General features: G+C 49.8%; 1 protein-coding gene and 1 long non-coding RNA gene across 2 annotated transcripts; both read right to left on the bottom strand.

Annotated features, from left to right (window-relative positions):
- Positions 1-57,840: 57,840 nt before the first annotated feature.
- On the bottom strand, positions 57,841-121,364 carry LOC309362395 (maestro heat-like repeat family member 5). Its single transcript, XM_081931743.1, has 23 exons — positions 121,196-121,364; positions 119,131-119,442; positions 114,862-115,103; positions 100,609-100,748; positions 91,509-91,535; positions 79,821-79,937; positions 78,308-78,418; positions 75,784-75,924; positions 74,555-74,674; positions 73,321-73,394; positions 73,093-73,228; positions 72,264-72,359; positions 71,312-71,416; positions 65,861-65,996; positions 64,860-64,981; positions 63,629-63,778; positions 61,365-61,519; positions 61,004-61,151; positions 60,512-60,693; positions 59,554-59,691; positions 59,147-59,261; positions 58,846-58,916; positions 57,841-58,557 (listed from the first exon to the last, which is right to left on the bottom strand). Exons 3-22 carry the CDS (start codon positions 115,100-115,102, stop codon positions 58,878-58,880), a joined length of 2,493 nt encoding a protein of 830 aa, XP_081787869.1. The 5' UTR covers position 115,103; positions 119,131-119,442; positions 121,196-121,364; the 3' UTR covers positions 57,841-58,557; positions 58,846-58,877.
- Positions 97,242-98,223, bottom strand: LOC309362394. The gene is made up of 2 exons (XR_014164945.1): positions 97,431-98,223; positions 97,242-97,393 (listed from the first exon to the last, which is right to left on the bottom strand). It is a non-coding gene; the product is annotated as an uncharacterized lncRNA (long non-coding RNA).
- Positions 121,365-141,731: the final 20,367 nt, after the last annotated feature.

Here is a 141,731-nt window from a genome sequence, read left to right as displayed (position 1 = left end):
AATTCTGAGGTTATTTCTTTGGGGGAGAATGTTATGTTGCCGTCTTTTTTGGTGATGCAGTGTATTCTTGTTTTGAGTGCTTTTTTCCTACATCTATTTGCTAGTAATCTGGAGTTTTTCCCTCCATATTCGTAGAAACATTGTTTAGAGTATAGAATGTTGATCATTGTTTTGTTAATTTCTAGGGAGTCTAGTTCTCTCCTTTTTTGTTCTATAAGTTTGAGGAGTTTTTTAGATCCTGTTTGTTTATAGCGTGATGAGAGGGCTGTGATGTCTTGTTCTATTTTGCTAATTTTTGAGGAGGTTTGTTTTTTAAGGAATGCTTTCTCTTTTATGCAAGCTCCTCTGGTGACCGCTTTCATTGCGTCCCATAGGAGGGGGGTTGTTATGTTGTTTACATCGTTTTCCTTGAAGTAGGTTTGGAGGGTTTTTGTGAGACTCTCTCTAATTTGTTTGTTTGTAGTTAGGATGGGACTGAAGGACCATGAAGGGGTGGTTTGTGTTCCTTCTCCTATTTTAACAATGACTTCTACTGGGGCGTGATCTGTGATTTTAATGTTACCTATGTTTGTTGATTCTACTGAGGGGATCAGACCCTGTGTGAGTAGAATGCTGTCCAGTCTGGACACTGTATCATGGCGTCCCGATTGGAATGTATGGCTGATGTCTCCCGGGTTTTGCTCACCCCAAATGTCGTAGAGACCCCTGTTTTTTAGCATTTTTAGTAACTTGTAAGAGTTCCTAGTTGTTGGGGGTTTCCTTCGGAGGAAGGTTGCCCATGGGGTTGTGGGGTGGATATCTTTCAGGGATAAACCTTTCATATTTAGATTGAGGTCCCCTCCTAGGATTGCTTCCCCTTCAGAGAAGGAGAGGAATTTGTTTAGTATCTTCTGGAAGAATTCTAATTGTTTCGTGTTTGGGGCATATATGGAGCCGATTGTCAGTTTGATTTTGCCATCTAGTGTCCCTTTAGCAAAAATGAATCTGCCTTTTTTGTCCTTGAGGACTGTTGTGGCAGTGAAGTTCAGGTCTCTACTGAGTATTATGGCTACACCACGAGCTTTCCCTGAGCCTTGTGCGACCCACTGTTGATTGAAGCGGGGGTCGCTCAGGAGTTTGCTGCCTTTGGGTGGGTTGTGTATTTCTTGTAGGAAGGTGATGTGTGGTTTCATGGTGTTTATGTATGAGGTGATGCGTTTTCTTTTGATGGGGTTTCCCAGCCCCCTCACATTTAATGTAATTGCTTTTAGGCTAGCCATCTTGCTTATCTATTATGTAGGGCGATTCCCTGCCAACCCGTTCGGGTTGTCTTGTGTCTCTCTCTTCGTGTTGTTTAAAGAACCAGTGGGGTTGCGCTGACCTAGGGTGTGGAGGGTGGGGGGCTAGTGGGATTAGAGTGAGATTTGGGTTAAAGAGTAGGGGGTAAGTTGTAGGGAGTTTCCTATATGTAGTCATATAGGCGTTTGTTTGGGGTATTTTGGGCCATCTGGCATTTAGCCGGTTGGTCCTAGGTCTCAGCTGGTGTGGAAGGCCATGTTCAAGGACAGGCCATCCCCCCTGTTGTTTGCGATGGGGGGTGATCAGCGAGACAGTGTGAAGTGACTTTGTAACGTCGCTATCAGGTATAAGGTTCGTAAGCAATGTTGCCAATGTTATGAGCAACATTGTTGGTGTGTTGGGGTGGGGATGTGGGTGCTGGTACGCTCTGGTGCCACCATATTGCTGGTTGGGTATCAGATTTTAGCCTGATTGTGGGTTGTGTTATTAAGGTTGGAGTTGTTTTTCCTTAGTATGGAGTATGAGGATGTTGAAGGTGTGGGTGATGGGGAATGTGGTTGAGGTCGTCTGGACTGGTGTTGGGGTGGGGGTTTCTGTGGGGGTGCGGGGCTGGGGGGATGTTGATAGTGTTAACTAAATCTATGTTTTGGGGGGGGGGAGAGAGGGGGAAAAGGGGGGGGGGAGAAATCACCAGTCCTTCGGTTTGTGGTTTTTTCCTGGTTGCTTCATTCAGCTGCGGTTGTTGTTGTTATTGTAGGGTTGTCCATCTACGATGAATTGGTTTGGTTAATCTTGGTCTGGTTTCTTGTGTCGTATGGCCGGCGGGACGGTTCTGAGCATGATGCTTGCCTGTATTGGTTTGCGTTGTTCTGCCGCTTCTGTTGATTCTTTTTCCTCTGTACCGTCGTCCAGTTGTTTGCTGTTGTTTCCTCCTGGTTGGGGCTGTCATTTGGTGGGTTTGTCGGTTGCCATTCCGGTGGGAGATCGAGTTCAAGGTTCTTTAGTAGTTGCAGGGCCTCAGGTATGTTGGTAGCCATGTGTTGTGTTGTATTGGTTGTTGCAATGAGGCGGAAGGGGAAGCCCCATCGGTATTTGATCCCTGCTTGTTGGAGACGCTGGGTGCATGGGCGCAGGCTTTTCCTCCGGTTTAGGGTATCCTGAGATAGGTCTTGTAGGGCCAGAATGGGGGTTTCTCCGTATCGAAGGTTGCTTGAGTTTCTGAGGTGGTGCCATATCTCTTCCTTCTTTTTGTAGCGTGTGAAGCATACAATGATGTCTCTTGGGGGGGCGCTGGGTTTTGGCATAGGTTTTAGGGCTCTGTGTGCCCTCTCCAAGTCATCCGCCTCGAGTTTCAGGCTTGGGATTGTGTTTTTCAGCCAGCGTATAATTAGGTCTGCTGGGCTTTTCTCCTCTGTTTTTTCAGGAAAGTTGCGGAAGCGGATGTTACAACGTCTATTGCGATCTTCAAGGTCAGCTTGTTTAATTTTCATCTCTCTGTGTTCTGCTTCCATTTGGTTTACCAGTTCGTCCAGTTTCTTGTTCACACGTGCGTTCTCCTCCCGGTATTGCTCTATTATTTTTTCTTGCATTTGGTTTTTGTTCTCTAGAGCTTCCACTTTGGAGGTTAGATTGTTGATTAGTACCTGCATGGGAGCCATTGTGGCCTTCAGTGTTTCTTCTAATCTTGCTTCCATTTCCCTCAGATCTCGTTTCGTTATTGGGTGGTCATCATCTTGAAGGGGAGTTGCCATCTTAGCATTGTTTGCCATCTCCCTGGTTGGTGTCATCTCAGTCTCCTTGATAGTTTTGGTTTGAGGTTGGCTTGGCGTCCACTTGGGGTAGGGCGTGTGGTGGTTAGGAGTTGTGGCAGTGGTGATTCCTGGGTATTGTTGGGTTGTTGAGCTGATCAGGCTTTGTTGGCTGGTGGCTTTTACAGAGCGTTTGGATTAGGTGGTCATTTGTGTCACTTCTAGCCTGTGTTTTAAGAACTTCTCTTGGGTTTTCTGTAGTTGCCTCAGCGATGCCGCCGAGGCTGGGGGGGAGGGCAGGTAAGCAGAGATGGGTAGACTAGCGGACAGACAGTTCATATAAAGGGAGGGGGGTTAGCAGGTAGAGATGCAAGAGATTAGAGGGGTGGGGCCAGGGGAAATATGTGTTTAGGAGGGGGTTGTATATATCCGAAAGGGGTACTGGGGTCCAGTTAAGGTGGAAATTGGGGTTGGGAGTGCACTTAGAAACAGAGACAGACAAATAGGCTATATGTAAAGGGTGGAGGGAGAAAAGGGAAGAAGAGGAAGAAGAGGAAGAGGAAGAGGAAGAGGAAGAAGAAGAAGAAGAAGAAGAAGAAGAAGAAGAAGAAGAAGGAAAGAAAGGGGGAGGCGGGGGAGAGAGGGGAGATTGGAGTAAGAGAGGAGAGAGAGAGAGAGAGAGAGAGAGAGAGAGAGAGGAGAGATAGTACAGTAATATCAGTGGTATTAGATTGCAGCAGTAGTTCCTTTAGGGGAAGGGGGGATGGAGAGAGGGAGGAGGGAGAGAAAAGGAGAGGAGGAGGGGGAAGGGTGGGAGAGGGAAGGAGAAGAAAAGAGAGGGGGAGAGGGGAGGAGGGAGGGAGGGAGGGTGAGCTGCTGCAATGGTATGGGGGAAAGTCTTATTTTAAAAGAGGGGGTGGGGGGAAGGGCTCCCCTCTCAAAAACAAACTGACAGACAGGCTAAAACGGGAGGGGGGTTGATTTTTTTTAAAAAAAATAAAAGGGATAGAAAGCAAAATTGGGGATGAAAAATGAAAGGTGGGATAAAGGGAAAAAATGAGGAGTGGTGAAGAGAGAGAGGGGAGAGAAAAAAGGGAGAGAAAAATAAAAGGGGGGAGTTGAGGGGGGAGTATCAATAACAATAACAGTGATGTAGAGGAAATTTTTGTTTTAAAAGAGAGTGGTGGTTGTAGCTGGGGGTGAAAGATTCCCCCCTCAAGAACAAGCCAACAAATAGAAAAGAAAGGGCTTTAAAAAGAGAGAGGGGGGAATGTGTGTGTGTGTGTGTTGTTTTTTTTTTTAAAATAAAAAAATAAAAAATAAAAATAAAATAAATAATAATATTTCCCCCTAATTATTGTTCTTATTTTTTGTTTGTAAAAAAGTAATTAAAATTGTACGGGTAAAAGATAAAAATGAGAATTAAAGGTAAAAAAGAAAAGAAAAAGAAAGGGGGGTTGTCTTTAGATAGATAGGTAGATAGAGCTTTTTATTTAAAAATAAAAATAAAAATGAGTAAGGTATAGGTAAAAGAGAGTGGAAAGTCTGGGGCGAAGTGGCAGTCCCAGGAAACGGCCTGTGATGGTTCAGGGCTGTTTTCTGGGTACTGCCATTTTAATTCTTAAGAGGGGAGTTTGAGGTGAAAATAAAATGAGGTTTAAATTGAGTGTGTGTGTGTGCGGAAAAGTGTGTCTTTAAATAGTGTGTAGAAAAGATAGAAATAAAAATAAAGATTCAATTAAAGGGTGGCTGCAGCAGCAGTGGCCCCTCTTTTAAAAAGAAAAATGATAAAAGTAGGTATATGGGGGGGGGGAATAAAAAAGTATTTCTTTTTTTAAAAAAAGGGGGAAGGGGTAGGGGTAGGAAGGGGTTAAAAAAAAGGATTTTGTTTGTTTTTAGAAAAAAGGAGAGAAAAAAGGGGGTAGTTTCTTCCTTTCTGCGATCTCCTTTGTCATGCGGCTTTGCATGGAGAGGTAGGCTCCGGTCGGCTCCGGTCGGCTCAGCCACGTGTTTTCGCAGCGTCTTTTGCCTTCCTGTGTTCACCTACCTCCCCTCTTCTTTGTCGGCAGAGATGGGGGCAGCAGCGGTAAAGTTAAAGTTAGGGCTCCTTTTTCTTTCTTTCTTTCTTCTTCTTTCCCTCTTTTCTTTTTCTCCCTCTCTGCGTTAGCTCCACTGTCTTCCTGGGTTTGGAGCTCCTCTCGGCTGTTGGGGGGGTGGTCGGGTGCCTTTCCGGCTCAATCAAGGTCGTGGGGGGGTGTTTTGGCTCCTTTGAAAGACACCCCCGATTCCTCTCCGATGGCAGTGTGGCAGCAGCAGACCTGGGAGCCCGGGGATCGGCCAGACAGAGCCTTTTACTCTGGCTGGCTTCAGGAGCTCTTTTCTGCTGCTGCAGCCACCATGCTGCCTAGGCGGAAGTCCCCCTTCCTGGACTCTTCTGACGCTGACCCCCCTGACTCCTGCCCCTCCTTTCGGCGGGCTTTAGGACCTGGCTCCCTTCCCGGGCTACCCACTGTGCCGCTTGCCTGTACATTTGAACTTGGCGCGCGCGCCCAGCTTCCAACTTTCCTCTCGACCGTTTCCTCGCTCTCCGATGGAGGCGTGGTCAATCCTGACTCATCTCCTCCCGCTGGCGGTGAGCAGCCTGATCCCGATGCCTGGGACTCCTCCTCCCTACTGCTCTTTGGTGGGGAAATTGGTCCCGATTTCCAGCTGCTGCTCTCTGATTCCCCTCTGGTCCCTTCTCCCTGGGGTGTCCCCCTTGCTCTGACCATGGGAGCCCCTTTCTGTGAGTCTTCCGATTCACTGGACAGACTCAGAGACCTCGGACCACTGTCATCGCTTACATTCCCTTCGGATTCCTCCCCTTCGCTCTCCATTTCCTCCCTTTCCTGTGCCTCTGCTCCTGAGCCCCTGACATCCATCCCCCCCTCGAAGCCCCCTTCCCCCCTCCCCTTCTTCAGGTGTGGGTACTGGGCGCTCCATCGTTGTGGGGGTGAGTGCCGGATACAGTTCGTCTCCCGTGGCGTGCATCCAGCGGGATAAGTCCAGATCGTCCTCCATGTTCTCGTCGACATCGATCTCCTCTGCTTCCATCTTTTGGCCTCCGTGCTCGAACCCAAGGTCCTCTCCCAACACGTCCATGTCCGTCTCCCCCCCTGTCGCCCCGGGGGATGCTTGCTGCCAGGGCCCTTCCAGCAGCTCCCTGCTCCAGCCCCCCTCAGGTCGATTGTCCCACCAATAAGAGCGGTCTGTGGCAGACCCCGAGGGTGATCCCTCCGGGGAACTTGTGTCGGGTGCTGGTTCCTTGTCCGAGGAGAACCCCTGGAACGTGCTGGCGGAAAGTGTGGGTGTGAAAAGATATTCGTCGAAATAATCTGCTGGCATAGGTCTGTGTGGGAAGAGTGCGTGGAACTCGTCCTTGAGGTAGTGCTCCTCCACCTCATAGTATGGCACCCAGCAGTTGGCGCTTGCCGGGGTACCTTCCCTGGCGAGGAGATACTCAACCCCCTCTTCCCCCCATCTCGAGTCTAAAATTTCTGTGACCTCATTGATGGGCTCCCCCCTTTCTGTGGGCGCTTCCCTGAGCTGGTCTGGTGCCTTCCTCGGCTCCTGAAATCTGTGGGGTGCCTTGTAGGGCGTGAGCACTGATCTATGAAAGACCGGGTGCATTCTGGATCCCTCCGGAAGTGTCAACCGGAAGGCTACTGGATTGACCTGTGCCTCGACTTGGTAAGGCCCTAGCTGCTTATGTCCTAGCTTCTTCTTCGCTAACGATCTGGCCGGCACTGCCTGGGCTGCCAACCAAACCCAGTCTCCCACCTGTATGTTTTCCCCGGCCCTTCTGTGTTTGTCAGCCTGCAGTTTGTATGCGTGCTTTGCTAGTTCTAACTGCCTTCGGAGCTGTTCGTGGACCTCCTGCAACTCTGACGCGAATGCGTCCGCTGCCTGTGGCTCCCCCTCCCCCACTCTCTCTAATCCCGGGAAGGTTCTGGGATGTCTCCCATTGTTGGCGAAGAACGGCGTCACCCCCGTGGACACGTGCTTCGTGTTGTTGTAGGCGAACTCGGCGAGTGGCAGGTAGTCCACCCATGTCGCAGGCTGCTGATTTGCGTAGCATCTTAGGTACTGCTGCATGATGGCGTTGACCCGCTCCGCTTGCCCGTTGGTCTGCAGGTGTCTCGCCGACGCTAAGTTGATCTTGACGTTCAGGATGCCCATCAGCTTCTGCCAGAAGTTCGAGATGAACTGTCACCCCCGGTCGGACAGGATAGCTCGTGGTAGGCCGTGAACCTTGAACACGTGGTCTATGAACAGCTTGGCGGTCTGTTCCGCTGTGGCCACCTTCTCGCACGGAATGAAATGGGCCATTTTGGTGAACATGTCCACCACTACTAGAACTGCTGTCTTGCCCCGCGAGCTGGGTAGATCCGTGACAAAGTCTAGTGCCACCCTCTCCCACGGTTCGAGCGGAGTCTGCAGCGGTTCCAGCAGACCTGCCGGTTGTCTGTGCACTGGCTTGGCCCTTTGGCAGGTGTCGCACCTCGAGACGTAATCCGCTACTTCCCCCCGCATCTTGGGCCACCAAAAGTCTCTGGCTAACAATTCTACAGGCTTCTCTTTGCCGAAGTGCCCGGCGGTGGGTGCGTCGTGCAGCTGCTGCAGCACCTTCGCGCGGAGGTCGTCCCCCGGTACGTAGAGGGCCCCTTTGCGGATGAGCAATCCGTCGCGTATCTGGAACTCGTCGTCCTTAGCCTTGCCACTGTGCACCTCCTCCATCTTGGCTTGTGTGAAGGGGTCCTCCTGCAGCGCGCGACGTTCAGCATCCAGGTCCACGGTTGCCGAAGCGCATGCTTCGGTGTGAAAATGTGCTTTGCTGCCAGTGGAGCCGCCTCCTCTAGGTATTGCGGCTTTCTGGACAGTGCATCTGCCATGACGTTGTTGTCTCCTGGGATGTACTCTATCTTGAAGTCGAAATCCGCGAAGAACTCCGCCCAGCGTATGTGCCTCGGAAGTTAGGGTACTGCTGCAAATTCCCATCAAAATGAGACACAAGGCTGGCTCCTCTCCTCCCCAACCCAATCCCCTCCGGTTTTTTTGGGGGGTGCTCCTGCTTAGTAAGCGCGTCTAACCTGGCTTGTAGATCTCTGCAGGAAGCAGCTGCTTCGTCTTCTCTCTTCCTAGATGCGAGAATCTCCTGGTTGAGTCGCGTCACTGCATTTTGCAGTTCAGCCATCTGCTGTTCGGTAGTCATTTTTCCTTGCTTTTGTGAGCTCACGAAGAACAAATCTTCGCCCCCTCGCTGCGTCCACTCACTTGCGAGGTTCTTGGTAAAGTGAGACGAGGCTTACTGTCAGAGCTGCCTCCAGGTCCCAACTCACAGAGGACCAACGCCAGCCGGTAGTAATGTGCTAAAGTCTTTATTGAGGTTCAGTTTCCATTTACCAGCCGCAGCGTGCAGCCCTACGTCTAGACTCTAGATCGGCGAAGCCTCGTCTGAGTCTCCACCCCCTGTACACCAATTTAAGACCCTAGCCTTACTCCATCTTTTCCGCTGCTCCTTTCTCCTCTGGGTCCTTCTGCCCCCCGGTGTCTCCTCCTTCCTGGACTCTTCTGACGCTGACCCCCCTGACTCCTGCCCCTCCTTTCGGCGGGCTTTAGGACCTGGCTCCCTACCCGGGCTACCCACTGTGCCGCTTGCCTGTACATTTGAACTTGGCGCGCGCGCCCAGCTTCCAACTTTCCTCTCGACCGTTTCCTCGCTCTCCGATGGAGGCGTGGTCAATCCTGACTCATCTCCTCCCGCTGGCGGTGAGCAGCCTGATCCCGATGCCTGGGACTCCTCCTCCCTACTGCTCTTTGGTGGGGAAGTTGGTCCCGATTTCCAGCTGCTGCTCTCTGATTCCCCTCTGGTCCCTTCTCCCTGGGGTGTCCCCCTTGCTCTGACCATGGGAGCCCCTTTCTGTGAGTCTTCCGATTCACTGGACAGACTCAGAGACCTCGGACCACTGTCATCGCTTACATTCCCTTCGGATTCCTCCCCTTCGCTCTCCATTTCCTCCCTTTCCTGTGCCTCTGCTCCTGAGCCCCTGACATAAGCGAAATCCAAGATTCTTCTTTCTATGTAGATGGAACCCAAAACAACCTCTTTTGCTTTGTTTAGGCTTATCACAGTTTACTTTGCTATTTGTGGGGCAATGAACACCGAAAGAGCAATTGACGCTCATTCGTCCTTTTTCTATTGACATGGAACCAAAACAGTTATGCTTGATTTGTGCTAACAAACATGTCACTCTGCGATTTTTGGGTGAAGGTGCATTCTAACTCCACAAACACCAATTTGAAATAAGCCCAAACAGAGCTTTATCATCATCTTTTTATGTAGTTGGAACCCAAAACAACTTTTTGCTTTGGTTGTGGGTGATTCTGGTGCACACCCAAAAAACACCATGCGAATTGAAATAAGCCCAATCAAAGCTTATTCGTCGTCTTTCTACGCATATGTAAGCGAGAAGACGTTGTTGTATTATTTTGGTCTTTACACACACTTTGCTATTTCTGGGTCAAAGTGCATTAACACCAAAACAGTTATGCTTGATTTGTGCTGTCAGGGGCTCAGGAGCAGAGGCACAGGAAAGGGAGGAAACGGAGAGCGAGGGGGAGGAATCCGAAGGAAACGTAAGCGATGACAGTGGTCCGAGGTCTCTGAGTCTTTCCAGCGAATCGGAAGACTCACAGAAAGGGGCTCCCAGGGTCAGAGCAAGGGGGACACCCCAGGAAGAAGGGGCCAGAGGGGACTCAGAGAGCAGCAGCTGGAAATCGGGACCAGCTTCCCCACCAAAGAGCAGTAGGGGGGAGGAGTCCCAGGTATCGGGATCAGGCTGCTCACCGCCAGCGGGAGGAGATGAGTCAGGATTGGCCACGCCTCCATCGGAGAGCGAGGAAACGGTCAAGAGGAAGGTTGGAAGCTGGGCACGCGCGCCAAGTTCAAATGTACAGGCGAGCGGCACAGTGGGTAGCCCGGATAGGGAGCCAGGTCCTAAAGCCCGCCGAAAGGAGGGACAGGAGTCAGGGGGGTCAGCGTCAGAAGAGTCCAGGAAGGAGGAGACACCGGGGGGCAGAAGGACCCAGAGGAGAAAGGAGCAACGGAAAAGGTGGAGTAAGGCTAGAGTCTTAAACTGGTGTACAGGGGGTGGAGACTCAGACAGGGCTTCGCCGATCTAGCGTCTAGACGTAGGGCTGCACGCTGCGGCTTGTAAATGGAAACTGAACCTCAATAAAGACTTTTGTACATTACTACCGGCTAGCGTTGGTCCTCTGGGAGCTGGGACCTGGAGGCAGCTCTGACAGTAAGCCCTGTCTCAGTTTTCACCAAGAACCTCGCAAGTGAGTGGACGCAGCGAGGGGCGAAGATTGGTGCTTCGCGAGCTCACAAAAGCAAGGAAAGATGACTACCGAACAGCAAATGGCAGCCCTGCAAAATGCAGTGACGTGACTCAACCAGGAGATACTCGCATCTAGGAAGTGGGAAGACGAAGCAGCTGCTGCATGCAAGGATCTCCAAGCCAGGTTGGACGTGCTTACTAAGCAGGGGCACCCCCCCCAAACCGAAATGATCTCCAAGCCAGGTTGGACGTGCTTACTAAGCAGGGGCACCACCCCCCCCAAATGATGATTCCCATCATTTTGATGGGAATTTGCAGCAGTACCCTAACTTCCGAGCAGACGTGATGTTTGCGCTGCAATTGCTGGATAAAGACTTTAGAGATGAGCAGGAGAGGGTGGGATTTATATTATCTCATTTGCATGGAGAAGCTAAAGCGTGGCTGCGCAATCTGTGGAGAGATAAGGATCCGGCGCTCCGAAGTGCGGATGCCTTCATTAAAGCGATGGATTCGTGTTTTTTATCAACAATAGACATTGATATAGCCAGAAAAGAGATACATGGACTGAAACAAGGGAGAGCCACTGTAAGGTAGTATCATTCCCGCTTTTTTGCATTGGTGAATGCGCTGGGATGGGAGAAAGATTCAGCTGCAGTCAGAGACCTTTTCTGGGAAGGGCTGAATGGAGCTGTGAAAGACGAGATTGCAAGGGGGGAGAGACCCCAAAGCACTCAGGAAGTTGTTCAGAGGGCACTGACGATTGGGGTGCGGCTGGAAGAGCGTCCCTGGGGCAAAGAAGAAGGGCGTTGGGGACGCACGCCAGCGAGAGCACCTCCCCTCTTTCCCAGGGATGCAGCGCGTACGCAATCCACGCCTCCGCAGGGAGGGGGAGAAGAACCAATGGAGATTGGAGGCGCCAGGGCTCAGTCAGCAACCAGAGCCCTAACACCGGGAGCAGTCAAAGCGAAGCCTCCTAGAGGGAACAGGAAATGCTACATCTGCGACAGTGCTCAGCACATGGCGAAAGAGTGTCCCCAGAGGCTCCACAAGCACACTGCAGCCTCAGCAACAGTAACAGAAGCAGCTCAGCAGAGAGAACCACAGCAGGGAAACGACGAAGTCTGGCTGGAAGCAGCGGCCCTGGGGCCCAGCCAGACAAGTCAGTGAAGCAGTCCCCAGAGATTTTGCAGCCCACAGACCCTCTCCCGCCCAAACCAGTGGTGCAACTCACTGCATCGCTCCAGTTACCCAATGGACTCACAATGGAAGTGCCCATTACCATTGACTCTGGTAGTAACGCAGACTTTATAGGACTGGATTTCATTAAACAACACAGCATAGCGCTCCTGCCATCCACGCTGCCCCTGAAGGTTGTCGTGGTGGATGGCAGGGAATTGCTGGGGGGGCAGGTGGTGAAGCAAACGCCGCCGATGGTGATGCAGATTGGCAATCACCGGGAAGTCATCAGCTTCAATGTCACCCAACTGTCGGACACGCCTGTAGTATTGGGCATTAGTTGGCTGCACAGGCACAGCCCAGCGTTGGCATGGTACCAGCGCCAACTGACTTTCGGCTCCTCCTACTGTGCAGAACACTGCATTCTGCCTAGCCCGGAAGGGGAAGAGGATGACCCGCAGCTACAATTAGGCACGCTGCAAGCAGTGCCCCACAAGTACGCAGCGTTTTTGGAGGTTTTCTGCGAGAAGGAAGCGGACAAGCTACCTCCCCACAGGTCCTATGACTGCAAGATTGACCTCCTGCCGGGGGCGACGCTGCCGACCGGGAAACTGTATTCCATGTCTGAAGACGAACTGCAGGAACTCAGGGAGTTCATAGATCACAACTTGAAGCGCGGTTTCATCCGGGAGTCCAAGGCAGTGGGGGGCAGTCCCGTATTCTTCGTGAAGAAAAAAGACACGCCCCCAAAAAGGCTTGTAGTTGATTATAGAATTTTGAACTCGAAAACCAAGCCCACGGCCTTCCCCATGCCCAAAATCGACGACCTGTTCGCGACGGTGAGAAAAGGACGCGTTTTCACCAAGTTGGATCTGCGAGGGGCGTACAACCTTATTCGCATACGGGAGGGCGACGAGTGGAAGACGGCCATGTTCATGCCCCTGGGCACCTATGAATACAGAGTTATGGCGTTTGGATTACAAAATGGCTCCCACTGTTTTCAAGCCTTCATGCATCACGTGTTAGCGGGACTCCTCTACAAAAAGTGCGTCTGCTTCCTGGACGACATCCTGATATTCTCAGAATCGCAGGAGGCTCACGAGAGGGACGTCAAGGAAGTTCTGCAGAGACTGCAGGAGCACAGACTGTACGCCAAGCTGGAGAAGTGCCAGTTCGACATGACGGAGGTGGATTTCCTGGGCTACAAATTATCGGACAAGGGGCTCGCCATGGACAGCGCCAAGGTTCGCTCAGTGTTGGACTGGAAGAGCCCGCGCAATCGGAAGGAGGTCCAGCGGTTTGTCGGCTTTGCAAACTTTTATCGCAAGTTCATCAAGGGGTTCGCTATGCAGACGGCGGCCATCACCGACACGCTCAGCTCCAAGAAGAAGAAGTTCATCTGGACGGAGCAGGCGGAGCAGTCCTTTCAGAAGCTCAAGCGTCTCTTCGCGTCCGAAGAGCAGCTACTGCATGTGAATCCCAGCAGACCGATGAGGGTTGAAACGGACGCCTCAGACAGGGCCGTGGGAGCAGTCCTATTGCAGCAAGACCCGCATGGGGACTGGAGGCCGTGCGCTTTCTACTCCAGGAAGCTCAGCAAGTCAGAGCAGAACTACACCATCTGGGACAGGGAGTTGCTGGCCATTCATGCAGCATTTAAGGCGTGGCGGCACTTCCTTATTGGAGCCAAACACACAGTGCAAGTCCGCACTGACCACAAGAACCTGGAGTACTGGCGCACGGCAAGGTTCCTGAACCAGAGGCACATACGCTGGGCGGAGTTCTTTGCGGATTTCGACTTCAAGATAGAGTACATCCCAGGCGACAACAACGTCATGGCGGATGCACTGTCCAGGAAGCCGCAATACCTCGAGGAGGCGGCTCCGGCGGCGGCAAAGCACATTTTCGCACCGAAAGCGTGGGCATGCGCTTCGGCAACCGTGGATCTGGATGCTGTACGTCACGCGCTGCAGGAGGACCCCTTCGCACAAGCCAAGATGGAGGAGGTGCACAGTGGCAAGGCGAAGGACGACGAGTTCCAGATACGCGACGGATTGCTCATCCGCAAAGGGGCCCTCTACGTACCGGGGGACGACCTCCGCGCGAAGGTGCTGCAGCAGCTGCACGACGCACCCACCGCCGGGCACTTCGGCAAAGAGAAGCCTGTAGAATTGCTAGCCAGAGACTTTTGGTGGCCCAAGATGCGGGGGGAAGTCGCGGATTACGTCTCGAGGTGCAACACCTGCCAAAGGGCCAAGCCAGTGCACAAACCGCCGGCGGGACTGCTGGAACCGCTGCAGACTCCGCTCGAACCGTGGGAGAGGGTGGCACTGGACTTTGTCACGGATCTACCCAGCTCGCGGGGCAAGACAGCAGTTCTAGTGGTGGTGGACATGTTCACCAAAATGGCCCATTTCATTCCCTGCGCGAAGGTGGCCACAGCGGAACAGACCGCCAAGCTGTTCATAGACCACGTGTTCAAGGTTCACGGTCTACCACGGTCTATCCTGTCCGACCGAGGGCGACAGTTCATCTCGAACTTCTGGCAGAAACTGATGGGCATCCTGAATGTCAAGATCAACCTAGCGTCGGCGAGACACCCGCAGACCAACGGACAAGCGGAGCGGGTCAACGCCATCATGCAGCAGTACCTGAGATGCTACGCGAACCAGCAGCCTGCGACATGGGTGGACTACCTGCCGCTCGCCGAGTTCGCCTACAACAACACGAAGCACGTGTCCACGGGGGTGACACCGTTCTTCGCCAACAATGGGAGACATCCCAGAACCTTCCCGGGATTAGAGAGAGTGGGGGAGGGGGAGCCACAGGCAGCGGACGCCTTCGCGTCAGAGTTGCAGGAGGTCCACGAACAGCTCCGAAGGCAGTTAGAACTAGCAAAGCACGCATACAAACTGCAGGCTGACAAACACAGAAGGGCCGGGGAAAACATACAGGTTGGAGACTGGGTTTGGTTAGCAGCCCAGGCAGTGCCAGCCAGATCGTTAGCGAAGAAGAAGCTCGGACATAAGCAGCTAGGGCCTTACCAAGTCGAGGCACAGGTCAATCCAGTGGCCTTCCGGTTGACACTTCCGGAGGGATCCAGAATGCACCCGGTCTTTCATAGATCAGTGCTCACGCCCTACAAGGCACCTCACAGATTTCAGGAGCCAAGGAAGGCACCAGACCCGCTCAGGGAAACGCCCACAGAAAGGGGGTCGCCAAGGGGGGAGCCCATCAACGAGGTCACAGAGATTTTAGACTCGAGGTGGGGGGAAGAGGGGGTTGAGTATCTCCTCGCCAGGGAAGGTACCCCGGCAAGCGCCAACAGCTGGGTGCCGTACTATGAGGTGGAGGAGCACTACCTCAAGGACGAGTTCCACGCATTCTTCCCACACAGACCTATGCCAGCAGATTATTTCGACGAATATCTTTTCACACCCACACTTTCAGCCAGCACGTTCCAGGGGTTCTCCTCGGACGAGGAACCGGCAATTGACACACGTTCCCTGGAGGGATCGCCCTCAGGGTTTGCCTCAGACCGCTCTTATTGGTGGGACGATCGACCAGAGGAGCAGTGGCGCAGGAAGTGGTTGGAGGGTCCCGGGCAGGCAACATCCCCTGAGGAGACCGGGGGAGAGACGGACATGGACGCGTTGGGAGAGGACCTTGGGTTCGAGCACGGAGGCAAAGAGATGGAAGCAGAGGAGATCGATGTCGACGAGAACATGGAGGACGATCTGGACTTATCCAGCTGGATGCACGCCACGGGAGACGAACTGTATCCGGCACTCACCCCCACAACGATGGAGCGCCCAGTACCCACACCTGAAGGAGGGGAGGGGGGAAGGGGGGTTTCGAGGGGGGGATGGATGTCAGGGGCTCAGGAGCAGAGGCACAGGAAAGGGAGGAAACAGAGAGCGAGGGGGAGGAATCCGAAGGAAACGTAAGCGATGACAGTGGTCCGAGGTCTCTGAGTCTTTCCAGCGAATCGGAAGACTCACAGAAAGGGGCTCCCAGGGTCAGAGCAAGGGGGACACCCCAGGAAGAAGGGGCCAGAGGGGACTCAGAGAGCAGCAGCTGGAAATCAGGACCAGCTTCCCCACCAAGGAGCAGTAGGGGGGAGGAGTCCCAGGTATCGGGATCAGGCTGCTCACCGCCAGCGGGAGGAGATGAGTCAGGATTGGCCACGCCTCCATCGGAGAGCGAGGAAACGGTCAAGAGGAAGGTTGGAAGCTGGGCGCGCGCGCCAAGTTCAAATGTACAGGCGAGCGGCACAGTGGGTAGCCCGGATAGGGAGCCAGGTCCTAAAGCCCGCCGAAAGGAGGGACAGGAGTCAGGGGGGTCAGCGTCAGAAGAGTCCAGGAAGGAGGAGACACCGGGGGGCAGAAGGACCCAGAGGAGAAAGGAGCAACGGAAAAGGTGGAGTAAGGCTAGAGTCTTAAACTGGTGTACAGGGGGTGGAGACTCAGACAGGGCTTCGCCGATCTAGCGTCTAGACGTAGGGCTGCACGCTGAACCTCAATAAAGACTTTTGTACATTACTACTGGCTAGCGTTGGTCCTCTGTGAGCTGGGACCTGGAGGCAGCTCTGACAGTGGCTCACAGAAAAGCCTCCTCCTTCGCTTTTCCACATACCTCAGCAGTCTGTCGCAGTCACAGTCTTACTCTCCTTTAAGTGCCATGAATCTGGGCCCATAACCTGTTGTTGGGATACTGCCAGGGAGATAAAGTCCATCTGAGCCCCCATGCCGGCTGCCGGACGATCCATCGACCTCCCGTAGACGTGCAGTATCAGCAATTAGCGACACCAAGCCTCAGAAACAGATTGCCACATTCTTAGGCTGGTGCACACTCTGTCAGCAGAATTCACACAGCAAAAGTTGCACTTATCATTTAGATGTTTATTCAGCGTTGTTCAGAACAAAGAACAAACATGACCGCCTGCTAGCGTGTTCTGGCGCAGAGAGAGAAAACGAAAGCAATAGCAAACATAAACATCCTGAGAACAGGAAATTACGCAGACTCTGTGACTCACAAGCCTGCTCCCTTTTAAGGTGGAACGGAAATATCCTAACAGTCTTTGACAGCCAGAAGAGGCAGAGGCAGCAGCACAGGTCATCGAGGCTTTGACAGCCAGACGGGGCAGCGGCAGTAGCTCAGGTCATTGTGGTTTTGACAGACAGAAGGGGCTGCGGCAGCAGCACAGGTCGTCGAGGCTTTGACAGCCAGAAGAGGCATAGGCAGCAGCACAGGTCGTCGAGGCTTTGACAGCCAGACGGGGCAGCGGCAGTAGCTCAGGTCATTGTGGTTTTGACAGACAGAAGGGGCTGCGGCAGCAGCACAGGTCGTCGAGGCTTTGACAGCCAGAAGAGGCATAGCCAGCAGCACAGGTCGTCATGGCTTTGACAGCCAGAGGAGGCGGAGGTAGTAGCGCAGGTCCTCGAGGCTTTGACCGCCAGAAGGGACTGTGGCAGCAGCACAGGTCATCGAGGCTTTGACAGCCAAAAGAGGAAGAGGCAGCAGCGCAGATCTTTGAGGCTTTTTAAAATATATAATTATATTTTATTAGTTTTCCATACAATCGTACCACATTACAATTTCTTTTAAACTTTTCAGTTTTTTACTTCCTTCGGCTTCTCTGCCAATCATTCAAATTCTAATTTCTTTAAATACACATTTCCAAATTTTGATATTGCCTTTATACCTGCCCCCTTATATTTTGCTTTTTTAACACTATTTCTTATTTTGTTACAGAGCTTCTCTAAATGCCACTAACGTTATTTCGTTATCACTTATACATTCCTAGTATTCTGTTAATTTTCCCCAGTCCTCGATGAATTTTTGATCTCGTTGATATCTGATCTTCCCAGTCAGTTTATCAAGTTCTGCATAGTCCATCAGCTTCGTTCTCCATTCCTCCAACGTCGGTATTTGTTCTTGTTTCCATTTCGGAGCCAGTAATATTCTTGTCGCTGTTACTGAATATTGGAAAAATTTGTGGTCCTTTCTATTTATTTCATTACCAACAATTCCTAAGAGAAAAGCCTCTGGTTTCTTAACAAATGTATATTTAAACATTTTTTTCAATTCATTATATATCAACTCCCAGAAGGTTTTCATTTTCTTACATTCCCACCACATATGGAAAAATATACCATCTTTTTCTTTGAGGCTTTGACAGCCAGAACGGCCAGCGGCAGCAGCGCAGCTCATGGAGGCTTTGACAGCCAGAAGAGGCAGAGGCAGCAGCGTAGATCGTTCAGGCTTTGACAGCCAGACGGGTCAGCCGCAGCAGCACAGGTAGTCGAGGCTTTGACAGCCAGAAGAGGTGGAGGCAGCAGCGCATATCGTCAAGGCTTTGACAGCCAGAAGAGGTGGAGGCAGCAGCACATATCGTCGAGGCTTTGAAAGTCATAAGGGTCAGCGGCAGCAGCGCAGGTCGTCGAGGCTTTGACAGTCATAAGGGTCAGCGGCAGCAGCGCAGGTCATTGAGACTTTGACAGCCAGAAGAGGCGGAGGCAGCAGCACAGTTCATCGAGGCTTTGACAGCCAGAAAAGGAAGAGGCAGCAGCGCATATCGTCGAGGCTTTGACAGCCAGAAGAGGAAACAGCACAGGTAGTCGAGGTTTTGACAGCCAAAAGAGGCATAGGCAGCAGCACAGGTAGTCGAGGCTTTGACAGCCAGAAGAGGTGGAGGCAGCAGCGCATATCGTCAAGGCTTTGACAGCCAGAAGAGGTGGAGGCAGCAGCACATATCGTCGAGGCTTTGAAAGTCATAAGGGTCAGCGGCAGCAGCGCAGGTCGTCGAGGCTTTGACAGTCATAAGGGTCAGCGGCAGTAGCGCAGGTCGTCGAGTCTTTGACAGCCAGAAGAGGCGGAGGCAGCAGCACAGTTCATCAAGGCTTTCATAGGCAGAAGAGGAAGAGGCAGCAGCAAAGGTCGTTGAGGCTTTGACAGCCAGAAGAGGGAGAGGCAGCAGCGCAAGTCGTCGAGGCTTTGACAGCCAGAAGAGGGGGAGGCAGCTGCGCAGGTCGTCAAGACTTTGACAGCCATAAGGGTTAGTGGCAGCAGCGCAGGTCGTCGAGGCTTTGACAGCCATAAGGGTCAGCGGCAGCAGCGCAGATCGTCGAGTCTTTGACAGCCATACAGGGCAGCGGCAGCAGCACAGGTCATTGTGGTTTTGACAGCCAGAAGAGGCGGAGGCAGCAGCGCAGGTTGTCGAGGCTTTGACAGCCAGAAGAGGAGGAGGCAGCAGTGCAGGTCATCAAGGCTTTGACAGCCAGAAAAGGAAGAGGCAGCAGCGCATATCGTCGAGGCTTTGACAGCCAGCAGAGGCATAGGCAGCAGCACAGGTAGTCGAGGCTTTGACAGCCAGAAGAGGCGGAGGCAGCAGTACAGGTAGTCGAGGCTTTGACAGCCAGAAGAGGTGGAGGCAGCAGCACCTATCGTCGAGGCTTTGAAAGTCATAGGGTTCAGGGGCAGCAGCGCAGGTGGTCGAGGCTTTGACAGCCAGAAGAGGCGGAGGCAGCAGCGCAGGTCGTCGAGTCTTTGACAGCCAGAAGAGGCGGAGGCAGCAGCACAGTTCATCGAGGCTTTCATAGCCAGAAGAGGAAGAGGCAGCAGCAAAGGTCGTCGAGGCTTTGACAGCCAGAAGAGGCAGAGGCAGCAGTGCAGGTCATCAAGTCTTTGACAGCCAGAAAAGGAAGAGGCAGCAGCGCATATCGTCGAGGCTTTGACAGCCAGAAGAGGCATAGGCAACAGCACAGGTAGTCAAGGTTTTGACAGCCAGAAGAGGCATAGGCAGCAGCACAGGTAGTCGAGGCTTTGACAGCCAGAAGAGGTGGAGGCAGCAGCGCATATCGTCAAGGCTTTGACAGCCAGAAGAGGCGGAGGCAGCAGCACAGTTCATCAAGGCTCTCATAGGCAGAAGAGGAAGAAGCAAAGGTCGTCGAGGCTTTGACAGCCAGAAGAGGAGGAGGCAGCAGCGCAGGTCGTCGAGGCTTTGACAGCCAGAAGAGCCATAGGCAGCAGCACAGGTCGTCGAGGCTTTGACAGCCAGAAGAGGCATAGGCAGCAGCACAGGTCGTCGAGACTTTGACAGCCACAAGAGGCGGAGGCAGCAGCGCATATCGTCGAGGCTTTGACAGCTACAAGAGGTCATTGTGGTTTTGATAGCCACAATGGCTTTGACAGCCACAATGGCTTTGATAGCAAGAAGAGGAAGAGGCAGCAGCGCAGGTCGTCGAGGCTTTTACAGCCAGAAAAGGCGGAGGCAGCAGCACAGGTCATCAAGGCTTTGACAGCTACAAGAGGCGGAGGCAGCAGCACAGGTCATTGAGGCTTTGAAAGCCAGAAGAGGCAGCGGCGGCAGCACAGGTCATTGAGGCTTTGACAGCCAGAAAAGGAGGAGGCAGCAGCGCAGGTCATCAAGGCTATGAAAGCCAGAAAAGGAAGAGGCAGAAGCGCAGGTCGTCGAGGCTTTGACAGCCATACAGGGCAGCAGCAGCACAGGTCATCGAGGCTTTGACAGCCAGAGGAGGAGGAGGCAGCAGCGCAGGTCATCAAGGCTATGAAAGCCAGAAAAGGAAGAGGCAGAAGCGCAGGTCGTCGAGGCTTTGACAGCCATACAGAGCAGCGGCAGCAGCACAGGTCGTAGAGGCTTTGACAGCCAGAAGAGGAGGAGGCAGCAGCGCAGGTCGTCGAGGATTTGACAGCCAGAAGAGCCATAGGCAGCAGCACAGGTCGTCGAGCCTTTGAAAATCATAAGGGTCAGCGGCAGCAGCGCAGGTCGTCGAGGCTTTGACTGTCATAAGGGTCAGCGGTAGCAGCGCAGGTTGTCGAGTCTTTGACAGCCAGAAGAGGCGGAGGCAGCAGCACAGTTTTTCAAGACTTTCATAGGCAGAAGAGGAAGAGGCAGGAGCAAAGGTCGTCGAGGCTTTGACAGCTAGAAGAGGGGGAGGGAGCAGCGCAGGTCGTCGAGGCTTTGACAGCCAGAAGAGGGGGAGGCAGCAGCGCAGGTCGTCAAGGCTTTGACAGCCATAAGGGTTAGTGGCAGCAGCGCAGGTCGTCGAGGCTTTGACAGCCATAAGGGTCAGAGGCAGCAGCGCAGATCGTCGAGTCTTTGACAGCCATACAGGGCAGCGGCAGGAGCACAGGTCATTGTGGTTTTGACAGCCAGAAGAGGCGGAGGCAGCAGCGCAGGTTGTCTAGGCTTTGACAGCCAGAAGAGGCATAGGCAGCAGCACAGGTCATCGAGGCTTTGACAGCCAGAAGAGGCGGAGGCAGCAGTGCAGGTCATCAAGGCTTTGTCAGCCAGAAAAGGAAGAGGCAGCAGCGCATATCGTCAAGGTTTTGACAGCCAGAAGAGGCATAGGCAGCAGCACAGGTAGTCGAGGCTTTGACAGCCAGAAGAGGTGGAGGCAGCAGCGCATATCGTCAAGGCTTTGACAGCCAGAAGAGGTGGAGGCAGCAGCACATATCGTCAAGGCTTTGAAAGTCATAAGGGTCAGCGGCAGCAGCGCAGGTCGTCGAGGCTTTGACAGTCATAAGGGTCAGCGGCAGCAGCGCAGGTCGTCGAGTCTTTGACAGCCAGAAGAGGCGGAGGCAGCAGCACAGTTCATCAAGGCTTTCATAGGCAGAAGAGGAAGAGGCAGCAGCAAAGGTCGTCGAGGCTTTGACAGCCAGAAGAGGAGGAGGCAGCAGCGCAGGTCGTTGAGGCTTTGACAGCCAGAAGAGCCATAGGCAGCAGCACAGGTAGTCGAGGCTTTGACAGCCAGAAGAGGCATAGGCAGCAGCACAGGTCGTCGAGACTTTGACAGCCACAAGAGGCGGAGGCAGCAGCGCATATCGTCGAGGCTTTGACAGCTACAAGAGGTCATTGTGGTTTTGATAGCCACAATGGCTTTGACAGCCACAATGGCTTTGATAGCAAGAAGAGGAAGAGGCAGCAGCGCAGGTCGTCGAGGCTTTTACAGCCAGAAAAGGCGGAGGCAGCAGCACAGGTCATCAAGGCTTTGACAGCTACAAAGGCAGCAGCACAGGTCATTGAGGCTTTGAAAGCCAGAAGAGGCAGCGGCGGCAGCACAGGTCATTGAGGCTTTGACAGCCAGAAAAGGAGGAGGCAGCAGCGCAGGTCATCAAGGGTATGAAAGCCAGAAAAGGAAGAGGCAGAAGCGCAGGTCGTCGAGGCTTTGACAGCCATACAGGGCAGCAGCAGCACAGGTCATCGAGGCTTTGACAGCCAGAGGAGGAGGAGGCAGCAGCGCAGGTCATCAAGGCTATGAAAGCCAGAAAAGGAAGAGGCAGAAGCGCAGGTCGTCGAGGCTTTGACAGCCATACAGAGCAGCGGCAGCAGCACAGGTCGTAGAGGCTTTGACAGCCAGAAGAGGAGGAGGCAGCAGCGCAGGTCGTCGAAGCTTTGACAGCCAGAAGAGCCATAGGCAGCAGCACAGGTTGTTGAGGCTTTGACAGCCAGAAGAGTCAGAGGCAGCAGCGCAGGTCATCAAGGCTTTGACTGCCAGAAAAGGAAGAGGCAGCAGCGCAGGTCGTCGAGTCTTTGACAGCCATACAGGGCAGGGCCAGCAGCGCAGGTCATTGTCGTTTTGACAGCCAGAAGAGGCGGAGGCAGCAGCGCAGGTCGTCGAGGCTTTGACAGCCAGAAGAGGCATAGGCAGCAGCACAGGTCGTCAAGGCTGTGACAGCCAGAAGAGGCAGAGGCAGCAGCACAGTTTTTCAAGACTTTCATAGGCAGAAGAGGAAGAGGCAGGAGCAAAGGTCGTCGAGGCTTTGACAGCTAGAAGAGGGGGAGGGAGCAGCGCAGGTCGTCGAGGCTTTGACAGCCAGAAGAGGGGGAGGCAGCAGCGCAGGTCGTCAAGGCTTTGACAGCCATAAGGGTTAGTGGCAGCAGCGCAGGTCGTCGAGGCTTTGACAGCCATAAGGGTCAGAGGCAGCAGCGCAGATCGTCGAGTCTTTGACAGCCATACAGGGCAGCGGCAGGAGCACAGGTCATTGTGGTTTTGACAGCCAGAAGAGGCGGAGGCAGCAGCGCAGGTTGTCTAGGCTTTGACAGCCAGAAGAGGCATAGGCAGCAGCACAGGTCATCGAGGCTTTGACAGCCAGAAGAGGCGGAGGCAGCAGTGCAGGTCATCAAGGCTTTGTCAGCCAGAAAAGGAAGAGGCAGCAGCGCATATCGTCAAGGTTTTGACAGCCAGAAGAGGCATAGGCAGCAGCACAGGTAGTCGAGGCTTTGACAGCCAGAAGAGGTGGAGGCAGCAGCGCATATCGTCAAGGCTTTGACAGCCAGAAGAGGTGGAGGCAGCAGCACATATCGTCAAGGCTTTGAAAGTCATAAGGGTCAGCGGCAGCAGCGCAGGTCGTCGAGGCTTTGACAGTCATAAGGGTCAGCGGCAGCAGCGCAGGTCGTCGAGTCTTTGACAGCCAGAAGAGGCGGAGGCAGCAGCACAGTTCATCAAGGCTTTCATAGGCAGAAGAGGAAGAGGCAGCAGCAAAGGTCGTCGAGGCTTTGACAGCCAGAAGAGGAGGAGGCAGCAGCGCAGGTCGTTGAGGCTTTGACAGCCAGAAGAGCCATAGGCAGCAGCACAGGTAGTCGAGGCTTTGACAGCCAGAAGAGGCATAGGCAGCAGCACAGGTCGTCGAGACTTTGACAGCCACAAGAGGCGGAGGCAGCAGCGCATATCGTCGAGGCTTTGACAGCTACAAGAGGTCATTGTGGTTTTGATAGCCACAATGGCTTTGACAGCCACAATGGCTTTGATAGCAAGAAGAGGAAGAGGCAGCAGCGCAGGTCGTCGAGGCTTTTACAGCCAGAAAAGGCGGAGGCAGCAGCACAGGTCATCAAGGCTTTGACAGCTACAAAGGCAGCAGCACAGGTCATTGAGGCTTTGAAAGCCAGAAGAGGCAGCGGCGGCAGCACAGGTCATTGAGGCTTTGACAGCCAGAAAAGGAGGAGGCAGCAGCGCAGGTCATCAAGGCTATGAAAGCCAGAAAAGGAAGAGGCAGAAGCGCAGGTCGTCGAGGCTTTGACAGCCATACAGGGCAGCAGCAGCACAGGTCATCGAGGCTTTGACAGCCAGAGGAGGAGGAGGCAGCAGCGCAGGTCATCAAGGCTATGAAAGCCAGAAAAGGAAGAGGCAGAAGCGCAGGTCGTCGAGGCTTTGACAGCCATACAGAGCAGCGGCAGCAGCACAGGTCGTAGAGGCTTTGACAGCCAGAAGAGGAGGAGGCAGCAGCGCAGGTCGTCGAAGCTTTGACAGCCAGAAGAGCCATAGACAGCAGAACAGGTTGTTGAGGCTTTGACAGCCAGAAGAGTCAGAGGCAGCAGCGCAGGTCATCAAGGCTTTGACTGCCAGAAAAGGAAGAGGCAGCAGCGCAGGTCGTCGAGTCTTTGACAGCCATACAGGGCAGGGCCAGCAGCGCAGGTCATTGTCGTTTTGACAGCCAGAAGAGGCGGAGGCAGCAGCGCAGGTCGTCGAGGCTTTGACAGCCAGAAGAGGCATAGGCAGCAGCACAGGTCGTCAAGGCTGTGACAGCCAGAAGAGGCAGAGGCAGCAAAGCAGATTGTCGTGGCTTTGACAGCCATAAGCGTCAGCGGCATCAGCGCAGTTCGTCGAGTCTTTGACAGCCATACAGGGCAGCGGCAGGAGCACAGGTCATTGTGGTTTTGACAGCCAGAAGAGGCGGAGGCAGCAGCGCAGGTTGTCTAGGCTTTGACAGCCAGAAGAGGCATAGGCAGCAGCACAGGTCGTCGAGGCTTTGACAGCCAGAAGAGGCGGAGGCAGCAGTGCAGGTCATCAAGGCTTTGACAGCCAGAAAAGGAAGAGGCAGCAGCGCATATCGTCGAGGCTTTGAAAGTCATAAGGGTCAGCTGCAGCAGCGCAGGTCGTCGAGGCGTTGACAGTCATAAGGGTCAGCGGCAGCAGCGCAGGTCGTCGAGTCTTTGACAGCCAGAAGAGGCGGAGGCAGCAGCACAGTTCATCAAGGCTTTCATAGGCAGAAGAGGAAGAGGCAGCAGCAAAGGTCGTCGAGGCTTTGACAGCCAGAAGAGGGGGAGGCAGCAGCGCAGGTCGTTGAGGCTTTGACAGCCAGAAGAGCCATAGGCAGCAGCACAGGTCGTCGAGGCTTTGACAGCCAGAAGAGGCATAGGCAGCAGCACAGGTCGTCGAGACTTTGACAGCCACAAGAGGCGGAGGCAGCAGCGCATATCGTCGAGGCTTTGACAGCTACAAGAGGTCATTGTGGTTTTGATAGCCACAATGGCTTTGACAGCCACAATGGCTTTGATAGCAAGAAGAGGAAGAGGCAGCAGCGCAGGTCGTCGAGGCTTTTACAGCCAGAAAAGGCGGAGGCAGCAGCACATGTCATCAAGGCTTTGACAACTACAAGAGGCGGAGGCAGCAGCACAGGTCATTGAGGCTTTGAAACCAGAAGAGGCAGCGGCGGCAGCACAGGTCATTGAGGCTTTGACAGCCAGAAAAGGAAGAGGCAGCAGCGCAGGTCATCAAGGCTATGAAAGCCAGAAAAGGAAGAGGCAGAAGCGCAGGTCGTCGAGGCTTTGACAGCCATACAGGGCAGCAGCAGCACAGGTCATCGAGGCTTTGACAGCCAGAGGAGGAGGAGGCAGCAGCGCAGGTCGTCGAGGCTTTGACAGCCAGAAGAGGGGGAGGCAGCAGCGCAGGTCGTCAAGGCTTTGACAGCCAGAAGAGGAGGAGGCAGCAGCGCAGGTCGTCGAGGCTTTGACAGCCAGAAGAGCCATAGGCAGCAGCACAGGTCGTCGAGGCTTTGACAGCCAGAAGAGGCGGAGGCAGCAGTGCAGGTCATCAAGGCTTTGACAGCCAGAAGAGGGGGAGGCAGCAGCGCATATCGTCGAGGCTTTGACAGCCAGAATAGGCATAGGCAGCAGCACAGGTAGTCGAGGCTTTGACAGCCAGAAGAGGTGGAGGCAGCAGCGCATATCGTCAAGGCTTTGACAGCCAGAGGAGGTGGAGGCAGCAGCACCTATCGTCGAGGCTTTGAAAGTCATAAGGTTCAGCGGCAGCAGCGCAGGTCGTCGAGGCTTTGACAGCCAGAAGAGGCGGTGGCAGCAGCGCAGGTCGTCGAGTCTTTGACAGCCAGAAGAGGCGGAGGCAGCAGCACAGTTCATCGAGGCTTTCATAGCCAGAAGAGGAAGAGGCAGCAGCAAAGGTCGTTGAGGCTTTGACAGCCAGAAGAGGCAGAGGCAGCAAAGCAGATTGTCGTGGCTTTGACAGCCATAAGGGTCAGCGGCGTCAGCGCAGTTCGTCGAGTCTTTGACAGCCATACAGGACAGCGGCAGGAGCACAGGTCATTGTGGTTTTGACAGCCAGAAGAGGCGGAGGCAGCAGCGCAGGTTGTCTAGGCTTTGACAGCCAGAAGAGGCATAGGCAGCAGCACAGGTCGTCGAGGCTTTGACAGCCAGAAGAGGCGGAGGCAGCAGTGCAGGTCATCAAGGCTTTGACAGCCAGAAAAGGAAGAGGCAGCAGCGCATATCGTCGAGGCTTTGACAGCCAGAATAGGCATAGGCAGCACCACAGGTAGTCGAGGCTTTGACAGCCAGAAGAGGCATATGCAGCAGCACAGGTAGTCCAGACTTTGACAGCCAGAAGAGGTGGAGGCAGCAGCACATATCGTCAAGGCTTTGAAAGTCATAAGGGTCAGCGGCAGCAGCGCAGGTTGTCGAGGCTTTGACAGCCAGAAGTGTCAGAGGCAGCAGCGCAGGTAATCAAGGCTTTGACAGCCAGAAAAGGAAGAGGCATCAGCGCAGGTCGTCGAGTCTTTGACAGCTATACAGGGCAGGGCCAGCAGCGCAGGTCATTGTGGTTTTGACAGCCAGAAGAGGCGGAGGCAGCAGCGCAGGTTGTCGAGGCTTTGACAGCCAGAAGAGGCGGAGGCAGCAGTGCAGGTCATCAAGGCTTTGACAGCCAGAAAAGGAAGAGGCAGCAGCACATATCGTCGAGGCTTTGAAAGTCATAAGGGTCAGCGGCAGCAGCGCAGGTCGTCGAGTCTTTGAAAGCCAGAAGAGGCGGAGGCAGCAGCAGAGTTCATCAAGGCTTTCATAGGCAGAAGATGAAGAGGCAGCAGCAAAGGTCGTCGAGGCTTTTACAGCCAGAAGAGGGGGAGGCAGCAGCGCAGGTCGTCGAGGCTTTGACAGCCAGAAGAGGGGGAGGCAGCAGCGCAGGTCGTCAAGGCTTTGACAGCCAGAAGAGGAGGAGGCAGCAGCGCAGGTCGTCGAGGCTTTGACAGCCAGAAGAGCCATAGGCAGCAGCACAGGTCGTCGAGGCTTTGACAGCCAGAAGAGGCATAGGCAGCAGCACAGGTCGTCGAGACTCTGACAGCCACAAGAGGCAGAGGCAGCAGCGCATATCGTCGAGGCTTTGACAGCTACAAGAGGTCATTGTGGTTTTGATAGCCACAATGGCTTTGACAGCGACAATGGCTTTGATAGCAAGAAGAGAAAGAGGCAGCAGCGCAGTTCGTCGAGGCTTTTACAGCCAGAAAAGCCGGAGGCAGAAGAGGAAGAGGCAGCAGCAAAGGTCGTCGAGGCTTTGACAGCCAGAAGAGGGGGAGGCAGCAGCGCAGGTCGTCGAGGCTTTGACAGCCAGAAGAGGGGGAGGCAGCAGCGCAGGTCGTCCAGGGTTTGACAGCCATAAGGGTCAGCGGCAGCAGCGCAGATCGTCGAGTCTTTGACAGCCATACAGGGCAGCGGCAGCAGCACAGGTCATTGTGGTTTTGACAGCCGGAAGAGGCGGAGGCAGCAGTGCAGGTCATCAAGGCTTTGACAGCCAGAAGAGGCATAGGCAGCAGCACAGGTCGTCGAGGCTTTGACAGCCAGAAGAGGCGGAGGCAGCAGCGCAGGTCGTCGAGGCTTTGACAGCCAGAAGAGGCAGAGGCAGCAAAGCAGATTGTCGTGGCTATGACAGCCATAAGGGTCAACGGCGTCAGCGCAGTTCGTCGAGTCTTTGACAGCCATACAGGGCAGCGGCAGGAGGACAGGTCATTGTGGTTTTGACAGCCAGAAGAGGCTGAGGCAGCAGCGCAGGTTGTCTAGGCTTTGACAGCCAGAAGAGGCATAGGCAGCAGCACAGGTCGTCGAGGCTTTGACAGCCAGAAGAGGCATAGGCAGCAGCACACGTCGTCGAGGCTTTGACAGCCAGAAGAGGCGGAGGCAGCAGTGCAGGTCATCAAGGCTTTGACAGCCAGAAAAGGAAGAGGCAGCAGCGCATATCGTCGAGGCTTTGACAGCCAGCAGAGGCATAGGCAACATCACAGGTAGTCGAGGCTTTGACAGCCAGAAGAGGTGGAGGCAGCAGCGCATATCGTCAAGGCTTTGACAGCCAGAAGAGGTGGAGGCAGCAGCACATATCGTCGAGGCTTTGAAAGTCATAAGGGTCAGCGGCAGCAGCGCAGGTCGTCGAGGCTTTGACAGTCATAAGGGTCAGCGGCAGCAGCGCAGGTCGTCGAGTCTTTGACAGCCAGAAGAGGCGGAGGCAGCAGCACAGTTCATCAAGGCTTTCATAGGCAGAAGAGGAAGAGGCAGCAGCAAAGGTCGTCGAGGCTTTGAGCGCCAGAAGAGGGGGAGGCAGCAGCGCAGGTCGTCGAGCCTTTGACAGCCAGAAGAGGCAGAGGCAGCAGCGCAGGTCGTCAAGGCTTTGACAGCCATAAGGGTTAGTGGCAGCAGCGCAGGTCGTCAAGGCTTTGACAGCCATAAGGGTCAGCGGCAGTAGCGCAGATCGTCGAGTCTTTGACAGCCATACAGGGCAGCGGCAGCAGAACAGGTCATTGTGGTTTTGACAGCCGGAAGAGGCGGCAGCGGCGCAGGTCGTCGAGGCTTTGACAGCCAGAAGAGGCATAGGCAGCAGCACAGGTCGTCGAGGCTTTGACAGCCAGAAGAGGCGGAGGCAGCAGCGCAGGTCGTCGAGGCTTTGACAGCCAGAAGAGGCATAGGCAGCAGCGCAGGTCGTCGAGTCTTTGACAGCCATACAGGGCAGCGGCAGGAGCACAGGTCATTGTGGTTTTGACAGCCAGAAGAGGCGGAGGCAGCAGCGCAGGTTGTCGAGGCTATGACAGCCAGAAGAGGCATAGGCAGCAGCACAGGTCGTCGAGGCTTTGTCAGCCAGAAGAGGCGGAGGCAGCAGTGCAGGTCATCAAGGCTTTGACAGCCAGAAAAGGAAGAGGCAGCAGCGCATATCGTCGATGCTTTGACAGCCAGAATAGGCATAGGCAGCAGCACAGGTAGTGGAGGCTTTGACAACCAGAAGAGGTATGCAGCAGCACAGGTAGTCGAGAATTTGACAGCCAGAAGAGGTGGAGGCAGCAGCACATATCGTCAAGGCTTTGAAAGTCATAAGGGTCAGCGGCAGCAGCGCAGGTCGTCGAGGCTTTGACAGCCAGAAGAGGCGGAGGCAGCAGCGCAGGTCGTCGAGTCTTTGACAGCCAGAAGAGGCGGAGGCAGCAGCACAGTTCATCGATTCTTTCATACCCAGAAGAGGAAGAGGCAGCAGCAAAGGTCGTCGAGGCTTTGACAGCCAGAAGAGGGGGAGGCAGCAGTGCAGGTCGTCGAGTCTTTGACAGCCATACAGGGCAGCGGCAGCAGCACAGGTCATTGTGGCTTTGACAGCCGGAAGAGGCGGCGGCAGGAACGCAGGTCGTGGAGGCTTTGACAGCCAGAAGAGGCATAGGCAGCAGCACAGGTCTTCAAGGCTTTGACAGCCAGAAGAGGCGGAGGCAGCAGCACAGGTCTTCAACGCTTTGACAGGCAGAAGAGGCGGAGGCAGCAGCACAGGTCGTCGAGGCTTTGACAGCCAGAAGAGGCATAGGCAGCAGCACAGGTAGTCGAGGCTTTGACAGCCAGAAGAGGCATAGGCAGCAGCACAGGTCGTCGAGGCTTTGACAGCCAGAAGAGGCGGAGGCAGCAGTGCAGGTCATCAAGGCTTTGACAGCCAGAAAAGGAAGAGGCAGCAGCGCATATCGTCGAGGTTTTAACAGCCAGAATAGGCATAGGCAGCAGCACAGGTAGTCGAGGCTTTGACAGCCAGAAGAGGTGGAGGCAGCAGCGCATATCGTCAAGGCTTTGACAGCCAGAAGAGGTGGAGGCAGCAGCACATATCGTCGAGGCTTTGAAAGTCATAAGGGTCAGCGGCAGCAGCGCAGGTCGTCGAGGCTTTGACAGTCATAAGGGTCAGCGGCAGCAGCGCAGGTCGTCGAGTCTTTGACAGCCAGAAGAGGCGGAGGCAGCAGCACAGTTCATCAAGGCTTTCATAGGCAGAAGAGGAAGAGGCAGCAGCAAAGGTCGTCGAGGCTTTGAGCGCCAGAAGAGGGGGAGGCAGCAGCGCAGGTCGTTGAGGCTTTGACAGCCAGAAGAGCCATAGGCAGCAGCACAGGTCGTCGAGGCTTTGACAGCCAGAAGAGGCATAGGCAGCAGCACAGGTCGTCGAGACTTTGACAGCCACAAGAGGCGGAGGCAGCAGCGCATATCGTCGAGGCTTTGACAGCTACAAGAGGTCATTGTGGTTTTGATAGCCACAATGGCTTTGACAGCCACAATGGCTTTGATAGCAAGAAGAGGAAGAGGCAGCAGCGCAGGTCGTCGAGGCTTTTACAGCCAGAAAAGGCGGAGGCAGCAGCACATGTCATCAAGGCTTTGACAACTACAAGAGGCGGAGGCAGCAGCACAGGTCATTGAGGCTTTGAAACCAGAAGAGGCAGCGGCGGCAGCACAGGTCATTGAGGCTTTGACAGCCAGAAAAGGAAGAGGCAGCAGCGCAGGTCATCAAGGCTATGAAAGCCAGAAAAGGAAGAGGCAGAAGCGCAGGTCGTCGAGGCTTTGACAGCCATACAGGGCAGCAGCAGCACAGGTCATCGAGGCTTTGACAGCCAGAGGAGGAGGAGGCAGCAGCGCAGGTCGTCGAGGCTTTGACAGCCAGAAGAGGGGGAGGCAGCAGCGCAGGTCGTCAAGGCTTTGACAGCCAGAAGAGGAGGAGGCAGCAGCGCAGGTCGTCGAGGCTTTGACAGCCAGAAGAGCCATAGGCAGCAGCACAGGTCGTCGAGGCTTTGACAGCCAGAAGAGGCGGAGGCAGCAGTGCAGGTCATCAAGGCTTTGACAGCCAGAAGAGGGGGAGGCAGCAGCGTATATCGTCGAGGCTTTGACAGCCAGAATAGGCATAGGCAGCAGCACAGGTAGTCGAGGCTTTGACAGCCAGAAGAGGTGGAGGCAGCAGCGCATATCGTCAAGGCTTTGACAGCCAGAGGAGGTGGAGGCAGCAGCACCTATCGTCGAGGCTTTGAAAGTCATAAGGTTCAGCGGCAGCAGCGCAGGTCGTCGAGGCTTTGACAGCCAGAAGAGGCGGTGGCAGCAGCGCAGGTCGTCGAGTCTTTGACAGCCAGAAGAGGCGGAGGCAGCAGCACAGTTCATCGAGGCTTTCATAGCCAGAAGAGGAAGAGGCAGCAGCAAAGGTCGTTGAGGCTTTGACAGCCAGAAGAGGCAGAGGCAGCAAAGCAGATTGTCGTGGCTTTGACAGCCATAAGGGTCAGCGGCGTCAGCGCAGTTCGTCGAGTCTTTGACAGCCATACAGGACAGCGGCAGGAGCACAGGTCATTGTGGTTTTGACAGCCAGAAGAGGCGGAGGCAGCAGCGCAGGTTGTCTAGGCTTTGACAGCCAGAAGAGGCATAGGCAGCAGCACAGGTCGTCGAGGCTTTGACAGCCAGAAGAGGCGGAGGCAGCAGTGCAGGTCATCAAGGCTTTGACAGCCAGAAAAGGAAGAGGCAGCAGCGCATATCGTCGAGGCTTTGACAGCCAGAACAGGCATAGGCAGCACCACAGGTAGTCGAGGCTTTGACAGCCAGAAGAGGCATATGCAGTAGCACAGGTAGTCCAGACTTTGACAGCCAGAAGAGGTGGAGGCAGCAGCACATATCGTCAAGGCTTTGAAAGTCATAAGGGTCAGCGGCAGCAGCGCAGGTCGTCGAGGCTTTGACAGCCAGAAGTGTCAGAGGCAGCAGCGCAGGTAATCAAGGCTTTGACAGCCAGAAAAGGAAGAGGCATCAGCGCAGGTCGTCGAGTCTTTGACAGCTATACAGGGCAGGGCCAGCAGCGCAGGTCATTGTGGTTTTGACAGCCAGAAGAGGCGGAGGCAGCAGCGCAGGTTGTCGAGGCTTTGACAGCCAGAAGAGGCGGAGGCAGCAGTGCAGGTCATCAAGGCTTTGACAGCCAGAAAAGGAAGAGGCAGCAGCACATATCGTCGAGGCTTTGAAAGTCATAAGGGTCAGCGGCAGCAGCGCAGGTCGTCGAGTCTTTGAAAGCCAGAAGAGGCGGAGGCAGCAGCAGAGTTCATCAAGGCTTTCATAGGCAGAAGATGAAGAGGCAGCAGCAAAGGTCGTCGAGGCTTTTACAGCCAGAAGAGGGGGAGGCAGCAGCGCAGGTCGTCGAGGCTTTGACAGCCAGAAGAGGGGGAGGCAGCAGCGCAGGTCGTCAAGGCTTTGACAGCCAGAAGAGGAGGAGGCAGCAGCGCAGGTCGTCGAGGCTTTGACAGCCAGAAGAGCCATAGGCAGCAGCACAGGTCGTCGAGGCTTTGACAGCCAGAAGAGGCATAGGCAGCAGCACAGGTCGTCGAGACTCTGACAGCCACAAGAGGCAGAGGCAGCAGCGCATATCGTCGAGGCTTTGACAGCTACAAGAGGTCATTGTGGTTTTGATAGCCACAATGGCTTTGACAGCGACAATGGCTTTGATAGCAAGAAGAGAAAGAGGCAGCAGCGCAGTTCGTCGAGGCTTTTACAGCCAGAAAAGCCGGAGGCAGAAGAGGAAGAGGCAGCAGCAAAGGTCGTCGAGGCTTTGACAGCCAGAAGAGGGGGAGGCAGCAGCGCAGGTCGTCGAGGCTTTGACAGCCAGAAGAGGGGGAGGCAGCAGCGCAGGTCGTCCAGGGTTTGACAGCCATAAGGGTCAGCGGCAGCAGCGCAGATCGTCGAGTCTTTGACAGCCATACAGGGCAGCGGCAGCAGCACAGGTCATTGTGGTTTTGACAGCCGGAAGAGGCGGAGGCAGCAGTGCAGGTCATCAAGGCTTTGACAGCCAGAAGAGGCATAGGCAGCAGCACAGGTCGTCGAGGCTTTGACAGCCAGAAGAGGCGGAGGCAGCAGCGCAGGTCGTCGAGGCTTTGACAGCCAGAAGAGGCAGAGGCAGCAAAGCAGATTGTCGTGGCTATGACAGCCATAAGGGTCAACGGCGTCAGCGCAGTTCGTCGAGTCTTTGACAGCCATACAGGGCAGCGGCAGGAGGACAGGTCATTGTGGTTTTGACAGCCAGAAGAGGCATAGGCAGCAGCACAGGTCGTCGAGGCTTTGACAGCCAGAAGAGGCATAGGCAGCAGCACACGTCGTCGAGGCTTTGACAGCCAGAAGAGGCGGAGGCAGCAGTGCAGGTCATCAAGGCTTTGACAGCCAGAAAAGGAAGAGGCAGCAGCGCATATCGTCGAGGCTTTGACAGCCAGCAGAGGCATAGGCAACATCACAGGTAGTCGAGGCTTTGACAGCCAGAAGAGGTGGAGGCAGCAGCGCATATCGTCAAGGCTTTGACAGCCAGAAGAGGTGGAGGCAGCAGCACATATCGTCGAGGCTTTGAAAGTCATAAGGGTCAGCGGCAGCAGCGCAGGTCGTCGAGGCTTTGACAGTCATAAGGGTCAGCGGCAGCAGCGCAGGTCGTCGAGTCTTTGACAGCCAGAAGAGGCGGAGGCAGCAGCACAGTTCATCAAGGCTTTCATAGGCAGAAGAGGAAGAGGCAGCAGCAAAGGTCATCGAGGCTTTGAGCGCCAGAAGAGAGGGAGGCAGCAGCGCAGGTCGTCGAGCCTTTGACAGCCAGAAGAGGCAGAGGCAGCAGCGCAGGTCGTCAAGGCTTTGACAGCCATAAGGGTTAGTGGCAGCAGCGCAGGTCGTCAAGGCTTTGACAGCCATAAGGGTCAGCGGCAGTAGCGCAGATCGTCGAGTCTTTGACAGCCATACAGGGCAGCGGCAGCAGAACAGGTCATTGTGGTTTTGACAGCCGGAAGAGGCGGCAGCGGCGCAGGTCGTCGAGGCTTTGACAGCCAGAAGAGGCATAGGCAGCAGCACAGGTCGTCGAGGCTTTGACAGCCAGAAGAGGCGGAGGCAGCAGCGCAGGTCGTCGAGGCTTTGACAGCCAGAAGAGGCATAGGCAGCAGCGCAGGTCGTCGAGTCTTTGACAGCCATACAGGGCAGCGGCAGGAGCACAGGTCATTGTGGTTTTGACAGCCAGAAGAGGCGGAGGCAGCAGCGCAGGTTGTCGAGGCTATGACAGCCAGAAGAGGCATAGGCAGCAGCACAGGTCGTCGAGGCTTTGTCAGCCAGAAGAGGCGGAGGCAGCAGTGCAGGTCATCAAGGCTTTGACAGCCAGAAAAGGAAGAGGCAGCAGCGCATATCGTCGATGCTTTGACAGCCAGAATAGGCATAGGCAGCAGCACAGGTAGTGGAGGCTTTGACAACCAGAAGAGGTATGCAGCAGCACAGGTAGTCGAGAATTTGACAGCCAGAAGAGGTGGAGGCAGCAGCACATATCGTCAAGGCTTTGAAAGTCATAAGGGTCAGCGGCAGCAGCGCAGGTCGTCGAGGCTTTGACAGCCAGAAGAGGCGGAGGCAGCAGCGCAGGTCGTCGAGTCTTTGACAGCCAGAAGAGGCGGAGGCAGCAGCACAGTTCATCGATTCTTTCATACCCAGAAGAGGAAGAGGCAGCAGCAAAGGTCGTCGAGGCTTTGACAGCCAGAAGAGGGGGAGGCAGCAGTGCAGGTCGTCGAGTCTTTGACAGCCATACAGGGCAGCGGCAGCAGCACAGGTCATTGTGGCTTTGACAGCCGGAAGAGGCGGCGGCAGGAACGCAGGTCGTGGAGGCTTTGACAGCCAGAAGAGGCATAGGCAGCAGCACAGGTCTTCAAGGCTTTGACAGCCAGAAGAGGCGGAGGCAGCAGCACAGGTCTTCAACGCTTTGACAGGCAGAAGAGGCGGAGGCAGCAGCACAGGTCGTCGAGGCTTTGACAGCCAGAAGAGGCATAGGCAGCAGCACAGGTAGTCGAGGCTTTGACAGCCAGAAGAGGCATAGGCAGCAGCACAGGTCGTCGAGGCTTTGACAGCCAGAAGAGGCGGAGGCAGCAGTGCAGGTCATCAAGGCTTTGACAGCCAGAAAAGGAAGAGGCAGCAGCGCATATCGTCGAGGTTTTAACAGCCAGAATAGGCATAGGCAGCAGCACAGGTAGTCGAGGCTTTGACAGCCAGAAGAGGTGGAGGCAGCAGCGCATATCGTCAAGGCTTTGACAGCCAGAAGAGGTGGAGGCAGCAGCACATATCGTCGAGGCTTTGAAAGTCATAAGGGTCAGCGGCAGCAGCGCAGGTCGTCGAGGCTTTGACAGTCATAAGGGTCAGCGGCAGCAGCGCAGGTCGTCGAGTCTTTGACAGCCAGAAGAGGCGGAGGCAGCAGCACAGTTCATCAAGGCTTTCATAGGCAGAAGAGGAAGAGGCAGCAGCAAAGGTCGTCGAGGCTTTGAGCGCCAGAAGAGGGGGAGGCAGCAGCGCAGGTCGTTGAGGCTTTGACAGCCAGAAGAGCCATAGGCAGCAGCACAGGTCGTCGAGGCTTTGACAGCCAGAAGAGGCATAGGCAGCAGCACAGGTCGTCGAGACTTTGACAGCCACAAGAGGCGGAGGCAGCAGCGCATATCGTCGAGGCTTTGACAGCTACAAGAGGTCATTGTGGTTTTGATAGCCACAATGGCTTTGACAGCCACAATGGCTTTGATAGCAAGAAGAGGAAGAGGCAGCAGCGCAGGTCGTCGAGGCTTTTACAGCCAGAAAAGGCGGAGGCAGCAGCACATGTCATCAAGGCTTTGACAACTACAAGAGGCGGAGGCAGCAGCACAGGTCATTGAGGCTTTGAAACCAGAAGAGGCAGCGGCGGCAGCACAGGTCATTGAGGCTTTGACAGCCAGAAAAGGAAGAGGCAGCAGCGCAGGTCATCAAGGCTATGAAAGCCAGAAAAGGAAGAGGCAGAAGCGCAGGTCGTCGAGGCTTTGACAGCCATACAGGGCAGCAGCAGCACAGGTCATCGAGGCTTTGACAGCCAGAGGAGGAGGAGGCAGCAGCGCAGGTCGTCGAGGCTTTGACAGCCAGAAGAGGGGGAGGCAGCAGCGCAGGTCGTCAAGGCTTTGACAGCCAGAAGAGGAGGAGGCAGCAGCGCAGGTCGTCGAGGCTTTGACAGCCAGAAGAGGCATAGGCAGCAGCACAGGTCGTCGAGGCTTTGACAGCCAGAAGAGGCGGAGGCAGCAGTGCAGGTCATCAAGGCTTTGACAGCCAGAAAAGGAAGAGGCAGCAGCGCATATCGTCGAGGCTTTGACAGCCAGAATAGGCATAGGCAGCAGCACAGGTAGTCGAGGCTTTGACAGCCAGAAGAGGTGGAGGCAGCAGCGCATATCGTCAAGGCTTTGACAGCCAGAGGAGGTGGAGGCAGCAGCACCTATCGTCGAGGCTTTGAAAGTCATAAGGTTCAGCGGCAGCAGCGCAGGTCGTCGAGGCTTTGACAGCCAGAAGAGGCGGTGGCAGCAGCGCAGGTCGTCGAGTCTTTGACAGCCAGAAGAGGCGGAGGCAGCAGCACAGTTCATCGAGGCTTTCATAGCCAGAAGAGGAAGAGGCAGCAGCAAAGGTCGTTGAGGCTTTGACAGCCAGAAGAGGCAGAGGCAGCAAAGCAGATTGTCGTGGCTTTGACAGCCATAAGGGTCAGCGGCGTCAGCGCAGTTCGTCGAGTCTTTGACAGCCATACAGGACAGCGGCAGGAGCACAGGTCATTGTGGTTTTGACAGCCAGAAGAGGCGGAGGCAGCAGCGCAGGTTGTCTAGGCTTTGACAGCCAGAAGAGGCATAGGCAGCAGCACAGGTCGTCGAGGCTTTGACAGCCAGAAGAGGCGGAGGCAGCAGTGCAGGTCATCAAGGCTTTGACAGCCAGAAAAGGAAGAGGCAGCAGCGCATATCGTCGAGGCTTTGACAGCCAGAACAGGCATAGGCAGCACCACAGGTAGTCGAGGCTTTGACAGCCAGAAGAGGCATATGCAGTAGCACAGGTAGTCCAGACTTTGACAGCCAGAAGAGGTGGAGGCAGCAGCACATATCGTCAAGGCTTTGAAAGTCATAAGGGTCAGCGGCAGCAGCGCAGGTCGTCGAGGCTTTGACAGCCAGAAGTGTCAGAGGCAGCAGCGCAGGTAATCAAGGCTTTGACAGCCAGAAAAGGAAGAGGCATCAGCGCAGGTCGTCGAGTCTTTGACAGCTATACAGGGCAGGGCCAGCAGCGCAGGTCATTGTGGTTTTGACAGCCAGAAGAGGCGGAGGCAGCAGCGCAGGTTGTCGAGGCTTTGACAGCCAGAAGAGGCGGAGGCAGCAGTGCAGGTCATCAAGGCTTTGACAGCCAGAAAAGGAAGAGGCAGCAGCACATATCGTCGAGGCTTTGAAAGTCATAAGGGTCAGCGGCAGCAGCGCAGGTCGTCGAGTCTTTGAAAGCCAGAAGAGGCGGAGGCAGCAGCAGAGTTCATCAAGGCTTTCATAGGCAGAAGATGAAGAGGCAGCAGCAAAGGTCGTCGAGGCTTTTACAGCCAGAAGAGGGGGAGGCAGCAGCGCAGGTCGTCGAGGCTTTGACAGCCAGAAGAGGGGGAGGCAGCAGCGCAGGTCGTCAAGGCTTTGACAGCCAGAAGAGGAGGAGGCAGCAGCGCAGGTCGTCGAGGCTTTGACAGCCAGAAGAGCCATAGGCAGCAGCACAGGTCGTCGAGGCTTTGACAGCCAGAAGAGGCATAGGCAGCAGCACAGGTCGTCGAGACTCTGACAGCCACAAGAGGCAGAGGCAGCAGCGCATATCGTCGAGGCTTTGACAGCTACAAGAGGTCATTGTGGTTTTGATAGCCACAATGGCTTTGACAGCGACAATGGCTTTGATAGCAAGAAGAGAAAGAGGCAGCAGCGCAGTTCGTCGAGGCTTTTACAGCCAGAAAAGCCGGAGGCAGAAGAGGAAGAGGCAGCAGCAAAGGTCGTCGAGGCTTTGACAGCCAGAAGAGGGGGAGGCAGCAGCGCAGGTCGTCGAGGCTTTGACAGCCAGAAGAGGGGGAGGCAGCAGCGCAGGTCGTCCAGGGTTTGACAGCCATAAGGGTCAGCGGCAGCAGCGCAGATCGTCGAGTCTTTGACAGCCATACAGGGCAGCGGCAGCAGCACAGGTCATTGTGGTTTTGACAGCCGGAAGAGGCGGAGGCAGCAGTGCAGGTCATCAAGGCTTTGACAGCCAGAAGAGGCATAGGCAGCAGCACAGGTCGTCGAGGCTTTGACAGCCAGAAGAGGCGGAGGCAGCAGCGCAGGTCGTCGAGGCTTTGACAGCCAGAAGAGGCAGAGGCAGCAAAGCAGATTGTCGTGGCTATGACAGCCATAAGGGTCAACGGCGTCAGCGCAGTTCGTCGAGTCTTTGACAGCCATACAGGGCAGCGGCAGGAGGACAGGTCATTGTGGTTTTGACAGCCAGAAGAGGCTGAGGCAGCAGCGCAGGTTGTCTAGGCTTTGACAGCCAGAAGAGGCATAGGCAGCAGCACAGGTCGTCGAGGCTTTGACAGCCAGAAGAGGCATAGGCAGCAGCACACGTCGTCGAGGCTTTGACAGCCAGAAGAGGCGGAGGCAGCAGTGCAGGTCATCAAGGCTTTGACAGCCAGAAAAGGAAGAGGCAGCAGCGCATATCGTCGAGGCTTTGACAGCCAGCAGAGGCATAGGCAACATCACAGGTAGTCGAGGCTTTGACAGCCAGAAGAGGTGGAGGCAGCAGCGCATATCGTCAAGGCTTTGACAGCCAGAAGAGGTGGAGGCAGCAGCACATATCGTCGAGGCTTTGAAAGTCATAAGGGTCAGCGGCAGCAGCGCAGGTCGTCGAGGCTTTGACAGTCATAAGGGTCAGCGGCAGCAGTGCAGGTCGTCGAGTCTTTGACAGCCAGAAGAGGCGGAGGCAGCAGCACAGTTCATCAAGGCTTTCATAGGCAGAAGAGGAAGAGGCAGCAGCAAAGGTCGTCGAGGCTTTGAGCGCCAGAAGAGGGGGAGGCAGCAGCGCAGGTCGTCGAGCCTTTGACAGCCAGAAGAGGGGGAGGCAGCAGCGCAGGTCGTCAAGGCTTTGACAGCCATAAGGGTTAGTGGCAGCAGCGCAGGTCGTCAAGGCTTTGACAGCCATAAGGGTCAGCGGCAGTAGCGCAGATCGTCGAGTCTTTGACAGCCATACAGGGCAGCGGCAGCAGAACAGGTCATTGTGGTTTTGACAGCCGGAAGAGGCGGCAGCGGCGCAGGTCGTCGAGGCTTTGACAGCCAGAAGAGGCATAGGCAGCAGCACAGGTAGTCGAGGCTTTGACAGCCAGAAGAGGCATAGGCAGCAGCACAGGTCGTCGAGGCTTTGACAGCCAGAAGAGGCGGAGGCAGCAGTGCAGGTCATCAAGGCTTTGACAGCCAGAAAAGGAAGAGGCAGCAGCGCATATCGTCGAGGTTTTAACAGCCAGAATAGGCATAGGCAGCAGCACAGGTAGTCGAGGCTTTGACAGCCAGAAGAGGTGGAGGCAGCAGCGCATATCGTCAAGGCTTTGACAGCCAGAAGAGGTGGAGGCAGCAGCACATATCGTCGAGGCTTTGAAAGTCATAAGGGTCAGCGGCAGCAGCGCAGGTCGTCGAGGCTTTGACAGTCATAAGGGTCAGCGGCAGCAGCGCAGGTCGTCGAGTCTTTGACAGCCAGAAGAGGCGGAGGCAGCAGCACAGTTCATCAAGGCTTTCATAGGCAGAAGAGGAAGAGGCAGCAGCAAAGGTCGTCGAGGCTTTGAGCGCCAGAAGAGGGGGAGGCAGCAGCGCAGGTCGTCGAGCCTTTGACAGCCAGAAGAGGGGGAGGCAGCAGCGCAGGTCGTCAAGGCTTTGACAGCCATAAGGGTTAGTGGCAGCAGCGCAGGTCGTCAAGGCTTTGACAGCCATAAGGGTCAGCGGCAGTAGCGCAGATCGTCGAGTCTTTGACAGCCATACAGGGCAGCGGCAGCAGAACAGGTCATTGTGGTTTTGACAGCCGGAAGAGGCCGCAGCGGCGCAGGTCGTCGAGGCTTTGACAGCCAGAAGAGGCATAGGCAGCAGCACAGGTCGTCGAGGCTTTGACAGCCAGAAGAGGCGGAGGCAGCAGCGCAGGTCGTCGAGGCTTTGACAGCCAGAAGAGGCATAGGCAGCAGCGCAGGTCGTCGAGTCTTTGACAGCCATACAGGGCAGCGGCAGGAGCACAGGTCATTGTGGTTTTGACAGCCAGAAGAGGCGGAGGCAGCAGCGCAGGTTGTCGAGGCTATGACAGCCAGAAGAGGCATAGGCAGCAGCACAGGTCGTCGAGGCTTTGTCAGCCAGAAGAGGCGGAGGCAGCAGTGCAGGTCATCAAGGCTTTGACAGCCAGAAAAGGAAGAGGCAGCAGCGCATATCGTCGATGCTTTGACAGCCAGAATAGGCATAGGCAGCAGCACAGGTAGTCGAGGCTTTGACAGCCAGAAGAGGTATGCGGCAGCACAGGTAGTCGAGAATTTGACAGCCAGAAGAGGTGGAGGCAGCAGCACATATCGTCAAGGCTTTGAAAGTCATAAGGGTCAGCGGCAGCAGCGCAGGTCGTCGAGGCTTTGACAGCCAGAAGAGGCGGAGGCAGCAGCGCAGGTCGTCGAGTCTTTGACAGCCAGAAGAGGCGGAGGCAGCAGCACAGTTCATCGAGTCTTTCATACCCAGAAGAGGAAGAGGCAGCAGCAAAGGTCGTCGAGGCTTTGACAGCCAGAAGAGGGGGAGGCAGCAGAGCAGGTCGTCGAGTCTTTGACAGCCATACAGGGCAGCGGCAGCAGCACAGGTCATTGTGGCTTTGACAGCCGGAAGAGGCGGCGGCAGGAACGCAGGTCGTGGAGGCTTTGACAGCCAGAAGAGGCATAGGCAGCAGCACAGGTCTTCGAGGCTTTGACAGCCAGAAGAGGCGGAGGCAGCAGCACAGGTCTTCAACGCTTTGACAGGCAGAAGAGGCGGAGGCAGCAGCGCAGGTCGTCGAGGCTTTGACAGCCAGAAGAGGCATAGGCAGCAGCACAGGTAGTCGAGGCTTTGACAGCCAGAAGAGGCATAGGCAGCAGCACAGGTCGTCGAGGCTTTGACAGCCAGAAGAGGCGGAGGCAGCAGTGCAGGTCATCAAGGCTTTGACAGCCAGAAAAGGAAGAGGCAGCAGCGCATATCGTCGAGGTTTTAACAGCCAGAATAGGCATAGGCAGCAGCACAGGTAGTCGAGGCTTTGACAGCCAGAAGAGGTGGAGGCAGCAGCGCATATCGTCAAGGCTTTGACAGCCAGAAGAGGTGGAGGCAGCAGCACATATCGTCAAGGCTTTGAAAGTCATAAGGGTCAGTGGCAGCAGCGCAGGTCGTCGAGGCTTTGACAGTCATAAGGGTCAGCGGCAGTAGCGCAGGTCGTCGAGTCTTTGACAGCCAGAAGAGGCGGAGGCAGCAGCACAGTTCATCAAGGCTTTCATAGGCAGAAGAGGAAGAGGCAGCAGCAAAGGTCGTCGAGGCTTTGACAGCCAGAAGAGGGGGAGGCAGCAGCGCAGGTCGTCCAGGGTTTGACAGCCATAAGGGTTAGTGGCAGCAGCGCAGGTCGTCGAGGCTTTGACAGCCATAAGGGACAGCGGCAGCAGCGCAGATCGTCGAGTCTTTGACAGCCATACAGGGCAGCGGCAGCAGCACAGGTCATTGTGGTTTTGACCGCCGGAAGAGGCGGAGGCAGCAGTGCAGGTCATCAAGGCTTTGACAGCCAGAAGAGGCGCAGGCAGCAGCGCAGGTCGTCGAGGCTTTGACAGCCAGAAGAGGCAGAGGCAGCAAAGCAGATTGTCGAGTCTTTGACAGCCATACAGGGCAGCGGCAGCAGCACAGGTCATTGTGGTTTTGACAGCCAGAAGAGGCGGAGGCAGCAGCGCAGGTTGTCGACGATTTGATAGCCAGAAGAGGCATAGGCAGCAGCACAGGTCGTCGAGGCTTTGACAGCCAGAAGAGGCGGAGGCAGCAGTGCAGGTCATCAAGGCTTTGACAGCCAGAAAAGGAAGAGGCAGCAGCGCATATCGTCGAGGCTTTGACAGCCAGAATAGGCATAGGCAGCACCACAGGTAGTCGAGGCTTTGACAGCCAGAAGAGGCATGTGCAGCAGCACAGGTAGTCCAGACTTTGACAGCCAGAAGAGGTGGAGGCAGCAGCACATATCGTCAAGGCTTTGAAAGTCATAAGGGTCAGCGGCAGCAGCGCAGGTCGTCGAGGCTTTGACAGCCAGAAGTGTCAGAGGCAGCAGCGCAGGTAATCAAGGCTTTGACAGCCAGAAAAGGAAGAGGCATCAGCGCAGGTCGTCGAGTCTTTGACAGCTATACAGGGCAGGGCCAGCAGCGCAGGTCATTGTGGTTTTGACAGCCAGAAGAGGCGGAGGCAGCAGCGCAGGTTGTCGAGGCTTTGACAGCCAGAAGAGGCGGAGGCAGCAGTGCAGGTCATCAAGGCTTTGACAGCCAGAAAAGGAAGAGGCAGCAGCACATATCGTCGAGGCTTTGAAAGTCATAAGGGTCAGCGGCAGCAGCGCAGGTCGTCGAGTCTTTGAAAGCCAGAAGAGGCGGAGGCAGCAGCAGAGTTCATCAAGGCTTTCATAGGCAGAAGATGAAGAGGCAGCAGCAAAGGTCGTCGAGGCTTTTACAGCCAGAAGAGGGGGAGGCAGCAGCGCAGGTCGTCGAGGCTTTGACAGCCAGAAGAGGGGGAGGCAGCAGCGCAGGTCGTCAAGGCTTTGACAGCCAGAAGAGGAGGAGGCAGCAGCGCAGGTCGTCGAGGCTTTGACAGCCAGAAGAGCCATAGGCAGCAGCACAGGTCGTCGAGGCTTTGACAGCCAGAAGAGGCATATGCAGCAGCACAGGTAGTCCAGACTTTGACAGCCAGAAGAGGTGGAGGCAGCAGCGCATATCGTCAAGGCTTTGACAGCCAGAAGAGGTGGAGGCAGCAGCACCTATCGTCGAGGCTTTGAAAGTCATAAGGTTCAGCGGCAGCAGCGCAGGTTGTCGAGTCTTTGACAGCCAGAAGAGGCGGAGGCAGCAGTGCAGGTCGTCGAGTCTTTGACAGCCAGAAGAGGCGGAGGCAGCAGCACAGTTCATCTAGGCTTTCATAGCCAGAAGAGGAAGAGGCAGCAGTAAAGGTCATCGAGGCTTTGACCGCCAGAATAGGTGGAGGCAGCAGCGCATATTGTCAAGGCTTTTACAGCCAGAAGAGGTGGAGGCAGCAGCACATATCGTCGAGGCTTTGAAAGTCATAAGGGTCAGCGGCAGCAACGCAGGTCGTCGAGGCTTTGACAGTCATAAGGGTCAGCAGCAGCAGCGCAGGTCGTCGAGTCTTTGACAGCCAGAAGAGGCGGAGGAAGCAGCACAGGTCATCAAGGCTTTGACAGCCATAAGGGTTAGTGGCAGCAGCGCAGGTAGTTGAGGCTTTGACAGCCAGAAGAGGGGGAGGCAGCAGCGCAGGTCGGCGAGGCTTTGACAGCCAGAAGAGAGGGAGGCAGCAGCGCAGGTCGTCAAGGCCTTGACAGCGATAAGGGTTAGTGGCAGCAGCGCAGGTCGTCGAGGCTTTGACAGCCATAAGGGTCAGCGGCAGTAGCGCAGATCGTCGAGTCTTTGACAGCCATACAGGGCAGCGGCAGCAGCACAGGTCATTGTGGTTTTGACAGCCGGAAGAGGCGGCAGCAGCGCAGGTCGTCGAGGCTTTGACAGCCAGAAGAGGCATACGCAGCAGCACAGGTCGTCGAGGCTTTGACAGCCAGAAGAGGCGGAGGCAGCAGCGCAGGTAGTCGAGGCTTTGACAGCCAGAAGAGGCATAGGCAGCAGAACAGGTCGTCGAGTTTTTGACAGCCATACAGGGCAGCGGCAGGAGCACAGGTCATTGTGGTTTTGACAGCCAGAAGAGGCTGAGGCAGCAGCGCAGGTTGTCGAGGCTTTGACAGCCAGAAGAGGCATAGGCAGCAGCAAAGCTCGTCGAGGCTTTGACAGCAAGAAGAGGCGGAGGCAGCAGTGCAGGTCATCAAGGCTTTGACAGGCAGAAAAGGAAGAGGCAGCAGCGCATATCGTCGATGCTTTGACAGCCAGAATAGGCATAGGCAGCAGCACAGGAAGTCGAGGCTTTGACAGCTAGAAGAGGCATATGCAGCAGCACAGGTAGTCGAGGCTTTGAGAGCCAGAAGAGGTGGAGGCAGCAGCGCATATCGTCAAGGCTTTGACAGCCAGAAGAGGTGGAGGCAGCAGCACATATCGTCGAGGCTTTGAAAGTCATAAGGGTCAGCGGCAGCAGCGCAGGTCGTCGAGGCTTTGACAGCCAGAAGAGGCGGAGGCAGCAGCGCAGGTCGTCGAGTCTTTGACAGCCAGAAGAGGCGGAGGCAGCAGCACAGTTCATCGAGGCTTTCATAGCCAGAAGAGGAAGAGGCAGCAGCAAAGGTCGTCGAGGCTTTGACAGCCAGAAGAGGCATAGGCAGCAGCACAGGTAGTCGAGGCTTTGACAGCCAGAAGAGGCATAGGCAGCAGCACAGGTCTTCGAGGCTTTGAAAGCCAGAAGAGGCGGAGGCAGCAGCGCATATCGTCAAGGCTTTGACAGCCGGAAGAGGTGGAGGCAGCAGCACATATCGTCGAGGCTTTGAAAGTCATATGGTTCAGCGGCAGCAGCGCAGGTCATCGAGGCTTTGACAGTCATAAGGGTCAGCGGCAGCAGCGCAGGTCGTCGAGACTTTGACCGCCAGAAGAGGCGGAGGCAGCAGCACAGTTCATCGAGGCTTTCATAGCCAGAAGAGGAAGAGGCAGCAGCAAAGGTCGTCGAGGCTTTGACAGACAGAAGTGGGGGAGGCAGCAGCGCAAGTCGTCGAGGCTTTGACAGCCAGAAGAGGGGGAGGCAGCAGCGCAGGTCGTCGAGGCTTTGACAGCCAGAAGAGGCGGAGGCAGCAGCACAGGTCGTCAAGGCTTTGACAACCATAAGTGTCAGCGGCAGCAGCGCAGATCGTCGAGTCTTTGACAGGCATACAGGGCAGCGGCAGCAGCACAGGTCATTGTGGTTTTCACAGCCGGAAGAGGCGGCGGCAGCAGCGCAGGTCGTCAAGGCTTTGACAGCCAGAAGAGGCATAGGCAGCAGCACAGGTCGTCGAGGCTTTGAAGAGGCATAAACAACTTCCGGAGGCGGCGCAAAACGGCAATGGCGGTCCTCTTTACCCAGTGAAGAGGGGCTCCGCGAAAAAGGGTCGTCCGCTACGGCAAAGCGGAGACCCATTAAGATAAACCGCAGGCAGAGTGAGCCTGCGGCCGTGGGACTCGGCGGGTGCCAGAAGCCCCCCCAGAAGCGAGGAAGGGACCTCATAAGAGGCTCCGGAACGTGAAAGGGGGAGCGGCGCTGTGAGTTCATCGCTCTTTTCGCGGAAGTGAAGCCGCGCTGCTGCTGCTGATGAGCGTCGACCTTTCTTCTTGAAAAGTATCGGAATTGGCTGCAATTTACCCGTGAGTAAGGGGTACTAAAGATTGACTTAAATTTATTTAATTCGGCTGAAAACGGGAGGCGAGTAACAGGAAGTCCGTCTCCCGACCCTGCTAATCAGAGCAAAGCAAAGAATTTGATGTGGGCTGAAGCGCTTAAAAAGAGACTTTGAAAATAGTACGAAGGGGCATCAATAGACTGTGTTTTTAGAAATTAAAAGGAATGAAGGATTAAATCATTTGGTTTATTTTGCTACGGAACCTTCCCCCTACTGTGGAGTGACGTGGAGTTAAAGGGGACAACCGAGCTGTCGGGCTGCCAGTGTTGCAAAGGAGAACTGTCAGGCTGCTGAAACTTCTTCTGAAGTATAAATTGTTGCATGGATGGATACATTATCGCTTTAATATTGATACTGGAACCTTTCTGTCACCTTGTGGCACTATTTTGAAACAGAACTATCTGGAAACCTCCTTTTTGAACTTGGGGATTATAAAAGTTAATAGGAACTTTGATGGCGGAAAAGAAACTTTCCTTCTCATGAAACACCCCCCTGGTGGATTTGCAGAGGTATAGAGGTATAGAGGCCTGGGAACCGTACTATATCGAGATTCTTTGTGGTTTAATTGTTTATACTCTGGACTTGCCTTTCTCATGGATTGAAAGGCTATTTGACCTTGAACAGAGGCAGCTGGGGAATGAGCGGCCCAGGGAAAACAAGAGCAGCCAAAGCTAAGGAAGCTAAAGAAAAAGATAAGAGAGCTGGGCAGCTTGTTCAAACAACGTTAACACATCAACGTAGATCCTCTGTACCAACTGTGCTGACGGCACAGGAGGGAGAAGTTGAAACGCTTGCTACAGAAGAAATGGCAACTGGAGGAACTGATCCAGTCTTGAAACAAATCTTGGAACAATTGGCACTTTTGAATAAGAAGGTGGACGATCAGTCTTCTAAAATTGATAGAGCTACATCTACTATCAGTAAGTTATCAGATCAGGTTTCCCAGCATACCCAGGCTATTGAGAAATTGCAAGGAGCTACGGCTGAGAACTATAAATTAGCTGCGGAAGCCAATCAAAAAGCTGAGCAAGCGTGCAAAAAGGTTGAGGAGATCAAAGGGGAAGTAAGACCTCTGAAAAGACAGGTAGGAGAACAGCAAGCCTACCTGTCAATGGTGGAACTGAAAAGTAAGGAATGCAATCTTAGGCTGAGGGCCGTCCCAGAACTGGAGCAGGGCAACCTAGAGGAATTTTTGACGCAGTTATTTTCTAAATTTTGGGGGGTTGAGGAAGACAAAGACTTCAAAATTGTGACGGCCTTCAGATTGGGAAGATCGGCTAAGAAAGACAAGTCCAGAGACTGTTTGGTTTGCTTGAGAACAAGAGAGGAAAGAGACAAGATACTAGGCCAACATTTTAAAAAATCTCTGGAAGTTGAAGGCAAAAGAGCAGAAATTTATAGAGACATTCCCAAATATCTGTTGGACCTTAGAGCCTCATATACAGACTTGGCCAAACTGTTAAGGTACAACGCAATTCCTTACAGGTGGGAATTCCCTCAAGGTTTATCATTCACCTATAAAGGAAAGAAGGTAAGAATTAAAACACTAGAGGACCAGCAGAAGTTCCTGCACGACAACGAGGAGGACCTCCAAAAGAGAGCCACAGATTCTTGGCCTCCACCACCGGGATTACCACCAGGACACGTACCATCTGGAGGCGGACCGGCACCACATCCTTCGGGAACGGAGGATAACATAGATACCCAACTGTGATATTCAAGTACTAGACCAGGATGTCTCTACAGCTTCTTAGTTGGAACATAAACGGCGGGAACTCTCCAGAAAAAAGGAGAAAAGTATTTCATATTTTGAAAAAAGAACAATTGGACATTATCTGCTTGCAAGAAACACATGTGACAAGACTCCACAGAAAAGTGTTAATTAATAAAAGGTTAGGCCAAGAATTTATTTCATCGGACAAAGTCAAGAAAAGAGGAGTGGTGATATATGCAAAGGAGAACTTGTCACCAAAATTTGTATTTAAAGATGAACAGGGCAGAATTTTGGCGGTTGAAATTCAGACACAAGGAGAAAAGTTTTTAATTCTAGGAATCTACGCCCCAAATGAAGGGAAATCGGAATTTTTCAAGAGGCTGCATGAGACTATGCTGGACTATTTGGATTACAACAACATTATCATGTTGGGAGATATGAACGGAGTCGTCTCAGTGAATATGGATAAGTCGCAAAGTGCTAACATAACGAAAGACGGCAGACTACCAAAAACTTTTTTCGAAATGACTGACAATTTGGACTTGACTGATATATGGAGGATCAAGAACCCTCTAGGGAAAGAAGGAACTTTCTTTTCTGAGGCCCACATGACATGGACGCGAATCGACCAAATATGGATAACTAGAGGACTGGCACCTAAGACTAGAAAAGTGGAAATCTGCCCAAAAACCTGCTCCGACCACAATGCTTTGAGAATGGAACTGAGATTAAACACAACCGGATCTTTCAGATGGAAAATGAATGACGCTTTGTTAAGAGATCAGGAGATTGTTAAGAAGGCCCAAAAAGTTTTAAAGGATTATTTTGAAATAAATTTAAAGACAACCGTGGAAAAAAGAACAATCTGGGACGCAAGTAAAGCAGTTATGAGAGGGTTTCTAATACAGCAGAACACGATCAAAAAAAGGCTCTGGAATGAAAAGAAGGAGAAGATTTTGGAGAAAATAAGAGAAGGAGAGAAAAAACTGAGATCCAGGCCTAAATCGAAGGAAGTGCTGAGAGAAGTGAAGTTTTTCCAGGCACAATATTCGAAATTGATAAATCAAGAGGTGGAATGGAAAATTAAACAAATGAAACAAAGATCCTTTGAATCAGCTAATAAGTGTGGGAAGCTGTTGGCTTGGCAGTTGAAAAAGAGACAAAAGCTTAATACAGTTACAAATCTAGAGATTGAAGGGAGAATGGTTCAGAAACCTGAGGAAATTAGAAAGTGCTTCCAGAGATACTTCAGAGAACTCTATTCACAAAGGCCACAAAAAGATTCGGAGGTGGATCAATTTCTCATAACTAATGGATTACAAAGAATACCTCAGGAAATGAGAGCAACCCTGAACTGTAACATTACGCTCCAAGAAATTGAATGCGCCATTCAGAATCTTCAACTAGGCAAGTCTCCAGGACCAGATGGACTCACTTCCAAATACTATAAGGTATTGAAGGACTCTTTGATACAACCACTGTTGGAAGTTTGCAACCAGATTATGGAGGGGAGGAAGGCACCGGAAACGTGGAAAGAAGCTTTCATCACGTTGATACCAAAATTAGAAACTGAAAAAACTCAACTTAAAAACTACCGTCCTATCTCACTCCTAAATGTGGATTACAAAATCTTTGCAGACATTTTGGCAAGTAGGTTTAAGAAAGTATTAAATGAAGTGATTCATAAGGACCAAGCAGGCTTTCTCCCCGGTAGGCATTTATTTGACAACACAAGAAACATCATTGATATTTTGGAATTTTTACAGACAAATTCAAATACAAGAGCGGTGTTGATCTTTATTGATGCGGAGAAAGCCTTTGACAACATTTCTTGGATGTTTATGAAGAAAAATTTGGAAAGGATGGGAGTAGGGCGGGGGTTTGAAAATGGAATAGAAGCAATTTATTCAGAACAAAAAGCTAAATTGATAGTGAACAACGTGGTGACAGAGGAGTTCAAAATTGAAAAAGGGACACGACAGGGGTGCCCTCTGTCTCCTCTGTTGTTTATCTCAGTCCTGGAGGTGCTATTGAACAAGATTAGAAATGACCGGTTGGCACAGGGAATTGTGGTCGGAGAGAAACAATATAAATTGAAAGCATTTGCAGATGACTTGGTATTAACACTACAGGAGCCAGCCTCTAGCACTAAAAGAGCGTTAGAATTAATTGCTGACTTTGGTCGGGTGGCGGGATTTAAGCTGAATAAACAAAAAACTAAAGTTCTAGCAAAAAATTTGACAACTATTGAAATAGAGGAGTTCAGAAAAGAAACGGAATTAAATGTGGTTAAAAAAGTAAAGTATTTAGGGGTGCACTTGACCTCCAAAAACTTGAATTTGTTTAAGGACAATTATGAGAAATGTTGGTCAGAGATCAAAAGAGACTTGGAAACATGGTCAAGACTGAAACTTTCCTTGTTGGGTAGAATAGCTGCTATAAAGATGAATGTATTGCCGAAAATGCTATTTCTGTTTCAGGCCCTCCAGATCGTGGACAAGGTGGAATGTTTTGGAAAATGGCAGAGGGATATTTCTAAATTTGTCTGGCAGGGCAAAAAGCCCCGAATTAAGTTTAAAATACTAACGGATGCGAAAGAAAGAGGGGGGTTTGCCCTGCCGGACTTGAGGTTATATTATGAATCTGCAGCCCTCTGCTGGTTGAAAGATTGGATTTTATTGGAGAACACCGATGTCCTCGACCTGGAAGGATTTGATAATGCTTTTGGGTGGCATGCATATTTGTGGTATGACAAGGTTAAAGTTCATAGATCATTCAAAAACCATATTGTCAGAAGGGCAATTTTTATGGTCTGGTCAAAATATAAAGACTTATTGGAGAGTAAAACTCCGAGGTGGCTCTCACCGATGGAGGCCAAAGCACGGAAAAGACTCAATATGGAGGCCCACTGGCCTAAATATTGGGAAATAATTGAAAAAATTGGAGATAATTGGAGGTTGCAGAGTATGGAAAAGTTAAAAAACAAGGTGCGAGATTGGTTACATTATGCTCAAATTCAGGAAGTTTTTAAAGCGGACAAAAAAGTGGGTTTCCAGGAGGAAAAGTCGAAATTAGAGACAGAGCTGCTTGAGCCAAAATCTAAGTTAATTTCGAGAATGTACAACTTGTTGCTTAAATGGAATACACAGGATGAGATTGTTAAATCCTCCATGATAAAGTGGGCGCAGGATCTGGGGCACAACATTATGTTTGAAGACTGGGAAAGGTTATGGAACACCGGAATGAAATTTACGGCATGTAGTGCCCTGAAGGAAAATATTATGAAAATGACATACCGGTGGTACATGACCCCAGTCAAGCTTGCAAAGATATATCACCTGTCTGACAACAAATGTTGGAAATGTAAAGAGGAGGAAGGGACATTCTTACACCTCTGGTGGACCTGCCCGAAGGTGAAGGCCTTCTGGGAGATGATACATAATGAACTAAAAAAGGTACTTAGATTTACCTTACCCAAGAAACCGGAGGCCTTCCTCCTGGGCATGGTAGACCAGAGGGTGGCCAAGAAAGATAGAATTTTCTTTATGTACGCTACTACAGCAGCAAGGATCCTGATGGCAAAGCATTGGAAGACACAAAATTTACCCACATTGGAAGAATGGCAGACGCAGCTGATGGACTATATGGAACTGGCTGAAATGACTGGCAGAATCCGAGACTCGGGAGAAGAAGAAACGGAGGAAGTTTGGGAAAAATTTAAGGACTACTTGAAAAGGCATTATAGGTTGTATGAATGTTAAAAAATGCTCCTTTTTAGGAAATTACAGCTTCAGCATCGGTTAATTTTTTGAATTGGAAAATAAGGAACAACAAGACAGAAGTGGTGTAATGAAATAATTTTATTGTGTTGAAACTAAAACAATGGATTTGGACTGAAATGTTTAGAGACCAGATATCACGATAAAATGGAAGATATATTATTATGTTTAAAATAAGTTAACAATTTGCTGAGGTTTTAAATTTACAGAGAATGCAGTGTTCGGAAGATGGGGGGAGTCCACTAGATCTATGGAAATAAGTGTTTGGAAGTTGGATTTTGTATACTATAAACTTAATAAAAATTATATGAAGAGGCATAAACAGCAGCAAAGGTCTTCGAGGCTTTGACAGCCAGAAGAGGCGGAGGCAGCAGCGCAGGTCGTCGAGGCTTTGACAGCCAGAAGAGGCATAGGCAGCAGCACAGGTCGTCGAGGCTTTGACAGCCAGAAGAGGCGGAGGCAGCAGCGCAGGTTGTCGAGGCTTTGACAGCTAGAAGAGGCATAGGCAGCAGCACAGGTCATCGAGTCTTTGACAGCCATACAGGGCAGCGGCAGCAGCACAGGTCATTGTGGTTTTGACAGCCGGAAGAGGTGGCAGCAGCGCAGGTCGTCTAGGCTTTGACAGCCAGAAGAGGCAGCGGCAGCAGCACAGGTCATTGTGGTTTTGACAGCCGGAAGAGGCGGAGGCAGCAGCGCAGGTTGTCGAGGCTTTGACAGCCAGAAGACGCATAGGCAGCAGCACAGGTCGTCGAGGCTTTGACAGCCAGAAGAGGCGGAGGCAGCAGTGCAGGTCATCAAGGCTTTGACAGCCAGAAAAGGAAGAGGCAGCAGCGCATATCGTCGAGGCTTTGACAGCCAGAATAGGCATAGGCAGCAGCACAGGTAGTCGAAGCTTTGACAGCCAGAAGAGGCATATGCAGCAGCACAGGTAGTCGAGACTTTGACAGCCAGAAGAGGTGGAGACAGCAGCACATATCGTCAAGGCTTTGAAAGTCATAAGGGTCAGCGGCAGCCGCGCAGGTCGTCGAGGCTTTGACAGCCAGAAGAGGCGGAGGCAGCAGCGCAGGTCGTCGAGTCTTTGACAGCCAGAAGAGGCGGAGGCAGCAGCACAGTTCATCGAGGCTTTCATACCCAGAAGAGGAACAGGCAGCAGCAAAGGTCGTCGAGGCTTTGACAGCCAGAAGAGGCGGAGGCAGCAGTGCAGGTCGTCAAGGCTTTGACAGCCATAAGGGTCAGCGGCAGCAGCGCAGTTCGTCGAGTCTTTCACAGCCAGAAGAGGCGGAGGCAGCAGCGCAGGTCGTCGAGGCTTTGACAGCCAGAAGAGGCATAGGCAGCAGCACAGGTCTTCGAGGCTTTGACAGCCAGAAGAGGCATAGGCAGCAGCACAGGTCTTCGAGGCTTTGACAGCCAGAAGAGGCGGAGGCAGCAGCACAGGTCTTCAAGGCTTTGACAGCCAGAAGAGGCGGAGGCAGCAGCGCAGGTCGTCGAGGCTTTGACAGCCAGAAGAGGCATAGGCAGCAGCACAGGTAGTCGAGGCTTTGACAGCCAGAAGAGGCATAGGCAGCAGCACAGGTCGTCGAGACTTTGAAAGTCATAAGGGTCAGCTGCAGCAGTGCATGTCGTCGAGGCTTTGACACTCATAAGGGTCAGCGGCAGCAGCACAGGTCGTCGAGTCTTTGACAGCCAGAAGAGGCGGAGGCAGCAGCACATTTCATCGAGGCTTTCATAGCCAGAAGAGGAAGAGGCAGCAGCACAGGTCATTGAGGCTTTGAAAGCCAGAAGAGGCAGCGGCGGCAGCACAGGTCATTGAGGCTTTGACAGCCAGAAGAGGAGGAGGCAGCAGCGCAGGTCATCAAGGCTATGAAAGCCAGAAAAGGAAGAGGCAGAAGCGCAGGTCGTCGAGGCTTTGACAGCCATACAGGGCAGCGGCAGCGGCAGCAGCAGCAGCACAGGTCGTCGAGGCTTTGACAGCCAGAAGAGGAGGAGGCAGCAGCGCAGGTCATCAAGGCTATGAAAGCCAGAAAAGGAAGAGGCAGAAGCGCAGGTCGTCGAGGCTTTGACAGCCGGAAGAGGAGGAGGCAGCAGCGCAGGTCGTCGAGGCTTTGACAGCCAGAAGTGGCGGAGGCAGCAGCGCAGATCGTCGAGGCTTTGACCGCCATAAGGGTCAGCGGCAGCAGCGCAGGTCATTGTAGTTTTGACAGCCAGAAGAGGCGGAGGCAGCAGCACAGGTCATCAAGGCTTTGATAGCCAGAAGAGGAAGAGGCAGCAGCGCAGATCGTCCAGGCTTTGACAGCCAGAAGGGGCTGCGGTAGCAGCGCAGGTCGTCGAGGCTTTTACAGCCAGAAAAGGCGGAGGCAGCAGCATAGATCATTGAGGCTTTGACAGCTACAAGAGGCAGAGGCAGCAGCACAGGCCATTGAGGGTTTGACAGCCAGAAGAGGCAGCAGCAGCAGCACTGGTCATTGAGGCTTTGACAGCCAGAAGGGAATGCAGCAGGAGCGCAGGTCATCAAGGCTATGAAAGCCAGAAAAGGAAGGGGCAGAAGCGCAGGTCGTCAAGGCTTTGACAGCCATACAGGGCAGCGGCAGCGGCAGCAGCAGCAGCACAGGTCGTCGAGGCTTTGACAGCCAGAAGAGGAGGAGGCAGCAGCACAGGTCATTGAGGCTTTGACAGCTACAAGAGGTGGAGGCAGCAGCACAGGTCATTGAGTCTTTGACAGCCAGAAGAGGCGGAGGCAGCAGCACAGGTTATTGAGGCTTTAACAGCCAGAAGGGGCTGCAGCAGCATTGCAGGTCATCAAGGCTATGAAAGCCAGAAAAGGAAGAGGCAGAAGCGCAGGTTGTCGAGGCTTTGACAGCCATACAGGGCAGCAGCAGCAGCAAAGGTCGTCGAGGCTTTGACAGCCAGAAGAGGAGGAGGCAGCAGCGAAGGTCATCAAGGCTATGAAAGCCAGAAAAGGAAGAGGTAGAAGCGCAGGTCGTCGAGGCTTTGACAGCCATACAAGGCAGCGGCAGCAGCACAGGTCGTCGAGGCTTTGACAGCCAGAAGAGGCATAGGCAGCAGCACAGGTCGTCAAGTCTTTGACAGCCATACAGGGCAGCGGCAGGAGCACAGGTCATTGTGGTTTTGACAGCCAGAAGAGGCGGAGGAAGCAGCGCAGGTTGTCGAGGCTTTGACAGCCAGAAGAGGCAGAGGCAGCAGTGCAGGTCATCAATGCTTTGACAACCATACAGGGCAGCGGCAGGAGCACAGGTCATTGTGGTTTTGACAGCCAGAAGAGGCGGAGGCAGCAGCGCAGGTTGTCGAGGCTCTGACAGCCAGAAGAGGCATAGGCAGCAGCACAGGTCGTCGAGGCTTTGACAGCCAGAAGAGGCGGAGGCAGCAGTGCAGGTCATCAAGGCTTTGACAGCCAGAAGAGGCATAGGCAGCAGCACAGGTTGTCGAGGCTTTGACAGCCAGAAGAGGTGGAGGCAGCAGCACATATCGTCAAGGCTTTGACAGCCAGAAGAGGTGGAGGCAGCAGCACATTTCGTCGAGGCTTTGAAAGTCATAAGGGTCAGCGGCAGCAGCGCAGGTCGTTGAGGCTTTGACAGTCATAAGGGTCAGCGGCAGCAGCGCAGGTCGTCGAGTCTTTGACAGCCAGAAGAGGCGGAGGCAGCAGCACAGTTCATCGAGGCTTTCATAGGCAGAAGAGGAAAAGGCAGCAGCAAAGGTCGTCGAGGCTTTGACAGCCAGAAGAGGCGGAGGCAGCAGCGCAGGTCATCAAGGCTTTGACAGCCAGAAGAGGCATAGGCAGCAGCACAGGTAGTCGAGGCTTTGACAGCCAGAAGAGGCATAGGCAGCAGCACAGGTTGTCGAGGCTTTGACAGCCAGAAGAGGTGGAGGCAGCAGCGCATATCGTCAAGGCTTTGACAGCCAGAAGAGGTGGAGGCAGCAGCACATTTCGTCAAGGCTTTCATAGGCAGAAGAGGAAGAGGCAGCAGGAAAGGTCCTCGAGGCTTTGACAGCCAGAAGAGGTGGAGGCAGCAGCGCAGGTTGTCAAGGCTTTGACAGCCATAAGGATAAGTGGCAGCAGCGCAGGTCGTCGAGGGTTTGACAGCCATAAGGGTCAGCGGCAGCAGCGCTGGTCGTCGAGTCTTTGACAGCCATACAGGGCAGCGTCAGCAGCACAGGTCATTGTGGTTTTGACAACCAGAAGAGGCGGAGGCAGCAGCGCAGGTCATCAAGGCTTTGACAGCCAGAAGAGGCATAGGCAGCAGCACAGGTAGTCGAGGCTTTGACAGCCAGAAGAGGCATAGGCAGCAGCACAGGTTGTCGAGGCTTTGACAGCCAGAAGAGGTGGAGACAGCAGCGCATATCGTCAAGGCTTTGACAGCCAGAAGAGGTGGAGGCAGCAGCACATTTCGTCGAGGCTTTGAAAATCATAAGGGTCAGCGGCAGCAGCGCAGGTCGTCGAGTCTTTGACAGCCAGAAGAGGCGGAGGCAGCAGCACAGTTCATCGAGGCTTTCATAGGCAGAAGAGGAAGAGGCAGCAGGAAAGGTCCTCGAGGCTTTGACAGCCAGAAGAGGTGGAGGCAGCAGCGCAGGTTGTCAAGGCTTTGACAGCCATAAGGATTAGTTGCAGCAGCGCAGGTCGTCGAGGGTTTGACAGCCATAAGGGTCAGCGGCAGCAGCGCAGGTCGTCGAGGCTTTGACAGCCATACAGGGCAGCGTCAGCAGCACAGGTCATTGTGGTTTTGACAGCCAGAAGAGGCGGAGGCAGCAGCGCAGGTCATCGAGGCTTTGACAGCCAGAAGAGGGATAGGCAGCAGCACAGGTCGTCAAGGCGTTGACAGCCAGAAGAGGCAGAGGCAGCAAAGCAGATTGTCGTGGTTTGACAGCCATAAGGGTCAGCGGCGTCAGCGCAGATCGTCAAGTGTTTGACAGCCATACAGGGCAGTGGCAGCAGCACAGGTCATTGTGGTTTTGACAGCCATAAGGGTCAGCGGCAGCAGCGCAGGTCGTCGAGGCTTTGACAGCCAGAAGAGGCTGCGGCAGTAGCACAGGTCATTTTGGTTTTGACAGCCAGAAGAGGCGGAGGCAGCAGCGCAGGTCGTTGTGGCTTGGACAGCCAGAAGTGGCGGAGGCAGCAGCGCATATCGTCGAGGCTTTGACCGCCATAAGGGTCAGCAGCAGCTGCGCAGGTCATTGTAGTTTTGACAGCCAGAACAGGCGGAGGCAGCAGCGCAGGTCGTCAAGGCTTTGACAGCCAGAAGAGGCATAGGCAGTAGCACAGGTCGTCGAGGCTTTGACAGCCAGAAAAGGAAGAGGCAGCAGCGCATATCATCGAGGCTTTGACAGCCATAAGGGTCAGCGGCAGCAGCGCAGGTCTTTGAGTCTTTGAAAGCCATACAGGGCAGTGGCAGCAGCACAGGTCATTGTGGTTTTGACAGCCAGAAGAGGTGGCGGCAGCAGCACAGGTTGTCGATGCTTTGACCGCCAGAAGAGGCATAGGCAGCAGCACAGGTCGTCAAGGCTTTGACAGCCAGAAGAGGCGGTGGCAGCAGCGCAGGTCGTGGAGGCTTTGACAGCCAGAAGAGCCGGTTGAAGTTAAATCCTTCAAAGACAGAGGTCCTCTGGCTGGGACGGAGCAATATGGGATTGAGGGGGCAACTCCCATCTCTTGCGGGGGTGCAGTTAGTGGCAGCATCATCCGTTAAGAGTTTGGGTGTAATCTTCGATACCTCCCTCTCTATGGAGGCGCAGATTACAGCTATAACAAAGGCAGCATTTTTTCATCTCCGCCAAGCTAAGCAGTTGGCTCCTTATCTCTCTCGCCCTGACCTAGCCACTGTGATCCACGTGACGGTCACCTCCAGGCTGGATTATTGTAACTCGCTCTACGTGGGGCTACCCTTGAGACTGACCCAGAAACTCCAGCGGGTGCAGAATGCCACGGCGAGACTCCTTATGGGGTCTTCACTGCGAGATCATATTCATCCAGTACTATACAAGCTGCACTGGCTCCCGGTGGAGTACAGGATCAGGTTCAAGGTGCTGGTTTTAACCTTTAAAGCCCTATACGGCCTGGGACCCTTGTACCTACGGGACCGCCTCTTCTGGTATGTCCCACAGAGAAATTTACGGTCTGCAAATAAAAACATCCTAAAGATCCCAGGCCACAGAGAGGTTAGGCTGGCCTCAACTAGAGCCAGGGCTTTCTCGGCCGTGGCTCCAATCTGGTGGAACGCTCTGTCACAAGAGACTAGGGCTCTGCGGGACCTGACATCCTTCCGCAGGGCCTGCAAGACAGAGCTGTTCCACCAGGCCTTTGGTCAGGGCGCAGCCTGACCCCCTCCTCTGGCAACCTGCACAGGATTTTGCTTGATGGTTGCCATTAATTTGATTTTAATTAATTTTATAATGAATGTTTTTAGAATGTTGAACTATTTTGACTGTTGTTAGCCGCCCTGAGCCCAGCTTCGGCTGGGGAGGGCGGGATATAAATAAAATTTATTATTATTATTATTAAGAGGCAGAGGCAGCAGCACAGGTCGTCGAGGCTTTGACAGCCAGAAGAGGCGGAGGCAGCTGCGCAAGTCGTCGAGTCTTTGACAGCCATATAGGGCAGCAGCAGCAGCACAGGTCATTGTGGTTTTGACAGCCAGAAGAGGCGGAGGCAGCAGCACAGGTCATCAAGGCTTTGATAGCCAGAAAAGGAAGAGGCAGCAGCGCAGATCATCTAGGCTTTGACAGCCAGAAGGGGCTGCGGCAGCAGCCCAGGTCGTCTAGGCTTTTACAGCCAGAAAAGGCAGAGGCAGCAGCACAGGTCATTTAGGTTTTGACAGCCAGAAGAGGCAGCGGCAGCAGCACAGGTCATTGAGGCTTTGACAGCCAGAAGGGGCTGTAGCAGCAGCACAGGTCATCAAGGCTATGAAAGCCAGAAAAGGAAGAGGCAGCAGCGCAGATCGTCCAGGCTTTGACAGCCAGAAGGGGCTGCGGGAGCAGCGCAGGTCGTCAAGGCTTTTACAGCCAGAAAAGGCAGAGGCAGCAGCACTTGTCATCGAGGCTTTGACAGCTACAAGAGGCGGAGGCAGCAGGGCAGGTCATCGAGGCTTTGACTGCCAGAAGAGGCAGCGGCGGCAGCACAGGTGGTCTCACCGTCAGAGCCTAAGTGACACCAGATAAAGTCGAGCAACATTTATGTCCTCAAGCCTGATATTCACCTGAGAAGGTGGTGCCTTGTTTTGACCCCCAGGCTTGTTGTGACCCATGGAAGGTACAGAGCTGCCGCCCCCCCTTATCAGACAACAAATATCACATATTTCATAAGCATATAATGTCATGGTTTTACAATTGGAGTGTGAGCTCAGTTTCTAAAAAGCACCTCTTGAACGGGTTACTGGTATTTTGGGATTGATTCAGGTTGGCCCCCAAAGCAGCTCACTTCAGTTCAATGGTCTCCAGCAAGAAGCACCCAGCCATGCATGACCCCTCCTGCCCCTTCTCATCCCAATCTGGCCGCAGCAGAAGCTAGGCTGGTGCTTCCATTTGGAACTATGGAGTTCTCCGCTGGTTTCTGGTGGGCCTGGACCCCGCATTCCAACCTCTAGGGCTGGGCATGGCCCTCCCAATCTAATTCGCCTCTACTCTCACAGTCAGGTACATTTTGGTGGGAAAGGGAAGGAAGGAGTATGAGCTGGTTGGAATCATGCTGAACCAAACACATCCTAAGCTGGGTCTGAACTGTAGGAGGGTTTGGACTTGGCTCATAAAGAGCATGAGATGAGGCTTGAAACTGGAGAAATCTCTTCAGTTCAAAGACTTAGTGGCCTCAATAAATAAATGAAAAAAGCTTATTTGGACAAGCAAAGGATTATTATTATTATTATTATTATTATTATTATTATTATTATTATTATTATTTAGTCTCCCCACCCCAATACATAGCGGAACAAAGAGAAAAAAAGATATATAATAAACCAGCAGACACACAAAAATCAATCTTTAAAGCAGGCAAAAATAAATACATATGAACTTATACCAGCTTTCAGGTGTTTCCAATAGTACATATAAAAATGTAATTTTAAGAAAAATCTTAGCCTTCCAAAGGTGAAGACTTGTCCATCCATTAACGGAATACCTGTATGATTGCTGCCTGCAGTAACTTGCGCGCTAGGTCACGGAAGTGTCCGTATCGGAGTCGGACATCCCCTAAGTTGGAGCAAAGCCACTGTAAGTGCATCTTTTATTATGTATACATTCATCTTCTATCAAAAAAATATTGTCCATATATATTAGACATGATAGCAGTGAATGCAGCTGAAGTTGTACAATTAAATAAAAAATGTGTAAATGCTAAAGAACATTTGACAGTTAAATTGTGAGGAATAAAGAAACCATTAGAAACATTAGAACAGGCATTCCCTGTTTCCAGTTCCTACCTCCAAGTAAAACGCCATGCCGATGGCTCTCTTCTTATTGTTTTGACAGCACATATATTCCCGTGCCAATCGGGCAATCCTCTTGTACTGTTCTGTCGAGGAGGTGAACAAGGTCCTGAAACATAAGAGTAAGAGACAAAGGATTCACAAGCCTGAAGCTGGCTCAGCGTTCCTGCACAACAACAACCACCACCAGGTTACTTGAACGCTGAGCAGAGCCTCCCGCCTGCATTCGCTCCATAAGACGCACACACATTTCCCCTTACTTTTTAGGAGGGGAAAATTGCGTCTTATAGAGTGAACAATATGGTACATTTTCTGAAATAAATAAGAAGTTTATCCCCATTTCCCCAGAAAGCAGGCCTTGCTCTTCATGCCTCACCTGCCTGTCCTTTTCAACTTCTTACCTTGCCAGAAGACGAATGCCGTTGAAAAAGCTTTCTGGACTTGACAGCATATCCCAGCAGCTTTGCAACCCCAAAACCTCAAAATCGTCAAGGTATTCAACATGCCCAATCAGTTGTTTCAGGGCCTGCACAGCGGTCCTGAGTCAAGTGAAGGAATTAAGAATATTATATTTTAAAAATTTGTATACTGCCCTTCACCCGTAGATCTCCGGGCAGTTCACAACATAAAAATGCAAGTTAAAAAGTACAAAATAGAGAATAAAAACAAGAACCAAAGCAAACCAATAACTCCTCTCCCTCCAACAAACACAGTTGAAAGGGCATAGGAGGTTAATCAGCCAATGGCCTGATTGAAGAGGACCATTTTTGCCTGGCATCTAAAGGCACCAGGCAAGCCTCCCTGGGGAGAGCAACCCACTAATGGGGAGCCACCACAGAAAAGGCCCCTTCTTGTGTCGAGGAGGCACGTGAAGAGGGGCTTCCGATGATGAGCGCAAGGTCTGGGTAGGTTCATCTGGGGAGTTTTAGGTCCTTGACATCTTGCAGTCCAACCCCAACCATCACCGCCTGCAGCCTCCCACATGTTTCCAGCACAAGCGGCAACCTTTCGGCTGTGATGGAGACTTAAGGTTTCATGACACGTGAGTCCACCACACCCAAATCAGCCCATCGTGCGGGAGAGTCTCCAACATCCTCTCCCATCCTAGGGTCCTTCAGATGTTTTGGACTACAACTCCCATCTTCAGTCCAGTTGTGCTGGCTGGGGCTGGTGGGAGTTGTGGTCCAAAGCGACTGAAGAGCACAGGGGTTGGGGAAGCCTGGGTCTCCTAGCTATCTAACCTAAGCAGAACCTCCATGTCCAAATGAAGCCTATCTCTTGGGGGAGGGCTGAGCCATCACCGCTATGGGTCAGAGAGAGAAGGGAGGGGCCCCCCAAATGCATTAGCAGGTCCCTTACGTCAGCGGATCGAGATGCGAAGAGGGCTCTGGGATTAGACTTGTCGCCCTCGAACCTCTTCTTCTCGCCTCATGGACAAAACAGATCCGAGTGCTAAGTGCAAACAGCAGGTGGTGGAACTTGCTCTTCAGGATACCTGCAGCCTCAGGGAACGACAGGATATGACACAGAGCGTTGGTAGCCTGGAGGGACAAGGACAGGAGAATGGCATTCAGCAGAGGTCATCGTCAGATCAAGACCTCAGACTCAGACACGACTCAGAGCCCCGGTCCATCTCACTCAGTGTTGTCTACACTGACTAGCAGTGGCTGTCCAGGGTTTCAGGCGAGGGACTCCCCGACATGGAGATGCTGGGGCCCTTCTGCATACAAAGCAGGTGCTCACAGGATGGACCACTTATTAAGATGCACCCCCCTCCCAGCAAGAAGCCCCCAGCCCCATCCAGCTCCCATTCAAAACAATCCAGGAGAGAGAAACTGAGTGGTTTCGTACCGCCATTGGCATTTGAGAAGTGCTGCGTCGCCTGGAAGTGACTTCCACTTTGGGGTCTTCATCCTGCAGCCTTTTCAGGAGGGGTCTCAGCAGCTTGACGCTGGAATACGGATCTGTGACCAACGCCTTCCAGATCGCTGTGGCACTTCTGCAATTTTTTCAAAACAGAATTTTTCCTTTTTCCTTTTCTTAAAAAAAGTCAGGCCTTTGATATTTTCTTTATATTGCACATACATTAGCAAAGAAAGAAACCACAACTCGGAGCACAATTTTTTGCAAGTACGAAATTCAATATAAATAAATATAAATGAAGAAACCCCTTAAATCTACCCCTCCCCATTTTCACATCACAAAAACTTACTCATCACGCTCCATCGAGCAGTCCAACAGGCTGTCTACGACCGGCTGCAGGCGCTTGGTGGCTAGGCTGACAATAGCCGAAAGCGTCTCTTCCTTAGTGCGGGTGTCGGGGATCTGGTGGAGATGGTTGTAAATCTCCTTCACAACCATAGGCAGCTGGAAGAAGATAAAAGAAGACCAGGATGAGAAAGTGTGGTGAACCTGTTTCTATTTGGCTTAATGTATGTAGGGTTTGACGTCAGCGTTACTCGTGCTGGTTCTCTGCTGTTCACTTGTGTTCCTTTGGTGGTGAGAGAGGTTGGGGTTGGCCTAGGGTGTGGTTGTTTGTTTGTGATTGGCTGTGGTGATCTTTGTTTTCGTGTGAGAGTGGGGTGGGTGGGTGTTTTGGATTAGGTTAGCCATATTGATTTGTATGCTGTTGGTGGATTATTGCCATTGTCTTTTTGGGCTGTGTTTGTGATAAAGGGGAGCCATACCAGGATAAAGGCGTCTTCTTCTGTTTGTCCCCGTGTCAGTTTCAGTTTATTGGTTAATTTTTCTAGTAGGGCTGTTTCCCATACTATTTGGTACCATTGGTCCATGCTTACTCCCGACAGGTCTCTCCAGTGTCTGGTTATGCTGTTTCTGGCTGCTGAAAGTAGGTGGGTTATGAGTTCTTTGTGGTGTAAGTGGGCATTGTTGTCCTGGAAGTTGTTTAGCAGGGCTAGTTCTGGGGTGATCTCTAGTACTTGCTTAGTTATTTTACATATTTCTTGTATGGCTGTTGTCCAGAATAGTTGGATTTTGGGGCATTCCCACCACATGTGGAGGTATGTGCCTGTGGAGGTGCACCCTCTCCAGCATTTTGGTGAGGTTCCTGGGCGTATTAGCGCTAGTTTTCTTGGTCTTAGGTACCACCTGTAGGTGAGTTTCAGAGTGAGTTCTTTTCGTTGATATGGATTTAAAGGGGGGGTTAGACCACATTCTGATCCATTGAGTGGGGTTAATCTCATAGCCTATGTCATTCTCCCATTGTTTTTTGATTGCGTCTAGGGGGTTTGTGGGATTTTGGAGTAGTATTTTGTATATTGCGGATACCATCCCTTTACCGTTTCCCTTTGTTGTTAGGAAGAGGTTTTCAAAGGTTGTCAGGGGCCTAGTTGCTGCTGATTTTACTGTTGGATTGTTTAAGAGGGCATGTAATTGGTGTTGTGTTAACCAGGGCATTTGGGTGTCTTCTAGTTTGTCTTGTATTTCTTGTGTTGACAAAGATTTGTTATTTTTACAGAAGTCTATTAGGCTTTGGTTTGCCAGGTTTTTATCTGGAGGTTTTGTGCTGCATGGTGGAATAATAGGTAGTGCGGCAGGGGGATTAGTGGGGATGGGGTTGGTATTTTCAATTATGTCCCTCTCTAGGTGTACCCATTGTTTTGTCTCATCTAGTATATATGGGATTATATGGAGTATTTGGCTGGCAATGTAATATGCTTCTATGTTGGGGATTCCCCATCCTCCTTCTGAGGTGGGGAGGTGCAGGTATTTGGGGCTTATTTTTGGTTTTTTTATGTGAGAAGATAAAAGAGTGGAGTTTTCTCTGCCATCTGTGGAGTTGTGTTGGGGGAATCCAGATTGTGAGGGTCTGGTAGGTTAGTTTTGGGAGGGTGATCATTTTGATCATAGCAAAGTTTTATTAATTGACCTCAGTGTTGTCCATATTGTGTTTCCTTTGCACTGAAATGAACAGGGTGGAATAATGTAATTAAAATACTGCCAAAGCAGACAGCGAGATGAAAAACAGGGTGGTTGATTTTTGGAAGCCGAACTGCGGCAGGATGGAAACAGAGCGCGAGCCACAGACATGGAAATTGAAGAAGAAGAAGAAGAAGAAGAAGAAGAAGAAGAAGAAGAAGAAGAAGAGTAGTAGTAGTAGGAGTAGTTTGGATTTGATATCCCGCTTTATCACTACCCGAAGGAGTCTCAAAGCGGCTAACATTCTCCTTTCCCTTCCTCCCCCACAACAAACACTCTGTGAGGTGAGTGAGGCTGAGAGACTTCAGAGAAGTGTGACTAGTCCAAGGTCACCCAGCAGCTGCATGTGGAGGAGCTGAGATGCGAACCCGGTTCCCCAGATTACAAGACTACCGCTCTTAACCACTACACCACACTGGCTCTTCTTACTTCCCACACAATGCCTTCTTACTTCCCAGAAACAAGCTAATTCTAAGTCCGAAGAGAATGTTTAATTTAGAGGAAACCTGCTCCCCCTGCCTCCGTTTTGAGCCTTACATCCTCCATTTCCATCCCGCATTCCTCAAGGAAGGACCTCAGGAGCTTTCCTGCAGCCTGAGAGACGGCTCTGTCTTCCACTGTCAGGTTGTCAATCGCCTTCAACACGATTTCGTTGATCTGGCTGGGCTTGAGGTGCTCCCCAAAAGCCTGGCACAAAGAAGAGAGAAGCGGGAGTTTTCTTCTGCTCCACACTCTGACCACGTTTCAGTAGTCCAAGGGTGCCTTCACAAACCAAGTGAAAGACATCTCCACTCTGCCTTGAGAGGGTTGAACTAAGTGACCCCCGCGTCCCTTCCAACTCTACAATTCAGTGATTCTATTTATGTGTTTATTTAAGTAGCTGAAAGATTTTACAACAAACAAAACTAAAAGTCAGGTGACGCCTTGCTATTTTCGATCCACATCTTAAATTGGTTATGACATTGGGACATGAAGAGGTTCAATCTAAAATCAGACTAGAAAATTTAAAAAAAATTCTCGCAGGAACAGAGAGGGTGAATAATAGTGGCTATCCGTTATATAACCAATGCCAAACAGACTGGGTGGGAACCTGCTGGCTGTGTGTTTAGTTCTTAATATACAACAAAAACACCCACCACAATGTTGGCATAGTTCATTGGCTTGGCAGTGCCTTGTGAAAGATGTATCGAATGAGTCAACTTTTCCTATTCTTTTTCCACCCTGAGGAGCCCAAGGTTGGGCAATACATGGTTCTCTCTCCTCCCCATTTTAGTCTCATGAGGTAGGTTAGACTGAGAGACTGTGACTGACTCGTGAGTTTCAGGGCTGAGTGGGGATCTGAACCAGGTCTGAACCAGCACCTGGTAGAATTTCAATAAGTAGAATTCTGCATGCAGTTTAGGCTACCGGGCACTTGTCTTTGAGCAATTTATTCTAATACAATGCATTTCTGAATGTTATTTACACTAATAGCTCACGCATGGATTTTTTTACACACTGTTTGGCATTGCAAAATTCAAGGACATGTGAATTTCAAAGGCGGGTTGTGTTTTTCAGTTCTCCTATTGTTTCTGAAAGCCTCGATTTGATAGCTTTGGCTTGCAGTGTGAACTGCTCTGAATCTCTCCCTCATTCCTAGAAGGCATGGGCTGCCTGAGGGCAGGCTGAAGTTGGTGGGGCAGGGCCCTATTGGCCCAAGTGAGTAAATCTTTGCTAACTGGGAGTGGCTGCGGTCTTAGCAATAAAGAGTACAAAAAGCCACCCCTACCTTGGCCACTTTTGCGATGTTGTAGTGGAAGAGGGAGGGCCCAGGGATGAAGAAGTCTTCTCGGACCCACCTGACCATGTTGCCTTTCTTATTTTTATTCCTCCTCTTCTCCAGTTCCTTACCTAAGCAGGGTCGGGTTTTGGAATATGCATGCAAAAGAACCCAGCATTAGTGCTCCCTGCTCAAAACCTCCAGTTTTCCCACTGGGACCAACAAAAACAATTATCGATTTCACCTCAAAAATTATAATTCAGAACTGGGAAAAAGGTTCAGAAGGGGGCAACCAAAAGGACTGGGGTGCTTGTGGAGCTGGTTGCAGCATTTGGGGGGGGTCCGTTTAGAAAAACGGCGAGGAAGAGGAGACACAATGTATGGCATGGAGAAAGTGGAGAGAGAAAGCTTTCTCTCTCACCGTCAGAACATGAGAACAACTGGACCTCCAATGAAACTGAAGTTTCAGGATGGTCCTTCTTCTTGCAGTGCACAGCTAAACTCTGGAACTCCCTGCCACAGGAGGCACTGATGGCCACGGACCAAGATGGCTTTCAAAGAAGATGAGGCAAATTCATGGAAGAGAAGGCTACCCATGGCTATTAGCCAGTATGGCTATGCTCTGCCTCCATGGTCAGAGGCAGCAAAGTACAGGAGTAGAAAGAGCTTGAATTCTGCTTGCTGGATTCCCACAGGCATCTGGTCAACCCCTGTGGGAACAGGATGCTGGACTGGGCTGGGCCACTAGTCAGGTCCAGAAGGCTTTTCTGATGTTCTTCAGCAGTGAATCCCTCCCCCAAGACTGCCCTCTCGTCTCTGGCCAACAGGGTGTTGGCGTTAGGCCAGTGCTGGCACGAATTCTGGCCCTCCTGAACTCCCTGATCAACACCAGCAGCAGCCAGCATGGGCAACACTCAGGGATGATGGGAGTTGGAGCAGCCTCTGGAGGGCTACAGATCTCCCACCCTGCGGCTCACAAGAAACAAGCCATTTCCCAGCATCGCCCTCACCCATTTTGGCTATCATGATGTAATGGAGATGGTACAAGGCCTCCGCTGACTGCAGGCCAATCTCCTTCACGTTGTCTGCGAGGTGAAGGGACAAGAGCGCCACCAGCTGTCCAAGAAGGGGGAAATCCTGGGATACCTAGGAGGTGGAGAGAGAGAGATGCACAGTCAGCCCTCGTCCCACAGAGCCCAGCAAGAGAAAACCGTCTGGCATGCTTTCAGTCGGCAAAGGTGACAGAGGGGCGCAGGGCAAGAGAGCTGTGCTTAGGTGGCCCACCCTAGGCTTGCCCCAGGGCTTTTCCCCCAGCCAGAACTCACTGGAACTCAGTTCTGGCTGTTGAATGGTTGAATGTTGAATGGTTGAATGTTGAATGGCTGTGTCAGCATTTGGGTGTAGTATATAAGGAGCAGCACCTAGCTCTCCCATTACCCTGGGGAATGGGTTGGTGGTTGGGTCTGGTTTGTTGATGTATTTAGTGTTTTTGTTTTTGTTATTAAAACCTTGTTTAAGTCATTTTTGAGTCCCTTTTTAATGCATGGTCTCCCCAGCAAGCTCTCTGCAGTGCTACTATACTGCAAATAGGTAACATCTTTGGTTATGGGCCCAGCTGCTGAGTGGATGACTGCATATTTTTGGACTCTGAGAAAGGTTTGAAAACTCCTTCTCCTGTTAGTGTAGTTTCTGTGGGTCTGGAAGAGTTCCAGAATGGTTGACCGGGTTCCAGAAGCTGAGAAGGCTCTGGTGTTCCCACAGCTAACAGATGAGAACTATAGTTTATGGTCTTTTCGGGTGGAGGCGCTTTTGACCTCTAGAGAAGTATGGACCTATGTAACTGATGACCCTCCTGACCCTGTAACTAATGCTTGGTCAAAAGGAGATGCGAAAGCCAGGGCAATAATTAATTTGGCAGTCAGCGACCAGCAAGTAGTCTATATAAGAAATAAGAAAACTGCCAAAGAAATGTGGGACAGTCTTGCAGCAGTGCATATTAGAAAAGAGTCAGCGTCCGCATTGACGTTTTTCAAGCAGCTGTACCAGACCAAGTTGTAGCCTGGTGGTGATTTGGCAGCACACTTGAGACGTCTGGAGGCAATACGGTGCAAATTAATTCAAAGGGACATGGAGATACCTGATATTCAGTATGTTTTTATCATTCTTTGTTCCCTTAATGAGGACTTTGATGGTGTAGCTAGCCAGATATCTGCCGTTCCACCAGCACAATTAACTGTGGAAGGGGTAACGGCAAGATTAATGGGCGATTTGGATAGAAGGGAGGCTTGTGCCATAACTACTCCTATTTCCAGAAACAATGAGGAATGCCATATGCAAACTTGTGGTGATACGACTGCATTTAAAGCTGCAAAGCGTTATTGGTTCTTCAATAAGCAGGGACATTTTGCAAAGGACTGCAGATCCAAAAGAAAGCAAAGTACTCCCAAGTCACGGTCGTCAGCCCAGCAGCCGACATCGTACCGTAAAGACAGAAACGATCCACGAGCTTTTCATGCTCGGACTACAGATCTTAAAAGAATTAAAGGTGCCAAGTGGAAGTCTTTTATTGTGGACTCAGGAGCATCTCAGCACATTTGCAACGATTGAAGCTTGTTTATTTCTTTTGAAGAGGAAATTGGTAATGTACATTTAGCCAATTCACAAGTCTTGCAGTCGCTTGGCAGGGGTACTATTAAACTTGACTCTTTAAACATTACGATAGCGAACTGCATTTACTGCCCGTCAGTGGACAATTTATTGTCAGTAAGATGTTTTGCTCGTCAAGGCATAACTGTGCGTTGCTTAAAGTCAATGTGTGAGTTTTTCGATGGGAATAAATGTCTATTGTATGCCCGGGACTCTGATGGTTTATATAGACTGTATTTTCGCACCTACTCCCAATTGCCTATAAATTGCAGAGCAGCACAGTCAAGCCAGGGGTTGAGGAATGTAAGGCCACATTCCGGGTGTGCCCATGAAGCACACAGAATTCTGGGACATCTGAATTTTGCTGATGTAATTAAGACAAAGAATATTGTTAATGGCCTAAACTTAAAACCATGTAAATTCTTTATGCAATGTCTATCCTGTTGCAAGAATAACATTAAGGTTGCACTCAAGGGTAGGTGCTCAGATAGGAAAGTAACTGAGCCATTTGAACGTGTACATTGTGATTTAGTTGGGCCACTCCCACCATCATTAGGCGGTTCTAAGTACTGGCTTACCCTGATAGACCAGTATAGTAGATATTGTTGGACTTATGCAATAGCTGAGAAGTCCCAAGCATTTGAGAAGTACAGAGCTTTTTGCAACTGGGTAAAAACGCATTTTAACAAACCAATTAAGAACCTGTTTACTGACCGGGGCGGGGAATTTGTTTCTGAGGATTTTGAGAAATTCCTGGAAGCGCAGGGGACTACTCATGAGTTATCTTGCCCCCGAAGTCCCTGGCAAAATGGGCTTGTTGAAGTTGTGCAGCGTGACCTGCAGGCAGGGGTTAAAACTTATCTGCACAATGCTAATCTGCCCAAAGTCTTTTGGGCTGAAGCACTCGATGCCTTTTGTTACGTTAGAAATCACAGTTATCATTCTGGTTTAGATGTCACCCCTGTTGGGATACTGCCAGGGAGACAAAGGCCATCATGCCCCCACGTCGACTTCGGACGATCCATCAACCTCCCGTAGGAACGCAGTATCAGTCAATTAGCGACACAAGCCTCAGAAACAGCTTTCCACATTCCAAGGACTTGTGCACGCCCTTTGCAGAGTTCGCACAACGAAAGATGCACTCAGGAGAGCATTATTTACAACTTTATTCAGCGTTGGTCAGAACAAAGAAAAAACATGACTGCTTGCCTACGTGTTCAGGCACAGAGAGAGAAACAAAAGCTATGTACAAAACATAAACTTCCTGTGAGTCGGAAGTACGCAGACTGTGATTCAAACAACAGCCTACTCCCTGTTTAAGGTGGAATGGAAATATCCTAACAACCCCCTATGAGAAGCTGTATTAAAAACGCCCTAATCTGAAATACCTACGCATTTGGGATTCAGATATAATTATGCATTATCCCGCTAAGCAGAAATTGGGTGAGTGTAGTGTTCAGGGAAAATTAATGGGCTACCAGCAGGGGGCGTACAGAATTTACATACCAGCAACTGGCAAATTTCATATTACCAGAAGCATGATACAAACTGTAAATTGGAATGGCGTTGCTGTTTTCCAAGATACTAACGGTATAAATGACACTGAGGAAGAAGAGGAAGCAGCAGCAGCAGCAGGAAATGGTGCTTCTGAATTAATGGAACAAGACAAAAAGCCTGTTGAATCTGATGATTTGTTTGATGATTTAAAGTCACAGGCACCCGAGGGGAGGTTAGATTCTCTTGAGTTTTCTGACTGTGAGCTTAGCCTCAGGCACCTCTTCAGTCTGACAATGATGATTTACAACCTGAAACTAGTAGTTCAATTAGTCCCATTAAGTCTGAGGAGTCTGACTCTCCTTCCTGACTGAGACATTCAGATAGAAAAAGACAGAAGCCACAACGTTTTGCAGATGAACATTTAAATACTGTGTATGCCAATAAGGCGGTTTTTGAGCCAAAAAGCTACAATGATGTTCAGAATTTACCTAAGCACCAAGCTGTAAATTGGTATAAAGCTATGAACTCTGAGATAGCTTCTTTAAAAGAGCATAACACCTGGTCTCTTGTACCACAAACCCCAGATATGAGACTTATTGATTCAAAATGGGTTTAAGAAAATGCAAATGGGAAGGAAACGCCTATGGTGTGTGGTTTCACCTTTACATGTGAAGATAAGCCATTTCCTAACAAAACTTTGCATCGTTCTGCTATAGGCAAGCTAAATTTCATTCAAAGAATCTCAAGACCAGATATAACTTATGCCTTTCACTTTCTGGCAAAATTTGTGGAAAAGCCCACTACGTAATGTTTCTCTGCTCTTAAGAGAGTGGTAATGTACCTTAAACATACCAAAACATTATAGGTTGCAGTTTACATCATGTATTGACAAAGGTTTTGAAATTTTCTGTGATGCATCTCATGTAGTGGAACAAAATAATTGCAGGGATGTGTCTGGTATGGTGTTTTGTTATAACGGTTGTCCATTTGTCTCTCCACAACAGAGAGTGAATTATTTGCATGCGTTCAGGCCACTCGTGATGTGGAATGGTATCTGCAAGTATTTGCAGACCTACAGATGAAAGTAACACTACCAGTAAGAGTTTACCTTGATTCCCAGAGCGGACTCGCTATCCTGTGTTCAGAGACCAATACGCAGCGCACTAGAGTCTTAAGGTTACGTTTACAGTTTGTAAAGAAACTAATTGCTGACGAAATGATTGTATTTCAATATGTTCCAGGTGACAATCAAATTGCAGACATTTTTACAAAAGCACTTCCAAAGGTTACTCATGAAAGACATGTACAAAATATGCTTTATGTTTTTGTTCCACAATGATGAACCGCAGGGGAAATGTTGAATGATTTCTTTAAATGTAAAGGTTCATTATTGTTCCACCAGTTTTGTATGTCTTTAAGGGGCCAGAGCAAGGGCCAGAGCAAAATAACGAGACCCAGCTTTACAGCTGTGAAACACAGTAGGTGCTGAGTTGTATTGATTAAGCTGTGTCAGCATTTGGGTGTAGTATATAAGGAGCAGCACCTAGCTCTCCCATTACCCTGGGGGATGGGTTGGTGGTTGGGTCTGGTTTGTTGTTGGTGTATTTAGTGTATAAGGAGTTTTTGCGTTTGTTATTACAACCTTGTTTAGTTATTTCTGAGTCCCTTTTTAATGCATGGTCTCCCCAGCAAGCTCTCTGCAGTGCTAAAAGGTAAAGGTAAAGGTACCCCTGCCCGTACGGGCCAGTCTTGACAGACTCTGGGGTTGTGTGCCCATCTCACTTAAGAGGCCAGGGGCCAGCGCTGTCCGGAGACACTTCCGGGTCACGTGGCCAGCGTGACATCGCTGCTCTGGCGAGCCAGAGCTGCACACGGAAACGCCGTTTACCTTCCTGCTGGTAAGCGGTCCCTATTTATCTACTTGCACCCGGAGGTGCTTTCGAACTGCTAGGTTGGCAGGCGCTGGGACTGAGCAGCGGGAGCGCACCCCGCCGCAGGGATTCGAACCGCCAACCTTTCGATCGGCAAGTCCTAGGCGCTGAGGCTTTAACCCACAGCGCCACCTGCGTCCCCCCTCTGCAGTGCTACTATACTGCAAATAGCTAACACTGGCACCTCTCAGGTGGGCGCTATTGCCATTATAAGAGAATGAGGGAGGTGAGTTCATGGTGAGTCCTGGCACCTCTTTTTCTAGAAAAATAGCACTGGCTGGCACCTTCCCCTGGGATGGCCATGCCATACAGCTTTCATCTAGTTCACACGTGAACTTTCCAACACAATACGATTTGAAATTGCATCGTTAAGCCTTGGTCACTCACATCAAAGTCCAAATGCTCGGAGACATATTTCATGAGTACGTTGGTGGTCTTGACTGCTCTTTGCCTCTCACTGATTTTTGTGGAGTCAATCCAGCCATTTGTGTGCTGCGAGAGAGAAATCATCGTCATCACATGGAAGGACAACCCTTAATCCAGGTTTGCAAATTCACAAAGCTTCATAGAGGGGACAAATTGCAGAAAGGGGTTGTTTTGTAAAGGAGAAAGTTTGCTGCAATTTGTTTTATTATTATTATTATTATTATTATTATTATTATTATTATTATTATTATTATTATTATATTACCCCACCTTTTTCCCAGACAGGGACTCGAGGCAGCTTACAAACAAAACAAGAACAACGAAAGACACAGAAAAAAGAAGCCATTAAAAAAAAAAAAGCATTAGTAGAATTAGATATTAATTGGCTCTTGGGTTGCTTTTGTTTTATTATGCATTTTCTGTTCTGATTTTGTATTTTTATGTTGTGAACCGCCCTGCAATCTGTCATTTGTGTGTTTGTGTGTGTGATAATTACAACAATACAGCATACACCTCACCACAGCCATAGCAATGGAATGCAGGAAGCATCCTTCAAGCCCAGCCATTGATCCACAGGTAATGAGGACTGGCAGTTGGCCCTTTGGCCTTTCAGGCAGAGAGCCTTTTCCCAGCCCCACCTGGAGATGCTGAGGACTGAACCGGGGACCTTGGGCATGCAAGACAGATGCTCTGCCCCAAGCCACAGCCCTTCCCCATACGCCATCAGCAGAGGACATATCTTGTGTGCCTTGCACAAGCATTGCTAGCAGAACAGAGGCCCACTTGACCATCAGCACCCACAACCAGCGAGTTGGCCGCAGATGCCCCCCGTGCAATCATTTCAAGAGGGTCTGTCCTCCGGCATGGGAGCTGCTGCTTCCCCCTGCTCTGACACCTTGAGGGGCTCCCTTACCACTAATATCTCCTGCAGCGTCTCCAGAGAGGGGGCCTCCGACAGCAAGCTAGTGAGCATGTTGAGCCAGATGTAGATGGTCTCTTGAAAGCAGTCCTGGAAGGAGTGAAGCAAAAGCACTTAGAAGCTGAAGACCCCCATGGAAATCCCACATGCTCTGGAGCCTTCTAGTCCAAATTCGTAACAAAGCTTATGCAGGGGTTCAAGCAAGGCACACAAAGAGTCATAAACAGCAAACGTTTCTTGATATATGTAAGGTTACAGGTCATGCGATATAAAGATACAGGACTCCACACTGGGCTCAACTTCCTTGGAGTGTTCCAAGGCAGAGGGCCTTCTTGGTGGTGGGGCCCACCCCGTGGAACACCCTCCTATCTGATGTCAGAGAAATACATCATTATACTTCCGTCTGAAGACATCTGAAGGCAGCCCTGCATAGGGAAGTTTTAAATATTTGATGTCTGGCTGTGTTTTAATTTGTTGGAAGCCGCCCAGAGTGGCTAGAGTAACCCAGTCAGATGGGCAGCATATAAACAAACAAGCAAACAAATAAAATTAAATGCAACGTAGGAGGGAGGCATGAGAGTCACAAAATGCAGGCATGCAGGAATCATTTGTGGATGCATTTTAGCCAAAGGTGAAATGCAATAAATATGGAAACATGATTAAAATCAAAAATATACACCCCAAGTCTCTGGCTGTTACATCATTGTGATGGGTCAAATGTCTCGGGCAGCATTCTTTGCAGCTTACACGGCTCAGACTCTTTGCCCTCAAATCCTTTAACCTGGCAACCCCATTTTCCTCCAGAAGCAGAAGGTCCAGTCACCTGGCTCTGTGTTGCTGGCACAGAGCTCCCGGCTTTGACCTTCGTAACCTGCAATGATGGCAATTGGAAGACCTTCCTTATGGTTTTCTGTAGCAGCTGTGACCGGAGCAGGGGGTCCATGCGTGGTCTCAAGGCACTGAAAAGAGAAAGAAGGGGAGAGGAAAGGATCAGCACCCAGCAGTCCATAAACCTGGTGAAGAAATATGTACTGTGTCTGGCCGTACTTACGTCATGCGAATGATAGCTTCCATCGCTTGGTGTAATATGGTGAGTGATCCCATCGGCTCCTCTTTGATAACCTCCTGTGGTGGGGAAGCACACAGCATGTCAGGGAACTGGAGGCGCCATCCCTGCAACCACCACACCAAGCCCTCAGTTGTGCTCTCTATCCAGCCCACTTGACAACTTCTTTGCAATTGGCAAGTGGGTCCTCCTAGAGGAGAAGAGTGGGCTTCCTGGATCTGGGAATAAGAAGGACACTGACAAACTGGAACGTGTCCAGAGGAGGGCAACCAAAATGGTCAAAGGCCTGGAAACGATGCCTTATGAGGAACGGCTAAGGGAGCTGGGCATGTTTAGCCTGGAGAAGAGGAGGTTAAGGGGTGATATGATAGCCATGTTCAAATATATAAAAGGATGTCACATAGAGGAGGGAGAAAGGTTGCTTTCTGATGCTCCAGAGAAGCGGACACGGAGCAATGGATCCAAACTACAAGAAAGAAGATTCCACCTAAACATTAGGAAGAACTTCCTGACAGTAAGAGCTGTTTGACAGTGGAATTTGCTGCCAAGGAGTGTGGTGGAGTCTCCTTCTTTGGAGGTCTTTAAGCAGAGGCTTGACAACCATATGTCAGGAGTGCTCTGATGGTGTTTCCTGCTTGGCAGGGGGTTGGACTCGATGGCCCTTGTGGTCTCTTCCAACTCTATGATTCTATGATTCCCTTTTTCTCCTGGGCAGAGCTCTACCGCATAAGAACAGCATAAGATCAGCCTTCTGGACCAGGCCAAGGGCCCATCTAGTCCAGCATCCTCACAGCATTCTCACAGTGGCCAACCAGACGTCTGTGAGAAACCAGGGAGCAGACCATGAGCCCAAGAGTCCTCTCCCCACCTGTGGCTTCCAGCAACTATATTCAGAAACATTGCCTCCTTCCTTTGTGGAGGTAGAACATAGCAATCATGGCTGGGAGCCATCGACAACCCTCTCCTCCTGGGAGAACCTAGCCTCTTTTACTTAGGCGCTGGTGACATCCTGCTGAGGTTGCCACAATGTAGGGCTGCCTTTCAAGAGGGTTTGGAAACTTGAGCTGGAGCAGAACGTGACCACCCAGAAATGGTTTGGGGCCAGATGGTCAGAACATGCAACCCAGAGCTAGACCTACACAGCTATTTTTAAGAAAAAATGCTCTGAAAATAAACCCCAGGAGATTCCCCCTCTTTTTTTCTTTTTCTTTTTACTCACTATGATGCAGAAGGTGAGCTCGTCTTTGTGGGGGAAGGTGACATATCCCACATTCGATTGCACAAGCGCCTTGGTTGTTAGAGTTGCTGCCTTCATAAAGCTCTTCTTCAAAGCCTCGTTCTGAAAGGAGAAGGGATTTTATAAAATTGAGTTTGAATCAAAATCACAAGGAAACATAAAGCCACACTGACCCTAACCCTAATTCTAATCCTTACCCTAACACTAACCCAATCCAAAAATTAACCCTAACCCAGAAATGGTCTTGTTAGATAGTTAAATTCATGGTAAATTGCTGTTTTAGGGTTTCTTTTAAAAAAGTCTGGAAATAATTAATCCATTTTGCATTACTTTCTATGGGAAAGCGTGCCTTGGTTTGGAACGCTTTGGTTTCAGAATGGATTAAGTTTGAGAACCAAGGTACCACTGTAATGCCCCATCTGGTCCTAAGGGTGGAGTCAGTATACACCCCAGTCTACAACCCTTCGGTGGATGAAGCCAGAGACCCTGCCCTAGGGCACAGTCTGAAGGCATGTGGTGCAAGGACCTTGACGGAGCTCAGGAGGTCTGCTCACTGCCTGGATGGTGACCACGGGGGAAATAAAGTCGTATGACAGGAGAAAGGCAGGATATACTGTATTTTTTCGTGTATAAGACACCCCCTATTTTGGGGGACTCCAAATTAAGAAAATGGGGGAAGGATTGCCCAGAGTTGCTGAGCTTTGGGGGGGGGGGAGGATTACCCACAGTTGTTCAGCTATTTGGGGGAGGGGATTCCAAAAATTGCTCACCCGCTGGACCTATGCTGCCACTCACACACGTCGCAAAACCCACCTATTGTCTGTCCCTCACCGGCAGAAACCGCCAATCACCTTCCCAATTGCTCACCCGCTGGACCTATGCTGCCACTCACACACGTCGCAAAACCCACCTATTGTCTGTCCCTCACCGGCAGAAACCGCCAATCACCTTCCCAATTTCCGCAGCGACAGCCAGTCAACACCACCCCTGCCGCAGCCACCAATAACGTGCACAATAGCCGCTGACTATCTCCGGCTTGCAGCGGCAACCAATCCCACGTCCCCCCTATGCACTATCTGTGTATAAGATGACCCTCATTTTTAAACATAATTTTTTAATAATAATAAAAAGCACCTCGTCTTATACACGGAAAAGTATGGTATAGCTGAGAGAACAAACAACATGAGTCCATGTGATAATCAGAGCCATACCTTCCTGCTGTTCTGGAATTGGAAGAGGAGCTCCTCTGTGATAAGGTCTATATAAAAGGGGAGCTCATCCTGCTGTGCCCCGAATGCCATTTGCCCGCAGCAAAGGATGACGGTGATACTAGCATTCGTCTTGCTAGTATTCTGGAGGGAAAGGATGGGGAAAGTGAGTTTGGGAACCTTAAGTGCAATTGGAGACAAATCACCGTTTAGTTGGGACCTTTTAGCAGCTGGGAAAATATTAGTAGTCAGTAAGTTGTTGTGCGAAAGGTGGAGGGCACAAGGAGAAGGGGACAAGCTCTCTAAGCTACCAGCATGAGTTTGACCAAGCTGCGGGAGGCAGTGGAAGACAGGAGTGCCTGGCGTGCTCTGGTCCAGGGGGTCACGAAGAGACGGACACGACTAAACGACTAAGCAACAACAACAAGTTGTTGTGCAGACTTACAAATTTTGTATTTTTTTTTCCTCCAGGAAACTCAAACTGCTGGCAGGCCAGGGCTCACCCACCCTATATATGTGCATCAGATTCTTCCTGCCTAAATGTAGAGCCTAACATTTGACTCTATTGAATTTCATTTTGTTAGTTTGGGCCCAGTTCTCCAATCTGTTAAGGTTATCTTGAATTCCGATTCTGTCTTCTGTGGCATTGGCTACCCTTCCCAGTTTGGTGTCATCTGCAAATTTGATGAGCATCCCCTCAATTCCTTCATCCAAGTCATTTATTTTAAAAAAACGTGGAACAACAACGGGTCCAGGACAGAACCCTGTGACACCCCACTGGTCACTTTTTCCCCAGGATGACGAGGAACCATGAAGGTGTTCTCTTTGGGTTCGGTCAGTCAACCAGGGAGAAAGTGCAGGACAGTGTAGGGTAGACTGACCACTGGTGCTCTTTTCCATGGGAGCTGCTTTTTTAAAATTAAAATGAACCGGGTGGATCTGCTCATCTTCTCCATAGTGAGGGTTGGGAAATTTCCTTGGTCATTTCCCAACTCAGAGCAAAAATCCAGGGGTACCACACTCCTGGGTTTCATTTCTCTTGGATGGCAGAGCACAAGAGAGTTCAGGGCTGCGTTCAGATGTAACAATAAACCAGAGGGCATCAACATAGGTTGGCCTCTAGCTCACATCAGCCTCAGCCAGCATGGCCAGTGGTCAGGAGGGATGGGAGTTGCAGTCTGTAGCATCTGAAGGGCCCCATTTTGGTTACCTCTGTGATAAACTATGGTTTATTATTGTGTGAATGAGCCTTGGACTCATTGGCTCCTGCTCCCTTCTCCTCTAGCACAGTTGCAAAACGGATACCAGAAGCTTGAGGGAAGTTAACTGAAAGTGGAAGGAAAAGGTTCTGATCTCCTTCCAGTTGGGATGGAGAATTGGAGAGTCGGGGGCACATGACCCCAAGGCCCCCTCAGGTTATGGAACTGTTAGATCCGCACGCAGTTAGTATGCCTTTGTAATAATTCGCTTAATTGACAAATACATGGAGGTGAACACAGAGAGTGACACTCAACTATGCTTTGCTTCAAGTAGACCTGTCGAAATGAATGAGCCTAACTTAGTCATCTTCATTAAATTCAATGGGTCTACTCTAGAACATAGTTGAATGGGGCCAGCAGGCACTCCCGTAAGCAGAAGAACCCTTGCACGAGAGCAACTTGGGCAGCTGCCCTGCCCCGGGATGCAGCTGAAACCTCTCCCCTCTTTCTCTCTGCCTCTCCCAGCCTGCCGCCTGCCTTCTCTCTTGGGTTCTGCTCCCTCCCCTCAGTTGGAGAGGTGTCCCCTCTTCCAAACTCTAAGAGGTTCTTCATTCAAAGCTTTCTGACAGCAGAACACTCTCCCTTGGGAGGTTGTGGACTCTCCTTCGTTGGAGGTTGGATGGCCATCTCTCAGGGATGCTTGAGCTGAGGTTCCTGCATCGGAGGGGGTTGGACTAGATGACCCTTGGGGGTCCCCCATTAGCTTCCACTATTGAAGAAATGCCAACCAACCATCTGACAACCAACCTAAAAACAGGGGTCAGTGTACTTTGGGGGATGACCAATGGTTTCTAACGAATCGGTTTGACTGACTGACTGAGCCACGGGATCAGATCAGATCTAGGATCTGGAGCCACAGAGACAGGACTGCTGGAGCCCACTTCAGAAGGATGACTGACACATACCCACAGAGGAAGCTGTCTGGCTTCCATACTGAGAGGATGAGCAGATCCAATTGCCTTTTTGAAATGGTAAGGATCCCATCCCTTGAAAAAGAGCATATTTGGAAATGGGGCAGGATTCGTTCTTTTCCAACACAGCTCTGTTTTACTAGATCAGAGGAACCCAGAGGCTGCTTCATGTGCTTTGGTGTGGATGTAAATAGCCGCTAAGGATCCAATTTGCCAGGACCTTTGTCTAACCATTGGCCATGCTGTCAGGGGTTGATGGGAGTTCCAATTCAAAACACACGGATGGGGAAGGGGCACCAGGCTGGGGATGGCTGACCTACACTCTTGCTGCGCTCCTTCCTCACTTCACACCCTTACCTCAGACGTCTCAGTCATCCTTGCAATGGCTGCGCGGCCAAAATCCCGCACTGCCATCAGCGCCTGGGAAATATGGGTGCTTGAAGCCACACCGATAGCCTCAGAAATTCCCTAGGGAGAATGAGGCATGTCAAACATATCGTTTTCTTGATTGCAATTAGTGATAATAAAAATAATAATAAATTTTATTTATAGCCCGCCCTCCCCAGCCAAAGCCGGGCTTAGGGCAGCTAACAACAATAAAATAGTACAACATTCTAAAAACATTTCATTATAAAAATTAATTAAAATCAATTAAAATGAAATTGATGGCAACCATTAAGCTAAGCTGATCATGAGGGATGGAGGATAAATGTGATTCTGTAAGCAGATTGCTGCAAAATGTGGGGAACCAAATTTAAGAATGGAGAAATGAGACACTTAGAGAACCAATTTGAACAGATCCTTTCATCCCGGATAATAATAGGGGTGGTTTGAAGAACGATATGTCTGTGGATTCTGATGTGAACTGACCAGACGACACCTCCCAGACTCATGTGCAGCTTGCAACGCAAGGATGCCTTGCATTCTGACATTTGCAAATCTTGTATACAGTTCTTGGCTTCCTTAAACACCCAACCACATTAAAATGCATCATTTATTACCTGGAAGTATTTGTAACCCACCCCTCCCCCAAAGGCGCCAGAGCAGGAATATGCACCATCTAAACCAGGCCAGGGTGCTCCAATTTCTCATACCAAGTGGGCCACAAGAGTAGTTCAGCACAGAACCTGTGGACCACACACTGACTTGTCGTGTGGGAGAGGGGAGCAAGGCCAAAATTTGACACACACGCCCCGGCCCGCATGCTGCCTTCCCAAAGGTAGGCAGGTGAGGCGCTGGGTTTTGGGAAGGAGGCACGAGGCTCTGGTGGGACCTAGCACCTTCCCACCTTCTTGCCAAAGGTGGCAAAGAGCTAACTGAGTACTCTAGGACCCTGACATATCACACCTGCCTCCTTCCCCAAGCCCAGCACCTCCTTACCCAGCTTTGGGAAGGCGGTGCAAGGTCTACAGGTGTGTAGGGGTGCCTCCAAGGTTGCTGAGGGCTGCCAAGAAAGGCATTGAGGGCCACTTGTTGGCTGCTCTGATCTAACCCAAAACTAAACAAATCTGCCCAGATATCTGAATGCTGAAAAGCGGTTCCTCCTGTAAGGGGCTTTGAGGGGGTGACTGGGTAGGCACAAAATCCTTGGAGGAAGGAAGGTCACGAGCAGAGACCAATCCGGAAATCAGGACAGAGGGCTGGTGGGGTCTGTGGGGTAATGTCAGGGACTGGCTGGATGAATAAGAGTGGGGGACCCTGGTTTGTGGTGGTGGGACACTGGGGAGCAGCCTGGGGAGGCGCTTGAAGCAGGAGGTTTCAGAAGGAGGAGGCTCTTCCAGGACACGGCTGGAGGTGGAGAGTCTCCGTGTGAGCACAGTCCCAGTCCCGCTGGCTCTCCTCCCCCCTGACATCCCACACATTCACTCACCTCTCTGTCTGCTTCCTCTTCGAGAGGCAACGTCAGGACTAAGTGCAGGTACTGGTGGACTGTCTCTGCGCTCCTGGAATCCCGCAGCTTGAGTCCATAGTATCTATAGAGGGCGTTCTAAGGGTTGGGGAAGGTTTGGGTGAGTCACAGGGAGGAGACCCCACCAGCTACATCAACTGCTTTTGGAAAACCAAAGAATTTCCATTTTAACGTCTGAAAATGTCGGGTAATACTGAATAATAATAATAGATTGCAAGTACTAGGCAATTGTTTTAATGGTTTGTGTCAGGGAACTGCCATCGGAGCCGAGTGGAGAGGTAAGGCTCCCCAATGATGCCGGAGAGGGAACTAGCAAGGAGAGAGAGAGAGCTTCCGCTGGGGAAGGAAACCAAGGTGACACCAGGAAGAAAGGAGAGGCTGAGAGTACTTCGGAGGGAAGGATCTGAGACTCTTCCAGTGACATCAGTGGGGAGAGTGCAGGACCACCGCTTGGCACGCCCACTCTGCGCAGAAGGCTTCCGCGCAGAGAAGCGAGGCGGAGACTTGCTCTTAAGGAATTCTTATGTTGGAAGAAGTTCAGGAAACGCCCACTGACGGATTCTGCCAGTGACTGAGACAGTTGCGCTGTTAGGGCTGTCAAACCGGGGAAAGGTTCAGCTATACAACCAGCTTGGAGCAGTTTGGAATTTACGCACAAGCAACCCCAATTCCCATTACAGTTTGTATGCAATTTTATCCATCTTCTGAATTCCCAAGTCATGTTACAACTCTTTAAAGGTAAAGGTAAAGGGACCCCTGACAATTAAGTCCAGTCGCAAACGACTCTGGGCTTAAAGCTCATCTCGCTTTAAGGCCGAGGGAGCCGGCATTTGTCCGCTTCCGCAGACAGTTTCTCCAGGTCATGTGGCCAGCATGACTAAGCCGCTTCTGGCGAAACCAGAGCAGCACACGGAAACGCCGTTTACCTTCCAGCCGGAGCAGTACTGGCTTTGGCTGGGGAGGGTGGGATATAAATAAATTATTACTATTATTATTATTATTTACTTGCACTGTGTGCTTTTGAACTGCTTGGTGGGTAGGAGCTGGGACCGAACAACGGGAGCTCACCCTGTCACAGGGATTCGAACCGCCGACCTTCCAATTGGCAAGCCCAAGTGGCACAGTGGTTTAACTCACTATTACAACTCTTTAGTTAGTTTAGTCTTTAGTTAGTTTAGTCCCTATTACAACTCTTTAGTACTCCTCATTTGGGGAATTTGAAAGTTGACAAGTTCAGCATGTCCTAATTGCTCTGCCTCCACTGTTGGAGGCAGGAATGCTTCTGAATACCAGTTGCTGGAAACCACAGGAAGGGGAGAGGGCTCTGTGTTTGAATTCTGCTTTCCAGTTTCCCATGGGCATCTGGTTGGCCACTGTGAGATAAGGATGCTGGACTGTGCAGGCTGCTGGTCTAACCCAGCAGCCTCGTCTTTCATTCTCATGACACACTTTTGTCCTGGATACGCTGACCCTAGGCTCTTCCCGCTTTTTAAGAGAACTAATACCTGCACCCACAGCCTCTTACGGGTTTTCCCACCCTCCCCCCATGACTGAAATTGGGAGAGGGTGTTCTCTTTTGTGGCACCCCACAGTAATGTGATTGGCTGTCACTGGTTTAAAAGGGAAGCCTGTCCAATAGTGGTGGAGTGGGGTAGATGAGTGTGGAGTCTTCTTTTGCCCCCAGGAGCAGGTACTCTGTCTGATTATATGAACTGCTTCTGTAGATATTTGTATATATATTTAGCTCACAATAATGAATACTGCACTAAAGAACCTGGGACTCTGGGCATTCTGCTAAAAGCGCCGCAAGGAATTCATGACAGGGTTATGGGCCCAGCACGCTTCCGCTGCGCATGAGTACAGGTGGCAGTTATCTAGCCGTGGGTGCTGGAGGGGAGCTGCAGGGATGGAGCAGTCCAGAGCTGGCGTGTTGCTGGAGAAGCTGACGGCCCCAGGCAGGATCTGGTCAGTCCGCATGCAACACTTCCTCAAGCGTGAGGGCCTGTGGAAAGTGGTGGAAGATCCACCGCAGCCCCCTGAGGAGGATGAAAAGGATGAGAAAGCCTTGGCTACGATCATCCTTGGAGTGGACGACAGCCAGCTAATCTATGTAGCTGATAAGGTGACGGCAAGTGAGGTGTGGAATGTGCTCAAGGCTGTCCATGTGCGAGAGACAGCTGGCTCGCTGATAACACTGACCAGGAGAACGTACCAGTGTCAGAAGACACCGGAGGACTCCCTGGTGAACCACCTAAAATTCCTAACAGGCTGTTTCCAGGAGCTAGTCTTAAGAGGGAGGCCTGTGGGGGAAGAGGACAAAGTCTTTATAGTCCTGAGTTCCCTTGATGACAGCTATAATATGCTGGTCAATTCCCTCGAGTCGGTAGAGACTGATAAGCTGACTCTGGAATACGTTACCGGACGGTTGTATGCAGAGGAGAACAGGCATTCAGAGTGAAAGATGACCTCAGCCCAGCTGCTGGAGCATCCCAGAGGGAACAACAGCCGGGAAGAGCAGAGGTGTCGGGAGCAGGAGAAAAAACCAGGAGGAGCTGCTGCAGACCAGCTGGTGGTCAACAAAGTAAAAAGGTGTTTTTGCTGCAAGTCCAGTGGACATCTGCTTCGGGACTGCCCGAGGAAACAACAAAAACAGCAGAAGCACAGGAGGCAGCAGAGAGAGTCTAACGCTTGGGTGTCTGCAGATGGCCAAGAAAATGAAGAGCTGTGGGTTCTGGACAGCGGAGCTTCTCAAACTTTTTGTAAAAGAAAAGCATTGCTAACTGATGCTAGGGCTTCAAACAAAACCATGTAAGTCTTGCCTCAGGCCAGAAAGCTAATATAGCCTGTGAGGGGGAGATTGTGTTCCCACAGCTGGGACACACATTCAGGAATGTGTTGTGTGTGCCTAGTTTGCAAAACAATCTCCTGAGTATTCCTGACTTAGCAAAAGCAGGCTTTGAAGTAAACTTTGTGGGAGATCAGTGCCAGATAAAGCAAAATGGGGCAGTATTGGCAAATGCTAACCTTAGAACTAATATGTATGTACTGCAGTGTGAGTCTAAGGTTGTGAATGTGCAAAATGTCCCGACCCATGATATGTGTATTCATATGCTGCACAGGCGTCTGGTCATGCCAGCTTTAAGGTGCTGAACAAAACATTGGAGTTGTGTGGGGTGATGAAAAACATTAAAAGTTGTGATAATTACTTAGACTGCAATATCTGCAAGGAGGTTAAAAGCAGGGCTTGCCCAGTAGCAAGAGCAAGCCAGAGAGAAACAAAACAAAAAAAACAACCACTGGAGTTGGATCATGCTGATGTAACTGGTCCTTTTCCACCAATCGTCTCCTGCAACAAGTATTGTTTGATCCTAGTGGATGACTATTCTAGATTTGGCTGGGTCTATCCATTAAAGCAAAAATCTGATGTTGCCCAAACTTTGAAGTTCTGGGTAAGAAGGATAGAAAGACAACTTGGCCAAAAGGTGTGCTCTATTCAGACAGACAGGGGAGGAGAATTTATGGCAAGCTCCCTAAGAAACTGGTTGCGATCCCAAGGGATTAAACATAGGCTTACCAATGTGGCGACTCCTCAGGAGAATGGAGAGCAGAGCGTAGGAGAGGTGTCTTGCAGACACAATTGAAAGCATTGTTGGCAGATGCAAATCTTCCAATTAAATACAGGGCTGAGAGTATTAAGACAGTGAATTATATTGGAAATTGTTTGTGGTCTATAAGATTCTCTATAACAAAAGTCCCAGTTTGCAACATTTGAGAATCTTTGCGACAAAGGCATGGGTTGACATACCTATAAAAAACCCGAAGAAAAGGTGGGAAAAGGGCACAGCAGTTGCTATTTCTTGGGTATGAAAGCGGTACGAAAGCCTACAGGTTTGAAGATGATAAAAATCTTTTGAGTTATAGTTGGTCAGCCAGCTTTAATGAGCAAAGAAATTGGCCCAAGATACATGCAAACCTGCTGCCAGAAAAAGTTTTACTGCCAAGTGTACCTGATAAGGCCGTTGAAAGAAAGCTAAGAATTGGCAGCTCTCCCAGAGAAATTGAAAGGGAGGAGGTAAAGACTGAGCATTTTTCTCCAGCTGCTAGCATGGAGCGGGGGGGGGGGGAGAAAGTGCAACAGGGACAGGAGGAGGTAAATCTCCAGAGTCAATCCACCCCAAAAGCAGTCCTGAAGGTAGCCCAGGGGGTGAGATTAATGAACCAAGGAGGTCTGAAAGAAGTAATAAAGGCCAACCTCCAGCCCGTTATGGGTTCCCAGCCACCATAAACCAGGTTTGTGTAACTGAGCCAGCAAACTTTGAAGAAGTGCAAGAGTTACCTACTCTAGAGAAAGAGGTGTGATTAATGGCAATGCAGGCAGAGTATAACTCTCTGCTAAATAACAATGTGTTTGTACCTACTGAGGAGATTTCACCCCTCCCATATCCAAGAATCTGCTGATGTTCTCTGCTGATTCTCCAGAGAGGAGGGGGCGGTTTTTGCTCTCTATTTATTCCTCTCCAGCCTCACATCAAAGTGTCGGAGAGAGAGACTGAGTGTTAGAGAGAGATCGTGTGTATAGATAAGGTTGCTGCTAAGAGCAGCTGCAGACACTCAGTGCAGTTCAGCATTCATTTTCGTTTAGACCTCATTTAGCTCCATATATAGTTCTGTATTATAGTTGTAGATAGAATAAAGAAGATATTCTACAGAGCTGTTCTCCGAGTCGTTTATGCTCTGCTGTACTCTGCTATACTCTGCTGTGCGACGACTGTCTTCTTGTGGAAGTGAATCTGGTGCTCACAACTGAAAGCTGTGAGTCCACAGCACTTTGACCTGTTCCTGTACAGAAGGTGGTCTCTGGAAGTGCTACCCAGCTCGCCTAGCTCAGTTGGGGCTGAAGTGGATGAGTCTAGTTGGTGACACTGGCTCAAGGGCAATGCTGACACCTACAGAATTGCCTGAAGGTAAAAAGCCCATAAGCTGTAAGTGGGTTTTTAAAGTGAAAAAGCTGGCTGATGGTAGTTGTCAGAGGAAAGCCAGGCTGGTTGCAAGGGGCTTTACACAAAGGAAAATGATACATTATGATGAAGTGTTTGCCCCAAGAGCAAAGGCTGAAACAGTAAAATCAGTTTTAGCAATGGCAAGTCTGAGGGGGTTAAAAGTTAATCATTTTGATGTTGCCTCAGCATATCTAAATGCTCCTATTGACACTGAGGTGTATTTACAGCAAATACCAGGTTATGAGCTGGAAAAAGACAGCATGGTGTTAAAGCTGCAAAGGGCACTATATGGTTTACACCAAAGTGCACGTCTATGGCGTGAATGCATAGATACAACTTTGAAAAAGATGGGATTCAAACAAAGCCTGGCTGATTCCTGTTTATATTCAGCAATGGTGCAAGGAAGTGTTTGTTATTTACTTCTGTATGTTGATGATATCTGTCTAATAACAACTGCACTAAAACAAGGGTCTTGGTTTATAAACAGCCTAGGTAACAAATACAAACTGAAGTATTTGGGAGAGATTCAGAATTACTTAGGAGTAGAGGTTCAGAGAAATGAAGAGGGCGTCTACTCTCTGAGTCAGAAGGAAAAAATCGAAAAGTTACTGAAGACATATGAAATGGAGAGGGCAAATGAGGTTGACACTCCCATAACTAAACAGTACAAAAATGAACCAGAAGGACAAAAATGTGAGAATGCAACTGTGTTTCATTCTTTGTTAGGTTTCCTGTTATATTTAAGTTGCTGGACGAGACCCGACATAACATTGGCAGTGCACATGTTAAGCCAAAGAAGTGCAGACCTGGCTCAGAGAGATTGGGTAGCGCTTAAAAGAACCCAAAGGTATCTGAAAGGCACAAAAGATTACAAACTGGTGCTGGATACAGGATATGATCAGCAGATTTCTAAGGATTACCAGATTTCTAAGGATCTCCTTAACGTTAAAAAATTTTTAGCGATAACAAACGGGCTGCTCCTGACCCTAGTGGATAATTTCAAACAACATGTGAGCGCTTCAGACCAGAATACAAATCCCCTAGCCAGCCCGGATCCACCACTCCCCAGCAAACCCCGGAGGAAAAAAGCTGAGCCTAAGATGAAGAAAAGCAAAAATATGAAAAACCTAAGGCGGCTTAAGACAACTCACCGTACCTGTAAAAAATATTGGCAGAAGCTCTTTAACCTTCTTCCATCCCTTTCTACAAGTGGAACAAACAAATCCAACTCGAGTGCCATCAAAGAGACACGTAAAGTAGATACACCCATAAAAGAATCTAAATCAAGTTTTGAAGAATCAACACCGAGCTGGGACAAAGGAACTAATCCATCTACAGTTATACCGCCCCAGAGTCCTCTTATGGCCAGCACAGAATCTGTAGACAGAGGTGAGCAGGCGACCCAAACTATTGAGGGGAACCACTCCTCCCAAGCTCGACAGATGTTGTGTCCCAAAAGAGAATGGAGTTTAGTCCTAATCCCACAAAAGCTTGTCTTTGCTAATTACCCCAAACCGCCTAGATTTTATGCAGGGTTGGACCGTATAGACCACTTTTTGTCCATTATAAGTGGCATTTTACCGGGGGTAGTAAAAGCAACTGACATAGCCGCTATAGAGTATCTACATCAAGATGATTGCTCGGTACGAGCATTGATTACTTTTTTAGACCATAATCTGGCCAGTTTCATTTTTAGAGCTAAAAACCTATTCAAAAAAGAAAGAATAGTCCTATTAAGAATATTTGAAAATAGAGCACCTGCAACCTCTCTGATGGGGCCCAAGAGCATAGGAATGGAAGTTCACAAAAGGGAAAAAACCAACCACCAAAACCATCGAAATAGAAAGCATAAGTTCCAGCAGGATCATCTCCATCAAACAGTACCAAATGAAAAAAAGGAAGCCCCACATCCAACTGGCGTCTGGCCTCTCACGTGTGATAGTGAGGACTCCGCTTTGGAGGAAGAACTCTCGCTGATAAAGCGATTCTGGTCACTGCATTCTCCAGCTCAAACTGAGATCCTGAAAAGACTTGATTTACTTCGAAGCAGACTAGAAAAAAAGGATGAGCTAGAGGCGTTTTTAGAGCCTCTCGAATCTACCTACCCGTCTGCCCTGACTATTGTGTGTGGAGACTTCAACGCTCGTATAGGAACAGATGACAACAGTCTATACACTCATTTCAACCAATTTATGGACCCTGAAGAACAGACGGATATTGGTGCGACACGACTGTCCAAAGATAGTAGAAGTAATTTCCCAGGTCTCTGCTTAGTGCAGGCTGCCAGACGGAGGGAACTGCTGATATTAAACGGCAATATAGAGGGGGACCGCCCCGGGGAATATACCCATTTCTCCAAGGCTGGGGGAAGCGTTATAGATTATATCTTAATCTCAAGATTTGCTCACAGCTTTGTAAGGAAGTTCCAAGTGGGCCACAATACTCTGAGTGATCACCTACCTCTAATTTTAGAGCTTGCAGGTCGGCCTTTTGACTATTCTATTGCCGAGCCACAATATATACCTTCTGTAAATTTGGATATACCTGCCCCCAAAAGACTCAAATGGTCCCCAATACTGAATGAAAATCTAACCCTCCTTCTTCAGTCAGTGGAGTTAAAGCTTATTCGCTCCGCTATTGTATCAGGCAATTCAGTAGATGCGATTATGGAACGCTTTAAATTACTTTTGGAAAGATTGAAACCCCATTTAACAACAGTGATACATAGCTCCGCTACAAAGAGGGCAAAGGACGGAGCTAGCTGGTTTGACCTGGAGTGCAGGCAAACAAGGAGACAAACGAGAACAGCCTACCAGAGATACAGGAAATCAGGGACTGCCCTCCTACTTAATGCTTATATTTATCTGAGACGGTCTTACAAACAATTACTAAGGAGAAAGAAACTGGAAGCTGAAAGAGCCGCATGGCACAGTTTGGTTAAGGCATCGCACGAGAAAGATACTACTTGCTTTTGGCGAACCATATCTGGTCTACTGGACCAGGAGCGTACTAATTCCATCTGTACAGTGGAACCAATGGAGTGGTTGCGCCATTTTCAATCTTTGTTCTATGACCAGGAAGCCCAACATTACAAACTATGCATTCAATTGGAGGACCTACCTCATTGGCCACCAGTAACTGCAAAGGAAGTTGAGAATTTAATCGCACAATTAAAGAACAACAAGGCCCCAGGGAATGATTACATCCCTGCCGAACTTCTGAAGTCCAACATTGGCTGGTGGGCCCCCCTGCTGGCGTCTTTATTTTCTTGGATCGACTCAACGGGTTTACTCCCAGATGGTTGGACTGAGGCAATAATTATCCCAATCTATAAAAAAGGACCCATGACAGACCCGGCGAGTTATAGACCAATCAGCCTTCTGCCTATACCCAGCAAACTATATGCCAAACATCTTTATATCAAGCTAACTAGCTGGCTGGAAACTGAAGCTATTCTAGCGGAAGAGCAAGCGGGTTTCAGGCAAGGCAGATCCACCATAGACCATTGCTTCACCCTAGCCTATTTAATTGACAAATATGCCAAAAAATCCCGTGGGGTGTTATATGCAGCCTTTATCGATCTAAAGGCTGCTTTCGATTCAATTCCACGTGTAAGACTCTGGGATAAATTGAGCACATCAAGTATAGACAAAAGACTATTATTTCTGATCAGCTGTTTATATAAAGACACGGTGATGCATGTAAGAACTTCGTTAAATGGCCATCTTATAGGACCAGTTCCTGTCAGTAAGGGGGTCAAGCAAGGTTGCATCCTGGCCCCAGTTCTATTCAACATCTACATCAATGATATGGTTAACTGTTTGTCATCTCCGGACTTCCACGCCCCCAAACTGGCTGACAAATCAATATCAGTGCTTTTGTATGCTGATGATGCGATACTCCTATCTCGAACAAGAATAGGCTTAAATAGGCTCATAGGTGAATTTTCAGCATACTGTAGGAGAGAGCAACTTGCAATAAACTATCAGAAAACCAAAATTATGGTTTTTGCAAGGAAACACAGACAGTACAGCTGGAGGATGGATAACCAGACAATTGAACAGGTTAAAGCCTTCAAATATCTGGGTATCGTTTTCCAGTCGACCGGGTCCTGGGATGTCCATCAAAAATGTGCCAAAGAAAAAGCAGCTCAAAGTATCAAGATGCTGTCCCGCTTCTTTTACACGAAGGGGGGCAGATACATCCCAGCAGCCCTTGAAGTTTTTCAAGCAAAACCTCTGGCGCAGTTACTGTACGGGGCACAAATCTGGACGGGGAACCACTGCTCCAGTCTTGAAACTGTGCAGTCTAAATTTCTAAGGCAGATATTCGGCGTCCCCTCCTGTGTTCCAAACGCAGCATTACGACTCGAGGCCTGCCTTCCATCTGTGGAAACTCGGACCTGGCAGAGAACATTCAACTATTGGCTTCGTCTTAATCTGAATCCACCTGGTCTACTGCCTCTAGTAATGCAAGACCCTCACAAAAGCAAGTGGTTCAAAACTGTGCATCAAAAACTCCTTACATGCGGTCTGCATTCACAGTCCCTACTATCAATGGGCCTCATTAAAGCAAAGAGTCTAATAGGCCAGCGCCTGAAAGACATTGAACGACAAAACAACCTGATTATCTTAAAGAAACTGTGCCCATGGTATACCTACTTTCCCCCTTCTCATTTTGACTCTCCAGCTTCATATTTGTTTAAACTAACCATCCCAAAATACAGACGTGCCTTTACATTGGCTAGATGGGATGTTCTTCCCTCTGCTGTACTCGAAGGTCGTTACCAAAAGACTCCATTTGAAAAACGACTTTGCCCATGTGGAGATGGTAACACGGAAACAGTGTCCCACGTCCTTCTATCTTGCCCCCTTTACAAAGACCTAAGGAATGAGATTATTACTCCACTCATTCTCTCCAACCCCGGCCGTTCACCAGACATTACACTGTATTTTCTATTATCTGATACGGATAGTCAGATAACAGAGAAGGTCGCGAGGTACATCGAGAGAGCTGCGAAATTGAGGGCCACCATCTGAGTGACAGACTTGTTCATCTGACGGACCTCCTTTTGCTTGTTCTTTTCTTCCTTTTATCCCTATTTTCACTTTTAACTCTTGTATAGCTGTGGCCTGTTGGCTTTGCTAATAAAGTTTTGATTTGATCTGATTTGATCAGCAAGTGTATGAATATACTGATGCCAGCTGGGGAGACAGAGAAAATGGAAAGTCTACCACTGGCTATGCCATATATATTGGAAATGCCCTGGTTCAGTGGAAATCCCAGAAACAAACATTTGTTGCCACAAGTACTTGTGAAGCAGAGTACTCAGCCATAAGCGAATGTGTGTCACAAGTAGAGTGGTTTGCTTGCCTAACAAAAGAGCTTGGAATACGTTCTGAAATGCCAATCTCTGTGCTCAGTGACAACATGGCTGCACAACAGCTTGCTAACCAACAGAACTTTAAGAGCAAGAGCAAACATATTGCTATAAGATACGGAAATGTGAAAAATGCTTTGGAAAGAAATGTGTTCAAGGTACAGCACTGTAACACAAAATGTAATGTGGCAGATTTGTATACAAAATGTTTGGATGCTCCTAAATTTCGAGACCTAAGAGAATTATTAGGTCTCAAGCCTTTGACTTAAGGAGGAGTGTTGGGATTCACAGGATGCTGTGCAAGTAAGTCTGCAGGCTTCAGTTTGCAACAGGCTGATGTGAAGGAATGGGTTTCCCAAACCCAAAACTGACTGTGAAGGCAGTACCAAAATCCCTATTTTTCCTTAGCTAAAATCCATTAACTTGAGCTCTGAGTCAATGTATAAACAAAAACCCGGCTGTGCTCGAAGCTCTCTCCCTTATCAGTCTGTGGCGGCAATGAGTGACCTTGCCAAGTTCCAGTAGAGCAGGGATGATGCGTGTGTGCCTTATGTGCTGACCACAAAAGACGCACAGACCCAATCTGGGAACAGCGCCAGAGCGTGTTCCCGGAGATGATGACCTATTCCTCCCAGATAAGAGTAGGAAGAGGAAGATCCTTTTATGGTTATAAGTACAGGAAGGAATCCCCTTTTATGGTTAAGAATACCAGAGCAAGAACATATGTGATGTCAACCTGCGTACATAGGCTGACGTGGTTGGATTTATATGGGAAGGAGGGAGACGGTGCCTGGAGGATATATATACTGCATGAAACTTGTCATTTCTTTGGACTTGCTGTGGACTTGATCATGCAAGTACCTTCTGCTATCCGGAGAGCAGAATAAACTCTTTCTTCTTTGAATCAACCTCGGTGTCATTTGGCTTCCTTCCTCCTGTCCCGGAGCAACGCAGACCCAATCAGTGAACTCCAATAAGGCTACAGATCCAATACTCTCTGTGGAAGTGCTGGGTCAGAATGATGCAGCAGTAATGTGATTGGCTGTCACCAGTTTAAAAGGGAAGCCTGTCCAATAGTGGTGGAGTGGTGTAGATGAGTGTGGAGTCTTCTTTTGCCTCAAGGTGCAGGTACTCTGTCTGATTAGATGAACTGCTTCTGTAGATATTTGTATATATATTGAGCTCACAATAATAAATACTGCACTAAAGAACCTGGGACTCTGAGCATTCTGCTAAAAGCGCCGCGAGGAATTCGTGACAAGGACTTACCTTGTTGTGTCCAGGCTTGGATGTCTTCTGCTGGGAATAAAATGAAGAAAAGTGTCATGTTTTTTGTCTAGAGAACAGTTGCCATCTATCTGCCACTTGTCTTCTCTAAAAAAACCCCCACATGCCTAGAAATAGACTTCTTGCAAAAATCATTTGGAGTAAAATCTATTGCAATCAATTATTCTTCTTTTTTAAAGTAACACTCCAAAGAAGATGAAATAAACCCTCCGGACTGGGAGACACACCATTCATTTAAAGCACTTTGTTTCCTGCCATGAACAAACAGAATCTAGGCATTGTGGCTATTACTATTATTTATTAAATTTCTGTACTGCCCATCATTCGAAGATCACAGGGCGGTTTACAATATAAAAACTCAAAAATACATACCATAATAACAAACAGACAATACCACTCCCAGTATGATTATTTATTAAATTTTCTGTTGCATATAGTATTTGCTTGCCTGCTCTGCCAAATGCCCAGGCCTGGCAAATTAACTGCTCTTGAGAGCAAAGAGGAAATATTGGCCATATTTGGCACAATACAGTCACAAAAACTTTTACTGCACAATATCGGGTTCTGAAACGTTCCCAGATATCGGGAACGATCAGTTGCAAAAGTCAAAGAAAAAAAATGCAACATTTCCTGGGGTCCAAGTCACCCCACCAAATCAAGTTCATGGATTGGTTCTTCTTCCAGTCTACAGATCCTGCACTGGTCACCTTCTCTGCTTTCCCAAATTTGCCTGGTCCTCTTTTCAAGCCCCCCAGACTGGCGGCCACCACTCCTTCTCACTAGGGGAAAGTCATCTCTTGCATCTGCAAATAGGACCTTCCTCCAAGCTGGGCTCCCAATAGTTCAGGCATAGGCAAACACGGCCCTCCAGCTGTTTGGGGACTCCAATGCCCATCACCCCTGACCCACTGGTCCTGTTAGCTAGGGATGATGGGAGCTGTAGTCCCAAAACAGCTGGAGGGCCGAGTTTGCCTTTGCCTGTGATAGTTCATGGCAGTTCCCCTCAACTTGAACCCTTCGACATGCTCCCACCAGCCCCAGGCAGCATATGGTCCAGAACATTTAGAGGGCACCAGGTTGGGAAATCCTGGTTCACGCTGCACAACATCAGACCAGGGTGGATAAAAATCAATGACCCAATTTTTTTATTTTTATTTTTTAAATGGATTTCTTTGATTTAAATCACATTTTTAAAAAAATTAAATTGGATTTCTAAAATAAAATGCTTTTGGAGGAAAAATCTTTCGAAATATATTTTTCTTTTTAAATTGCATTATAGTCCAACGGCTATTCACTGGGGAGTAAGGATTTATTTTAAGTTTTTCATATATGCTAAAATTCATTCTAAGAATTTTTTTTAAAAAAATGTTTAACCACATCAGTTAACAAACATGGATATATATGCTATAATGTTATTGTTTTAGTTAAATAAATTGTTTAAATTCTTATTAAGGAAATGATTATTTTTCTCCTTCCAATAAGGTACAGCAGAAAAGCTGTCCAAATATACAGTGGTACCTCAGGTTAAGGACTTAATTCGTTCCGGAGGTCTGTTCTTAACCTGAAACTGTTCTTAACCTGAAGCACCACTGTTAGAGGTATCGGTTGGTTGCTTGAGAGCAATCAGGCAATATGGCTCAAGAGTCTGTTTTCCAGCTTTCCTCTTAGTGATCTGTTACGGAAGGGGGGGCATGTCTTCTTCACCTTCTTCTTCGCTACAATATATCAATTTATTTCCAATTGTCAATGTCAAAAGGGACTAAAATCTATAAAATTCATAGAAAATCAGCGTGCCAGTTTGCTCAATTACCCTAGGACTCCATCACATTTCCCCTGTCCAGCAAAATCCCTCAAGCAAGGTGTCAAGACCCTAATCCTTTCAAATTGCTCTGATCAGCCTTTCCTCCAGACAATGTCAGGTGGCAGACTATGCATATTTGGGACTATTGTTTTCTCATCCCCAGGAAGTGTTTATCTGTGCATATCTCCAGCTCTGCATATTCCCCCCTCCCTCCTCCTTATGTTAATCCGGTGTAGCTCTGCATATTCCCCCCTCCCTCCTCCATATGTTAATCTGTGTAACCCAACCTCCCTTTAATATATTCATGATGTAATCTGTGTAACCAAACCTCTCTTTAATGTATTCATGACGTGTTTTGCACTGTATTCTGGGACATGGAGGGAGTTTCAAAAACTCATGTCACCCCTTTCTCACTGTTCAATCTCGCCTTGAACCTGTTGCGCAATAAACTTGGATCTTCTGCAGTTTGCTCCTGTCTCCGGCTGAGCTCATTTTCCTCCGCAGGGACCCACGGACTTAGTCTGATGAGCTGGGTGGCAGAGCAGCCTCGCACCCAGATTTTTGCCGTAACAGTTGGCGCCCAACGTGGGGCATGCGGTTCTCCCGCGTTGCTGACCGGGGGCCCCGAAATCTTCAGCCGGCACCAGGCCATTTTGCCTGGGAAGATCCTTTGGACCCCCGGCCATCTTCCGGGCGGTAATCGAAAGCCCCAGGAGTTCAGCCGGGGAGCAAAGAGGGATCCAGCCGGCTTACTCATCAATCCCGGGATCATCATGGAAAACACGTGAGTATAAGGAAAAGGAAAAACCCAGTGCACTGGTGGGAAAGGGGTGGAAATCTCCTGGCAACTGAATTCTCTGCCCTCCTCTCTATCGCTCCTTCTCGCCTGTCTCTTGGTCCAATTGGTGAGAGAGACCGTGGACTGCTGCTCGACCCAAAAGGGGGGTTCTGAGCTCTATCTCTTTCTCTATATTTCTCCAGCCAGCCGCACCAATTGGGAGCCCGAAAGTAAGACGGAGAGACCCGACTTGAAAGATAGCCGACTCTCCGCAACGGGTATCCCAGTTGAAAGCAAGGGGTTGGAGTTCTTTTTCCGAACTTCCCGAGCGTCCTTGCTAGGGGGCAGGAAGTGGTCTTGCTTTCTATCCAATCCCAGCCGCACCGGTCGGAGCCACTTATTGTGAGCCCGCTTCCGAAAGCAAGGGGGATTTTCGACCCAGAACCCTATCCAGGGATCACCCGATCTGGCACCGCACGGCGCGGGCGTCCAGTAGGGCCCCTTTCCTGAGAAGTCTAACGATAGGTAGGAGGTTGCCAGGAGGGATAGCCCAGGGAGGATTGGGCGGGATCAGGCAGAGTGGAAGAAGGACCCCAGGATATTGAGAAAAGGAAAATAGGAAGGAAATATACCGGATAGCTAGAGCTCTTTAAAAAACCCTACTAAAGTTGCCAAGCGACTTGAAACCCTCTTTACTATAAATTCCTGCTCACTATAATTCCCTGTATTAGGTCTACCAATCTCGTAGATATACCAATCCTTACCGACCTCTCCCTCTCTTCCTTTCCACTTAGACACGCGTGAAACATAAAATGGGTACCCAGGCTTCCAAACACGAGCGGGCTCACTCTGGGAGGAAGGCTTCTAGAAAGCCATCTCAGTCCCGGAAGGACCCTGACTCTCCTCTACAATTTGTCATCACGTATTGGAAGTCGATTCCTGGCCACAAATTATTATCGAAACAAAAATTAGAGGACCTCTGTTCTGAAATCTGGCCCGCCAGCACCGCCCCCGCCAAGCCCGAATTGCGTTGGCCGGCTGGTTAACTGGTGGTGTTTGAAGAGGCAAGGAGGCTCTTAAAACCATGTGGGACCTTCCTACTAATTTCACTTAATGAAGCTAAAGGAAGCAGCCCAACTCCTTGCAATAACCAACTAAAGGATGAGAGTATATATGTTTACATGTTGTCTGTTATGTGTGTTGTGTGTTAATACATATATGAGAATATGTGTGTTTACATGTTGTCTGTTATGTGTGTTGTCTGTTCCTTCTGTCTCTGACAGACTGCCTTTCTTAAGCGCGCATAGTTTAAACTGCAAGCTTGCTTCAAAATTTTAAATTTAAGGAAGCTATGCTGGACCTTATCAGTCCTAAATAAGACAAAATGAGAATGAAGGGTGCAAATGTTTACCCCACCTCTTGCTTTGCCGCAACTTTTCAGATCGTGAGTCTACAGTCTATTTTGGAATGTGAATGTTTCTAATGTGAATTAGATGTTTCTGCTGCAAAAGCGTAGGTGAGCACAACTGCTCTCTCAAGCTAAAATGCAGTGTATTTATTTCATGAAGCACATGCCTATGAAAGTATGGTCTTCCTTCTAAGAAAATATCTGAGTCCAGTTTTAACTTTGATTTGGTTGGACAGAAGAGTTATTGTAAGGCTCCTGATATCAGGCCTCTTTTCTTAGAAGACATGCCCCCCCCCTGTTTCATTCTGTCTCTTTCAGGGTTTTTTTTCTCCTCTTCTTCTGTGCCAGGTAAATTTACTTCCGGGTAAGCTTCCTTTAAAGGAAACTGCAAAAGGGGGGGGGCATAGATTAGGTTTACTATTCCTCTGCAAATTCAGATTAGGCTTACTATTCCTCTGCAAATTCAGATTAGGCTTACTATTCCTCTGCAAATTCAGGAAAATTGTCACTTTTGTATTCCCTTTAAATCAAATCTATGGCTGTTTTAACTATGCTTTATAAGAGATCCTCTCCCTATCTTAAGAAAATGTTCACTTCAATCTTTCTCTAAAGATCATTTGTCTAGGAACTTGCACTCTAAGGAACTTGCACGTCTAAGGAAGTAAACTCAAACTAATCTCAAGATCTGCTAAAGGGTTCTGTATAAGTTGGGAATTTTTATTTTCCTCTTCCTTAGTACATGATAGGAGCACTGATTGTGCTCTCTTCCCCAGTAGTGCCTGTGTACATAAGTATGTGTGTGTAGTACAAATCTTGCTGTGAAATCTTGCTGTGAACCCTTTATTTTGGAGGGTTGGACTAGATGACCCCAGGGTCCCTTTCAACTCTCCCAATTTGTGGCTGTGTGGAAGGACATGTGTCCGCAAGCATTGCAGGGTAATTCTTAAATTCTGGTGTGGTGATGGAGTTGAAATTCAGCCTAGCTTTGCTCTTTAGTTTTAAAAAGGTGAGAGGTGAAGCTGTGATGTTTTGAAGCACAACTGGTAATACCAAGCATTTGAGTGATTACAGTGTTTATCATTTTGTTTATCATTTTGTCTACTATTTGAAAATCAGACCAATACATATGGGCCTTGACCAATCCTGTAAATAAAGGGGCAGGAAAATTTTTGTCTGCAAATGGTAAGGCCGAAAAACTTAGAATGTTAAAAAACAAATTAAAAATCCTATGAATTCTGACTCTGGCCATTTTTTCCCATATATAAGGGCGCGGCATTGTTCCACGAATGGCCAGAGGAATATTAGCCCTTTCCTGTACATAAAGGAAGCAGTAGCTTTGCTTGGGCTGAAATTGCTAGCTTTTGTTGGTGAATACTTCAATTGCTGAGTTTCTCTCTTTTGTTTTAAATCTAACCCTCTTTTAAAATCTACTCCTTACCCTTCCCTTATTCAAATTCTAATTTTGCCAAAAGATGCAACATTTCAATAGTATAAAAGGTTTGCTGAGACATGAACTCCACACATGCACAGAGACTAGATCAGCAAAAAAAAAAAAAAGGATAGGAAAAGAAATGAGAGAGAGAGAGAGGAAGGAGGGGGAACTGTGGGGGGGGGGGAGGAGGTTTATGTAAAACTTGGAACCATTGAGAGAAATCACCCTTAATGTGTCCCAAGTTAGAAATCTTAACATGCCAAATTCTTTTCACAGGTAAATATCAAAGAATTCCATCCCTCAATGGGATTTAAATCACAGACTTTGTTTGTGTGCATTTTAGGAACAGCATTTCCTGACAGGCTTCTCACATGAAATAATTTTCCCTTTTAACAGGATATGTGAACACTGATAACAAAGTGTTTGTCCCTTTTTTCTCCCACAACAACTTTCTTTCTGTTCTGTGAAATCCCTGCTGTATTAACTTTCTTTCTGTTCTGTGAAATCCCTGCTGTATTAGTGACTTCCATCTCTTCGTGGCTTTGACACTTTTAAAGTTACAAATAATCTGTTTCCATTTATTTAATCCGTTTTTCCATGATGTCTATGAAATTAATCGAAGCATAACCAAACATTGTTTGTGGAATGGTATTTGTTTACCTTTTGCCTGAGCATTCCTTATTAATTCTGTCATTTTGGCTAGTTCAAGGTACTTGCACAACTTTAAATTGCCATTAAGTCATTTTCCAGTATTTTGCTATTAACATTCTAGCCGATGGTGTCACATCAAGAAACACTCTTTTATTTTCATTCTTACTTCAGATTTCTTAAAATTCTGTGTCTTAGCATTTATTTATTTTGGTTCCTCATAGGTCATTGTGTGTGTGTGTGTGTGTGTGTGTGTGTGTGTGTTTTATTATTATTTTAACTGTGTCTTTTAAGTCCACCCTGCCCTTACAGGATATCACTTCTACAAGTGTGTTATTACAGATCCAATGAAAAGCTTCGCCACCACAACAGAAGACACCAAAGCTATCTCTTTCAAAGGATATAGACTGCCGGGGGAGTGGGGCTGACAAAGAGGGGAGGAGTTGAATTGCAAGGACATTTTTTGACTCTTATATTCAACTGATATTTAATTAGTTTGTTGTGTATTATGTGTTATTATGTAGGAATGTTGAAATGTGTTTGACAGTGTTATTTCCACAAAGGGAAGAATTTTTTTTTTGTGTGTGTGTGTAATTGTCTTATGTTTAATGTATACTGTCTTATTCCTTATACCCCAATGGAGGATTTTCATACATTTTATGCTTTCTAATGGATCAGGCTATTGTGTAGTTCAATGTTTAGATAACCACATTTCGCTGTCCCACCTGGCACACTGCCAACCTTCCCTACCCATTTTTAAATGTGTTAAAACTCACTTTACCAAGGAGAAGCTTCAGGAAGGTGTATATGCCTTGATTTAGCAGGAATGATCCCTTATAGAGTTAAATTGACTTATCTGGACAAGTGCCCCTTTTAAGAATGGTTTTCTTTTAACAGATTGGTTTGAAGAGTTAAGAACCATGGGGCAAGATAAATTCAAATTGGACCCAGTATGAATTGGGCATGTGTATCCAGGCTGCAATTAGCTTTTGGTCTTTTTAAGTGCAAGTGAGCAACTTCCCATGACTGTTGACCAGAGCCTCTAAAATAAAACCCCATAGAAAGGCCAAGGTAAAGACATTTCCCTCAGGACGTGTCCAAACCTGTGCCAGCTGTGATGGGTGCCAGGCAACATGGCTAATATGAAAGCCCTAAGTGGATTCACCAGGGATTGCCACTACTGTGACACGTGAGACCACAGAAGAGCTACCTTGACACCTGAGAACACAAAATGGCGGGGGGCAAAGCAAACTGCATTTTTTTCCAGTCAATAGTGGACCTTCCTGCTAAATGTAAAGCATAGACCACTACTGAACAAAATACAACAGGTGTTCCTTTATGCGATATCCTATATCCAGCTATCTGCACTACTATACTTGCAAATGGCCTTAAGAGGCATGATTTGCAAGTCCCCTTCAGGTTTGCACAAACCCACACATCTAGTATGGTAGATACAAAGTTATTATTTAGTGCATATCTATATAACATAAACATACATTGTATTGGTCCGTGTTGCTCCCTCCTTTGTTGCCCTGCTCAACCAACCTTCTTTTCCATTAGGGCCTATTCCCACTCACACGGCACCCCTACCTTCACCGAGATTTAGGGTGCGGAGAAAAGATTTGCAAGTTCTTACAGAACTTTAATGCAAATCTATCTCCGAATGGGGGACTGTTACGGAAGGGGGGGGCATGTCTTCTTCACCTTCTTCTTCGCTACAATATATCAATTTATTTCCAATTGTCAATGTCAAAAGGGACTAAAATCTATAAAATTCATAGAAAATCAGCGTGCCAGTTTGCTCAATTACCCTAGGACTCCATCACATTTCCCCTGTCCAGCAAAATCCCTCAAGCAAGGTGTCAAGACCCTAATCCTTTCAAATTGCTCTGATCAGCCTTTCCTCCAGACAATGTCAGGTGGCAGACTATGCATATTTGGGACTATTGTTTTCTCATCCCCAGGAAGTGTTTATCTGTGCATATCTCCAGCTCTGCATATTCCCCCCTCCCTCCTCCTTATGTTAATCCGGTGTAGCTCTGCATATTCCCCCCTCCCTCCTCCATATGTTAATCTGTGTAACCCAACCTCCCTTTAATATATTCATGATGTAATCTGTGTAACCAAACCTCTCTTTAATGTATTCATGACGTGTTTTGCACTGTATTCTGGGACATGGAGGGAGTTTCAAAAACTCATGTCACCCCTTTCTCACTGTTCAATCTCGCCTTGAACCTGTTGCGCAATAAACTTGGATCTTCTGCAGTTTGCTCCTGTCTCCGGCTGAGCTCATTTTCCTCCGCAGGGACCCACGGACTTAGTCTGATGAGCTGGGTGGCAGAGCAGCCTCGCACCCAGATTTTTGCCGTAACATGATCAAAACCTTTAGAATGCAGATCGCCTCTATTCCGTGTCTTGCTCATTCACGGGCAGAATCTGAGAGTGGGCAGCCCTTCAACCTTCCCCAGCAGAGTAATTTATTGGCGCCCAGTCTGCGCCTCCCCTCTCTGCGTGGAAACCTACTGCGCAAGGAAGGCTTGGGTAATGGGGGACCCCCCTCCTCCCCGCTTTGCTCAGGCAAGGTGTCCTGGCACCGCCTTGCCTCCTCCGACCCCTGCATCTCCTCTCCTTCCTCCGCTGAAGAAGTGCTGCTTCCCACGATCTTTGGGGGCTCTCTGTAATCCACCCGGCTTTTCCCCTCTCACCCCTGAGCCGATGGCAGTTCTTAACCCGAGGTACTATTTCTGGGTTAGCGGAGTCTGTAACCTGAAGCGTATGTAACCTGAAGCGTCTGTACACAGTTAACTTATTATACCCCACAATAATTTCATAATTATCTGTCTATGCATTCCTAACAGTATAACCAAATCAGTAGTAAAAACTACTCTGGAAATTTATTATTCCCAAAATGAAACCTTCATCTGGTTGTAAATATTAAGATTATACAAGCAAGAATGTAAAAATATGTTTTTAATTGATTTGATTTCAATCAAATCCACCCTGCATCACACACACCTGGGGAGGTGGCTGGAGGTGTTGGAGGATGGTGTCCAAAATCTCCCTTTCATCCATCATCTCCAAGGCTTCTCTGACTGTTCTTCCTCCCAGGATCTTCTTACCCATCCACAAGTACTCGAAGTTTTCATCAGAGAGTTCTTCAGAAAGAAAGAGAGAGAGAGAGAGAGAGAGAGAGAGAGAGAGAGAGAGAGAGAGAGAGAGAGAGAGGTGAGTAAATGAGGCGGATGTGTTTCTTTGTGGCTGATTAGCTGCTCTCCCTGTGCAAAGGGGCAGGGTTTCTGTTGAGGTAGGTGATTAGCTGTGGGAGGAGCTTATCAGAGCTTGTAGGGCATCTTTTAGATTTAGGGGAGCTAGTCTCAAACGTTTGTTGGGGGAGACCTAGGTTTTTTGGGGGGGGAGTTATTTGTCCTGTCTTCATGCTTTTTATGATGGAGGACCGCTGTAGTCACCCCCAACGACACATTCTCAAGATGGAGGGTGAGGGAACAGCTGCAGTCACCTGCGGTTCCTGCGCAATGTTTGCTATCTTGCCAAAGGTTGCAGGCAGCTTTACCTGCAGCAATTGCATGTTGATTGCCCTCTTAAAAGACAAAGTCCAGCAACTGGAGGAACGTGTAGCTACGCTCCAAAGAATTAGAGAGCTGGAGCTCTTCTTGAAAGCAACAGAGCACACCGTCTCCAGCAAGAAGGAGACAGGGGACTCCCCTGAGAAGGAGGCTAGTTCACCAACACAGGAGCCAGATATATGGAGAAACGTTCGCTCTGATTGTTTAGATCGCTTTGAGGTCCTCTTCCCCTAGCATGGAAGACGAAGAGCAGACTCCATTTGAGGATCTCTCCCTTATTACAGTTGATCAGGTATATGAAGACGAGCAGCAAAGTCAGTCCTCAGGGAATGTGCAGGCGACCTTGGAACGAACAGCTCACGGAAGAACCCCGACCAGATCTAAGAGGAGGCGTGTAGTGGTGATAGGGGATTCCCTACTGAGGGGTACAGAAGCAGTGATCTGTGGGCCTGACAAGATGTCTCGGGAAGTGTGCTGTCTCCCTGGGGCTAAGATCCAAGATGTAAGTGAACGACTGCAAGGAATCATAAAACCCACTGACAAATACCCCTTCCTCTTGGTTCAAGTAGGAACCAATGACACTGCAAGCAATAGCCTCCAGAAGATCAAAAGAGACTACGAGGCTCTGGGCAGGAAATTGAAGCAATTAAATGCATAAATTGTCATCTCATCTGTCCTCCCAGTTGAACGACGTGGCCCAGGGAGAGAGGGAAAAATAGTGGAAGTGAACAACTGGCTTCGCAAATGGTGTAAACAGGAACGGTTTGGATTCTTAGATCACAGACTGCAGTTTCTTAAAGAGGGACTTCTGGCAAGCGATGGGCTGCACCTCACAACGGTTGGGAGGAATGTTTTTGCCAAAAATCTCAGAAACCTCATCAGGAGGGCTTTAAACTGACTAATGTGGGGGAGGGAGACAGTGCTCCTGAAGGTAGGAGTCTATCAATTGATGAAGATGATCATCCCAATGTCATAGACCAAATGGAGCAAACAGCACGCAGACCTAGTGGTGGGAGGAAAAAATCCTTAAATAAGAGACACGGGGGAATGCTTAATGGACTTCAATGTCTGTACACTAATGCGCAAAGCATGGGAAATAAACAAGATGAGCTTTGAGCTCTTGGTACAGCAAACTAAATATGACATAATAGGCATCACTGAAACCTGGTGGGATAAGTCCCACGATTGGAATGTAATAATGGAGGGATACAATCTATTTCAGAGAAACAGACCAGACAAGAAAGGAGGAGGAGTGGCGTTATATGTCAGGAATGTGTATACCTGTGAAGGGATCCAAGATTTAGAACCTCAAAGCCAAAGTGAAAGCATTTGGGTCAAAATAAAGGGAGAGAAGAATAACAGTGACCTCATTGTGGGAGTTTACTATAGATCCCCAAGCCAAACGGAGGACATAGATGATGCCTTCCTGGAACAGATGGCCAAGCATGCAAAAGGAAGGGAGATAGTAGTAATGGGGGACTTCAATTACCCGGATATTTGTTGGATGTCAAACTCAGCCAAGAGCATAAGGTCAAACAGATTCATCACTGGCCTTGCAGACAACTTTATTGTCCAGAAAGTAGGAGAAGCAACAAGAGGAACAGCCATTGGTCCTAACCAATGTTGATGACCTGGTTAGTGGGGTAGAAGTGGAAGGATCATTAGGCGCGAGTGATCATGCTCTTCTGAAGTTTACTACACAGCGGAAAGGAGCAGCCAAGCATACTAGGACTCAATTTCTTGACTTTAAGAAAGCCGACTTCATAAAACTTAGGGAAGTGCTGGGTGAGATCCCATGGACAGTAATACTAAAAGGAAAAGGAGTTCATGATGGCTGGGAGTTTGTTAAGAGGGAGATAGTAAAAGCACAACTTCAGGCAATACCAATGAGACGGAAACATGGAAGGTGCCAGGGTGTCTATCTAAAGAACTTTTAACTGAGTTAAGATTAAAAAAGGATGTGTACAAAAAATGGAAAAGGGGGGAAACCACCAAAGAGGAATTCAAACAAATAGCCAGCACGTGTAGACACAAAGTCAGAAAAGCTAAAGCACAGAATGAACTCAGGCTTGCTAGAGAGCTTAAAAGCAACAAAAAAGGCTTTTATGGGTATGTTCGTAGCAAAAGGAAGAACAAGGAAACAGTGGGGTCACTCAGAGGAGAAGATGGTGAAATGCAAACAGGGGACACAAAAAGGGCTGAACTCCTCAATGCCTTCTTTGCCTCAGTCTTCTTCGATAAAGAAAACAATGCCCGACCTGAAGAATTTGGAGCAAATGATTCAGCAGAGGAAACACAACCCAGAATAACTAAGGAGATAGTACAAGAATACTTGGCTAGTTTAGATGTATTCAAGTCTCCAGGGCCAGATGAACTGCATCCAAGAGTATTAAAAGAACTGGCAGATGTGATCTCAGAACCACTGGCAGTCATCTTTGAGAATTCCTGGAGAACAGGCGAAGTCCCGGCAGACTGGAGGAGGGCAAATGTTGTCCCTATTTTCAAGAAGGGGAAAAGAGAGGACCCAAATAATTACCGCCCAGTCAGTCTGACACCAATACCAGGGAAGATTCTGGAGCAGATCATTAAGCAAACAGTCTGTGAGCACCTGGAAAGGAATGCTGTGATCACCAATAGTCAGCATGGTTTTCTGAAAAATAAGTCATGTCAGACTAACCTGATCTCGTTTTTTGACAGAATTACAAGCCTGGTAGATGAAGGGAACGCAGTGGATGTAGCCTACCTTGATTTCAGCAAGGCATTTGACAAGGTGCCCCATGATATTTTTGTAAAGAAGCTGGTAAAATGCGGTCTTGACTATGCTACCACTCAGTGGATTTGTAACTGGCTGACTGACCGAACCCAAAGGGTGCTCATCAATGGTTCCTCTTCATCCTGGAGAAGAGTGACTAGTGGAGTGCCACAGGGTTCTGTCTTGGGCCCGGTCTTATTCAACATCTTTATCAACGACTTGAATGATGGACTCAAGGGCATCCTGATCAAATTTGCAGATGACACCAAACTGGGAGGGGTGGCTAACACCCCAGAGGACAGGATCACACTTCAAAATGACCTTGACAGATTAGAGAACTGGGCCAAAACAAACAAGATGAATTTTAACAGGGAGAAATGTAAAGTATTGCACTTGGACAAAAAAAAAAATGAGAGGCACAAATACAAGATGGGTGACACCTGGCTTGAGAGTAGTACATGTGAAAAGGATCTAGGAGTCTTGGTTGACCACAAATTTGACATGAGCTAACAGTGTGACGCGGCAGCTAAAAATGCCAATGCGATTCTGGGCTGCATCAATAGGAGTATAGCATCTAGATCAAGGGAAGTAATAGTGCCACTGTATTCTGCTCTGGTCAGACCTCACCTGGAGTACTGTGTCCAGTTCTGGGCACCACAGTTCAAGAAGGACACTGACAAACTGGAACGTGTCCAGAGGAGGGCAACCAAAATGGTCAAAGGCCTGGAAATGATGCCTTATGAGGAACGGCTAAGGGAGCTGGGCATGTTTAGCCTGGAGAAGAGGAGGTTAAGGGGTGAAATGATAGCCATGTTCAAATATATAAAAGGATGTCACATAGAGGAGGGAGAAAGGTTGTTTTCTGCTGCTCCAGAGAAGCGGACACGGAGCAATGGATCCAAACTACAAGAAAGAAGATTCCACCTAAACATTAGGAAGAACTTCCTGACAGTAAGAGCTGTTCAACAGTGGAATTTGCTGCCAAGGAGTGTGGTGGCGTCTCCTTCTTTGGAGGTCTTTAAGCAGAGGCTTGACAACCATATGTCAGGAGTGCTCTGATGGTGTTTCCTGCTTGGCAGGGGGTTGGACTCGATGGCCCTTGTGGTCTCTTCCAACTCTATGATTCTATGATCAATCAATAGATTTTATTGCATTAGCCGTGTGGCCATAGCATAATATACATGGAAATAACAACATAAAATGGGGGTGGGGAGGTAAAAGTAGATATCGTCCTGGGCGAATACTTTAAAAAAAAAGAAATTGGGGATAACAAAAGTAACAGGGGATTTAAAACATCGAGTGACAGAGAGTACAAAGACAAAAGGACAAAAAACTGCTGAGGCTGGGGGAGGATTGTTAAGGGGTCCTTCATCTCCTCAGATTTGTCCTAGCTCCTTGTCCTTGTTCAATAAGGCTACTTGGAACTTCGTTCGATTGTGCGGCGTATCGACTACAGCTGTGGTATTAAAGAAGAAGTTGGTGCCGCTTTCCTCTTCATCACACTAAGCAGGAAGTTAGCTGTCATCTCGGTAATCCAACAATCCGAATCCTGCAGAAGAAGGGACACTATCCAAGGCTGGATTGGGAGATGAAGCTTGTTCACGAGAGGAGTTAGAAACCGAGATCTTTCATCTTTCCAGTTGGGACAGAAGAGCATTACATGTTCCATAGTCTCCAGAGCCGTGTCATTGCAGGTGCATGTTCTATTTGCGATGGGAACTCTGGAATAACAACCCGACAGAACTGCTGTAGGAAAACAGTTGAGACGGGCGCAGGTAAAGGCCCTTCGCTTAGCCTCCGAAGAAATTGTGAGGCAGTATAGAGGGATCCCTTCAGGGGGTGGAATAGCTAGGGCTAAGCCTGAACACGGCCCTCTTGCATGGGAAGCTGTGTTAGAGAAGTTGCTGTAGCTTCTTTTTGATTAGAGGTAGGGCCGCCGGGCTAATACACTCTAAGTTAAGAACAGTTTTGCAGTTCAGATTGAGAAGAGAGCAGAATTTGAGGTTAATTGTAGTTTTCCAAGGAGAATTATGAATATCTCTTAGGATCAGATTGGAGAAACCACCTCTAATTCGAGCATCCAATGCTAATAGGTGGGAGCTACAGGAAATGGCTCGACTCCATGCTCGTTTTTCAATTGAGGGCTGGGCGAACTCAAGTCGTAGGGCTGCACCTGAGACACATCTCGGGACGCCGGAAAGAGATCTCAGAAACATGTGAAGTGGGCGATCCAAGTTACCTGATATTGCTGTAGTCCATACTTCGTAGCCATATAATAATTTAGGAACAACTTTGGCATTAAATATTTGAATTGCTGCTGGAAGGTGTTTGCCGCCCTTCTGGTGGTAAAATCGGACAATGGCATTAGAGGTCGTGGTTGCAGCGAGAAAGGCAGATTGTAGATGGGTGGTCCAGGAGAGATTATAAGTGAATATTAAGCCTAGGTATTTAAAGGCTTTTACCTTTTCTAAGTAGCCACCTGTGATCTTAAGCGGCTCCAGCTTGAGTTTGTGGGAACGAGTGAAGTGGAGGACTTTCGATTTTTTATAATTAATATTAAGAGCTTCCGCCTTACAATAGGCGATAAATGCATTAACTGCATTTGCTAGGTCCGCAGCTGTTCTGGATAAGATGACGGCATCATCTGCATAGAAAAGGGAAGCAACCGGGTGGCCTGCTAAGTGAGGAGGGTACTTAGTTGCTAGCTTCAAAGGGGAAATTGCATCATGAAGATAGAGATTAAACAGTAAAGGGGCCAAGAGACAACCTTGTCGGACGCCCTTGGCCGTTGGGAATGGAATGGTAAGGGAGCCGTTGGGACCACTTCGGACGCGAGCTGTGGTGTTTGAATAAAGGGAAATAATTAGGGAGAGGAGGTGCGGATCAATTCTGATTCTATGATTCTATGAAAGGTACCGTATTTTTCCATGTATAACACGCCCCCTATTTTTGGGCACTCAAAATTTAGAAAATGGGGGCAGATTGCCAAGACTTGTTAAGCTTTTTTGGGGAGGGGTTGCCCAGAGTGGTTGAGCTTTATTTGGGGGGAGGGAGCCATTAATCAAATTGCACAATTGCAGGCATCAACCACCAAGTCACCTATCGTCTGCCAGTTGACAACAGCCCTTTCCACAGCAAAGAAATCATGGCTGGGAATCTCATCCTGGCGGCTACAACCAAGCGCCCGTTCCCCCTCAGCACTCCCCCTGTAGAAGAGGAGCCCCAATTTGACACTTGATTTTGGGGGTAAAAAACCTCGTCTTATACACGAGAAAAGACGGCAAGTTCTTTCTCAGGGGGCTTCTCGCCTGTTGCAATGAGCGGGTGCATGCCATATCTGAACAGGGATCATAGAACTGTAGCGTCTGAAGGGACCTGCGGGGTCACCTAGTCCAACCCCCAGCAATGCAGAACAGGGGCAGCTACCCGGAAGTCCCTGCTCCATGTTACACGCCTCTTAACAAGGAGGGGTGAGGTGGGGGCGACTTCCACCCAGCCATCAAGGAAACCAAGAGAGACCCCGACCTTGTATCATAATAATAATAATTTATTATTTATACTCCTCCCATCTGGCTGAGTTTCCCCAGCCACTCTGGGCAGCTCCCAATGAAGTATTAAAATCAATACAGCGTTAAATGTTAAAAACTTCCCTAAACAGGGCTGCCTTCAGATGTCTTTTAAAGATAGGGTAGCTACTTATTTCCTTCACATCTGAAGGGAGGGTATTCCACAGGGTGGGCGCCACTACCGAGAAGGCCCTCTGACTGGTTCCCTGTAACCTTACTTCTCGCAATGAGGGAACCACCAGAAGGCCCTCGGCGCTGGATCTCAGTGTCCTGGCTGAACAATGGGGGTGGAGAGGCTCCTTCAGGTATACTGGACCGAGGCCGTTTAGGGCTTTAACACTTTGAATTGTGCCCAGAAACGTACTGGGAGCCAATGCAGATCTCTCAGAACCAGTGTTATGTGGTCCCGGCGGCCGCTCCCAGTCACCAGTCTAGCTGCCGCATTCTGGATTAATTGCAGTTTCTGGGTCACCGTCAAACGTAGCCCCACATAGAGCGCATTGCAGTAGTCCAAGCGGGAGATAACTAGAGCATGCACCACTCTGGTGAGACAGTCCATGGGCAGGGAGGGTCTCAGCCTGCGTACCAGGTGGAGTTAGTAGACAGCTGCCCTGGATACAGAAGTAACCTGCGCCTCCATGGACAGCTGTGAGTCCAAAGTGACTCCCAGTCTGCGCACCTGGTCTTTCAGGGGCACAGTTACCCCATTCAGGACCAGGGAATCCCCCACACCCATCCGCCCCCTGTCCCCCCAAAACAGGACTTCAGTCTTGTCAGGATTCAACCTCAAACTGTTAGTCCATCATCCAACCGCCTCCAGGCACTCACACAGGACCTTCACCGGTTCTGATTTAAAGGAGAGGTAGATCTGGGTGTCATCTGCATACTGATGAACACCCAGCCCAAACCCCCTGATGATCTCTCCCAGCAGCTTCATATAATAATAATAATAATAATAATAATAATAATAATAATAATAATAATAATTTTTATTTATATCCCGCCCTCCCCAGCCAAAGCCGGGCTCAGGGCGGCTAACAAAAATAAAACAGTACAAAAGTACAGTGCAAACAACACTCATTCATTATAAAATTGATTCAAATCAAGCCACTGGCAACCATTGTGCCAGAGCTCCACGAAGATTGCCAAGGGAGGGAGTCAGGCTGTGCCCTGGCCAAAGGCCTGGTGGAACAGGGTCTTGCAGGCCCTGCGGAAAGATGTCAAGTCCCACAGGGCCCTAGTCTCTAGTGACAGAGCGTTCCACCAGATCGGAGCCACAGTCGAAAAAGCCCTGGCTCTAGTTGAGGCCAGCGTAACTTCTCTGTGGCCTGGGACCTTCAAGATGTTTTTATTTGAAGACCGTAAGTTTCTCTGTGGGGCATACCAGGAGAGGCGGTCCCGTAGGTACAAGGGTCCTAGGCCGTATAGGGCTTTAAAGGTTAAAACCAGCACCTTAAACCTGATCCTGTACTCCACCGGGAGCCAGTGCAGCTGGTATAGCACCGGGTGAATGTGGTCTCGCAGCGAAGACCCCGTAAGGAGTCTCGCTGCAGCATTCTGCACCCGCTGGAGTTTCTGGGTCAGTCTCAAGGGCAGCCCCACGTAGAGCGAGTTACAATAATCCAGTCTGGAGGTGACCGTCGCATGGATCACAGTGGCTAGGTCAGGGCGAGAGAGGTAAGGAGCCAACTGCTTAGCTTGGCGGAGATGAAAAAATGCTGCCTTTGTTATAGCTGCAATCTGTGCCTCCATGGAAAGGGAGGTGTCGAAGATTACACCCAAACTCTTAACGGATGGTGCTGGCACTAACTCCACCCCCGCAAGAGATGGGAGTTGCCCCCCCGATCCCATATCGTCCCGTCCCAGCCACAGGACCTCTGTCTTTGAAGGATTTAACTTCAACCGGCTCCCATGTAACCATCCAGCAACAGCTTCCAAACATCTGGTCAGTGTGTCTGGGGCCGAGTCAGGATGGCCACCCATCAACAGATAGAGTTGGCTGTCATCAGCATACTGATGGCAACCCAGCCCAAAACTCCGGACAAGCTGGGCGAGGGGGCGCATAAAGATGTTGAAAAGCATTGGGGAGAGTATCGCACCCTGAGGTACTCCACACACCAAGGAGTGGCGCGATGACAATTCCCCCCCAAGCGCCACCCTCTGTCCCCGACCAGAGAGAAATGAGTGCAGCCATTGAAGGACTGTGCCCTGAATCCCCATGTCGGCAAGGCGGTGGTCCAGGAGTTCGTGATCAACCATGTCGAAAGCTGCTGACAGATCTAGAAGAATCAGCAGCCCCGACCCGCCTCGATCCAGCTGTCTACGAAGATCATCTGTTAGGGCAACCAGAGCCGTCTCGGTCCCATGACCCGCGCGGAAGCCGGACTGGAATGGATCCAGAGCCGATGTTTCATCCAGAAACCTACCAAGCTGTTCGGCAACCGCTCTCTCAATCACCTTACCCAGGAACGGAAGATTCGAAACCGGGCGGTAATTGGATAGATCTAAAGGATCTAATGATGTTTTCTTTAAGAGCGGGCGCGCCACTGCCTCCTTCAGTTCCACAGGGAATGTCCCCGTGCCAAGGGACAAATTGATGATATCCCCCCGGAGGGCCCGCACCTCGTCTGGAAACGCTCTAATCAGCCAAGACGGGCACGGGTCGAGAGGACAGGTGGTGGGCTTTCTAGCTCGGAGGAGTCTGTCCACATCGGCTGGGGATATCTGGTCGAAGTGGTCCAATACTGGACCCGAGGACAGTCGAGGGGCCTCCAGTTCCTTTATTGTATCCAAATTGGCAGGGAGGTCATGGCGGAGCAACAAGACCTTCTCCGCAAAAAAGCTCGCAAATGCCTCACAGCTATGTGCCAAATTGTTATTTAAATTTGGCTGTCCCTCAAGGGACGTTAAAGACCTGATTATACTAAATAATTGTGCCGGGCGAGACCTAGCGGATGCAATGGAGACCGAGAAGTAAGACTTCTTAGCAGCCTTCACCGCCATCTCATAGGTTTTCATAAAAGTCCTATAAGATGTTCTTGAGGCTCCGTCACGGGCACCCCGCCATACTCGCTCTAGCCGTCTGAGGTCCCGCTTCATTTTCCGGAGCTCTTCGGTAAACCAGGGAGCCCGGTTTCTGCGGGGTCGCAGAGGGCGCTTAGGTGCGATCTCATCGATGGCTGCCAGGAGCTGGGTATTCCAGCCCTCAACAAGCTCAGTCAATGAGTCGCCAGGGGGAGCAAGGTCCCGCAAGGCTTGACGGAATCTATCAGGGTCCATCAGCCTCTGCGGGCGAGCCCAAATTGGCTCGCCACCTAAGCAGGGTGGGGGTGGAAAGTCAATCCTGGCTTTCAGAGTGTAGTGATCAGACCATGGCACTTTCATCAAAGGAGACATGATCACATCTATACCTACGCCAAAGATCAAATCCAGCGTGTGGCCTGCTTGATGTGTGGGGCCCGAAACAAATTGGGAGAACCCTAGTGTCGCCATGGAAGACACCAGGTCCAGAGCCTGTGAGGAGGGAGTGGCATCAGCATGGATGTTGAAGTCCCCCAATACCAATAACTAGGGAACTCCAAGGCCCAGCCAGCCACCGCCTCCAATAGGCCTGACAGGGTGGCTGCTGGTGCGCTAGGTGGCCGGTACACCAGCCAAACAGCCAAGCTCTCCTCGGAGCCCCACACTAGGCCAACACATTCAATGCCGGGGATCGATGGTGATGGTAGAGCCCTGAAAGGACAATCTTCCCGGATTAATAATGCCACCCCTCCCCCCCGGCCCACAGTCCGCGACTGGTGGAGGACGGAGAAACCCGGGGCGCCATCTCTCGTAAGGTAACTGTTGCCCCTTCACGCACCCAGGTCTCCGTCACACAAGCCAGGTCGACCCGCTGCGAGGTAAAGAAATCTCGCAGGGTGGCGGTTTTGTTGCCTATAGACCTGGCATTGCACAACACCAGTGACGGAGGTGAGTAATCCTTGCTCACCCTACCCTCGTCCCTAGGGATGGGGCGCAGATTGGAAGGGGTACGAGCATATCCATATCTCGATCCCCTTCGCCTATTACATCTGCCCCCACCGCCATACCTCCCTCGCCCCTCCACGGTAGCAATCCCAAGCCTCATAGTAGCCTCCATTGATGGCAATTAATGTTATTCTTTCGTAGCCTAAAACAATAAAAACAAAAACAACCCAGAAAAACAATAAAACAATACAAACAAAAACTACAAAAATTACAAATTCATCAAAATCTAACAAATTCCCAAGCCCACCCACACATCCCTCCCACCCCATATATAAAAAATCTAAAGGGAAAGGGAAATTTTAAAACATATTAAAACATGTTAAAAAGAGCTCTGCACCCCTTCGGGTCCTCCTGGGCAGTAGCAGCATCAGTGGCATCAACCGTCCTTGTGAGGCCCCACCCTGGGCCAGATAGTAATTGGCAGGAGCAGTCCTTGTGAGGCCTCTCAGGCCCCGCCCTGGGCCAGATGGTGAGTGGCAGGAAGGAGCAGGGCCCTCAGAAACTCACTCAGGAGAATCCTCCTGGGCAGCAGAGCACAGCAGTCCTTGTGAGGCTTCAGGCCCCGCCCCAGGCCAGATGGTGAGTGGCAGGAAGGGGCAGGGCCCTCAAACACTCACTCAGGAGAGTCCTCCTGGGCAGCAGAGCACAGCAGTCCTCGTGAGGCTTCAGGCCCCGCCCCGGGCCAGATGGTGAGTGGCAGGAAGGAGCAGGGCCCTCAGACACTCACACAGGAGAGTCCTCCTGGGCAGCAGAGTGCAGCAGTCCCTGTGTTGCTTCTGTTGGTTAATTGTAATGATTTGTTGAAAATAAGGAAGGGCTGATACAAAATAACCTGACTTTTGGACTTGAGCTGAAAGGAATACTAAGGAACTAAAATCCCCCTAGAGGGGTTTAGTGACATTACAGGAATGGCTGGAGGAAGGAAAATCCAGGCTGAATTGGACAGAGCATTTGTTCTCTTGGGAAAGTTACGAGGCCAATCTGATGTTTTGGCTATGAATGTTACAGCTCTGGATTCAGCAGTAAAGAACATTGTGGAACCTGATAAGGACTTGAAAGAAGGAGCCTATCCAATTGAACAAATAGAGAAAACGGAGAGCTTTGACAATATGGAGCAGGTGACAGATGATGTCCCTGAAGAAAAGGAAGGAGGAGCTGAAACTGTGCAGAAGTTAAAGGAGAGTAACATTTTGAAGCCTGACATGATGACAAAAAAGGAAAATAAAATCTGATGTGGAGAGCCTGGCCTGAATTGGAGGTGGAAGTTGGAGCCTGGGGGACATTTGGACCTGAAAGGAGTATAAAACAAGATTTGAAGTACCCCATAAGCTTTACCACTAAAAATGGAGGTCTGGCTGGTAGAAATATGGATCCTGTTGGGCTGGAGCTTCTTCGAGATTTGGAGTTTAACATAAAAGACTACCAAAAAGATCGGCAGAGAGGAACTGAGAGAGAATTGAGAGCCTCGGACGTGAGATCTCCAGGCTAAACAGTATATTGAGACTGATGGATTTTTGTTGAGGACTGAAACCGGGAAAAGGGTGGGTGGAGTCTTGGAATCCAAAGGGTATATAAATATAGTTTGTTTTATTTTTACTTTGCTTTGTTATTAGTATGGAAATTGGGAAAGACGTGGAAGGGAAATTTTGGTCGACTTTAGGAAAAACATTTAAAATGTTTAAGAAAAAATAATGAGGTATAAATATTGATGTGTAAATTTGGTTAAGTTAAAATTGATTTTTTTTAAATGGCTAAATTAAATGAAAATAAGATTGGTAAATATAAATTGAGGAAATGGAAGAAAGAAGAAAAATAAAATAACAATATGTAAGAATAAATTAAATTAAGTTAAAATGGAAAAGTAAATTAAGGATTTGCTGAGCCAATAATTTAAATTGGAATACAAGAAGGGGAAAGAAAATAAGTATTTGAACTTTCAGGTGTTTTTAATTGTTTTTATTTTTAAGTTTTGGATTTTGGGATTTTTTCTTTTTGTTTGTTTATTTTTGTCTTTGTTGTTATATGTGTTGTTCTTTTTTGAAAATGCTAATAAATATTCATTTAAAAAAAACACAGAAGGATGTTATGGTCGATGGTGTCAAAGGCCGCTGAGAGATCCAGGGAACTAGGAAACAGCTCTCACCTTTGTCCCTAGCCCGCCGGAGATCATCGACCAGCGCGACCAAGGCAGTTTCAGTCCCATGGTGAGGCCTGAATCCCGATTGGAAGGGATCCAAATGGTCTGCATCCTCCAGGAGTGCTTGGAGTTGTTCGGCAACCACCCGCTCAATCACCTTGCCCAAGAATGGTAAATTTGAGACTGGGCGATAGTTGGCCAAACTGGCTGGTTCTAAAGATGTTTTTTTTAAGAAGCGGTTTAATGACTGCCTTTTTCTGCAGGTCTGGGAAGGCTCTCTCACAGAGAGAAGCATTCACCACCCCACAGAGCCCATCGCCAGCCCTTCCCGGCTCGCTTTTATCAGCCAGGATGGGCAAGGATCAAGGAGACAGGTGGTCGGTTTCACTTGTCCAAGCAGCCTGTCCACAACCTCGGAGGTAACAGATTGGAATTGATCCCATATAACAGGACTAGACAGAACTCTAGCATTCTCCCGCCCTGGCCCTGCTCCCACCTTGGAGTCTACCTCCTTCTGAATCTGAGTGACTTTATCTGCAAAAAACTTTGCAAAAGCATTGCAGGAGATCTTGGGATCCCTACCAGGCCCCGGTGGTGCAGGTGGTTCTGATAGATTGCAAACCACCTGAAAAAGTCTCCTGCTGCTGTTTTCTGCAGATGCAATGGAGGCGGCGAAGAAGGCCCTCTTCGCTATCGCCATTGCCACTTGGTAGGCTCGACATTGAGCTCTAGCCCATGTCCGGTCTGATTCAGAGTGAGTTTTCCGCCACCAGCCGCTTTAGCCGTTTCAACTATTGTTTCATCGCCCTCAGCTCTGGGGAAAACCACGGAGCTGTCCGGGCTCCATGCAATTGGAGAGGGCGCTTCGGAGCCAGACAGTCAATAGCCCTGGTTAACTCCGCATTCCAATGGGCCACCAGGGAATCAGCCGAGAGGCCATCAACTTGGGATAAAACATCCTCTACCACTCTCTGGAAACCAGTTGGATCCATTAAGTAGCGGGGGGCGGACCATCCAAATCGGTCCCACCTCCCTGCAGAGGGGAAGGGGCGCGGAGAAGTCCAGTTGCACCAGGAAGTGGTCTGACCATGGCACTTCTTTTTTTTCGCTTTTAGTTAGTGTCAGATCACCAACATCCGTAGAGGTAAACACCAAGTCTAAGGCCAAGGGGAACCCAAGAGGGATCTGGTTCTGCCTACTCACCTGGGAGCGCTGGCCCAGAGTCCTCGAGGCTCTTCTTTTTTGAGGGCCGCTGCTGGCTTGGGTCTTGCTTGCTGGTCTGGGGCTTCACCAGCCCTGGCAAGACTAGGGGTCTGGTCTCTGCCGCCCTGGCCTCTGCCGCTGATGGTGTAGGCTTCACCAATGCCGGCAGTAGGGCAGGGGCCTCGTCCTCAAATGAGGGGTAGATCTTGTTTTTCTTTTTTCTTTTTAGAAAAAAAGCCATCCTGCAAGATGCAAAAAGATTAGGAATTATTGGGGAATGATATATAATGAATTGAAAAAACTGTTTAAAAAGACTTTTGTTAAGAAACCAGAAGCATTCCTTCTAGGAATTTTAGAACAAGATGTAAAAAAAGAAAATTGGAAATTATTTATGCAACAACAGCAGCAAGAATTTTATTAGCACAAACTTGGAAGACAGAAGAAATACCAACGAAAGAACAATGGTAAGGGAAACATGGAATATGCAGAACCGGCAAAACTAACAGAAAAATTACATGAAAAGGACAACAAAGACTTTAAAAGAGAATGGGAACCATTTACAACATATATGAAGAGGCAGCATAAAGAAATGGACTCATTGGCAGGGTTTGAGTGAACAATCACAACTGTCTACAACAAAAAATAAGACTATATGTATTGAGGAAATTTTGGGGAAACATCAAATACGCAAGGTGAACAATAGGGAAATAAAACAAAATGTGAGTACGAGGGAAGTCTAGGGGAGGAGGGTCGAAATATGAAAAATTGTTAAAGATATAGTGTTAGAAGTAGAATCCATGGAAAAATCAATAAAAAATTATTATTTTTTTAAAAATAGAATCTCTGGATAAGAAATTGTCATTTTAGGTAATCTATTAAGACTGGAATATGATATTCCAGTTTTGATTGCTGGAAATTTAGCAATTGGGAAATATTATCCTGGATATTGACAGAATCTGGGAATGATTCAAAGTATTTGGTATTGTATTTTTATTTGTAAACATTGAAATGAGGAAGTCTTTTTACTCAGAGTGAGAAGGATGACCAAATATTTGACAGACTTGGAAATAGCAAGCTCATGTAGATCCATGGGGGGGGCGAAGTGGATACCGCGGAAGAATATTGTAAAATTTGTGGAGGAAAATGATCTGACATGATCTACTATTCCAGCCTGGTTATCTCTTCCTAATTCTGGGTGCTGTGTTTTATTATCTTCAATATCTCTTGTGAAAAGGTCTTTTAATGTACGGTCAGTAAAAGCCTGGATGTAAGGCCTGAATTTTGTGTGAATAGTTTTGTTTTCGTTTTCTCATTATGGGTGGATCCCAGGACAGACTAGGTCTGGCTGAAGGTCTGCCCTGAAACCTTGCTGGAAGGATCTCCCCTTGGTGGGCCACTTTGCAGGAGTCGACTCCTGCAGGCGGCTTGTCTTGTGTGCGGGTGGAGGCGCGCTGCCTGCAGAAGTGGACCCTGGGACTAGCTACCTGGAAAACCTCTGTGCCTGAGGATGCCACAACTCCTGTAGCCTTTTCAGGTTTTGCCCTCAGATGGGAAGAGCATTGCACCCGGGAGAGGGAAAGGGGAGTTAAACAGGCACTCAAGGGATAATTTCAGAGAAAGAGCTTTATTTCTATCATCCGGGATTGGTAGAAGGAGCTAGTGTGATAACTTCACAAACAAGCACAAGTTCACAGCCATTTGCACAGAGCATATATTCCCCTCCAGTTCCCTCCCCCTTCTCCCCCTCCTCAGGAGTCCTGCCTCATGAGTTTCCCTGAGCATGAACAGAAAGCTCCTGTCCTGGGACTCTTGGGACTCTTGGCGCCCTTCCCAGGAAAGGGGGATGAGAAGCCAAGGGGGTTGAGAAGCCTTGCGTTCAGCGTGTCCAAGAAGTTTTGCAACTGGATGAGATAAGGCTCAGTTCCCAGACCTGCTTATTCCTGGCATTGACAGAGCCTATTCATTAGCTTTTTGAAGCCTTCTTGTACTGATAAAAAATAACCTTTTGCTTATGCAGCAGCATCGTGAGAAAGCAGAGAAGAGCAGAGAAAAGCTGTTGTAGACGAGAGAAAGGGGAAATTTGGTTTTGAGGCCTGGGGTGACTTTGGGCCTAGGGGGGGGTCACCTGTCCTCACCTCCTTCACTCCCTGGCTCCCCCCCCCTCCCGGAGAAAGGGGAAGGCATGGACAACAGACAGTCGCTTCAAGACACCGATCCGCTTTCAAGAAGCCGGCGCATAGGAAGAGCCGCACCCCATCAGCTGCGAGCAGTACCTGATCCGCCTCCAAATAATCATTTGGGCTTCTGTGTATATTCCCAGGTTGTACTTTCAGTTAGTTGGAAAAGGGGGGGGGGTTCTCCAGCAGATGCAGGAGTGAAATGCCATCCCTTTTGTTGTGTTGAAAACAACAACTCATCTGTGGGAGCCTCAGCTTCTGATCCTAAGGATGAGGCTAATGCTTCTGGTCCTATCCCTGAAGTTCTTTTATAGGTACTGAAGATTGACTGGATATTCTGTTTATTGGTTTGGTAATGCTGTGTGTCATTTAAAATGTGGTTGAACAACTCACACCGCTCATGTGATGGCTCTCTGGGAAGTCAGCCCAAGTCACAGCCTGCACCGCATCCCAGAGAAAAAGGGTACGTGAGCCTTAAAAACCCTTTTGGATCTCTATCCCAACAGAACAGCTGCATTATTTCTCTGGGAAGGTTTTAATTTAGGTTTTAGGATCCCTGTTGCTCCCCCCCCCCAATTCAGGTGACCCACCAAATCAGAAATCAGTTAGAGAGATGCCCGAAGTGGCACGCAAGAAATACTTAAAGAAATTAAGGCAGGGAGGGTAGCCGGCCCCTTTTCTGTCCCTCCCATAGAGGGTTTGCATATATCCTCATTAGGCATCGTCCCCAAAAAGGCACCCAGTGAGTTTCGCATTATTCACAACCTATCCTACCCAAAGGGAGGGTCCATCAATGATGCGATACCTCAGGAACTTTGCTCTGTGAGGTATGCCTCATTTGACCAAGCAGTTAAACTTATTCGCAAATTTGGAAAAGGCGCGTTGCTGGCGAAATGTGATATAGAGTCTGCTTTCTGACTCCTGCCAGTCCACCCAGAAGATTTCCGGTGGCTGGGTTTAAAATTTGATGGGGCATACTTTGTAGACACGGGACACGGGTGGCGCTGTGGGTAAAACCTCAGCGCCTAGGACTTGTCGATCGTATGGTCGGCGGTTTGAATCCCCGTGGCGGGGTGAGCTCCCGTCGTTCGGTCTCAGCTCCTGCCCACCTAGCAGTTCGAAAGCACTCTTAAGTGCAAGTAGATAAATAGGTACCACTTTATAGCGGGAAGGTAAACGGCGTTTCCATGTGCTGTGCTGGTGCTGGCTTGCCAGAGCAGCTTCGTCACACTGGCCACATGACCCGGAAGTGTCTCCGGACAGCGCTGGCCCCCGGCCTCTTAAGCGAGATGGGTGCGCAACCCCAGAGTCAGACACGACGGGCCCGTACGGGCAGGGGTACCTTTACCTTTACTTACTTTGTAGACAAAGCAATGCCTATGGGTTGCTCAGTGGCCTGTGCAGCCTTTGAGGCATTTAGTACCTTTATGGACTGGGTGCTTCATTTTAGAACAGGCTCTGAGGGTGTGTCAGACTACTTGCACGACTTTATTCGCGTAGCTGATAGTAGGCATAAGTGCTCGGCCCTTCTGGAAGCCTTCACATCTTTAGCAGGACAGCTGGAAGTACCTTTGGCTGCAGATAAAATGGAGGGCCCAGCTACAACTATGGTTTACCTAGGCATTGAGTTGGACACAGTCGCCCAAACCTCAAAACTTCCTAGTGAAAAATTGGTTGCGCTTAGGGACCTCATTCAGCAACTTCTCCCTCTAAGAAAAGTTACGCTCAGGCAGATTCAGTCGTTGTTAGGCCATTTGAACTTTGCTTGCCGAGTGGTTTCCCCAGGCCGCCCATTTTGCGGACGCCTCGCGAGGTTGTCAGCAGGCTTGCGGTCACCCCATCACAGGGTTCGCCTATCTAAAGAGGTAAAATCCGATCTGGAAGTCTGGCTGAAGTTCTTGGAAAGGTATAATGGTGAAGAAGCAACCGTTGGAACGCAAAGGCAACGCGGTCAGTACCAAATGCAAAGGGGTAGCGACAAAGACGTGTCCTTTTAAGCCTCCCTCCTTTTGCTCCACCAATCCCCCCACAAACGTTAAAGGTGCCCCACCACCCTGTGAATGTGGCTAGAAATAAGAACCCCCAGCCAAACCTGATCTGTCGGGCGAGCTGTGCGCTTCCAAGTAAAAGAACTAAACGGCGATGGGCTGGCGCTGAACGTGCAAACCGCGTTCCGCAAAGCTCCGCTGCAGAGAAGCCACCCAGAGAGAAGGGAACACCCGGTCGATGGGGTTTTCCAGCGTGGTTTCAGCCCTGCTGTTCCGGAGCTAAATGGCTCTGGCTGCCAAAGCGGCTGCCTGGAACACGGGCGGGCTTGAGGCAGGCAATCCGATGGGAGGCACAACACCGATGCGCGGGTAAATCCAAGTGAAAATCGATCACCGAAGGAATTGAGATACACAGCCTAAAGAAAAGGTAAGCAAGAGACAAAACAACCTTAATACAAACCAAAGCGGGATGGCTGGCGAGGTGAAAAGAGGGTGAGCCCCGGCCGCGCCGGCCCTAAATAGGGCAGGCTATGCCACCCAACTGGCTGGCTGGGTTGACGACGCGGCCAGGCTTCCCTCAGTCTCACAGGGGCTGGAACCAGCCACCGCACACATGGAGTGGGCGTGAAGCCCGCAACCTCAACTCCTCACCAGGTTCGGAAGTGGCTTTGTTGTGTTGAAAACAACAACTCTCATCTGTGGGAGCCTCAGCTTCTGATCCTAAGGATGAGGCTAATGCTTCTGGTCCTATCCCTGAAGTTCTTTTATAGGTACTGAAGATTGACTGGATATTCTGTTTATTGGTTTGGTAATGCTGTATGTCATTTAGAATGCGGTTGAACAACTCACATCGCTCATGGGATGGTGTGATAGGCGCACATACATAGATCAGCACAGGAAGACCGACCTGAAGCCATTTTGATTCCTAAACTGAGCAAATGTTGTCTCTGCAAGGTCAAACTGGAAAAGCCTCCCCATTGTCTTTTCCTTCACAAATCCTGTCTTAAGGGTATGTCTGTGTTTGAATAGGGTGTGATCCTGTGACCTGGCCCAGGAACTAAGTATTTATCATTACAAAAGACTGTCCGGGCTCCCCAGGCAATCCAATCAAGTAACCTGCCAGACAGGAGATAAACAAGGACAAAAACAACATAAAATTTCTGTTTAGACCGCCTTTTCTGTGATGTAGGTGTGATGTATCTGAGGGGTGGTCTTAGGTTACACCCCTTCTGTGATGTATGTATGATGTTCCAGGGGTGGCCTTGGTCTACAGGGTGGCAATTTCAAGAGTCCATATAAGGCCTCGCGCACCATTGTTCTGGGTTCCTCGTCTCTCCTGCGGGTGAGGGGAGCACCCTGTTGCAACAGATCAATAAAGATCAAGCTTACTAGCTGCCTTGCTTCTCAATATTCTCTGGTTGGCCTCTGTTATCTTCTCCTACCAATAGGGAACCTATGTAAGGACTCTATATGGGCTCTTGGATAACCCCATAAGGAAAAAGGGCAATTTTTTATTTACAACAGAGGCTCTCTGGGAAGTCAGCCCAAATCACGGCCTGCACCGCATCCCAGAGAAAAAGGGAACGTGAGCCTAAAACGTACAGGGGAGGGAACCAAGCAAGCTGTTAGGGGCCAATTCTCATTTACTGCACCCTCATGGGAAAATGCCACCTTTTCCCAGACATAGGAAAATGCCACCTTTTCCCAGACATGAGCTATATAGAGCATGATTATTCCTCTTGTGAAATCAGGGAGATGTTTAATTAGTACGGGATTCCATGGGTTCTAATGATACCACCACCAATAGCTCTGAACAGGCCTCTGTCTCCAATTTCTACATTTTACCCTGGCCAGGCCCTGAAGGAGCTGAATGGTTCTGGCTTTGGAACAAAATTCTGCCTAAAAGGTCCTTCCTGGGTTTTTTTTATGATGTTAGCCGCTCTGAGCCCGGCCTCAGCCGGGGAGGGCAGGATACAAATAAAAAATTCTCATTCTTATTCTTATTCTTATATTCTTATTCTTATTTTCTTATTCTTATTCTTATTCTTATTCTTATTCTTATTCTTATTCTTATTCTTATTCTCATTCTTATTCAAAGGCCAAATTAAATGCCAAATTAAAACTAAATATACCACACTGACTTGGGGGAGGAAAAGAAAACACACTCACTCTCTATGGAGGTCGCTGTGTACCAGCGTTGCTAAGGGCCCCCAAGCCCCTGGAGACATGAGGTCACAGCACTATGACAACATGATGGAATGATGATGTCAGTGGAAAGGAGACCTCTTGCTCATCTCTTTTTCTATTTACATTCTATTTGCTGATTTATGATCCGGCAAACCTTCATTGAAGATGAACTAAGAACTTCTTAATGGATTGAATATTTTTTAAATTAATTCCCCATTAGTAACATTCCAATGATAACAAATCAAATCAATTCTTGCCACATCACAATACAAACAATAAAGCCAATTATACATTCCAAACTAAAGATTTTGGGGAGGCCTTTCCATGTTCTGGCTGTCGGGAGAAAGCTTCTTTCACTTGTTCCTGCGTTCTTCTCTCTTGTTTCCCCCCAGATTCAGCTAGCTAGACCAACTACCTACCTCTAAGGGGCTACTGTACAATTTTTTAATTTTTTGGAAATGATTCTTTTAAATACTTTCTTAGGACTTTTTTTTAAAGACTTGATTCTTTTAAAGGGATTTTTGGAAAAGTTTCTTAAATATATTTTTTCCAAGTTTTCCCCCCATTTCATAATTCTGATCTTCCAGTCATTTTAAAATATCCTTCTTTCCAGAACACTCTTGTTTCTTAGTCCAAATTCTAATAATTTTTGAAGAGCTGAGTCCAGGGTGTCGTACATTGTCCTGAGCAAAGGTGGTTGGCATTGCAGGGTAAATATTAGGCTCAAGTGGCATCGCAAATTTTGCACACAGTGATCTCTAGAATAAGCCAGGCATGTGCTGTAATGTTATGGCATGTCCACAGCCACTAACAACAACCAAAGTGAATAGTTTCTGATGAATTTTCCTTAAAATGTCTTGTGTCAATTATATTTTTAGAGTTTATCATTGCAATGGTGAGCTAGATACTGCAGTTTTTGGTTGTGGTGACCTGCTATTCGTTATAATTAGTTAAAGTTGTTTCTATATGTAACAACAGCAGCTAGGATTCTATATGCGCAGAAATGGAAGGAAAAAGAAGTTCCAAAGAAGGGATAAGTGAGATAATGGACTATGCAGAACTAGCAAAATTAGCAGTTTTGTGGACAAATAGGCCTTTTTCGGATTATAGTACGCTGAACTCGTAAGGAGGATTTGAGCTATGAGCAACGTAAGTAATTGGAGTATAATACTGGGGTTATGATTTGACAAACAGAAGATGGGGTGCAGCAGGAGAGAAATAACAACTCCATGGAAAACAGGGTGGGACGTTGACGAAAATTAAGAGAAAAGTCAAAATTGTGTTTTGACTGTATATGATTTTTAAAATATTGAAACAATAAAATATAATTGTAAAAAAAAGAAGTTGTAACCAGTTTTGAGCTTCTGGGTAGGCAGCCTCAGAATGGCTTGTAAATGTACTTCGAATAAGCCAGCTTTGGCAGAGGCCACTGTGACTTCAATGCCAGCCCATAATAGGCCTTACGGCAGATGGAAGCTGGGCTCTCTTCCGGCACCTCGGAATTCAAAGAGGTCAGCTCAAGCCCTGCTGTTTCCTAGCTCAGGGCACCATATCACCAAAGTCTACCCCTGGGGGTTTTTTTGGGCGGCGGGGGGGGGGGGGTATTTTGTTGAGTGCTCTCTTCTTGCCACACCTGCTCCTTGCATTTGCTCCTGACCTGAGCACAAGGAGACCCTTTTGTTTCTGGCGGACCATCTGATACAAGCGTTTCCTCACATGCGAAAGCAGATAAATACCTCTGCGCATGCGAAATGCTTTGCTCTGCCTATTTGCTTCTGAATCCCAGTTGCTGGAAACCTCAGGAGCAGGGAGGGCTCATGCGCTCGGATGCTGCTTGCTGGTTTCCCATGGCCATCCGGTTGGTCACTGTGAGAACAGGAGGCTTGACTAGATGGGCCACTGGCCTGACCAGCACAGCCTATTCATCTGTTCTTAAGCAACCATAAGGCCTGATTGAAGTGGAAGAAGGTTGCGCTCCATAGACAGAGGGGCATGGAGCTGAGCATGGCTGCGAGGCAAAAGGCTGGGGCAAGGTTTTGGAAAATGCTCCATTCAGTTCTGCCAAGCTTCACCTGTAAACCCAAATCCCCTCTATCGTAGGGCAGCAGTATTCTGAGGGCATCTTCCATGGGCCATGGGCCTGATCCAGCAGCCTCTTCTTGTGTTCTTAATGTAGAACGGTAGCAGAGGAGGGGAATCAGGGTTTCCAGGTGAAGCTGACCTTCTGATCGGCAAGTCCTAGGCTCTGTGGTTTAACCCACAGCGCCACCCGCGCCCCTTTGTAGCAATATAGCAAGTGGGAAAATGAAGAAGGGAGAATCAACAAAAGATCCATGAAAATGTCAATGAAAATCAAGCAATACTCATTGGTTAAAATCATGATGCCTGTTTCAGCAAACCAACAAAGCTTTCCAAAGATCTCTGAAGGAAGGGAGGGCTGCTCCTTGACAATATCCACCCTCCCTTCCCCACAGGTGGGCAGAGTTTGCGGCACCGAGCGAGGCTCACCTGGGCGGGTGCCACCCACCTGCTTAAGTTGGCCTTTGACCCACCCTCGGCCAGGGAGGAAGAGGCTGACCCCTGAGCTCAAGCCTCTTTTGCTGTTCTTACGCAAAGCCTAATCTGCTTGCGGTGTTAGTCCCCAGGAATAGTCCGGGCACTTCTTCCATATTGGGGCTGTCACTTCAGCGGCGATAAGGGTTGGGGCCCCGCACACATCAAGACACTGGGGCGCTGGCGCTCAACAGCCTACAAAAGTCACATTCGTCCCGGCTCCTCCTCCTTATCACTTGCAATTTAATTGTCTTACAGGTTTGCCCACCATGAAGATCTGGGTTATAGGCCACAGCATTGTCCATTGGGCAGCGGATTATGCCCGGTCTCAAAATCGTGGCCATAACCTTAACATCCACCCCAAGGTACGCTTTTGTTGGATGGCCCAGCGGGGCATGCGTTGGCGGAGCTTGATGCCCATGCTGCATAGTGCCGCAGCGACCCATGGCCCTCCAAGGGTCTTGATTATGCATGCAGGGGAGAACGATCTGGTGGAGCAAAAAGGCATTGCCCTTGCCCTTGTTGCAAGGGCAGATTTAAAAAGCCTGCATGCCTTGTACCCATCAATGACCATCGGCTGGTCCAATCTCCTACCCCATCTTCGCTGGGGGGGGGGCCTTCCAATCCCTCTCGCCTCAATTATGCAGTGAGTAAAATTAGCAGGGCCATGCGCAACACCATGCGCCAAATTGGTGGGTTCTCTATCCCACATCCCACCATCACAGCAGATAGAGTTGACCTATTCCGGGGGGGCGGGGTGCACCTGACCCCACTGGGCAATGACTTCTGGCTCCACGACTTGTGACGAGCCTTTGGGGACTGGATAGATTGTGGGGTTTGATTGGTCCTCGGTTGTGGGACTTGGCGGCAAGGCCCCTTAGGGCCTCGAGTGGCGGTTCTAGGCCTTGGCAAGGTAGCCTTTAGTCTAACATCAAGTGGGGGGGGGAATGCAGTCATGCTTGCAGGGCCCATTGAAGGGCAAAACCGGGAGTCCCTGGCCCTAGAGCGGCGGCATGTAGGTCAAACTCCCCAGACGAGGTCAGTGGAAGGGCATGCTGTGTAAGTTTGCGCTTTGCAGTCCCCTCTCACTGGGCCTCAACTGCCTGCATATCTTCAGCCAAGCGGGCTGAGAGGGTTGCCTGCCAAGGCCTGTGCCAAGCTCCCCACTTCTGAAGCTCAATCAAGTTGTGGCCAATTTGAACCCATACTCTGGTCTCTTGTCTTATCATTTGGGGAAAGGGGTAGGCACCACAGACAGGGTTTAGCGCGTGTGCCCGCAAACGTCTAGTAGCAGGGAGTTCCACAGGGCTTGGCTTGTCACACTAAAGGGTACATCCCTAGTGAAGACTAGATGAAACTCAGGGGTGCTGGGAACCACCAGAGATTCTTCGTGAGGGAGGTGGAATCATTTGGGTCCTAGTCGTTGAGGGCTTTTCTTTGCTTCAAAGAGCCTTCTTCCCCAGCTTGGGCCTCCCCCCAATTCTCTGCATCCAGACACCCCTGTCCATTCTCTGCATGACACCCCTGTCCTGAGACCAAGCTTCTGGTCAGCAAATGCAGGAAGGCCTAGAAGGCCTGGTAAGGCCTGCACAAATCTCTCCAGCCTAACTGTTAGCAGTCAAATGCTGGGCCTCCTCCCTGTGATAGGAATTTTGAGGTCTTAGATATATGTTAAATGTTCATAAGTGCACCAACCAAGCACGTACATAGATCAGCACAGGAAGACCGACCTGGAACCATTTTGATTCCCAAACTGTCCAAACTGACCAAATGTTTTCTCTGCAAGGTCAAAGGAAAATGGAAAAGCCTCCCCATTGTCTTTTCCTTCACAAATCCTGTCTTAAGGGCATGTCTGTGTTTGAATAGGGTGTGAGCCTGTGACCATCCCAGGAACTAAGTATTTATCATTAGGAAAGACTGGCCAGGCTCCCCAGGCAATCCAATCAAGTAACCTGCCAGACAGGAGATAAACAAGGACAGGAGAAAAACAACATTCAAATTTCTGTTTTAAACATCCCTCGAAATAGTCGCCAGGTGCTCTGTGGGCCTGAGGGTGTCTCAGCCAGGAGAAGTCTGTGGAATTGGGCTGCTGCTGCTGCTGTGTAAACTAAGGCAGAGTGGCTCCAGGAGCGCAGTTGTAAGGAGCCGCTCTGAGCACTCTGTGTATGCTCTTTGGCTGTGCTGTTTAGGAGCAAGTTTATTTTCTCAAGTCAAGTCTCACCGCTGCATGACAACCACTGCACGACAGCTTCCATCGGCTGCCAATCTCCCAGAGGTCTGGGGGAAGACGGAATTGAAGCAAGAGTTTCTTAGCCAATCAAAATGACCAAGGATTTAAGGGAAAGCCGCCCTTGATTAGTTGCAACTAGTCTCCAATCTCGAGAGACTGAAGTGATGTATGCACTTCAGACCAGACCTTGGACCCATTTTGAAAGGCAAGCCCCTCATGACGTAGGAGCAATGAAAACTGCTGCTCTGACATCATTTATGACACAGGATGGAATTCTACAGCGCCGCTTTCTTATCTTCAAAGGGTCTTCCATTCTCCAGAGTTGGCCAGTTTCCTCGCTTCCTGGGTGAATGTGGCCTAGGTCACAAGGATTTCCTAAAGAGCATTCACTTACTGTTCTCTTCTTTCAGTGTTGGGGTCTCCCTATTAGCTTTGGGGGTACATTCTGTCCTTTTGGTCTCTTCCGAGCAATCTTAAATCTTACAAGCTTCTTTTTAAGGCATTTATTCTCTTGTTGCCCTGTGTCTTCCTTGAGCTATTTTAACTCCCCTTCATTAGCAAGCTCTTGCCTTCCAAGGTAATATCTGCCTCCTATCTCCTGACAAGGTTCCAGCTGCTAGTTTGCTGTTGTTGTTGTTTAGTCATGTCCAGTCTTCCACTGCCTCCCTCATGCTGGTAGCTTCGACAACACTGCCCAACCATCTCGTCCTCTGTCGGCCCCTTCTCCTTGTGCCCTCCATCTTCCCCAACATCAGGGTCTTTTCCAGGGAGTCTTCTATTCTCAGGAGGTGGCCAAAGTATTGGAGCCTCAACTTCATGATCTGTCCTTAGTCTTCCTAAAATAGTACTCATTATAAGCAGTTTTCCAAGACTTTCTATATTTATAGATAATATTGGGGTACACAACAACCTTCTGTTCAGAGAGACTCTCTACTCAGCTTTTAGGGTGTCCATGTAATAGTACTCTTTGAGGACAGACAGTCTCTTATATGGATTTTGATCACCTTTAAAATCATTAAACTTGTAGCAGGAACCTCCCACCCCAATCATTCAGTTTGTATAAACTTCACACACACTCACACACTACATACGCCACACTTCTGTTATAAATTCATAGAAAAATCAACCATACATCAGATTTGCACTGTTCTACTTTTATTTTACTCCATGAAGGAAGGACTACAAAATGGGGAAGGTTTGATACAGGGCACCATAATCCCTTCATCATCCCAGCACATCCACAGGAGCCCTGCCCAGTTGCTATGCCAACCCTGATGGTCCTAGACAGAAGACAATCAAGATCACAAAGAACTTGCATATGGGAGTGGGTTCAGCATGGACTGGAACAAAGGACAATGATCAGATCTTCCCTCAGGGGGCAGGAAACTGCGACTACCTTTTGTCTTCAGAAAATGACTCATTGGGAGGAGGAGAAGGGAACCAGCCAGGTGACAGGACACTCAGGTTACCACCGCAACTCCTCCCTCAACCCCTCCTTTCTGTAATGTATGCATGATGTTTCTGGGGGTGGGCTTGACCTAGAGGATGGGAATTTCAAAAGTTTTTATAAGGTCTTGCACACCATTTTTCTGTGCCCTTCCTCTATCCTGCAAGTGCGGGGAACACCCTGTTGCAACAGTTCAATAAAGGCCAAGCCTACAGGCTGCTGTTTTGCTCCAAGGGACACCTGGTTGGTGTCTTTGTTTTTGTCCAAGGGAGCCCTCGGATTTTTGCGGTAACAAACTGTACTGTTTTGCTTTCATAAAATTCCATTGTACGCATTCCCTGTACAATTTGTCCCTTGGGAGACCAGAGTTCGAATCCCCACTTGGCCATGGGGTGGGGGGACAGTCAGTGCCTGTCAGCCTGGTCTACCTCCCAGAAAGTGGGAGAAACAACAAGAGGAACAGCCATTTTAGATCTGGTTCTAACCAATGTTGATGACTTGGTTAGTGGGGTAGAAGTGGAAGGATCATTAGGCGCGAGTGATCATGCTCTTCTGAAGTTTACTATACAGCGGAAAGGAGCAGCCAAGCATGTTGTTGTTGTTTAGTCGTTTAGTCGTGTCCGACTCTTCGTGACCCCAGGCACCTCTGTCCTCCACTGCCTCCCGCAGTTTGGTCAAACTCATGCTGGTAACCTTGAAAACACTATCCAACCATCTCGTCCTCTACCGTCCCCTTCTCCTTGTGCCCTCCATCTTTCCCAACATCAGGGTCTTCTCCAGGGAGTCTTCTCTTCTCATGAGGTGGCCAAAGTACTGGAGCCTCAGCTTCACAATCTGTCCTTCCAGTGAGCACTCAGGGTTGATTTCCTTCAGTATGGAGAGGTTTGATCTTCTTGCAGTCCATGGGACTCTCAAGAGTCTCCTCCAGCACCATAATTCAAAAGCATCAATTCTTCGGCGATCAGCCTTCTTTATGGTCCAGCTCTCACTTCCATACATCATTACTGGGAAAACCATAGCTTTAACTATATGAACCTTTGTTGGCAAGGTGATGTCTCTACTTCTCAAGATGCTGTCTAGGCCTGTCATTGCCCTTCTCCCAAGAAGCAGGCGTCTTTTAATTTCGTGGCTGCTGTCACCATCTGCAGTGATCATTGAGCCCAAGAAAGTAAAATCTCTCACTACCTCCATTTCTTCCCCTTCTATTTGCCAGGAGGTGATGGGACCAGTGGCCATGATCTTCGTTTTTTTGATGTTGAGCTTCAGACCATATTTTGCGCTCTCCTCTTTCACCCTCATTAAAAGGTTCTTTAATTCCTCCTCACTTTCTGCCATCAAGGTTGTGTCATCTGCATATCTGAGGTTGTTGATATTTCTTCCGGCAATCTTAATTCCGGCTAGGGATTCATCCAGCCCAGCCTTTCGCATGATGAATTCTGCATATAAGTTAAATAAGCAGGGAGACAAAATACAGCCTTGTCGTACTCCTTTCCCAATTTTGAACCAATCAGTTGTTCCATATCCAGTTCTAACTGTAGCTTCTTGTCCCACATAGAGATTTCTCAGGAGACAGATGAGGTGATCTGGCACTCCCATTTCTTTAAGAACTTGCCATAGTTTGCCGTGGTCGACACAGTCAAAGGCGTTTGCATAGTCAATGAAGCAGAAGTAGATGTCTTTCTGGAACTCTCTAGCTTTCTCCATAATCCAACGCATGTTTGCAATTTGGTCTCTGGTTCCTCTGCCTCTTCTAAATCCAGCTTGCACTTCTGGGAGTTCTCGGTCCACATACTGCTTGAGCCTTCCTTGTAGAATTTTAAGCATAACCTTGCTAGCGTGTGAAATGAGTGCAATTGTGCAGTAGTTGGAGCATTCTTTGGCACTGCCCTTCTTTGGGATTGGGATGTAGACTGATCTTCTCCAATCTTCTGGCCACTGCTGAGTTTTCCAAACTTGCTGGCATATTGAGTGTAGCACCTTAACAGCATCATCTTTTAAAATTTTAAATAGTTCAGCTGGAATACCATCACTTCCACTGGCCTTGTTATTTGCAGTGCTTTCTAAGGCCCATTTGACTTCACTTTCCAGGATGTCTGGCTCAAGGTCAGCAACCACACTACCTGGGGTATACGAGACATCCATTTCTTTCTGGTATAATTCCTCTGTGTATTCTTGCCACCTCTTCTTGATGTCTTCTGCTTCTGTTAGGTCCTTTCCACTTTTGTCCTTTATTATGGAAATCTTTGTACGAAATGTTCCTTTCATATCTCCAATTTTCTTGAACAGATCTCTGGTTCTTCCCATTCTATTGCTTTCCTCTATTTCTTTGCATTGCTCGTTTAAGAAGGTCTTCTTGTCTCTCCTTGCTATTCTTTGGAAATCTGCATTCAATTTCCTGTATCTTTCACCATCTCCCTCGCATTTTGCTTGCCTTCTCTCCCCCGCTATTTGTAAGGCCTCATTGGACAGCCACTTTGCTTTCTTGCATTTCCTTTTCATTGGGATGGTTTTCGTTGCTGCCTCCTGTATAATGTTACGAGCCTCCATCCATAGTTCTTCAGGCATTCTGTCCACCAAATCTAAATCCTTAAACCTGTTCCTCACTTCCACTGTGTATTCATAAGGGATTTGACTTAGATTGTATCGTACCGGCCCAGTGGTTTTTCCTACTTTCTTCAGTTTAAGCTTGAATTTCGCTATAAGAAGCTGATGATCTGAGCCACAGTCAGCTCCAGGTCTTGTTTTTGCTGACTGTATAGAGCTTCTCCATCTTTGGCTGCAGAGAATATAATCAATCTGATTTCGATGCTGCCCATCTGGTGAGCCAAGCATACTAGGACTCAATTTCTTGACTTTAAGAAAGCCGACTTCATTAAACTTAGGGGAGTGCTGGGTGAGATCCCATGGACAGTAATACTAAAAGGAAAGGGAGTTCATGATGGCTGGGAGTTTGTTAAGAGGGAGAAAGTAAAAGCAAAACTTCAGGCAATACCAATGAGACAGAAACATGGAAGGTGCCAGGGTGTCTATCTAAAGAACTTTTAACTGAGTTAAGATTAAAAAAGGATGTGTACAAAAAATGGAAAAGGGGGGAAACCACCAAAGAGGAATTCAAACAAATAGCCAGCACGTGTAGACACAAAGTCAGAAAAGCTAAAGCACAGAATGAACTCAGGCTTGCTAGAGAGGTTAAAAGCAACAAAAAAGGCTTTTATGGGTATGTTCGTAGCAAAAGGAAGAACAAAGAAACAGTGGGGTCACTCAGAGGAGAAGATGCTGAAATGCAAACAGGGGACACAGAAAGGGCTGAACTCCTCAATGCCTTCTTTGCCTCAGTCTTCTTCGATAAAGAAAACAATGCCCGACCTGAAGAATTTGGAGCAAATGATTCAGCAGAGGAAACACAACCCAATGGGAAATGATATATAATGAGTTGAAAAAGGTATTTAAGTATACCTTCCCTAAGAAACCAGAGGCCTTTCTTTTGGGTATTGTCGGCTAGAGGGTGTTAAAGAAGGACCGAATATTTTTCATGTATGCAACAACAGCAGCAAGGATACTTGTCGCCAAGCACTGGAAAACTCAAGATTTGCCCACACTGGAAGAATGGCAGATGCAACTGATAGACTATATGGAACTGGCAGAAATGACCGGCAGAATCCGAGACCTGGGAGAAGAGGCCGTGGAGGAGGACTGGAAAAAATTTAAGGACTATTTACAAAAGTATTGTAAATTGTATGAATGTTAAGAAAGATGCAAGATTAATAACAATATGGTTCCATTAAACTAGTTAAAGGGAATATGAAGATAAATGGATAAATTGGATAAGATAAATTTTGGATAAACATGAAGTCAAAGTTTAAGTTTTTAAGGTTTGGGTAAAACTATCTGAAATTAGGGACATAATATTGGGAAACTTTAATTTAAGAATTGATACAAGGTAATAAATTGCTGGGTAAAGCTCGAAAAACTTGGAACGCAGGAACGAGAGATGTGAGGAAGTCCAAAGAACTGAAGAAAATATGGTCATTGTAAAAGTATATGTTATTTTGTTTGTTTTTTATAAAGTATTGAAAAATTCTTAATAAATATTTAAAAAAAATAAAAGCAACAAAAAAGGCTTTTATGGGTATGTTCGTAGCAAAAGGAAGAACAAAGAAACAGTGGGGTCACTCAGAGGAGAAGATGGTGAAATGCAAACAGGGGACACAGAAAGGGCTGAACTCCAAAGGGTGCTCATCAATGGTTCCTCTTCATCCTGGAGAAGAGTGACTAGTGGGGTGCCACAGGGTTCTGTCTTGGGCCCGGTCTTATTCAACATCTTTATCAACGACTTGGATGATGGACTCAAGGGCAACCTAATCAAATTTGCAGATGACACCAAACTGGGAGGGGTGGCTAACACCCCAGTGGACAGGATCACACTTCAAAACGACCTTGACAGATTAGAGAACTGGGCCAAAACAAACAAAATGAATTTTAACAGGGAGAAATGTAAAGTATTGCACTTGGGCAAAAAAAATGAGAGGCACAAATACAAGATGGGTGACACCTGGCTTGAGAGTAGTACATGTGAAAAGGATCTAGGAGTCTTGGTTGACCACAAACTTGACATGAGCCAACAGTGTGACGCGGCAGCTAAAAATGCCAATGCAATTCTGGGCTGCATCAATGGGAGTATAGCATCTAGATCAAGGGAAGTAATAGTGCCACTGTATTCTGCTCTGGTCAGACCTCACCTGGAGTACTGTGTCCAGTTCTGGGCACCACAGTTCAAGAAGGACACTGACAAACTGGAATGTGTCCAGAGGAGGGCAACCAAAATGGTCAAAGGCCTGGAAACGATGCCTTATGAGGAACGGCTAAGGGAGCTGGGCATGTTTAGCCTGGAGAAGAGGAGATTAAGGGGTGATATGATAGCCATGTTCAAATATATAAAAGGATGTCACATAGAGGAGGGAGAAAGGTTGTTTTCTGCTGCTCCAGAGAAGCTGACACGGAGCAATGGATCCAAACTACAAGAAAGAAGATTCCACCTAAACATTAGGAAGAACTTCCTGACAGTAAGAGCTGTTCGACAGTGGAATTTGCTGCCAAAGAGTGTGGTGGAGTCTCCTTCTTTGGAGGTCTTGTGACTTGCAAATTCATCTAATGTTAGCAAGAGCTAATGGAAAGTGTCAGGGAGTTAGCAGTGCCTTTTACCAGCTTTGTCTGGTTCGCTAGCTGCAGTAGGGCCATTCCTGGACAATGGATTGGCCCTTTCCCCACTCCCTATAGGTCTTCAGCCCCTCTTATTTCTCTGAGTCCCCGTCATGGAATAGGGCAGGACTACTGTTCCTCGCCTATGGGGACGCAGGTGGCGCTGTGGGTTAAAGCCTCAGCGCCTAGGACTTGCCGATCGAAAGGTCGGCGGTTCGAATCCCTGCGGCGGGGTGCGCTCCCGCTGCTCGGTCCCAGCGCCTGCCAACCTAGCAGTTCGAAAGCACCTCCGGGTGCAAGTAGATAAATAGGGACCGCTTACCAGCGGGAAGGTAAACGGCGTTTCCGTGTGCGGCTCTGGCTCGCCAGATGCAGCTTTGTCACGCTGGCCACGTGACCCGGAAGTGTCTCCGGACAGCGCTGGCCCTGGCCTCTTAAGTGAGATGGGCGCACAACCCCAGAGTCTGTCAAGACTGGCCCGTACGGGCAGGGGTACCTTTACCTTTACCTTTACTGTTCCTCGCACCATACAGTTGTGCTGGCTGAGACTGATGGGCTTTGGACGGATAGTCCAAAACATCTGGAGGGCACCAGGTTGACAAAGGCTGTTCTCTATCATGGCCTGTGATGAAGTCTTCCTGAAGCAAGCTATGCCTGGCTTCCATCTTTCCACATTATTATCTTCATCCACAAATCTCAGGGCGGTTTACCACCTAAAACTGCAATATAAAAAACACAAAATGCATAATAAAAATAAGAAGAAAAACAAGCAACCCCCCCACCCAACATATTTAGAAAGATATCAGGTGTCAATCAGCCAAAGGCTGGGTTGAAGAGGAACATTTTCGCCTGACGCCTACAGATAGGTTGCAAAGGTGCCAGGCGAGCCTCCCTGGAGAGAGCCTTCCACAAACGGAGCCACTGCAGAAAAGGCCTGTTCTTGTGTAGCCACCCTCCTCTCGGGGAGGAGGCACCCAAAGAAGGGCCTCAGAGGATGAATTTCCCTCGGAAACGCCTATATCCTTTGTAGAAAGCACCGAGGCCCAGTTTGCCATCCCTAGGCCCCCTTGAAAGGTGGGGTGGTCTGTTCTTCTCATTGTGCGGACTCTCTTCTCTCTTCCAGTTGCCACCCGCATTCTGAGATCTGGTTTCTGGACCGAGCTCTCTACTGGCATTTCCTCACCACAACCATCACCGCTTACTGCCGGCTCCTGATCACCCACCTGGGGCTGCTGCATTGCCAGTATGCCTTCACCAGCTACGGCATCAGCCCCCAGGCTAAAGTGAGAGAACGACAGGCGGCCCGTCCCTTTTCCTAGGCTCTGCCACTCCTCATTTTGTCTTCACAAAAGCCCTGCGAGGGAGGTCAGGCTGAGAGTGAGTGACTGGCCAGATGTCACCCAGTGAGCTTCATGGCCAGACGGGAATTTGAACCCCGGCCTCCCGGGCCCTAGACCGACATTCTGATCCACTGTTTCTTCCCAGCTGTTGTCTGGACCCAAGGTTGAGAAACACTGCTCTTACCACTATGCCACACCACCTCTATACTGACTGGCTGCTGCTCTCCAGGGCTTCAGGTGGCATGTGGGGTCTCTCTCAGCCCTCCTTGCAGATACCAGTGAGGATTTGCCTGCAACATAAATGCTCTTGCCTCTGAACTTGAACACTGACTCTCCAGGATTTGGGCCCTGGATCTGCACACTAGACTTCTGTGGAGGCAGCCGAGAAGAGCATTCGCCTTTTTTGCTGCTGCTGCTGCTGCTGCTGCTGCTGCTGCTGCTGCTGCTGCTGCTGCATCACAATGTTAAGCTTCTGGTCTTCGCTCGCCCACCTCCCCAGCCTAGCCCATTCCCTGCTAGGTTGCATCTGTCCATGGAGGTCCCCCTGCAAGAGCTATGCTTCTCGGCCATACTGGCATCCCGTCCTGCATTAACTCAAGTGAAAATCCCACGGTGCCCCCTGCCCCCTCCCCCACCCATGTTCACTGCCAAGGATTTTGCTGCACTTGCCTGTGCTTTTGCTTTGAGGTTTTTTGTTCTACAATCAAGCAACACATACTTTTCATGAAATAGTGAAATGGAAACATGGCCACCTGCCCAACCTGAGGAGGTGTGTGCAGATCTCCAAAAACAGATTGGGTTTTCATTGCAAGGGGACAACACCTGCTTCTGGTGCTCATGAGCAAGTGAGTGAGGGTCAGTTGCAATCAAAGTGTACTTCCTGCATTGCAGGGGGTGGGCTGGATGACCCTTGGGGATCTCTGAAGCCTACAATTCTCTAGAATCTGAGGCAAACTGACAGAGTGTTTAGCTTGGGTGTTGTTGCCAAATGAAGGCCTTTCTGTGGCAAATAGCCTGGATTGGCATAGATTTTTTCTTTGGGCCTTTCCCTGAACCCATAAATTTGGGACTTGCTTCCAGAAAAATGTGCAGGACAGACCTGCAGCCATTCCATCAAAAGACAAAAAAAAAAAAAAAGACTTCTATGCTGACTTGCCCTTTTCAGGATAGTTTCACCCAGGTTCCAAAATGTCACATTGATCTCAACAAAATTCATTTCAAGTTAGTGTGCATATAGCCATAGCCTTGTATTATTGTTAAGTTTGCTTCAGATGATTCAATTGGTTTCACTTCTGCCCTGTGTGTTTGCCAAAGGACTGGCCATGGACTTTGTCGCTGGTTCTTAAAGACCACAAAGACCACAGAGAGAGCGACCTGCGTAGGGGAAACTTCTGCACCAAACGCATCAGCGAACCCAATGCATCCAGGTATCTCTGCCTCGTGTGAGATAGGAAGTGGTTGCCAGTCAGTGCAGAGCAACCTTTCTCCACCTCGGGTCACCCAATGTTGTGGGAATACAAGGCCCATCATCCCTGACCACTGGTCCTGCTAATGAGGTCCTGACCACTGGTGGCTTGGGCATGCTGCAGGCCTCGTGGTGAGTGCCGCCCAGCATCTTGTCACCCTCCTCAGTGGTGACGCCCAGGGTGGCACCCACCCACCACACCCCCTTCCTCTGCCCCTGCCTGCAGAGACAATGGAATGCATCCCTCCTGTCATAACCCTGTTTTTATCAAGGGACAGAGTTAAGAGCTTTCAGCAGCAGTAGCAACCTCCAAGGATGCTGTGTTTTGATAATCAGTTGGTGTTTGTTTCAGGCTGCTTTGGGCACCATTCAGTGCAGTGACATAGCGTATGAGCACACTCAACTAAACTTGCCATTTGTGGGCACTCTCAGTTGGCATCTCTGTGGTTGGCAATGATGGGAAAACAGAACTGAGATGTCTGTAAGAAGCTGGTGAGGTGGGCAAAGGGGCTTGGCTTAGCTCAGGCAAGGGACTGTTGGGTGGCCTCCTTAAGTACAACTGATAGTCAGTTTGGATGAAGAGCAAAGAACTGAAGAGGTTGTGCCTCCACCTACCAGGCAGTTTCTTGGCAGAAACAGTGACGTCGCAGAGGGGTGTGTGAGATGGGTACCTTAGGGGGTATGGAAACCAGCAGCTCTGCAACTTACATCCGTTGGAGGGGCCGGGCCTCTGAGCACCCCAAGTGCCTCACTTCACAAACAGGCAGACTTCAGAGCCAGCTCTAGGTGGGTGCTGGTGTGGTAGGTTCTTTGACTGTGTTAGGCCATGGAAGGCTGGGATGCTAACGAAACTGCTCCATGGAGTAAATATTGTGGGAGTTTAGAAATCAAATCTAAAAATGCATATTCTTACTAGTAAGCAAGAGTGGGGATTAAAATCACAGAGCAGTATTGCTGTTAGGTGGTGTCAGAGCCACCCGTTGGTCCCAGCTCACAAGAGACCCAAGTCCAATCCAGTTTATTTACAAAAGTCTTTATTGAAGATCATTGCTCCTTATACGTTCCATCTCCGTGGCTCTACGTCTGAACGTTAGACCGCTGAAGTCCCCTCTGAGTCGGTACCGCCTCTACACCAGTTTAAGAGGCTTGTGCTGGACCACCTCTTCCTCTCCTTCCTCTTCCGCAGGGTCTTTCTGCCCCCCTGGGTTCCCTCCCGCCGGGACTCGCCCGAGGCTGAATCCTCTGACGCCTCTTCCCCCCTCCTTCGCGCTTTGGGGCCGGGCTCCTCCCCAGGGCTCTCTTCACTTCCGCGCGCCTCCACGTTTGAACTTGGCACGCGTACGTTGCTCCTGACCTTTCTCTCGACTGCTACACTGCTCCCGGTGCTACTCTCTGCCCCTTCCGGCAGAGCGCCCTGCTCCGATCTCCTCCCCCTGTCTCCTTCTTGCTCTGCTCCCTCTGACACACTGGTAACTCCACCCCCTTCACTCCGTTCCGGCGGAGAAACCGGCTCCGATCTCCCACTCTCACTGGGGGCTCTCCTCTCGCTCCCCTGCTCCTGATTGCTTCCCCCTTGGGGTCCCCTTGGTCTGACCAGGGGGGCTCCCTTTTGGGAGTCCTCTGACTCACTGGACAGACTCACGGACGACCTTTGGTCATTGTCATCCTCCTCCTCGTCTCTCTGGGATTCTTCCCCCTCGCTCTCTGTCTCCTCCCCCATCTGCCCTTCTCTCCCTGAAACCCTGACATCCATCCCCCCCTCGAAGCCCCCCCTTCCCCCCTCCCGTCTGTCGGGTGCAGGTCGTGGGAGCTGCGGCTCTTCGGGGTTAGATTCAGGATACAGGTCGTCTACGTCCATGTTCTCTGCCGGCAGTTCTGTGTATGTGTGTTCGAACTCGGGTTCTTCAGCCAGCGCAGTCTCAGTCTTTTCTTCCATTGCTACTTCCTCTGGTGCTGCCCGCCAAGGCCCCATCATCCACCTCTTACGCCATTCCTCCTCTGGTTGCTCCTCCCACCAATAAGGGGTTTCCGTGTCCACCCCCGAGCACGATCCCCTGGGCGGGCTTGATTCTGGTGTTCCTTCCTCGGCGGAAGAAAAACCCCTGAAAGTGCTGTCTGAAACTGTGGGCGTAAAGAGCCAGTCATCAAAGTACTCGGCTGGCATGGGTCTATGTGGGAAAAGGGCATGGAACTCGTCTTTTAGAATAGGTTCGTCTAAGGCGTAGTCTGGCACCCAACTATTGGCACTGGCTGGGGCACCTTCTCTGGCGAGAAAGTATTCTACTCCCTCTGCCCCCCATCTCGAGTCCAGGATCTCTGTGACCTCGTTGAGCGGTTCGGTCCTAGGTGACCCCCCCCCTCTTGGGCGACTCTCTGCGTGGGTCTGGTACTGTTTCTGACTCCTGAAACCTGTGTGGGGCCTTGTAGGGAGTGAGCACCGACCTATGAAAGACCGGGTGCACTCTGGAGCCTTCTGGGAGAGCCAGGCGAAATGCTACAGGATTGATCCTAGCCTCAACTTGGTATGGCCCCAGCTGCCTGTGTCCTAGCTTCTTTTTGGCTAACGATTTGGCTGGCATCGCTTGGGCCGCTAACCATACCCAGTCCCCCACCTGGATGTCTTCTCCCGCCCTTCTGTGTTTGTCCGCCTGCACCTTATAGGCTTGTTTGGCCAGCTCCAAATGTCTCCGCAGTTCCTCGTGCACGTCCTGCAACTCTGCGGCGAACTGGTCGGCCTCTTGTGGCACGCCCTCTCCCGTTTCCACGAGCGTCGGAAAGGTTCTGGGATGACGGCCATTGTTCGCAAAGAACGGCGTCACCCCCGTCGATGCGTGCTTCGTGTTGTTGTAGGCAAACTCAGCCATCAGCAAGTAGTCTACCCACGCTGCGGGTCGCTGATTGGCGTAACATCTCAGGTACTGCTGCATGATCGCGTTGACCCTCTCTGCTTGGCCGTTGGTCTGTGGATGTCTCGCCGACGAAAGGTTGATCTTGACGTGCAGGATACCCAGGAGCTTCTGCCAAAAATGGGAAACAAATTGGTGCCCCCTGTCGGATAGGACGGACTGCGGCAGCCCATGCACCCTGAACACGTGGTCGACGAAAAGTTTGGCGGTCTGTTCTGCCGTCGCCACCTTGGCACAAGGAATGAAGTGCGCCATCTTGGTGAACAGGTCCACAACCACCAGTACCGCCGTCTTGCCCCTGGAGCTGGGCAGATCAGTAACAAAGTCCAGTGCTACCCTCTCCCACGGTTGCTGCGGCGTCGCCAGCGGTTCCAGCAACCCTGCCGGCTTCTGGTGTACTGGCTTGGACCTCTGACAGGTGTCACACCTGGCGACGTAATCCGCCACCTCTCCCCGCATCTGGGGCCACCAAAAGTCCCTGGCCACTAATTCTATTGTCTTCTCTTTGCCAAAGTGGCCCGCACTGGGGGCGTCGTGCAACTGTTGCAGAACCTTCGCGCGGAGCTCGTCGCTTGGTACGTAAAGAGCACCTTTGCGAGTCAAGAGCCCGTCTCGCAACTGGAACTCATCGTCTCTCTGTGACCCCCTGCGCAGCTCCTCCATCTTGGATTGTGCAAACTGATCCACTTGCAAAGCGCGTCGCACCGCGTCCAGGTCGACTGCGATGGCAGCGCACGCCCACGCCTGCGGTGCGAAAATGTGCTTCGCTGCTATTGGCGCCGTCTCCTCAAGATATTGTGGTTTCCTGGAGAGCGCATCGGCTATAACATTGGAATCCCCCGGGATGTATTCTATTCTGAAGTCGAAATCCGCGAAGAATTCTGCCCAGCGCATGTGTCTTTGGCTCTGGAGCTTCGCTGTTCGCCAATACTCTAAGTTCTTGTGATCCGTGCGGACCTGCACTGTGTGCTTGGCTCCTATGAGGAAGTGCCGCCACGCTTTGAAAGCTGCGTGAATGGCCAACAGTTCCCTGTCCCATATGGTGTAGTGCTGCTCCGTCTTGCTGAGCTTTCGGGAGTAGAAGGCGCCAGGTCTCCAATTCCCTTGCGGATCCTCTTGCAGAAGGACGGCTCCAACCGCTCTGTCGGACGCATCGGTTTCAACCCGCATGGGCCTGCCGGGATTCACGTGCAGCAGCTGCTCCTCGGAGGCGAAGAGGCTTTTGAGCTTCCGAAAGGAGCACTCTGCCTGTTCCGTCCAAGCGAACTTCTTCTTCTTGGAACTGAGGGTGTCCGTGATTGCTGCCGTCTCCTTTGCAAAACCTTTGATGAATTTGCGATAAAAATTGGCAAACCCGATGAATCTCTGGACCTCCTTCCGATTGCGTGGGCTCTTCCAGTCTAACACCGCTCGGACCTTGACGCTGTCCATGGCCAATCCCTCGTCGGACAGCTTGTAGCCGAGGAAATCCACCTCCGTCACATCAAACTGGCACTTCTCCAACTTGGCGTAGAGCCTGTGCTCCCGCAACCTCTGCAGGACCTCCTTTACGTCCTTCTCGTGAGTTTCCGGCGATTCCGAGAAAATCAGGATGTCGTCGAGAAAACACACACACTTCTTGTAGAGGAGTCCCGCCAGCACGTGATGCATAAATGCTTGGAAAACGTGGCTGCCATTTTGGAGACCAAACGGCATAACTCTGTATTCATACGTGCCCAGAGGCGTGAACATGGCAGTCTTCCACTCATCGCCCTCCCGGATGCGGATGAGGTTGTACGCTCCACGCAAATCCAACTTGGTGAAGATCTTACCCTTCCTAACGGTCGCTAGGAGGTCGTCAATCTTGGGCATGGGAAAGGCCTTGGGCTTAGTCAGTCTGTTTATGAATCTATAGTCCACAATGAGTCTTTTTTGGGGCGTGTCTTTCTTCTTCACAAAGAAAACAGGACTGCCTCCCACTGCTTTGGATTCCCGGATGAAACCGCGCTTCAAATTATGCTCTATGAACTCTCTGAGCTCTTGCATCTCGTCCTCAGACATGGAATACAGTTTTGCAGTCGGCAACTGCGCCCCCGGCACCAGATCGATCGCACAGTCGTAAGGCCTGTGAGGCGGTAACTTGTCAGCTTCTTTCTCGCAGAAAACCTCCAAAAATCCTTCGTACTTGCGAGGCACTGCCTGCACCATGCCAAGGTGCAATTGCTGCTCAGCCCCCTCCTCCTGATTGGTCTGGATGCAATGCTGAGCACAATACGATGAGCAGAAGGTGATTTGACGCTGATACCACGCTACAGCGGGACTGTGCCTCTCCAGCCAACTCATGCCCAATACTATGGGCGTGTCGGACAGGTGGGTGACATTGAAGCTAATGACTTCTCGATGGTTTCCAATCTGCATCACCATGGGAGGCGTCTGCTGCACAACTTGCCCTCCCAGCAATCTCCTGCCGTCCACCGTAACTAAGTTCAGAGGCGTCGTTGCAGGCAGGAGCGCTATACGATGCTGCTTGACAAATTGCATTCCCACAAAATCGGCATTGCTCCCTGAATCAATCGTGATGGTTCCCATCGTGATGGTTCCAGGGTGTATCCATTCGGCAGCTGCAGCGTTGCAGTGAGCTGCACTGCTGGCTTGGGTGGTAAAGGGTCTGTGCGTTGCAAGGGTGCTGGGGACTGCTCTACAGATTCGCCTGGCTGAGCCCCAGTAGCTCCGCTTCCAGCCAGGCAATGTCGTTTCCCTGAGGCTGCTCTCTTTGCACCACTTCCGCTGCCACTGTTGCTAGAGCTGCAGTGTGATTTTGGAGCCTCTGGGGGCACTCTTTCGCCATATGCTGTGCACTGTCACAGATGCAACATTTCCTGGTTCCTCTAGGAGGCTTCGCCTTTACTGCACCGGAAACAGGGGCTCTGGATGGTGTCTGAGCCCTAGCACCACCAATTTCCATCGGCTCTTCTCCGTGCCTCCCCAAGGGCGAGGGGTGCGTCTGGCTGAAGTCCCTGGGAACAAAAGGAGGCGTTCTCGCTGGTGCACGCGCCTGGGGTCCCTCCCCCTCGTGCCAAGGGCGCCCCTCGTGTCGTATTCCGATCGCAAGAGCCCTCTGCACCACGTCTTCTAGGGTCTGGGATCTGTCTCCTCTGGCAATCTCATCCTTGATGGGGCCGCTAAGACCTTCCCAGAACAGATCTCTTACTGGTTTACTGTCCTTCTCCCAGCCCAACGCAGTTAATAATGCGAAGAATCTGGAATGATATTGACGTACAGTGGCTTTGCCTTGCCGCAATCCGTGCATCTCTTTACGAGCAATATCCACGTCCACAGATGACTGGAAATAAGCATCCATCGCTTTAATAAATTCATCAGAATTGCGGCGGGCAGGGC

This window comes from Podarcis melisellensis, assembly GCF_964234715.1.
Source record: "Podarcis melisellensis genome assembly, contig: HAP1_SCAFFOLD_104, whole genome shotgun sequence".
Classification (NCBI taxonomy): Eukaryota; Metazoa; Chordata; class Lepidosauria; order Squamata; family Lacertidae; genus Podarcis; species Podarcis melisellensis.
The sequence above is the reverse complement of the archived record's forward strand: the minus strand, read 5'-3'. Positions and strand labels throughout refer to the sequence as shown.

Coding starts and splice junctions, on each gene's coding strand:
- LOC309362395 (XM_081931743.1), bottom strand. CDS start 115,102: ATGGCTTTTTTTCTAAAAAGAAAAAAGAAAAACAAGATCTACCCCTCA. Junction 65,997..71,311: donor CCGAGCATTTGGACTTTGAT/GTGAGTGACCAA, acceptor TCCACCTCCTAG/GTATCCCAGGATTTCCCCCT. Junction 61,520..63,628: donor GCGGGATGGAAATGGAGGAT/GTAAGGCTCAAA, acceptor ATCTTCTTCCAG/CTGCCTATGGTTGTGAAGGA.